General features: G+C 45.9%; 1 protein-coding gene across 1 annotated transcript; it reads left to right on the top strand.

Moving 5' to 3' along the window:
* Nucleotides 1-15,709: 15,709 nt before the first annotated feature.
* On the top strand, nt 15,710-87,041 carry LOC146210055 (uncharacterized). The gene is made up of 3 exons (XM_084581671.1): nt 15,710-15,930; nt 83,806-83,973; nt 86,072-87,041. The coding sequence occupies exons 1-3, from the start codon at nt 15,710-15,712 to the stop codon at nt 87,039-87,041; spliced, it is 1,359 nt and encodes a 452-aa protein (XP_084437797.1).
* Nucleotides 87,042-144,179: the final 57,138 nt, after the last annotated feature.

Here is a 144,179-nt window from a genome sequence, read left to right on the forward strand (position 1 = left end):
CGGCCCTGGCCCTTCATAGCTCTCTCTCCCTCTCCACGAAAAACCAGTTGGCCAAGATGAATGCCGCGTTGGCGATGGATGGCTAGATGGATGGAATATAGGAGCATCCCCTTTGAAACGGGGTGGTAGCAGTAGCTATCATGCTCATTTTTCTCCCTATATCTTAATTATTGTTTTAGAATGGTTAACTAAACCATCATTCTATTTATTAAATTTTTGTTCCTATAATACTAACATTATGTCACTTCTCTGCTTTTAAGCCACCAATCTTCCAGTCGTTTTTTGCTAGTTTCCACCGCCGGTTTATTCACCCGGCCACTGTTATCTCTAAACCCCAGAGCTTCAGTAACAGTGATTGCGCCTGCATCAACTTCCGGATGGATATCCTTACATTCCAGTATAATATGGTGTTACGTTTCTCCACCGAGAAGTGGGACAGCGGACGCGGCCACCCCATAGCAACAGGCAGAACCGCGAGCGGATCGGCCATTTCGACGCCGTTCATCGGCCGCGCAACGCTTCCTCTCGCCGACAAGTCTCAACGTGATCCTGCCACGCGCCAAATGTGTGTGCGTGCGTGTGTGTGCAAATGCCGGCCAAGCCTGGAGCTCGAGGGAGAGAGCGTCGCCCTCGCCCGTCTACAGAAGGTGGAGGAGATGCGTTCGGACCACTTGCGATTGAGTCATCCCATCTTGCCCAGACACGTTGGGCGCTCCATTTCCTGTGAGGGTTTACCCTTTCCCTGTGAACGGGAAAACCTATAAAAAGCAGCAGTCCACGGGCATTCCACTGAAAGATGAATGCATGCTCGACCTTTTTGTGAAAAGGTAATCCCGAGAAAGCCATGGTGCTGTCTACTGTAAAGCTGCAAGAACCGGTTGCAATGCGTCCAGTACTTGCAAGGCGCTGTTCGCTGCTGGCGTGTGCATGTTCGAAAGCAGGATTCGCATAGCGCTCATCAGATACTTAAGCATGACAATCACTTGCTTATCTTGGCCGCAGTCTGAAACTTGCCCTTGGGATGGCTCAGTTGGACGGTCGGAGTGTAACAAGGTCTCTGGACGAGTTGGCTTACTTGTATTCGGCAGCGGTGGCCAAGACGTTTCTGGGGCTCCAAGTATCACGTTACCAGGGTGAGGGATGTTTTGGGTGGCTGTGGTTGTTGGTGGGCAAGCCACAGTAGCGCTGGAGACCTGCTCTTCAGAGGTGGTTACCTTCTTTGACAATCTTTTTCGATGTGAACGACGTCGTCGCACCTTAGCAGTGGCTTCCTTGTGTGTAGAATTGTCTCGAACCATCTGTCGGAGTACTGCCCGCTCAGCCTTTAGCCGAGGGCAGTCCTTCGAAGAAGCGTCGTGGGGGCCATGGCAGTTGGCGCACTTAAAGGAAATCTCTTGGCAAGCGTCACCGCTGTGTGCCTCGGAGCATCTTGGGCACACAATGGAGTATTTGCACACGCTGCTGACGTGACCGATCCTCATGCATTTCCTGCATTGTAGCGGTTTTGGTACGAAGGGTCGGAGTGGGTGTCGGAAGTGCCCGACCTTGACCTGTGATGGAATGCAGTCACCCTGGAATGTGAGTTTGATGCAGGGAGACTTTCCAAGGCGCTGAATTCGAATGATTGCAGTGCTGTTAGTCGTGGGCCTGATTAGCATGGGTAAATCAGCGTCACTGATTTCGACGTGCACGTTGTAGATTACGCCAGCCCTGGTCCCGCTCTCTTGCACATCAAGAAGACGGACGTTAATGCTACCGAGTTTGTTGATTTTACCCAAACTGTCGAGTGCGCTTCGGTCCGTAACATCAATTGCAATGATGTTTTTGTTGGGGTTTATCCTCACGTCCTTAACTCGTCCTGGTACGAGGCTGTCAAGATATATTGATGTGACTTGTCTGTTCAGGAGGTTCAGGTTGTCCGTAGGTTGTTGGGGCACAAACAAGGCAGTATGCACCACTGCACGACGCTCCGTGATGACTGTTGCCGAGCATGACGATGACGACTCGGAGGACTGTCTTCGCAATTTGCGCTTGGCCTTCTTGCTGACAACTTGCTCGAATCCGTCGTCGTCGGCCGAGGATTCATCGCTTGTTGCCGAGAACTCATCACTTGCTGCCGAGGAGACATGTTTATCCAGGCTGCTCGAGTCGCTCATCTGGTACACCCGCTTTCTCTGGGCGTTCGCTGCCGACGCACTGGGATTCAAAAGAGGCCCAGTGGTCTCCACATCCATCGCTGTGGCACAAAAGTGCGAAATATGAATTGTTATGGCACAAATATCCGAAAAAAATGCAGAGCTGTGAAGCTAGCGTTCTGGTGCAGAACAACTTCCGATTGTGATTGCTTCCTCACTACAATGAAAACGTGCAAGAGTACTGACCGACGCAACGACTTCGAGTCGCGAGTCTGCTTCTTCGCAGCGCGCTGTAGGGATTGTAATTGCTTCCTCACTACAATGAAAACGTGCAAGAGTACTGACCTTATGCGGGGCCTCAAATATATTGAGTACCTGCGCATGAGTTATTTGCACACACGGGAGCCCACACACATGCAGTTTCTTAGTGGCAAAAAGCAAATAAATTTATTTATTTATTTATTTATTTACACAATACTGCAGGCCATAAAAAGGCCCTGGCAGAAATGGGGCAAAATCGAGCATCGTTATACACACCTATGTACAGTACATTTTTCCGTGGAAAGAACAGAGCAGAAGGAAAGAACAAGAACACTTTTTGACATATTACAAAAATTAGACGTTATTGCTTAAAACTGATTGAATTGCGGAGAGGACATTTGTACCTTCAAACACATGCGAAGGCAAACCATTCCACTCGGTTAAAGTCCTTGGGAAAAATGAATATTTGAATTGGTTTGTGCGGGCAAATACAGGAGTTAGTTTATGAGGATGATTACGCCTCGTAACTCTGGACGATTAGGGTTGAAAATACAACGAAGGATTCATACGGAGCGTGGAATAATAGATGTTGAAGAGGAATTTTATTCTTGCTAGCCTTCTCCGAGAAGCTAAAGATTCGATTTCATTTATTCTTATCAACTGTGATGGTGAATCATGTCTGCGGAAGCGGTTATATATGAAGCGTACTGCTGATCTTTTTACTTGCTCTACAGCATCTTGCGGCGCGTAAACGTTGATGCTTGGAATTAAGCTGTGAAATTATACAAGATGTTGCTTAGCTTACGGATACGTCACTACATATATATATATATATATATATATATATATATATATATGTATGTATGTATGTATGTATGTATGTATGTATGTATGTATGTATGTATGTATGCATGTATGTATGTATGTATGTATGTATGTATGTATGTATGTATGGTTGTTTTATGTACATAATTGAGGCGTAACTTTTAAGGTGCAAAAGCGGCTGATTGAGCCAAGTAAACGACAGCAAATCTTCAGCACTGCCTCCGCTGCCTCTCAAGCCAAACCCCCGAAGGGGGCACCTGTTAAAGCAGGTGCTTGCGTGTACTGTGCGACACCACGGACGCCAGCACCCACGCTTTGCCGTGCGTGGCATCGCCGTGTCTGAGGAAAAGTGGATGCTGGTGGTTGAGCCGATGCCGAGTGTTTGGACCTTTATGGCCCCTCGGCGGAGGCAACACACCACTTTGGCCCACGCTTCCTATAGACGGTACCCCCGGGCTGACCCACCCGGGGAAAATCGGCAGTCGCCTTTTCCTGTCCTCCACTTCATCTTTCACTTTCCTATCTCTTTTCTCAGCACTGTCCTGTGTCCTCCTCATTTCTTGTTTTTCCTTTTTTCTTGGCGGCGAGGGTTAACCTTGTGTGGAGTAGCTACCCTGAGTTGCCCATATTTGGTTATAGTAGCGGTGTACTACTGGCGTGGGCAGGACTTCTTGCAAGTTCCTGTCCCGTCCCCTCGTTGGGCTCCATGGTGGGTGGCAGGCACAACTACCGAAAACACAAACCCTTTCATGGATTCATTCTCCCAAACAAATGATCGCCCTCCAAACAAATGAGGGCGGACCGATACTACAAGCCATTTCTTTGTGAAAACCAAAGAGACTTTCCCAAAGTTCCATGTCATACATAGCGAGGAGCTAGAAAAACCCGCTCGAAAAATCTCCCCTTTCATAGTGTCACAGTGTCTCACTAAAGACCTGGGCCCTAGATACAAAGTATCAAAACTTGGAAATGGTGACCTCTTGCTAGAAGTACAAACCAAGTGCCAGTCCTCCAACCTGAAAAACATTGTGTCGCTTGGGGACATCCCCGTCGTCATCACTCCCCACCGATCCTTGAACATTGTAAAAGGAGTGATATCTGAGATAGACTTCATTGCTATCTGAAGATGAAATGGCAGAAGGACTAGCAGACCAAAACGTCATAGCAGTTCACAGAATAAAAACCCGAAAGGATGACAAGGAGATCCCTACAAAACATCTGGTTCTGACTTTCAATAGCTGCCAGAGTCAATTGAAATCGGATACATCAAAATAAACGTCCGACCGTACATCCCAAATCCGAGGAGATGCTTCAACTGCCAGAAATACGGCCATGGTTCGCAAAGTTGCCGTGGCCGCAGAACTTGTGCGGAATGTGCTGCGAACGACCACAACTCTGATAACTGCTCCGCAGACCCACGCTGTGCAAACTGTGAGGGGGATCACCCCGCATACTCTCGATCCTGCCAAAAATGGAAAGAAGAAAAGCAGATCATAACACTAAAAAAAAAGAACATCACATACAAAGAGGCACGTATACAACAAAACCAAGAACACATTTCAGTTCACAGCGAAACCAAATCTCGCCGATGTGTTGCGACAGGGCGGGGCACCACAACGGCCTTCGGCACCTACCCAGACCTCAAACGAGGCTGAGGAAGTGCCATCACCTGCCCCGGTGGAAGCAGCTCCCGCTCCTCCACCACCCCCAAAACAGGCTACGCGTCCCTCAGAGTCGGCGGGCCACAAGACCTCCGCCCACGAGGCAAGGTCTAAAAAGAAAGAACACGTGCCTCTGGCACGTTCGTCCAGCACCTCAGACGAGGTAATGGACACAGGCCAGGACAGCTCTTTGCCGTCTTCGTCACAGAGACAGCGGAGCTCCTTGGAACGAACAAAAACAGACAGGGCCCGAATCACGGGCCCTGAAATAAACCTAACTTAATTTCCAAGCTTTCAACAAAATAAGATGGCATTCCTGGTACAGTGGAACTGTAGAGGACTTCTAAAGAGTATTAATGACATAAAATACATTCTAGGTACAGTCTCGTCAGTTGCACTGTGCGTACAGGAAACAAATTTAGGTTGCATGCACACGAATATACTGAAAAAATATCAAGTCTTCCGCCGAGATCGAGAGCAAGCAAGCAGGCTTTCGGGCGGTGCGGCTATCATATTGCAAAGTGGAGTTCCAGCTCAAGACCTGAAATTAAACACTCCCTTAGAAGCTGTAGCAGCCACAATAATTGCCTTTAAAACTCTTACTGAGTGTTCTGTCTATCTTAACCAAATCTTAAAATAACACTCCATGATCTAGAAAACCTTTTTTGCCAACTACCAGAGCCCTACCTAGTAGTAGAAGATTTTAATGCACACTCTTCTTTGTGGGGAAGCGAAAAAGTGATACACGTGGACAGCTTATCGAGGATTTTATTCTTAGTTCAGACATTTGCTTGTTGAATTCCTGTAAGCCCACGTACCGTTCACCAAGGTCAGGAAAAATGAGTTTTTAGATGTGGCTTTTAGTTCACCTTCTTTTTTAATGATTTTAAATGGGATGATCTGAACAACCCGTATAGTAGCAACCACCTGCCAGCAATAATCAGCATATCATCCTCACCATCAGTCATGCCGACCAAACCGAAACGTTGGAAACTTCACTTAGCAGATTGGGAGCTTTTTAAAGTAGAGGCGAATCTAGGAGCAGTTTTCTCACATGCCCTTAGTGTCGACAGACTAAATGAGTTGTTCACGACTTGCATAATCACTGCCGCTCACCTCGCCATTCCACAGTCCTTAGGTGTGGTGCGACAAAAACACAAGACGTGGTGGTCTCGGGAATGTAAGGAGGCCAAAAAGCGACAAATAAAGCATGGGGTGTTTTCCGAAGGTGCACTACACACGAAAATCTTACAGCTTTTAAAAAGGCCAAAGCTAAAGCTCGATACATCCATCGCAACTCTGAAAAAGAATCCTGGCAGAAGTATGTCACGTCAATAAATAGCTCAATGACGTCTAAGAAAATGTGGGAACAAGTTCATAAACTCAGTGGAAACTTTTCCCCGTTTAGAATTCCCATCCTCACAGCCCCTGGTGTTCAGACTAGCATAGAAGAACAGGCCAATATACTAGGCGAACATTTCACACACGTTTCCAGTTCGTCACACTACACAGAAACATTCTTAAAATACAAAAACATAGCTGAGAAACAAAAACTTCCAACAATTGGTGGCAGAAATGAATCATATAATAGTTTTATTAGACTCCAAGAAGTAAAGAACGTCCTTGCTGCTGGAAAACAGACTGCGCCTGGCCCTGACGAAATTCATTATGAAATGCTAGCTCATTTATCCGAATCCTCTGTAGAGGCACTTGTGAAATTCTTTAACAAAATTTGGACTCTGGGTAAACTCCCAGAGACTTGGAAACAAGCTGTTATTGTTCCGCCTCTGAACCAGGAAAGCCGCCGACCTCAGCGGGCAGTTACAGACCCATAGCTTTGACCAGCTGTTTAGCAAAATGTTTTGAAAGTGTTTTAAACATCCGACTAACTTTCATTTTAGAATCTCATAAACTTCTTAATGTTCATCAGTGTGGTTTTAAAAAAGGGTGCGCAACGACCGACCACTTAGTGCGTCTTGAAAATACTGTCACGGAAGCGTTCATACATAAACAAAATTGCCTGGCCGTTTTCTTTGACATGGAAAAGGCATACGACACGACTTGGAGGTTCGGGATCCAACACCATATAGCAGATTTGGGCATCCGAGGCCGGATGCTAAATGTTCTGAAGGACTTTCTATCTGGTCGTTCATTTCAAGTACGTCTCGGTACCACCTTCTCGAGGAACTTTATTCAAGAGAATGGGGTACCTCAGGGGTGCATTTTAAGCACAACTTTGTTTATTGTAAAAATGAATTCTATTAGCAAGGTAATCCCAAAATCCATTATGTTCTCGCTGTATGTCGACGACCTTCAAATAGCCTGCACATCGTCAAACATATCAATTTGTGAAAGACAAGTACAATTAACACTAAATAAACTAGACTCATGGGCTTTTAAAAATGGGTTCAAATTTTCCCCACAGAAAACAGTGGCAATAATGTTCTCGTTGAAACGAGGTATACAGATCAACCCCAAGCTACACCTAAATGGGATTGAGTTGCCAGTAAAGAGAGAACATAAATTTTTGGGTGTAACGTTCGACAGAAAACTAACATTCCTGCCTCACATAAACATCCTAAAGAGGAAAGCCATAAAATCTCTAAACATACTGAAGGTTATCTCTCGGAAACACTGGGGGTTTGATAGGGCGTGTCTTCTACATATATATCGATCTGTTGTGCGATCTAGCTTGGACTACGTGTCCATAGTAAATTGGACCCGTTTTACGCCTTTCTTGTGGCGCTTACAGAATATCCCCTGCTGATAGTCTGTATGCAGAGACGAATGAGCATCCGCTGAAAGATAGAAGGGCTTCACTCACATGTGCTTATGTCCTTAGAATAAGGTCACAGAAAAAACACCTCTGCTATCCAATAGTCTCAACATGCCGCTCACGAGTAATCTTCACAAATAAACTACAAGCAACGAGGCTTCTGATAATGCGTTTCGAAGACATTTGCAGTGAGCTAGAAATTCTGGACACCTTGCCCGACACTGCACCAAAAAATAGCCTCCTACCCCCATGGTACAAACATCCAAAAGTCTGTGATCTCACTTCAACAAAAGCCAAACTCCTAAAGAGTATATAATACAAGAATTTCGCACAATAAAAGAAAAGTACAGTAATTATACAGAGTTTTATACAGATGGATCAAAAACTTCTACTTATGTTGGCTGTGCCGTAGTTGAAGAGAACTGGCAACAAATAATTAGGCTTCCTCAGTGCGCATCAATCTTTACAGCTGAATCCTATGCTATCCTGACAGCTGTAGAAAAAATAGTGAATGAAGGCATTGGGAAGAGTGTCATCTGCACCGATTCGTTGAGTGTACTGATGGCTTTAAATCACAGAAATGCTGCCATGCCTCTAATTGGCCTACTATAGCTCATGTAAAAATGTGCGGATGCAATGTTATTGACCGTAACCTCAATAATGATTGTGTTGCAGCCATAGTTTGGTGAACGTCATTTTATTTTCGTATGTCGCGTCATGATTAAGTTGTTTCGAAAAAGGCAGAGGGCGCACTATATGACTGGCTGACCCCTTTTGAGTGCTTCGCACTGTCGGTCGCAAGATATGTGACAGCACGTGGCGCCACTTTAACGACGCAAAGCTACCATGATGCGGCATATATGTAAACGGCGATGCATTAGGTCATGAGATATTGCTCTTGGAAAGGAGATGCCCCTATGTGGCACTGACTTCAGTGCGGCTATGTAAAGGTTTTATCAGCCGAGGTGGACACCCACTGCAGATTATAAAAAAGAAAAGATGAAAGCGTTCTTTCCAAACAAAATCAATTCAATTTGCTGTTAGATGTTAAGAAACCGGCTATTAACTTGATCTGCTTACTAGATTAATTAGACAATTATAATTAATTAACCTTATTAATAAATCGTTCAATTGCTCAGGTCTGAATAAGAGCTGCTGAACCTGACCCAGATGCTTCCTCTCAGGTAGCCTTAGCATGGCCCTTTTTATTCCGCACAAATGAAAGCTGGCGAAATTTAAAAATACTACGTGACAGCTTGTTGCAGGTACCCGAATTCTCCGTGATTACAGCGCTGTCATCCACAGCTTGATAAAGCGCGGCCAGATCCGCGCCTTCAGCGATACCCACAATAGTACATATGTTTCTGCTGGCTCGGAGATAACCTCCAGCAGCTACAGCTGAGGCAACGTAAAGGCGCTATGTCAGCAGATGTTCACACTTACCTCTAACCAGCAGAAAAGCGAAGCTCTGTCCTCAGCAGCGCAGAAAGCTCAACTCTGGCAGCGCTTTGCCAACTGGCGGATAAAAGCGTTACGATCACGTCGCAGTTGATCAGCTTAACAACCTTTCATTATCTTGGCTTTATAATATATATTCTGCTGATGCCCATTCTTTATTCAACTACATTTCCTGCATTTGCATTTTTGCTATGACCGACTCCTCTCTTTCTGCCAACAAGGGTGTACCTAATGTTTTTCTTTTCCATATAGTTTACTACATTGTCCTCAATTTATGATCACACTATAAAATCATATAGGTTGGCCTTACTGATTAAAGTATAGTCTAAATGACTTGCACTTGGATGCTTCAAACTTTATTCAGTCAGGTGCTTTTGTCTCTTCAACAACTATAACAAAATGTGTGCTTCTTTTGAATGGTGCATAGTCTTATTTATCTAAAGAATCAGCCGCATTATTTACATTCACCTTTGTGTTTTTACAGATCCACCTTGGCCATGGAAATTGTATGAACCAATTCGGTCTCCGATCGGATTCCGACTTCTGCAAGCTGATGTCCGTTTACCTCGGGGGGACTGAAGTACAAGGAGCGTGACAGGAGTGTTCCCTCCACCTTCTCTTTTAGAGTGGCATCAATGTCAGGCAAACAAAATCATCTTTCTATGAACTACAGAAGAGATTTCATTTGGTTTTGTGGTGGCTGTAGACAATATAATTTGAATTGTATTCTTTTTGATATTTTGGAAACAAGCTGCAAACCATGCTGCTTAAGGAGCGTGGCTGCTGTTTGAAATATAGTGCAGGGGAATGCTGATGATAGATGAATTTATTGAAAGGAAACGTAGAGAGGATGAGATATCATAAAACGGTTTTATCATTATCAATAGATGACTGGTTCAATGTGCGAGTTTGTTGTTAGAAACCAACAGTTATGCTAGCAGTTCTGAGTCACTTTCATAGCTGAACTGGGCTAGCACGAAAAAAAAGTCATCTTTGCTGCAAATTTTAACAACACTAAAGAACATGTGTTGCTCGTTTGGAAATGTATACAGCAGTTGCTTGACCATGGTCAGAGCAGTAGTTATATTTCAGCATGCTAACCCTTGAAATATTCTATTTTATGCTAAACAGTGTTTCAGTAGTAAATCAATGCTTGCAGTTGAGCAATAATTTTTCTGGAAAATATGTAAAGTTTTCATCCAAATCGTGATTTGATCGTTTTTGCAAAATCGGATGAATAATTGATTAGGAAATAATTAATGATTTTATTTGTGCAGACACCTGGCTTTTGCTGAAGGAGGTGAGTTGCAGAGAAGAAGATGTGGTCAAGCGCTACAAGATGATGCCGCAGTACCTGGCACAGAAATGTCTGCACCTTTACCTCTAGGGTAAGATTTACAGTGTATTCCTTCGGGTGGGTGACAGAGTAATGTATGCACAGAATATTTTTTTTTTTGCAGCGGAGTTATGCTTGCTTTCAAGGTGTAGCTAATCAGTGGGTGCCACAGGTTGCTCAGTTCTCTAACATAAAAGCTTATAGGCTTATAGTAGGAAATAAAAGCTATTGCTAATCAGCGGGTGTCACAGGTTGCCCAGTTCTCTAACACAAAAGCTTATAGGCTTATAGTAGGAAATAAAAGCTATTGCTAATCAGCGGGTGTCACAGGTTGCCCAGTTCTCTAACACAAAAGCTTATAGGCTTATAGTAGGAAATAAAAGCTATTGCTAATCAGCGGGTGTCACAGGTTGCCCAGTTCTCTAACATAAAAGCTTATAGGCTTATAGTAGGAAATAAAAGCTATTGCTAATCAGCGGGTGTCACAGGTTGCCCAGTTCTCTAACACAAAAGCTTATAGGCTTATAGTAGGAAATAAAAGCTATTGCTAATCAGCGGGTGTCACAGGTTGCCCAGTTCTCTAACACAAAAGCTTATAGGCTTATAGTAGGAAATAAAAGCTATTGCTAATCAGCGGGTGTCACAGGTTGCCCAGTTCTCTAACACAAAAGCTTATAGGCTTATAGTAGGAAATAAAAGCTATTGCTAATCAGCGGGTGTCACAGGTTGCCCAGTTCTCTAACACAAAAGCTTATCGGCTTATAGTAGGAAATGAAAGCTATTGCTAATCAGCGGGTGTCACAGGTTTCCCAGTTCTCTAACACAAAAGCTTATAGGCTTATAGTAGGAAATAAAAGCTATTGCAATTTCAGGAGATTTTCCTAGCAGCGAAAGATTTGCATGGACCGCAGTTATAAGAGCATTACATACTGGCTGGCCCTCAGCATACCTGTGTGCAATATTGGTTAGGCTAAACACGTAAAATCTTTTAGCCATTTTCAATGAGCTTTATTAAACTCTGTAAACATTTATTTATTGCTCGATATGAAGGCTTACCACTTTGGCATTCTACCACTGACGTTAAAGTTGTGGGCTTTATGTAAGAGAGACGGGCTGTGATTTGATAAAACGGTAATACACAATGGCCTAGTGCTGTCCATTTTCAATTCACATAATGAGCACAATGAGGTTTAAAATATTGTGCCTGCCACTACAACATTCTCCATAGCCAATGTCAATGGAAAACCACAAAATAATTCTTTCATTTTTCAGTTACCTTCAAAATAACGAACATCAATTTTCCTTCATCAAAACCACTTTTTATATAAAAATGCATTTTAAATAGGTGTTTAATTGAACTCTGCATCTTTTTGTCATTCAGGTGTTCCCGTTCAAGCGCCTTTTGGAAATACAGCTTCATGGATTCTAAATAAAGGCGGTTTCTCACAGGTGTTGTTTCGCATGTCTTCGGCATGCTTGCACATTTTTTTGTGCAGAGCTACCAGGTCTACATGCCTGCAAAATAGCCCAATTAATGACTATGATCCCATGAGACTATTTTTTTCCACATGGCTGTGGTTACATTTTGCACGTGTGAATATTCTCACAATAGGAGAGAAGAAAGTCACAACCGTATATGAAATGAACATGCGCCCTCGGACTACAGAACATCAAAGTACGGAATGCCAGATTGCGGGACATCAGAATGCATGCCGTCACAATATAGAACAATAAAACTACAAAACGTCAAAATACACAACTACAGACAATGAACGTCACAGTACGGAACTACAGACAATTAACGTCACAATATAGAACTACATACAGACAGTAAACATCACAATGCAGAACTACAGACAATGAACGTCACAATATAAAACTAAAAACAATGAACGTCAGACTACAGGTCAAAATACAAGACTACAGACGATAAGAAATTTTCTGTAGTTTTTTTCGACTGGGAGCGGCCATTCATAACAAAACAGGACTTTGTACAGCGTTTTCTAGAATAGTTTTTGCCGCCTGACTACGTCATCCGCATCATGGATGAGCTTTGTGCCAGGATGCAAGGCGAGAACGAGGGTTTCCTCGAGTTTCTGCGCAGTTTTCAAGAGCTGCATGAACAGGCAGATCCTGGAGCTCCGGAACCAGAGAAGGTGGCCCGTGCCATACATCGGTGCCATCCAAGGTACCAGTCATACCTCCAGCACTGCCAGTTCCTGGACTTCAACGACATGGCCAGGGAAGCGTCCCGCATCGAGGCATCTTTCCTGGCGGAGCTCGACTAAAGCCACCTCCCCAGCAGAGACCTGCCTCGAACCGTCCTGTGCGTGGTTCGGATCATCGGTAGCACACAGCAGGGCGACCCCCAGCTGCCGTACGGGGGTAGGAGACTTCCACACGGTCGCAGTCCCTGGTGCAGCGCCTCCAGTGGCGAGCCGACTGCGTGGCATCGTAATCCAGACCACGCCCCCTCCTGCTGACGGATTTGTGGGGGCAAGTCGTCGTCCGCCACCTCCCTTTGACTGAGTTGCGGGTGCAAGACGTCGTCCGCCCCCTCCCTTTGATGGAGTTACGGGTGCAAGTCGTCGTCCGCCCCCTCCCTTTGATAGAGTTACGGGTGCAAGTCGTCGTCCGCCCACTCACCTTGATGGAGTTGCGGCTGCAAGTCGTCGTCCGCCCCCTCCCTCTGACGGAGTTGCGGGTGCAAGTCGTCGTTCGCCCCCTTTTGACGGAGTTGCGAGTGCAAGTCGTCGTCCGCCCCGTCCCAATGTTTTCTTGAAATATTAATATCGGTGCATATTTTCCCATTCCAACAAATTAACCATCTGACGACATGGCAAGCTAAGCTTGATTGTTTTCTTTTTAACGTCCCAAAGAGACCAGGCTATAAAGACGCGCATAATAGAACCATTCTTATATTGACCCTACTGAGTAATCTGGCTATGAATTTAACGAGTGCTAGTTACATTGTCATTGTAAAGTGAATACAAGGCACTTTGTATCATGAGTCAATGTTTTCCAGCTTATTTCGGGCTTACAGAATATTCGTGATTAGGAACCCTTCAATCTTTCTGCAAAAGGTAATGCTGAGGATGAAAGACGTGACCGTCTGCTTGAATTTTCCTGTCAAGGTCTTATCGAAAAACACATGATTGTATGGCTCATTTAAGCTGAAAGCAGTGGGTCTATGGCATAATACCTAAGACTACTTGAAGTATATTTTTTTGAAATCTGTGCTTAAAATAAAGTACAGGGTATTGTGAGGGAGCCGCGAATGCATTTTGAGCATAGTGTATGTGTATCATTTTCCAAGCTTTGTATATCTGCATGCAATGCTACATTTGTCTACCTATGCATTGTTTCTTGCCTTGTGTAATTTCTTTTTGCTTTTTTGTAATGTACCCGTGGGTTGATGTATCCTACGTTTTGTCTCTCTTCCTGCTTGTTTTCGTGCACCAAACTGACCGAATTGTATCTATTTTGTTATTGTATGAAGCAAAATAAATGTGTATTTGACAGAGCTCCTGGCATCTTTCCTGCAATACTGCTGTTCGGCAAAGGCTTTGACGCAGCTGCGTTGATGGCCAATCAGCAGTAATTCGGACCTAATTATATACTTTATTGCTCAAAATCAATATAAAAATAATACCACACCATACAGAATAGTAATAATGTGCCAAGAGGGCGCGGCAGTAGGGCAAGCGCTTGATAGCATTCAAACTGCGCGCTGTGGCGCAGCGCGTTTCAGCATTCAAACGGCGCGCCTTTAACGAAAGCGGATATGCGTCAAACATCAGCCGCTTGGTGCGCTACAGTCATTAGACAGTCAATTGGTAGGGCTTTTCAGCGAGATGGCATTCATTTTAACAGAATGGTGGGAGCAGAGATCGGCTGGCGCCTGGCAGGCAGGGCTGTAACTTTTTTAGAGGGTCCGCGAGACTCCGTGCACAGAGGTACTTAGAAGTGAAGCAGAAGAAAGTGTAATAATGGAGGCTGAGCCCCCCAAAATGGCAAAGAGTAAGGTCGAGAAAGAAAAGTACAAAGACAAAATTTAACACTAGGATCAGCTTCATAAACATGCAAGGAGGTAGAAAAAGAGCGAAATGGCTATACTCGAATGTAATGGTATCCATCCGGAAGTTGGTGCAGGCGCAATCACTGTTCCTGAAGCTCTGGGGTTTAGAGATAACAGTGGCCGGGTGAATAAACCGGCGGTGGAAACTAGCAAAAAACGACTGGAAGATTGGTGGCTTAAAAGCAGAGAAGTGACATAATGTTAGTAATGTAGGAACAAAATTTAATAAATAGAATGATGGTTTAGTTCACCATTCTAAATCAATAATTAAGATAAAGGGAGAAAAATTAGCATGATAGCTACTGCTACCACCCCGTTTCAAAGGGGGCGCTCCTATATTCCATCCATCCATCCATCGATCCCACCAACCGATCTGCGCATGCGCCGGTTTTCCGGAAGTTGCACCACCGCCATAATAACCACATCATCAAAGGTTATTATGATATTTCAGTGGAGCTTAGAGCAGTTTTCCTGCATCCGTAAATCCATCTCCCATTAGTTTTGTTGGGTTTTCGATAGATACCTCTTATCGTCGGTTAATAAAAAATGCCTTGCATGTAAAAAGCCTCACAGCTCAAGTATTGACAACTGCGTAATTCGCAAGGAAGAGGGCGAAGAAGGAGCTCAGCAAGTCGCAGCGTGAGCTAGTTATCACTGCAGCGAAGAAGAGCCTCTCTGAGCAAGTTTGTCACCAATTTAATTTACTTAAGCAACACTAGTTATCTAGCACAAAGATGAAATCGACATCATGAATTCTATTCTTACACCTGTAATGAGCTCTGGCCAATCCCCCACTCTGAGTATGGGCTATGTGTACCGATGGAGAAGAAGGAGAGGAAGTGCATTTGCGTGTTTAACACTTGCTTTCTATCTGTTAATGCATACTTTGTGTATTTGATACGTTAGTCCTCTTTGGATCAAAGACGCAAATCTGAGCATATAGGAGGCCTTTAACCTTATCGATCACAGTTCATTGCTAAATTCTCGCTGCAAGGAGTCCTTGTAGTGCTCGAAGAGAACGCCTGAACATTCTATGTAAGCTTGATTGCTCATCTTTATAAGCAACAATCAGCAGTATATTGCTGCCTGAGTACTCCGCCATTCTTCTTGCGTATTGTGCGAACATTCATATTTATTCTCATGGCCATCTGAGTACAGGACATACAGGCTGAGAGAGTGATGGTGAAGTGCGAGTTGGACGCAACGTGGGCGCGGGACCTGGCCTATCATTGGATTACACTCCTAATTTTCTTCTTCATGGTGGCCCTTTCGCCGCCCATCGCACTTCGGCTACGGCAAAGTCTTTACAACTACTGCGACGAGCCAGGGTGCCAAGTAGCAGTGATGGAACTCCGCCGCTCGCTGGACCGGCGTGCCGACCCTTGCGACAACTTCTACAGGTGAGTGCCGTGATTCATCTGGGCAGTTTATTTTACTAGATCTACAGCGGCTATTCCTGTTTGTGTTTTGTATCCTCAAAGTTCTGTAAAGCGTAATGACTGCTCCACACGACAAACACTATTTGGAAGTACGAACTGCGGTGGCCAAAATTCAAGCTGTCGCAGAGGAACAAATACTGTCATTTTCAGATCTTTTGTATGGCTCTGTCAAATTCTTCTCAAACGCTGCTCATTGCTGTATTCGGGTGTCTTACGGGTACGCATATTACACCCCGGGATTCTTTCGCTGTGATACTGCGATCAGCCAAGAGAATTTAGAACATCGATTCCTCACATAGTACTATGCGAGCATGACGCAGCATGAGTTTGTGAACTGAGTGTACTTTCTCCGAAGAACACGGATGTTTAGGGATTGCAGCTCTCAAGAAACAATTTGCTGTGGTTTTGCTTCTGGTTAAAACTGGAGTTACGCGAGAGCTATCTGCATGGTTACGCTAGGGTTCGGCTTGAAAGTAAAGACGTGGCTTTTGCACATAGTAGTTGACTCTATGGTTCCACTTTTATTTATGCCACAGGGGGCACTTTTGACCACTATATTGAGTGACAGCCGAGTGATGCGGACGCGTGTTCCATCGCTAATCCGATTGCACATGGCTACCGGAAACGGACGAACTGGCGACAGAGGGAGCTTCCGAAGCATCAAATAGATGAGTTCTTTATTAACTTTATTTCGTTTTCAGCTAGGTAGGTTAGGTGCAGCCTAAGTATAGATTTTAGCTCTTTGTCCTAGCGGCCTGGTTTTTCGTGCCGGCAGCTAGGTTTTCTCGGCGTTCATTCTTTAACTATTTTGATTAGATAAGTACTTCCTTTCTAGGCTATTGACATTCGCAGAATTGATTTTAACATGTGTTTGCTAGTCGTTTCTTGTGTCTTCTTTTTGCAGTTCGTACATTCTGAGAGTTCGTAATTGAAATAGTTCAGTCGATACATGCTTAAGATGCTTAAGGCGCAGGTTATTCTCAAGGAAACGCGTTTTGAGTCTGTAGATGAAGCGGAAAGCAGTGACTTTTTGTGGCGGTGTTGCGTGCTGAGTGCGCGCCTAGATAGATTTCATCGAGAAAAGGGCTGTTTAGTATCTCGTGTGGATGATTTAGAAAATGAAGTACGTTTGTTAAGAGCGGAAAATCAGAAACTGCTTGGACAGCTTACTCAAATTGAAAAAAAAAAAAAATGGCCGACTTTATCCTTGGAACCAACGAGGACGAACATTCCAATGCGGGCCACGTGGCTGGGGCCAGCACTGGCATGGAAGGCATAAGCAAAGTAGGTCAGGCGGATCCGAACCGTCAGAGTTATTTAGAAGCAGCTAAGAAGCCGGAAAAAAAGGGAGAAGTAAGGATGAATGAAAATCCCAGAGATAAGGACACAGATAACCGAAAGCAGGAGCCAACAGTTGGGAGAGGGAGAGAGAGGACCCGGGTGCTTATCGCCGGAGATTCTAACATGAACAGGTGCAAGCGAGATATCTTGGAACGTGTAAGGGGTGATAAGAGAGTGTTGGTTGAAGCCTTCCCAGGGAGAACAATGAGGGCAGTGCTAAAAGAGAGTAAAAATAGGCTGTTGAAGAATTCCGCAGAGCTCAGCATGGTAATAGTAGCCGCGGGGCTAAACGATGTCCTAAATGGTGATGCTGCAGGAGTGGTGGAAAGTTTAGCTAAGGGAGTTGACGAGATCAGGGAGATAGCACTGCAGACGCAGATAGTTGTATGCACAGTACCAGAGGTGCTAACGGAAAGATGGAAAAGGACGTGGTGACAGTTAATCAGGACATAAGAAAGTTAAGCCTGGAGAAGCGTTTCGAAGTGGTTGAGGTAAACAGGGAGGTACATAAAGCAGATTTTGGTAGGGCTTTTCAGCGAGATGGTATTCATTTTAGCAGAAGGGTGGGAGCAGAGATCGGCTGGCGCCTGGCAGGCAGGGCTGTAGCTTTTTTAGGGGGTCCGCGAGGACTCCGTGCACAGAGGTAGTTAGAAGTGAAGCAGAGGAAAGTGTAGTAATGAAGGCTGAGCCCCCCAAAATGGCAAAGAGTAGGTCGAGAAAGAAAAGTACAAAAAAGAAATTTAACACTAGGATCAGCTACATAAACATGCAAGGAGGTAGAAAAAGAGCGAAATGGCTAGAGATAGAACAGCAGTTGAAGGATGACAAAATAGGTGTGTACGCTCTTTGCGAGACTCATCCCAGGGATCTAGAAGATCCGCCGTTTATAGAAGGCTACGTCTGGGAAGGGTGCAACAGAACGAGAACGGGAAAAAAAGGGTGGAGGGGTAGGTATGTTGATACACCAGGGAAGAAATTGGCAAAGAATTAAATCATCTTGTAAAGAACATATCTGGGTTTCAGGAACAATTGCCGGCATAAGGACATGGCTACGGGTATTTTATTTAGGAACAGGATATCAATGCAGGCACGAAAACAGGGATCTTGTTGAATGTCTCAGTGACGATATAAGCCAGTTTGGAAACGGGGCCAATATTATTCTACTGGGGGACATGAACGGCCACATCGACGATCTGGATGGATACACGGATTGTAACGGCAAGCTAATGCTAGATTTCTGTGAGCGACACGATCTAGTTATAGTAAATAGAGAAACAAAATGTGAAGGCCCAATCACGTGGGAATTCCGCAACAGGCAGACGACCATTGACTATTCTCTAATGTCGCAGGAAATTTATAGCAAGGTCACGAAAATGGAAATAGACGAAGAAGGGTAATGTAGTCTGGGAAATGATCATAAACGTATTAGTCTGCAGATGGGGCCCTTGATGAAAAGAGAAATGGAACTTAGACAAAACGTAAACGCAAAATTAAACGACGATCAAATAGCGCAGATAGCAGCAGACATAGAGGAAGCAATAGAGAAAAGCCCCATGGAAGACTGGTTATGAACAGGTAGAACTACTCATAAGGAGGAAAATTCAGGAGGTTAAAGTAGCAAACCGCTGGAATGGAAAGAGGAAGCCACGGAACTGGTGGAACAATGAAATCAGGGAAGCTATTTATTTATTTACAACATATTGCAGGCCTACAGTAGGCCCAAGCAGGAGGGGCTAATACATAATATATGCAAAAAGAACAGGATTAGCAAAATTGAAAAATGTCAAAATACAAGTTGTAAGACAAAATACAACAATAAATACAAGACACGGATGCAAAATACAAAAAGTAAACGCAGAAATAAATGGCTCTCAAATTAAACGCTGTGAAGAAAACATTGAGTCAAAAGAAACAGCTCTGGTTAAAAGATCTGGCGGACACCTGTTCCACTCCTCAATGGTGCGTGGAAAAAATGAGTATTTAAAGGCGTTAATCCTAGCACTGTAAGGGGTTAATGATTGTGCATGATGATTTCGTGTTTGGCGCGTAGTGTTATGTTTAAGGAAGGGGTCTGCATTCATAGACAGTTTATGGTTTTTTAGTAAGAAAAGTAGTTTCAGTCTTTGAATTTTCCGGCGCAGCTGTAATGTTTCAATACTGTGAGTTCTCATGAGGGTCGTTGGTGAGTCAGTTACACGATACTTTGAAAAAATAAAACGGACGGCTTTGCGTTGAATCATTTCAAGGGCCTCGATGTTACGTTACGTAATGGACATGGGCAGGACATGTAGTGCGAAGAGAGGATAACCGATGGTCGCTGAGGGTAACAAACTGAATTCCAAGGGAAGGAAAGCGTAGCAGGGGGCGGCAGAAAGTTAGGTGGGCGGATGAGATTAAGAAGTTCGCAGGGGTCAAGTGGATGCAGCTAGCACAGAACCGGGTTAAGTGGAGAGATATGGGAGAAGCCTTCGCCCTGCAGTGGGTATAATCAGGCTGATGATGATGATGATGTTACGTTTAGTGTAGGGATCCCAGATGGTGCACGCATATTCTAGTGATGGCCTTATTATTGAAAAGCAGGTTAATTTTTTAAGTTCAGGTGGGGCAAGTTTTAGTTTATGTCTAAGAAAGTAGAGTTTACAAAAGGCTGAGGAGCATACGTTTGATACACATTTATTCCAGCTAAGGTTTTTCGTTATTGTAACTCCTAGATACTTGTACTCGCTGACTTCGGTCAGAAGGTGAGATGGAATATTGTAAGGAAATGAGAAGGAAGCATTTTTGTTAGTTATCTTCATGTATACAGTTTTCTCTAAATTTAGCTTCATGTCCCATTTATTACACCACGTATGTATGTTCTGAAGATTGGAGTTTAGTAAAACTTGATCATCTTGGCGAGTAATTTGGTGAAATAAAACGCAGTCATCTGCAGAATAATCTAATTTGAACAGAGGTAGTTATAACGTTAGTAATGTCATTGATATATATCAAAAAGAGGAGAGGTCCGAGGACGCTTCCCTGTGGGACGCCTGAAGTGGCCGGCAGGTGGTTTGAATAGCAATCATCAACACAAACAAATTGTGTGCGGTGAGAAAGGTATGAGGAAATCCAACGAATTATGAAATTAGGAAGACCAATAAGTTCAAGTTTGTAAATTAGTTTGGCATGAGAAATAACATCAAAGGCTTTGCTGAAGTCTAAAAAAATAACATCCATTTGACCAGCGCTATTTAGTACACTTGCAAAAGAATGAACGACAGAAGTTAGCTGAGTGACAGTGGAAAAGCCTTTTCGAAACCCGTGCTGATGGGGGGTAAGCTCCTTGTTATCGTTTAGAAATGTAGTTATGTCGTTAGCTATGATATGCTCAGCAAGTTTGCAACATGTGGAAGTTATTGATATGGGACGATAATTAGCAATCAAGGCAGGATCACCCTTTTTCAGCACGGGCACAATCCGCGCTTTCCTCCAGTCGGAAGGAATGTTTCCTGTTTCAAATGATTTACGGAAAATAACAACCAGGAACTATGTGATGGCTTCTGCATAACGGCGCAAAAAAATATTTGGTATCCCGTCAGGTCCAGCGGACACTTTAGTTTTGAGGTTGAGTAGCATGGAGAATACGCCAGATGAAGAAACAATGTCGGGGGTCGAGTTGGGAGACATGGTACTGGGTTTAACAAATAAACCATCATGGGAAAACACACTCTGAAAATACTTATTGAATGCCTCAGAGATTTGTGATTTATCAGCAAGCTGCACACCTTGACATGAAATGGGCGTAATTGTTTTTTTTTTCTTTTTCGATAAAAAATTCCAGAACTTATGTGGTGAGTCACGAAGGAAATTTGGCAGGCTATACTGAAAGTAATTTTGTTTAGCCTGCCGCAAAGCGCTTGTGAAGTTAGCCTGATGTATTTTAACTATGTTTCGACAGGCACCCCCACGCTTCAGTCGTTTGATTTTTCTTTTCAAATGTATTATTTCTCGCGTGATCCAAGGAGTTTTTTTACACGCTTTCTTTGTTCTATTAGGAATGTAGTTATCAATGCAGTACGCACAGATTTCTTTAAATTTATTCCAGAGTTCATCAACATTAGTTCCTCGAAACATGTCAAGGCGTAAGCTGAAGTAATCTAACACACTTTCATCATTAGCTCTGGAGACGGTTTTCACGGAAATAATTTTTGCTGGTTCACTATCGACGTTCTGTTGAATGGGACAAGTAAAAACCACCATGCAGTGATCAGATAACCCAGTTTCAACTGAAATAGTAAAACGTTCTCTTTCTTGGCTGAGAAAGACTAGGTCGAGAATAGATGCAGCTCCACCGTGTATGCGCGTTGGGTGCTTAACTCCCTGTTGCAGATTATGCATCAGCATATTATCACACATGTATGAAGCATTTATGTCATTGTTTGTACTAGGGAAGGGACTATTCCAGTCAATATTTGGGAGACTAAAATCACCGACAAGGTATATTTTATCACATCGAAATTTAGACATGTGATCGGCCAGATCACATAAATATTGAGGTGTTGCTCCCTCCACGTGTTGCTCTATCACGGCGAAAAACTTGATAAGAGCGGGGGAAAACAGTTTCATCATCAATATCATCTCGCAGCCAAGTCTCGGTTATAACTACGGCGTGTGGATTGTGAATCAACAAGATAGCCTCCAAAGCCTCCGATTTATTTACAACACTACGTGCATTAATATTAAGTAAGGAAAATTCTTTAACACGAGGTTGTGAAAGTCAATCTTTGCTTTGATAACTGTTTTTATCAACGAGTTGAACTCTGCTGTTATTGCTGTCATCCCAGGCGTAAAGAATTTTTTCGATTCGCATCTTGTCATTTATCAAGGTAACTTTTTTCCCTTCATCTATTTCAATTTTTGCGCTGTCCCACAGTAATTTACGCTTCCTAAGTGTGTTTCGTGAATAATCGTTCTGTATTGAAATATTACTGCCTTTTAGTTTATTGCAGTTTTTAAAGAGTTCTTGCTTTTCGTTATAGTCCTGGAAGAACACAATTACAGGGCGGTTTGATGCCTTTTTGCCCAGCCTCTGTATTCTGCCCACAGAACGGCAAGATACTTTAAGCTTTTCTGCAAAAACTTCAGTTAGAACCTTCTTTTTCAAGTCAGCCTCAGATTCCCCGGGTTCCTCTTTTACTCCAAAAACATAAGGTTTGAGTGGCGGCTCCTGTCTTCTAAATCAGTTATTTTCGCCTGGAGTTCATATATTGTTTGTTCTAGAGTGTCAATCCTGTTTGTCTGCTTCTCCAAGGCTGTAAACCTTAGCCTCATATCGTTCATGATTTTTTCCATATTGCTCTGTTGCTCTCTCAAAGCAGTCACTTCCGTGGCTATGCCTTTTTGCCCTTCAAGTAATTCTTTCAGCATTTCATTAGTATCCGGACCGGGATTAGTTTCAACGTCTCCACATAGGAGCAGTTTGCACATACAAAAAGCATTGTAGGCAATTTCAACGAACTGCTGTGGGCACGGCAGGACCAGAAGACAGCGGCAATCACTTTTAACAGAACAGTAATCGGTATTAACCTGCACAAGGCAGAAGAGAAGCTTGTGAGACCACATGCCTACGCTGGTTCCGCCGCGTCCACTGAAGACAAATTCCTGTTGACGTTCTTTTAAAGGCGATTCGGACAAGGTCACATGGTGGCTAGATGGCGTTCCAGGCTTGATGTCACGCGGGAATGGACAATCAAAAAGAAGAGGCTCCAAAGGTGACGGTGCAGCCAGAAAACACGTGTCGATTGCTGATCCATTTACTGCAGTCGTTGATGCGGCAGAACTGGACAAAAAAACCTGCACAAGGCAGAAGAGAAGCTTGTGAGACCACATGCCTACGCTGGTTCCGCCGCGCAACGACGACGGGCTGCTTCAAGGGAACACCGAATGGCTAAGAAAGCACAGGTATCTGAGAAGGAAATCGACCAAAAGTGGGAATGATATCGAAAAAAGAAACTTCAAGTGCAGGCCCTCGTCCAAAGCAAAATAAGGCAGTCCACCGATCGCTGGATGGCTGATATACACGATGCCTCTAGAGGCGGAGCAAGAAAATTCTGGAACCATATAAGCTGGCTAGGGAAGAAGAATCAAAGAAAGCAAGATCGGATTCAAGATAACGAGGGAAATTGTTTAAAGGGGGACAACGCAGTGAACTACATTACATCAGTTATAGCCGAGTCATTTAAGAGCAACGATAGGGTAATCTCCGCAAATCAGGAAGCAACACAAGGTAGCAGAATACAAAGCAGCTTAGAACTAACCAATCTAAACTGGAAAAAGGCAGAAAAAAATATTCCTAAAAACACATCTACAGGAATAGATGGAATTCCGATCAAGCTGATCATGAACTCGGTCCAAATAGTAAGGAAACGTTGTTAAAAGCTCTGGAAACAGTCATAACGAATAGGCAAGTTCCGGACAGCTGGCGGCAGAGTAAAATCAATTCGATTTATAAAGGGAAATGAGACAGGATGCACATAAACTCCTACAGGCCGATTACCATAACATCTGTTATGTACAGGTTAGCCATGCAGGCGGTGAAATTAAAGGTGCAAGCATGGGTTGAAAGTAACAAGATACTCGGAGAACTTCAGAATGGCTATAGAAATGGTCTTTATTCTTATAGCGCTGACGAAACACCACAGGAAGAACGACACAAAAGGACAGAAGCGCAACTTCCAACTTTAATGAGCAGAAAAGGAACCCAGGCACTCTTTTATAATCTCTGGTCTGCATGAATGTGCGATAACCCCCACACTAAATCAGAAAAAAAAAACTGTGACACTAGGCAGGATTGAACCAGTTCAATCATGACAAAACACATGGGTGAAAGGCAGGTCGCATGGATAAAGACAAGAAACGAGAAAATGATACAGGCGTGGAACCACAAGAGATTAAAAATCGAAGATGACATGAGAGAGAGAAGTCAAAGATAAAAGCATAAAACTCAAACGGTGGATGGCAGCGTGTAAAAGGCGCCTAAAATCATTAAGAAAAAAAGAAGAAAGACGGTGAAAAACTACACATATCCTTCCAAAAAGGAGAGTTCGTCTTTAGAAAGGAGTATAGAGGGCGTGCTAACGCACTTGTCTTTTCTTTGATGAATGTAAAAAGCCTCAATAACTTCTCTTTTTGTCTTATCCTGTGCCTTGGCTAGAAAGTTGGTTTCCTGAAACTTGGGACGGCAATTTTCACAGTGGCTACAATGTATAGCAAGGTTACCTCCTGTCTTGTTCTTTATAGTCACATTGTGCCTTCGAGCCCGCTCATTGAAACATTTCCCCGTCTGTCCCACATAAACCTTGCCACAGGTCAAAGGAATCTCGTACACCATTTTGCCGGTGCACTGGGTGAACATGTTTTGATGCTTTACAGTACAGGCCTCGTTGAAACGCTTTCCTGACACCATCGGGCAAATGCTTGACAGCTTGCAGGGAGCTGAAAAGATTAGCTGCACACCATGCCTGGCTGCCACTTTTTTCAAATTGTGTGAGAGACCATGCAGATAGGGAATAACCTGCACAGGTTTCTTTTCGGCCTCTCGTTTGTTGCCTGGCTTCTTGATCCTTTGAAGAAGGCTTTCGGACACGCTGGTTACCATATGCACAGGGTAGCCTGCAGAAAGGATTCTTCCAGTCTGATACTGGAAGCTTTCATCCATCTTGTGCGGGCAAGATTTATCTAGGGCAGATCTTAGGCAAAGTGAAACTATGCAACGCTTTACTATCTTTGAGTGGGAGCTATCATAAGCTAAAAGAGTCTTCTTTGAGCGAGGCTGATACATCCAACACACGTGTGTGTTGGAGAAGGAAAGTTTCAGGTCCAGAAATTGAAGGCAACCATTATCTACTAATTCATGCGTAAATTTCAATCCAGTCGAGATAGAATTAAAAGAACTCAGGGTCTGGGCGATAAAAGTATCAGCGTCCCTATGGGCAGGTACATTAAGAAGCACAAGGTAGTCATCTACATATCTAAATATTCGAGAGACTGCCGAGTTGCACAAACAAGCTTCTAATCACCGATCAAAAGAAGGCAGAACAATTTCGCTATAAGAATCAAGATCATGTACCAACTAACCCGTCAAAAAGTCCTAACTTAGAAATGGTAGGCGCTTAGATGACAGCCTGTTCGTGCTTACCCAATGCATCGAAATATCTAGAGTGGAAAATAGACCTTTGTATTTGGCCTTCCTGGACATAAACGGGGCGTACGACAACGTAATCAGGGAACTCCTGTGGAACATATTAAAAGAAGAAGGTATCGGTTTTGAGATAATAGAGTTCCTACAGGAAATATACCGGGATGACAAAGTAGAAATTACGTGGGAAGGGATAAGAAGTACGGAGGATGACAGAGTATGCAAAGGATTAAGACAAGGCTGTCCTCTCTCGCCGGTGCTGTTCATGCTTTATATGATAAACCTGGAACGGAGGATACAAGACAGTAACGTTGGTTTTAACCTGTCATATAGATTAGGTGGAAAGGCGGTAGAGCAGCGCCTCCCCGGCTTGATGTATGCAGACGATATTGTGCTGATAGCTGAGAGTCTGGAAGAATTGAAAACTCTAGTTAAGTATGGCGGAGACGAAGGGGATGCTCTAGGCTTCAGTTTCAGCGCAGTTAAGTCGGGTCTGATGATTTCAACGGCTCAACTGATCAGGGTCTTAAAACACAAGGCCTTGAAATACCTAGAGTAACAGAATATAAATATCTGGGGGTATGGGTAAACGAAGGATTGGCATACATCGGAAAGCATGAGCAATAACTTAAGGCCAAAGGGCGAAGGAATGCCGGGATAATGATGCATAAGGCATTGTGGGCATGCAATAGGTATGAGGTTTCGAGGGGTATTTGGAAAGAAATTATGGTGCCCGGACTTACTTTCGGAAATGCGGTTTTGTGCCTGAAATCAGAGGTACAGTCGACATTAGAAACAAATCAGAGATCCGTTGGACGATCAGCACTAGGTGCCCACGGCAAAACTACAAATGAGGTGGTACAGGGAGATATGGGCTGGGCATCTTTCGAAGTACGGGAAGCTCAGATTAAAATATTATATCAGGAACGCCTGAGGAAATTGGACAGTAACAGATGGGCAGCTAAAGTATTTAAATACCTGTACCTAAAAAGCGTTGACTCACAATGGAGGAAAAGAACTAGGAAACTAACTAGAAAGTATGCTAGTAACAAGGACGGAGAAATAAAGAGCATTAAGCAACAGGTGAAAAACACAGAAGGTAAAAATTGGATAAATTCGATGGAAAAGAAACAGAGTGTGGAATTATACCGAAAGTGGAAAATGCAGATCAGGAAGGAAGATTTCTTTGATAACTCAAGAGGTAGTGCCCTAATTTTTGAAGCTAGATCAGGGTGCCTTAGAACACGCAGCTACAAAAAGAAATTTAACATTGGAGATGACGCATGTGCTTTATGTGGAAACTCCAGTGAAACAATTGACCATATTATACTCGAATATAATGGTATCCATCCGGAAGTTGGTGCAGGCGCAATCACTGTTCCTGAAGCTCTGGGGTTTGGAGATAACAGTGACCGGGTGAATAAACCGGCGGTGGAAACTAGCAAAAAACGACTGGAAGATTGTTGGCTTAAAAGCAGAGAAGTGACGTAATGTTAGTAATGTAGGAACAAAATTTAATAAATAGAATGATGGTTATGTTAACCATTCTAAATCAATAATTAAGATATAGGGAGAAAAATGAGCATGACAGCTACTGTAACCACCCCGTTTCAAAGGGGACGCTCCTATATTCCATCCATTCCATCCATCCATCCGAGCGTAGAAAGTAGATATTACGTGGGAAGGGATAAGAAGTACGGAAGGTGTCAAAGTATACAAAGGATTAAGACAAGGCTGTCCTCTATCACCGCTTCTGCTCATGCTTTATACAATAAACCTGGAACGGAGGATACAAGACAGTAACCTAGGTTTTAACCTGTCATATAGATTAGGTGGAAAGGCGGGAGAGCAGCGCCTCCCCGGTTTGATGTATGCAGACGATATTGTGCTTCTAGCTGAGTGTCTGGAAGAATTGCAAACTCTAGTTAAGTATTGCGGAGACGAAGGGGACGCTCTATGCTTCAGTTTTAGCGGAGTTAAGTCGGGTCTGATGATTTTAAACGGCTCAACTAATCAGGGTCTTAAGATACAAGGCCATCAAATACCCAGAGTAGCAGAATTTAAATATCTGGGGGTATGGGTAAACGAAGGATTGGCATACATTGGAAAGCATGAGAAATCACATAAGGCCTAAGGGCGAAGGAATGCCGGGATAATGAAGCATAGGGCATTGTGGGGATACAAGAGGTATGATGTTTTGAGGGGTATTTGAAAAGGAATTATGGTGCGCGGTCTTACTTTCGGAAATGCGGTTTAGTGCCTAAAATCAGAGGTACAGTCGACATCTGAATAAATCAGAGAGCCGTTGGACGATTAGCGCTAGGTGCCCACGGCAAAATCACAAATGAGGCGGTACTGGGAGATATGGGCTGGGCATCGTTCGAAGTACGGGAAGCTCAGAGTAAAATATTATATGAGGAACGCCTAAGGAAATTGGAGAGTAACAGATGGGCAGCTAAAGTATTTAAATACCTGTACTTAAAAAGCGTTTACTCACAATGGAGGAAAAGAACTAGGAAACTAACTAGTAAGTATGCTAGTCACAAAGACGGAGAAATAAAGAGCATTAAGCAACAAGTGAAAAACACAGAAGGTAAAATTGAATAAATTCGATGGAAAAGAAACAGAGTGTGGAATTATACCGAAAGTGGAAAATGCAGATCAGGAGGGAAGATTTCTTTGATACCTCAAGAGGCAGTGCCCTACGTTTTGAAGCTAGATCGGGTGCCTTAAAACACGCAGCTACCAAAAGAAATTTAACAATGGAGATGACGCATGTGCTGTATGTGGTACCTCCAGTAAAATAATTGACCATATTATACTCCCCATGGAACCATGGAAACCATGGAAGAATGCAAACATTATGCTCATTCACAAGAAAGGGGACTCTAAGGACCTTAAAAATTACAGACCAATCAGCTTACTGTCTGTTACGTATAAGGTATTTACTAAGGTAATCGCTAATAGAATCAGGACAACCTTAGACTGCTATCAAGCAAATGATCAAGCAGGGTTTCAGAAACGGTACTCTACTATCCATCATATCCATACCATCAATCAGGTGATAGAAAAATGCTCGAAATATAACCAGCCCTTATACATAGCATTTATTGATTACGAAAAAGCATTTGACTCAGTTGAAACCTCGGCGGTGATACAGGCATTGCGAAATCAGGCGGTAGACGAGCCGTACGTGAAAGTGCTGGAAGATATATATAGTGGCTGCACAGCAACCATAGTTCTGCATAAAGAAAGTAACAAAATTCCCATAAAGAAAGGTGTTAGGCAAGGAGACACAATCTCCCTAGTATTATTCACAGCTTGCTTAGAGGAGGTATTCAGAGACTTGGAATGGGAGAGAATACCTCAGTAATCTGCGATTTGCTGATGACATTGCCTTGATAAGCAACTCGGGGAATGAACTGCAAATAATGATTGATGACCTAGACAGAAAAAGTAGAAAGGTAGGCTTGAAAATCAATATGCAGAAGACAAAGGTAATGTTCAACAGCCTCGGGAAGGAACTGCAGTTTACATTAGGTAGCGAAATACTGGAAGTAGTAGGCGAATATGTCTACTTAGGACAGGTAGTAACCGCAGATCCGGATCATGAAAAGGAAGTAACAAGAAGAATAAGATTGGGATGGAGCGCATTTGGCAAGCACTCGCAGATTATGACTAGCAGCTTACCGGTATCGCTCAAGAGGAACGTATATAACAGTTGCATCTTGCCTGTACTCACTTATGGGGCTGAAACGTGGAGGCTAACCAAGAGAGTTCTACTTAAGTTGAGGACAACCCAGAGGGCTATGGAACGAAAAATGCTAGGGGTAACATTAAGAGATAGAAAGCGTGCAGAGTGGGTCAGAGAAATAACTCAAGTTACCGACATTCTAGTGGAAATTAAGAAGAAGAAATGGACATGGGCAGGACATGTAGTGCGAAGAGAGGATAACCGATCGTCGCTGAGGGTAACAAACTGGATTCCAAGGGAAGGAAAGCGTAGCAGGGGGCGGCAGGAAGTTAGGTGGGCGGATGAGATTAAGAAGTTCGCAGGGGTCAAGTGGATGCAGCTAGCACAGAACCGGGTTAAGTGGAGAAATATGGGAGAGGCCTTCGCCCTGTAGTGGGTGTAATCAGGCTGATGATGATGATGATGATGATTATACTCGAATGTAATGGTATCCATCCGGAAGTTGATGCAGGCGCAGTCACTGTTCCTGATTCTCTAGAGTTTAGAGGTACCAGTGGCCGGATGATTAAACCGGCGGTGGAAACAAGCAAGAAACGACTGGAAGATTGGTGGCTTAAAAGCACACAAGTGACATAATGTTAGTAATGTGGAAACAAAAATGTATTAAATAGAATGATGGTTTAGTTAACCAAGTTACATAAATAATGAAGATATAGGGAGAAAAATTAGCATGATAGTTACTGCTACCACCCCGTTTCAAAGGGGACACTCCTATATTCGATCGATCCATCCATCCATCCGCCCGCCCATCCACTCACCCACCCACCCATCCACCCACCCACCCACCCACCCACACACACACACACACACACACGCACACACACACGCACGCACACACACACACACACACACACACACACACACACACACACACACACACACACACACACACACACACACACACACACACACACACACACACACACACACACACACACACACACACACACACACACACACACACACACACACACACACACACACACACACACACACACACACACACACACACACACACACATACATACATACATACATACACACACACACATACATACACACACACACACATACATACATACATACATACATACATACATACATACATACATACATACATACATACATCCAGCCGTCCGTCCGTCCGAGCACCATTCAGAGACCGACCGTAGCCAGGCTGCAGCAAGCACGGAAGTTTTCTTTATTTTTGCCACATGTATGCGTAGTACTCCCAATGCAAAAGTTCTTATTTGCTTATGAGCGAATTAATAGAAGTAATATTGTAACCTGCGCTAACCGTGGCAGTTCTGGAGGGGAAGAAGACTAAGACTGTGCGGAGTGCGCGTGGTTCTTAGCCGCCGCTGCTTCTGCCTGGTCAAAAGCCTGCTCTCTCCTTCCTGTGCCTCAGTGCCCCAACCCCATCCTTTGACCCTGTCCTTCTAGACTGCCGTCCGGGTAGCGATAAAACCCGTGCAATTCTGGTGGAACTGCGGGGTAAATGCAGCACAGCCCCTTAACACCTGCTACTCTGAGTCCGCTCCCAAGTCTCAGCCGCCGCCCCTCCGACGAGGAGGCCGAGATACGTGCCAGCCGGGGTCTTCAAAAGTCTGCTCCTGAATTTGGTCTGTTGCCTAACTTCGGCTCTCCACGACTTACAATGGCCCGGAGTTCCACGACCCAATGTCAACAGAGGACTCGTTTCTCGCATCGTGCGTGGCGTATCTACCAATGGCTCCTCTTACGGCTGCCACGTTCCATGGCGATACCTCCGGAGATGTAGAGGATTGGCTACAACAGTACGATCGTTTGGCCCGCCACAATGGCTCGAATGCCGAAAACTGTCTTCAGAATTTGTATTTCTGCCTGGACAGTACTGCTCGGCACTGGTTCTAAAATCACGAGGCCTCCCTTATATCCTGGGTCACCTGTAAGGAAGAGCTGCGACGGACGTTCGCCAATCAGTATCGGCGACAGTGAGCAGAAGACCTTCTGCAAACAAGAGTGCGACGATCCGACGAAACAGTGACAAGTTTTGTTGAAGACGTCTTACGACTTAGCTCCCGGGCCGACCCCCGTGCCACCGAGAAAAAGAAGGTGCGTGCACTCATGCGGGGCGTCAAGAGTGACATTTTCGGAGGGCTTATTTGAGATCCGCCGACTACAGTGGAACAATCTGTAAATGAGGCGACGAACATCGAGCGAGCCTTGGTTACGCGAACGGACCATTATCGTCGCCTTGCTGGAGGGCCCAGCGTTTCGAACCTTTCAGCTGCTCTTTTTCCGGTTGGTTCCCTCGACACTGCAAACCTGCGCGAGATCATCCGCGAAGTTGTACGAGAGGAGATATGGCAGCTGCTTCCACCTGCTGATGGTACGGCATCCTGCGCCCTCACGGATGCTGTCCGCGAAGAAGTACAACGTGCCCTTTATCCACAGTGCTCCATTGCTTGTTCACCTACTCAGCCCGTTGAGACGTACGCGCCCGTTGCTAGTCGCCCGCCGCCGCAGAAGCCACCACCGCCAGCTGTTCGCCGTCAGTACTTACCTACACAGCCCCGTATCCCTGCGTACGATGTTCGCCCGCAGCAGCAATGGATGAGCAAGGCCGACGCGTGGAGGACAACCGACCAACGCCCGCTATGCTTCCACTGCGGCGAAGCAGGCGACGTCTACCGTCGCTGCCCTTATCGCGAGCATGGTCTTCACGGTTTCCAGCTGTAGGCTCCTCGCCCGGAGTTCGGCGAGCAACCCCGCGACATCGCGGATTATCTGCGCCGTTCACCACCACCCGACCCGTCTTCACGTCGCGACCTTCGCTCGCCACCGTCCTGCCGTTATGATTCTCCCCTTAGCAACAATCGTCGGGAAAGCCTGTCCCCTCGTCGGGAAAACCAAGCCCGGCGACGTCTGGAGGTGACGTTGCCGAACCAGTTCCTGTTAAAGAGCCTCCACGTTTCTCGCCTCGCTCCCCCACGCGAGAGGAAGCGAAAGGCGCGCGTAGCAAGCGCATGCATGGAACATCGGCTCCGGCGATTTTCGACCGTAGCGGCGGAACAACGCGTCGAATCCCAAAACTATCGGACCTTGAAGGGCCATCAATTCATCCGGAATGCAGGGAGACCACTCGCAACCCGGTGGACCGAGGTTTCGACTTTTTGGAGCACATTTGCTCCCATCCGTTGTGGAGCCGTTGCTCAGCCTATCGGCTGAACGCCGGCGTCCCACGGCGGGAAGGCCGCTCCTGGCGAACATGGCAAACGCCAACTAGCAACGCGGCTATGACCCGGAAGGCATGACATGGACAACTTTGCTGCAGACCAGCCGAAAGCAAGCGTGCAGTGAGAATGTGATCCGGGCTTTTGAAAAGCGAGCCCAGAAATTTTAAGCCAGCGCGCAAAGGAAGGCCACGTCAGCACACGGAGGCCGCCAAGCGCAACCCGACTCAGAACCCGGTGAGCGCGCAACTGGAGGCCCAACGCAAGTCAGAGCTGCATGGAAGCCCAAGTTTCTGTGCAGATTCAGACCAGACGATGTGGTGCTAATCATCAAACCACTAACAGCCACAAACGTGAAGAACTTGCAACATGGCGAGTTGAGCCTAGCTCTACGACAGTGAGTCGGGGAGGCCGAAGCAGACAAATTTTACTTCACAGTGTCCCCAGACCAAACCCTGATCATTGTGGCCACGGCGAGCATCCATGCGGCAGACAGACTGGTCGGCGACTTTGCAATCCGAACGCAAGGGCAAGACCCCTATCTGCGTGGACACGTAAAGCAAAGTGAGGACAACGTGGTACACGGAGTCATCACTGTGGCCAATCCGGAGACCACCGAATCCCTGCGAGGGAAGGTGAGAAGCTTTCGCGGAGAGAGAAAATCCTGAAGATCCGAAAGTTCGGCACTTCGAACAAAGCAAGGGTCACCTTCGAAGGGAAGTACAAGCCCAGAGCTGAGCTGTACAGCGCGAAGTTATACCGGTAGCCACTTACCGTCGCACCATACCAGCGTGCAACCTGTATGGCACGGTGGGACATAGGGCAGACGCCTGGCCGACACCGAGACAAGAAAACTGCGGACTCTGCGGAACGCAAGCTCCGTTTGGGGAGGGGGTGCGTGCCCCTCATGAGTGCAATCCAAAATGTGCGGTATGTGGCGGCGAACACGCCACGAACTCTAAAGACTGCACTGCGGAATTCCGAAGGAACTAGCAGCAACAATCCAGTAACAAGAACAATAAAAAGAAGAAAAACAAGAAAAAGAAAAGAGGGAGCAAGAATCTTCCGCCCCCTTCGATTAACATGGAGCCACATTCTAAACAAAACAATCAAGAGAGGAACTGGGTCAGCATGGTCAAGAACGGAAAGCAGCAGGTGCGTGGGGTCGCCCCTCCTCCTCCCTATACTCCCTCTCCACCTACACCAAATTTGGTACAGATTGAATTAAGAAAACAGATAGCAGCCCTAAAAGCTCAAATGGAGCTGCTAACCAGCAAACTAGAAACTGCACTAGCTAAATCTCAGCCGCCTCAGCAAGAGGAGGCGATAGAAAGCGACGCAGAGCCTAGCATGGAAAACAAAGTTGAAGCTATGATGAGGAAGATACAGGAATCCATTCCCTCCATAGTATCACGACAGATAGTGAAAGCGATGACGATTCGCAAGTATGCTAACACAAGGAGACCCACGAATCCCATAACCCACAAAATGCGTAGGGTGATCAGTGAGGGTGAAAAGCTGCAGCTCCCCCTCCAGAATAACAATCTCCAGGCACAACATGGCGGAAAGAAATAAGGAGAGTCCTATAATTTTAACACAGTGGAATAGTCGAGGCTTTAAATCAGACTAAGAGAGCGGACCTTAGGACGCACCTTTCCACGTACGAGCATACTCCGGCAGTGGTGGCCGTACAGGAGCCAGGCGGGAACGCGAGCCTCCCAACTACAAAACGTTCCAACTCAGCCCCCTAACATGCATCTTCGTGCACAAAAATTTCACAGCAAATTTGATAGATCTGGAATTACAAGCCAGGTTTTCGTACGTGATGGTGACTCTCCTGCCCATAAAAAAGGATGATCCGCAGCTCCACATCCTGAACGTGTACTGCCCACCTAAAGAAAAAAAATGTAAGCTTCTCCGCACTCCTGAGTACGGCTGTCAAAGAAGCGGGATGAGATCCGTTACTAGTGTTAGAAGATTTCAATGCGCAGAGCCTCTCATGGGGCTAGAACCGAGAGGACATACGAAGACGGAAGCTAGCGGAGGCAGCGTCCACATTAGGCCTAACCCTACACACAGCATCCAAAAAAACAGCGCAAACAAACGGGGACGACAGGAAGAAACAACAGGAACAGGCGCTGACTCTCAACTAAGATTTAATCGCAGAAAACACATTTATATAAGGTACAGAAAACAAAAAACACCAAAACCAGACCGCACGTGTTACTATGTGATGTCCAGATATGCAACTTCGCAGTCACGCAGGAGCAGGGAAGGTTTGCTGACACACAATCTTTCTTTCTTGGCCATATTATACGCCTCGATGATTTCCCTGGTCAACTGGTCGGGGTGTTTGTACAAAATGTCAGTATAATGTAAAGACGGAAAACAGGATTGACACTCACGGCAATGATCAACTAGATTAGTAGAGCGATTAGATTCTAATGAGTTGAGATGTTCTCTGAGACGTGTGTTAATACATCGTCCCGTTTGCCCAATGTATATCTGACCACAGGACAAGGGAATTTTATAAACTACCCCTTTGGAGCACGCCACAAATCTTTTATCGTGTTTAACAGCACAAGACGCTCCAGATTTATTAGGATTACGGGACTTATTTTCTACCACTGAACAAATTTTATTGAGCTTATTAGGGGCCGAAAAAACAACATCAACTTCATACCTATGGGCAACATTTTTAAGACCATGAGAAAGGCGATGAACATAGGGAAGAACTGCGAACTTTCTCCGTTTCTGTTCTTTCTGTGAAGGTGGCAGCAATGCCGGCGATTTAAGCTTTTTGATTATTTTATTGCAGCCCAAAGTTAGAAGCTCAGCTGGATAACCCGCTTCCCTAAGTCTCTTAGCCTGGTTATCGAAACTTTCTTTCATAACATGGTGACAGGATTTTGACAACGCAGAAGACAATGATGAAACAACAATTCCACATTTCACTACCTTAGAATGATGCGATTTATAGTTTAGCAGCGGTTTATTGGCCCGTGGGGCGTAATTCGAACACATGTGCCCCTTCCCTTCAGTCAAACACAAATCTAAGAATTGCATCTTGTTATCAACCGGTACCTCAGTGGTGAACTGCAAACCCCACGAATTAGCTTTGAATGCTTCTAACACTGTAGACATGCGCCTAGCAAAGTTCGTTTTTTCAATGAAAATCAAAAAATTATCAACGTATCTGAAAATTTGGAACTGTATCCCAACCAAATCTTTCTGGATACCTCGATCCACGAATGACAAGAAAATTTCGCTAAGAGCAGGCGCTACTCTAGACCCAATACAAACGCCCGCTTTCTGGGAATAGAGTGTGCCTTCCCATTCAACAAAGGTAGAGTTCACATAAAACGACAACAGCTCAAGGAACCCAGACACTGAAATACCGCAACCACTTATGAATTGTTCCTCATCATTGTCCGAAGTGATGCAATCAAAAACAGCAGTCATCATTTCCTTGTGCGGCAGAGAGTAGAACAAATCTACCACGTCTATGCTAAAAGCTGAGCATGAGCCTGGGTTTTGCTCCTGTAAGAACCTGATGACACACTCAGAGTTTGGTACCTTAAATGATCTATTAATGATCCTTTTAAGGTACCAAACTCTGAGTGTGTCGTCAGGTTCTTACAGGAGCAAAACCCAGGCTCATGCTCATCTTTTAGCGTAGACGTGGTAGATTTGTTCTACTCTCTGCCGCACAAGGAAATGATGACTGCTGTTTTTGATTGCATCACTTCGGACAATGATGAGGAACAATTCATAAGTGGTTGCGGTATTTCAGTGTCTGGGTTCCTTGAGCTGTTGTCGTTTTATGTGAACTCTACCTTTGTTGAATGGGAAGGCACACTCTATTCCCAGAAAGCGGGCGTTTGTATTGGGTCTAGAGTAGCGCCTGCTCTTAGTGAAATTTTCTTGTCATTCGTGGATCGAGGTATCCAGAAAGATTTGGTTGGGATACAGTTCCAAATTTTCAGATACGTTGATGATTTTTTGATTTTCATTGAAAAAACGAACTTTGCTAGGCACATGTCTACAGTGTTAGAAGCATTCAAAGATAATTCGTGGGGTTTGCAGTTCACCACTGAGGTACCGGTTGATAACAAGATGCAATTCTTAGATTTGTGTTTGACTGAAGGGAAGGGGCACATGTGTTGGAATTACGCACCACGGGCCAATAAACCGCTGCTAAACTATAAATCGCATCATTCTAAGGTAGTGAAATGTGGAATTGTTGTTTCATCATTGTCTTCTGCGTTGTCAAAATCCTGTCACCATATTATGAAAGAAAGTTTCGATAACCAGGCTAAGAGACTTAGGGAAGCGGGTTATCCAGCTGAGCTTCTAACTTTGGGCTGCAATAAAATAATCAAAAAGCTTAAATCGCCGGCATTGCTGCCACCTTCACAGAAAGAACAGAAACGGAGAAAGTTCGCAGTTCTTCCCTATGTTCATCGCCTTTCTCATGGTCTTAAAAATGTTGCCCATAGGTATGAAGTTGATGTTGTTTTTTCGGCCCCTAATAAGCTCAATAAAATTTGTTCAGTGGTAGAAAATAAGTCCCGTAATCCTAATAAATCTGTAGCGTCTTGTGCTGTTAAACACGATAAAAGATTTGTGCCGTGCTCCAAAGGGGTAGTTTATAAAATTCCCTTGTCCTTTGGTCAGATATACATTGGGCAAACGGGACGATGTATTAACACTCGTCTCAGAGAACATCTCAACTCATTAGAATCTAATCGCTCTACTAATCTAGTTGATCATTGCCGTGAGTATCAATCCTGTTTTCCGTCTTTACATTATACTGACATTTTGTACAAACACCCCGACCAGTTGACCAGGGAAATCATCGAGGCGTATAATATGGCCAAGAAAGAAAGATTGTGTGTCAGCAAACCTTCCCTGCTCCTGCGTGACTGCGAAGTTGCATATCTGGACATCACATAGTAACACGTGCGGTCTGGCTTTGGTGTTTTATTGTTTTCTGTACCTTATATAAATGTGTTTTCTGCGATTAAATTGTAGTTGAGAGTCAGCGCCTGTTCCTGTTGTTTCTTCCTGTCGTCCCCGTTTGTTTGCGCTGTTTTTTGGATGATGTATCACCAACTCGCCCGCTTAACTATCCTGTTGAACCTACACACAGACCCGGCGTACCCCACGCGAATTGGGAACTCGGCGCAGAGGGACACTTGTCCGGACTTACTTTTTCAAAAAACGCGAGGCGAGTGGAGTGAACGAATACGGAGGAAACATTCGGTAGCGACCACTGTCTGATCAACATAACGATCCGCACAAAACCCCTTACCAGACCGACGGGGCAGACTAGGATGCCGGAATGGGGAAAATTCAGAAAAGAATATAATGTTAGTTCTACCCAGGAGCAGGGATACCAAGCCTGGACCAAACAGCTGCTGACCAGTCTCCGTTCGACGGAAATGCGGGTAAAGCTCTCTGAGGCGGGGACGGACGTGGACACCCACCTCCTCCACCTCTGGGAAACCAGACGCAGCATGGTTAAAAGATGGCGCAGGCAGAAACATAACCGCAAGCTAAAAACTTGGATCGCGGCGATAACAAAAGAGGCGGCAGAATACGCGGCGCAACTCGCGGACGCTAACTGAGTAGAGAGGTGCAACGCGGCAGCTAGGCAGATGTCTGGCAAAAACACATGGCGTCTCTTCCGAGCTCTCAGAGATCCAAACCAGACGCGCAGCGATTCGCAGAAACACCTGCAGAGAGCAATACACGCATTTCAAGGAAATACGGCCCAGCTAGCGCTGAAGCTCCAATACCAGTACTTGAGCATGACCCAAGACCCAAGTGTAGAAGCTTACAGCTACAGTGGAGACGAAAATGTTGAGCTAGATGAACCTCTCAAACTATACGAGCTCAAGGCAGCCCTAGCGAGAATGAAACGCGGGACCGCGCCAGGAAGGGGTGGGATCACGGTAAAACTCCTGGCAAACCTACCAGAGCACGCATACCATTCTCTTCTAGAACGCTTCAATTCAATCTGGACGGGCGAAGTTCCTCTTCCCACCGAGTGGAAGAAGGCACTCATAACTTTCATCCCAAAGGCAGGCAAAGCCATAGATACGGACAACCTCAGGCCCATTTTTCTCACGTCGTGCATGGGCAAATTGATGGAAACAATGGTCAGAGACAGACTTTCCGAGTATCTTAATAAGCGAGTCTTCGCCGACTCCGTGTATGGCTTCAGGCCAAATAAATCGTCTCAGGACGTCCTGCTACAGCTTAGCAGAGAAATAATAAATCTAATAGAACATCCGAACAGGGATAAGATAGTGCTGGCCCTAAATCTGAATCGTCGCACTATCGAAGGCTCCTTTCGATAGTGCGACGCAAGAGGCCCTCCTGACACACCTTTCGTAGACGGCGTGTGGAAAGTACGCGTTCGATTATATAAAACGCTTCCTCTCAGACAGACAGGCCTACGTGACAATCCAGAACGCAGACCACGCTCTTTTTCTATTAGGCACGAGAGGTACACCACAGGGAGCAGTGCTATCCCCGCTTCTTGTCTACATGGCAATGAAAAATCTCCCGGTCCACCTGGAGAAAGTCTCGGGTGTGCAGCACGCGCTGTACGCGGACGAAATCTCCATATGGGCCACGCGGGGCTCTCTCGGAGAAATGGAGGCCAGCTTGCAGGAGAAAGCCACCGCTGTAAATGAGTACGCGAAAAAATGCGGTCTTCAGTGCTCACCGAAAAAATCCGAATTTGTCGATATTCGTCATTCCAAAAAATGCACAGACAAGATAGAATTGCGACTTGGATCAGAACAAATACCCGAGAGAGAGGAAATCAAGTACTGGGCCTTTTCATTGACCAGCGTAAGCTAGCGACGACCACGCTCGACAAGCTAAAAAAGGTGGGAGACCAGGTGGGCCGAATGGTCCGCAGTCTCAAACAAGAAAGGGGGACTGGGAAGCAAAGATGCTCTACGACTGGCCAATGCCTTTGTATTCAAGCAGAATCCAGTACTCGACCCCCTATCTCCACCTCAAGAAACCCGACGAGAGAACATCCTCGAGGTGATCATGCGCAAAATAGCGAAGAATGCCCTCGACCTCCCTATAACCACGTCGAACCTGAGACTTCAAGGTCTGGGTATGACGAACTCGTTCGAGGAGCTGAGAGAAGGCCACCTCACGAACCAATACACGCGACTATCGCAGACACCGTCGGGGCGTTACCTATTAACCCGTCTACACATACAACACACGACTGTAACCGAGGAAAGAGTAAGTCTTCCCCAGGTGTGGCGGTACGCCATGCACGTAAAACCACGCCCCACTAATATGTCCAAGGACGACCACGAGGGTAGGCGCATGGCCAGGGCAGAGGCCTTAGCTCATCACTACGAAGGGAAACCCGGAGTGTACTATGTGGATGGGTCCGGCCCGCACCAAGGCGGGTGGTACACGGCGGCAGTGATCCACGATTCCAAAACGGTAAACGGGCTCACGTTTAAAGCCCGAAGCGTAACACAGGCAGAGGAGGTCGCCTTCGCGTTAGCAGCAACACACTCTGATTCCAAAACAATGATAACGGACTTGCGAGGGGCGTGTAGGAACTTTCAATAGGGCTGTATCCCATACCTGGCCTACCGGCTGCTAAAAAACAGCTTGGACCTGGCCTACCGACTACCGCAAAACAGCTCGTACGTGGAAAGTCTATCCCGCCGCTTCATAGTTTGGGCTCCTGCCCATTCTGGGCTAGGAGGAAACGGGGCAGCAGATGCCGCCGCCCGCGCGCTTTCTAACCGGGCAACCTCGTCTCCTTCCTCCTCAGAAGAATTCACACCAGCCTACACTTTCAGAGAAATTAAGCAGCTGTACCAAAACAGACACAATATTTACCCCGACCCGTGTAAAGAGCTGACGAGAGCGGAGGAACGCGTGTTTCTTCGCCTCCTTACGAATACCATGCTGTGCCCGGCGTAACTTTGACAGTGCCTTTTCCGGGGAGTGCCCGGACTGCGGGGAAATGTCCTCGGACCTTTTCCACATGGTGTGGGCGTGACCCTCCAACCCTGCCTTTGCACCTAACCAAAACACCATCCGGGAGGACTGGGAGGCGACCCTACTCGCCTGCTCCGACCTGAAGCCCAAGAGGCCTTGGTCAAACGAGCAATAGCGGCAGCGGAAGCCACCGGGGCCCCGTACTAGGGCACTAAGCCTGACCCCAGAGCAACCTTCATGTAACTATATTTTATTAAACGTTTTCACCACCACCACCCTAGTTTAGCATATATACTCTGCGACACGGGCTACAGAAATGGCAGTAAGTGTTGTCTTCACGGAGGATGGATGATAAAAAAAGAATGCAAGAAAAACCACTTGTGGGTTGTTACGGAGCAGGAAACGACACACACACACACACACACACACACACACACACACACACACACACACACACACACACACACACACACACACACACACACACACACACACACACACACACACACACACACACACACACACACACACACACACACACACACACACACACACACACACACACACCCCAAGCGCGCCTTACGTTCTGCGCATGCGCATTTCGACGCCCCAAGCCCCATATTCTAAAACTCTCTAGTAACCTATACGTGCTATTACGGTGCCGATCTCCTAGGTTTCTAGACGCCAGCGCCACGCGCGGCGGTTACCAGAAAGGGCAACAGCTGTCCCTTAGGCCGCGCCGCACGCTCATTCTACTACCCAAAGCATTCTAGTACACTCTAATCTTGCCTAACGTGCATGGACGACGCCCTTTGCAAACACTGTTGCCAGATCAGCAATACTAACGCCGCTAAAGAAGTGCGGTTATGACGTTTCAAATGAAAATAAAAAATGTTGGAAACGTAACAATCAATGACAAGAAAGCATGCAAAAAATAATTGGCATTGAAAATACAGCTGTGAGCTCTATTTTTTGCCAGTATCGACCGACCGCTCTCACAAAGCGTGCCTAGCGTTACAGTGGCTACTAGCGTGCATGGAGGAAAGAAAAACTAGGAGGGAGCATGACGTCACGCTGCCAACCTTCGCAAACCAAGTGCCGATGACGCCGCTCCCTCCCCCGCTTTTCGCTTTCCTAGTTAGACCCTATGTTTTGATGTCGGTGCCTTTTAGTGGGCGCGTTTGCCATGGCTCAGCCATGGCGCGGGCGCGCGGCTGCCTGCTGTGTGGGCAGCTGGGGCCTGCGCGCACGGCGGACCCCGCGCTACCCGCGCGGAAGCAGATATAACCGCACGTTATCACGTGATCTAATACGTAGGGGCCGACTCGCTCCCCTTTATTTTTGATGACTAGGCTTCACGGATATTGCCTCGCGCTCCCTCCTAGTTTTTCCTTCCTCCATGCTAGCATGATGCACGATCGACGCCATTTCCAAACACTGTTGACAGATTAGCAATACTAACTCCGCTAAAACCATCGAAGGTGCTGTTATGACGTTTAAAAAAAATGTTGAAAATATAGGAATCAACGACAAGAAAACATGCAAAAAATGATTCGTGTTGAAAATACTGTTGTGTGCGCTATTTTATGCCTATTTCTGTTATTTTTCAAATGCTCCCAATATTTCTGGTAAAAAAAAACTTTTTTTCATTGTTTTTTTTTGGTATTCAAAATTTCTGGAAATTTTACATCCCTAGGCATAAGATGAATGCAAGGTTTTTTGCCAGCTCATTCTGATATCACGCCCCCCCCCCCCCCTCACATCAATGGAGAAGCTCGAGTTGGCAGCTCTTGCCAAACTTACTGTCAGGAAGCCCTACGTCCAGTTTTGCTCGGGCATGTCAGCTACCAGCTACCACCTCCTACGACTCCTTTCTTCGCTCTTGGGAGAGGCATCGGACAGGCACGAACAGGCATGGGGAAATCGCGAGACTGTGGCAAATGTAGCTCTCGCAACAATACAGGTTGTCCAACCTGCCCAGTGACGAAATGCCAGTTTCGGAAGCCGTTCACACGAGCACAGATTTTAAAAAGGTGGGGAACTAAGCGTGATTAAGTTTTTAGGGCGAATCGGATCTTCATTAGCTCGATTTACGGCCTCTTCTGCCAGCACAAATAACTTATCAGTTGTTTATTTCTGAGAATTTCTGTCTGCTTTACACTGATTCATCGTTAAACTACCTATACAAGATGCTCAGATTTCTTTCTGTGTTCTAACAGTCGCCACACCCATCCCTAAGTGCATATCTCGATATTACGAAATAAGCATCAGCATGAGCAAGAGCTGACCATTGAGGACCTCTAGAAGTCACAAAATATCTGTGATCATCTCCATAATCATCATGCTAACTACCACTGACAAGAGTGCAAGCGTGTCTCCCATACCTCCTCACAAAACCCTGCCCTATGGCAGCTGGTTACACGTTATTTCCACTTCTTAATTCTCTCTGCCTAACCCGTGAACTATATACATCTACTACAATGCTTGCTGCATCTTCACCCCACGTATCCGAAAAGAAACGCATGCCATCTGATATATATAGCTCTGATTTACCCGGAGTCATTTGCTGTAGTAAGGTTAAAAGATGCCTGAGTTGAATCATATTCATACTGAAGGCAACACAAAAAGCGAGGACCAAGGATGAGAAGGACGCAATCATCATCATCATCATCATCAGCCTGATTATACCCACTGCAGGGCGAAGGCCTCTCCCATATTTCTCCACTTAACCCGGTTCTGTGCTAGCTGCATCCACTTGACCCCTGCGAACTTCTTAATCTCATCCGCCCACCTAACTTTCTGCCGCCCCCTGCTACGCTTTCCTTCCCTTGGAATCCAGTTTGTTACCCTCAGCGACCATCGGTTATCCTCTCTTCGCACTACATGTCCCGCCCATGTCCATTTCTTCTTCTTAATTTCTACTAGAATGTCGGTAACTTGAGTTATTTCTCTGACATACTCTGCACGCTTTCTATCTCTTAATGTTACCCCTACCATTTTTCGTTCCATAGCCCTCTGGGTTGTCCTCAACTTAAGTAGAACTCTCTTGGTTAGCCTCCACGTTTCAGCCCCATAGGCGAGTACAGGCAAGATGCAACTGTTGTATACTTTCCTCTTGAGCGATACCGGTAAGCTACTAGTCATAATCTGCGAGTGCTTGCCAAATGCGCTCCATCCCAATCTTACTCTTTTTGTTATTTCCTTTTCATGGTCCGGATCTGCGGTTACTACCTTTCCTAAGTACACATATTCGCCTACTACTTCCAGTATTTCGCTACCTAATGTAAACTGCTGTTCCTTCCCGAGGCTGTTGAACATTACCTTAGTCTTCTGCATATTCATTTTCAAGCCTACCTTTCTACTTTTTCTGTCTAGGTCATCAATCATTATTTGCAGTTCATCCCCCGAGTTGCTTAGCAAGGCAATGTCATCAGCAAATCGCAGATTACTGAGGTATTCTCCATCTACCCTTATCCCTAACTGCTCCCATTCCAAGTCTCTGAAGCAAAGTAGGTCAGGCGGATTTTGCACTTGTTTCCAAGGGCAAAATCCGCCTGACCTACTTTGCTTACGCCTTCCATGCCAGTTCCGGTCCCAGCCACGTTGCCCGCGCTGGAATGTTCGTCCTAGTTGGTTCCAAGGATAACGTCGGCCATTTTTTTCCATTTCAGTAACTGTCCTAGCAGTTTCTGATTTTCTGCCCTTAACAAACGTACTTCATTTTCTAAATCATCCACACTAGACAGTAAACTGCCGCCCCGCCTGGGCGGCGCAGTGGTTACGGCGCTCGACGAGCCGGCCACAGCGGCTGCGTTTCGTTGGAGGCGAAACAGAGTGGCGTCCGTGTGCTGTGCGATGTCAGTGCATGTTAAAGAACCCCAGGTGGTAGAAATTTCGGGAGGCCTCCATTACGGCGTCTCTCATAGCCTGAGTCGCTTTGGGACGTTAAACCCCACAAACCAACCACAAACCAACTAAACTGCCCTTTTCTCGATCAAATCTATCTAGGCGGACAATCAGCACGCAAAACCGACACAAAACGTCACTGCCTTCCACATCATTTCATAGTCAAAGCGCGTTTCCTTGAGAATAACCTGCGCATCACACTGAGTACACTTTACCTTCTTTTGGTTGCCCATCTTAAGCATGTATCGACTGAACTATTTCTATTACGAATTCTCAGAATATACAAACTGCAAAAGGGAGACACAAGAAACGGCTAACAAACATGCGTTACAATCAATTCTGCGAATGTCAATAGCCTAGGAAGAAGGTATTTATCTGAATAAAATAGTTACAGATTGAACGCCGAGAAAACTAGCTGCCGGCACGAAAAACCAGGCCGCTAGGACAAAGAGCTAAAAACTATTCTTTAGACTGCACCTAACAAAAGGGTCGACAGCAGCGCCGCTGTGGTGGGAACAGCGGCATGCCGCCTCTTCCTTTTGAGTGCGCCGAGGAGATGCGGATATAGTGCCTAGAAATGAAAAGGATCTATAAACGCTCGTAGTGAGCATCATTTAATGCTCTAAACGTTGGTGATGAGCACGCCACCCTTTTGATGCGCGATAACACATTCGGCTCTTATGCACCCAGTGCGCCATAAGAACAGTCGTTGATTGAAGACTATTCAGAAGAAAGCCTCTAGTGCCTCATCGTTCATGCCCGAAAACAGCTGAACTTTGTTCTTAGCAAGGCTGGCTAAGGCCCATTCAACTTCACTCTTCAGGATGCCCGGCTCAAGATCAGTAATCACAACCGTCTTATGTTGGGTTTGCACATCCGGGACCTTCTTGTACAGTTCTTCTGTGTATTCCTGCCACCTCTTCTTTATCTCTGAGGCTTCAGTAAGGTCCCTGCCTCGGTTGTCCTTTATCACGCCCAGCTGAGCACAGAAGCTTCCTTTGATATATTTGATTGTCATATTCAGAGCTCTTGTGTTCCTCAATTGGCTGTTGTCCTCAACTGCTTGGCAATGTATGTTCAGGAAGGCATTTTTATCACTTCTTGCTATTTTCTGAAAATTCGCATTGAGAACCTTGTATCTTTCTCTTTCTCCCATAACTTTTGCCATGCTCCTTTCCTCAGCTATTTGCAAAGCCTCTTCAGATAACCAGTTTGCTTTCTTGCATTTCTTTTGCTTTGGAAATACATTAGTACCAGCTTCTTCTATTATATCACGAACGTGAGTCCACATCTCTTCAGGCTCTCTGTCTTCTAGATCTAATTCTTGAAATCGATTCCTCACTTCCACAGCATATTCTGATGGAATTAGATACAGACATACCTGAAAAGACGGTCTAGTTTTCTGCGTTTGCCTCAATCGAAGCCTAAATTTGGCAACAAGAAGCTGACGATCGATGCCACAATCCGTCCCAAACCTTGCGTTTACTGCTTGCATAGCGCTTCTCCATCTCTGTCGGCAAAAAATATAATTAATCTGATTCCTGTACAGACCGTCCGGTGAAGTCCATGTGTACAGGCGCCTCTTGTGCTGCTGAAAATGAGTATTTGCTATGGTCATGTTGTTTTCTTGACAAAACTCTACAAGCCTCTGCCCAGCTTCATTTGGGTCACCAAGACCGAACTTCCCTACTGAAAAGTCCTGTATAAAATTCGTACAGGAAATCGTATACAGGTTTACTGTACAGGATCTGGGATACAGGATTAGGTGCGATTTCAGCAAATTCCTGTACTGCCCTGGAAAGTCCGGAATGAAACCGCGCGGAGCTCTGATACCGGAATGGCCTGCATGGTTGATGGCCCTCGTTTCCGGAAAGAAACGCGTCGCCAGGGTGGAAAAAGCATGCAGCAATATAAAATAAAACGACTACATATAAAATAATAAATAAAATAAAAAAAATCGAAAGAATTTTACTACCGAATGTGGAATCGAACCTCGGTCCTCATGGTCTTCGGACGGGCACCTTAACCACTACTTTTTTTTTTTATTGCCTGCTTAGACATACATCGCTACACAACAAAAGTGAAAGAACACATGTACATTGCGTCGGTATGGGCTAAAACTTGCAGTCAAACCTTGACTGTAGTAAAGGGGCTAAAAACTCTTCATGTGTCAGTACTTGGGAGGGAGACCTTAACCACTACTCTACGTCTTTTTTTTTCTTTATTTCCGAGGTATAGATGAACAACAAATTGACACACTTAATAAAACACTTCAGCTGCCCTTGAGCTGACGCGTGTGAGGTTAAAATTTCTTCAATTTTACCAGGTCATCCAGACCTTCTGCCCACTGTGGTGGGTCGGGGAGCGCGTAGATACATTCCCGTAGATAAACAGCACTTTCAACAAAATTTTCACGTACACTGCGAATGTTAATATCTTCATGCCTTACTTGCATCCGTGTTTTCCACAAGCTGTGGAGGCCCAGAAGCATTATTAAATCATAGGGTACGTCTTCGTTCTCCACCGGTAAAAACCGGATGCCATAAGGGTTTAGTGGTAGCTCTTTTTTAATTGTTCTTTGTAGCACGTCCCAATGAAATACTGCATCCCAGCAGTCTAAGAATATGTGTTCAATTGTCTCTGGCTTCTTACAAAGCAGGCAGTTTGTCGTCCAAGGGACATAGATTCCTTTTTCGTGAAGCCAGGTTTTGACGGGTAGAGTGTTCGAGTGCAAGTTAAAAAAGAACGTTTTGGCAGCCGGTCGAACTGGCATCCTCTTCACTCGTTTTAAAATATCCTGCCCTGGGCCTCCACGGTAGGGCTCTCAATACAAAGGTGCCGGCAGCATTATTTCCACTAGGTCCTTATACAGCTTTTTCTTGCCAACACTGTACAAATATTCACGGGAAAAACGCACTTCTAACAAATTGTAAGAGAGAACTACCTCGCGCAAATATCCTGTGACAGCACCACGCATGTTTTCACTGTTCTTAAAAAGGTGTCATTTTGGTCGCGAAGAAAAAAAAAGCGCGATGCCACTTGGCTCAGAAACAAATGAATCAAACCGACTCCCCCGCTTTTTAAAGAAAAAAATAAATTCGTTCGCCTCGTCTTTTCCCAGGTCGAAGTCCAAAGAAAAACCGCAAACACGCGATGAATTTTTTGAATGGCAGTTCGTGACGCACATAGAACATTCATTACATACCATATCTCTGAAATCAAAAAAACATTGCAGATGAACGCGCGTGAAAAGATTGGCAGTTGCCTTCCCTGCCATGCTTCCGCTTTCTCTCGCACTCTATTTGTTTCTTCCTTCCAATGTAAGCTAGGATCGCGATAACATTGTAGGGGCACACCCAAATACTGCATTGGCACGGAAGACCATTGCAATCGGGAGAAAGAAGCCGGTTCATCATCCCATAAGCCGTGCCAAAATCCGGAGCTTTTTTCCCAGTTAACCCGACATCCAGTCTGGTCACAAAACTTTTCAACAACGTTAAGCAATTCACAAATGCTCTCTCTGTTTTCACAAAATACTGCAATGTCGTCCGCGTATGCAAGTAGCTTCACATGCGCCGATTGAAGCTTGAAACCCGAGATGCATTCATTATTGAGAATGGCCAAGCATAATGGCTCGAGATAGGCTTCAAAAAGCAGAGGAGAGAGTGGGCATCCTTGCCTCACCGAAGAACGCACTGCGAGACTGTCAGTGAGATCGCCATTCACTATAATACGCGTCGAGCAGTTTGCGTACGCCATTCTCACTCCCTCCACGATTACCGAGCCCAGGTTACAATGCTCTAGAATGGAGAAAAGGATGTCGTGTGATACGCGATCGAACGCTTTTTCCAAATCCAGCTGAATCATGGCAACCTGACTTCCAAGCGTGTCTACACATTCCAGTACGGTTCGTGCCACATGTATATTTGTGGCGATGCTGCGACCTCTTATGCCGCACGTTTGGTGCAGTCCGACTAATTTGGCTATTACACTCTGCAATCTCTTCGCTAAAACCTTCATGAAGATTTTGTAATCAACAATTGTCAGGCTTATTGGCCTATAGGACTTCACCAACAGGCGTTTCTCCGGATCATCAGTTTTTGGAATAAGTACGATGTGTGACGTAGTAAATGATAATGGCACTTGTTTGCGTTCGTAGGCTTCTCTTATCACTTCCAACATAAGGCTGGAAACATGGTTTTTAAATGCTTTGTAAAAGGAGGCGCTCAGCCCATCTGGTCCAGGGGCTTTCCCACATGGGAGGTCATCTATGGCCTTTTCTATCTCTTGCAATGTAATAGGCATTTCAAGGCTCTCTTTCACATGATCTTCGAGCGTTGGCATTAGCTGTAAATATTCTTTTGGAAACCCTTCACTATCATAAGTGGGAGGCTTAGCGCGGAACAGACAAGGACAGGAGAGGCACACAGGACGAGCGCTAACTTACAGTTGTAAGCTAGCGCTCGTCCTGTGTGCCTCTCCTGTCCTTGTCTGTTCCGCGCTAAGCCTCCCACTTATGATGTATTACCAACTAGCCCAGAACTCTACTTTGCTCAAGTTCATCCCTTCACTATGTACGCGCGTATTACTCAGAAGCTCAGCAAAATGTTACAGAATCGCACACTTTATATCTTTAGCATCGTTTGTAATCTGCCCTCCATGTCTTATTTGCCTGATTTCCTTCTGGCAAGCATACCTTTTTTCATCTGATAGCGCTCGCTTTGTCGGCGCCTCGCCAGCCCACAGTTTATCGCTTCTTGCACGTATAACCGCGGCTCTGTACTTCTCCGCGTCGATTCTTTCTAAATGAGATTTCACATCTCTTGTTTGCTTCGTGAACTTTCCTGGCGCACAGCTTTCCATGCACAACAGGCACTCAAGTTGTTCATGAAGTTCCTTTTCTGTTTCTTTCTGTTTGTACCGAATAACACTGCTCTTTTCTGTTGCTTTTATCTTCACCTGCTCTTTAAATCTTTCCCATTTATCTGCATGGCTTTCTTCATGCACCTTAAGCAAACATTCCAAATCGTTCGTGATTGCCTTAACAAACTCTTCGTCCTCCAAAATTTTCTCGTTCAGTTTCCATAGATGCCAGTTGAAAACAGATTTCTTAACCTTCATTCCAAAAGTCGCACTAACAAGGCAATGATCACTAAACGAAATAGGTTTTACATTATAGTCGCTACAGATTGGAACGAGATCAATAGATACATACAGCCTGTCTAGTCTCGCATGACTATCGCGTTGAAAGTGCGTGTATTCCGGACGGGTTCCAGCAGAAAACACATTTCCAATGTCTTCCAAGCAATAGTCATGCACCAATACATTCAACAGTTCAGCGCTCTTGTCTTTCACTGGTCTAATCTTCACTCGATCAGTAGCAGCACACACGCAGTTAAAATCGCCCAATACAAGCAACATTTTGTCACATTTCAAGTACGGCTCGACTGAATAAAAGAAGTTTTGACGATCACTTTCAACATTGGGGGCGTACATACAGACAGCACGCCAAAATAAATTTGAGAACAAAAAGTCAACAACCAAGAGTCGGCCACTTTCACATGCAAATACGCAGTGTACGCTTATACCCAAAGTATTGCGAATGAAAAGAAGGCAGATTATAGTTACAGTGGTTATTATTCAGTATATGTAGCTACTTTTGCTCTTTCGTACTTGTATATTTTCCTTGGCAGTAGAATTTGTGGCCGTAATTCACCGATCGCCCTTTAAATACGCTGAATATCTTTGCAGGCTATCACGAGGGTTCACAAATGGGCCGTATCTTTATAATGCGTCGCTTTATTGAAGACAAACCTCAAGATATCATAACTAATTAGTGCTGATGTGTTTTTCATCGTCTACGAACGCTTCTAAGTTTTCCTGCATACAGAAATATCCGGTGCACTAATACTTGTAATACTGGGCGTTTTAGCTTCACGTGCCTCCAGCGGAGCATCGATGTCAATGAATACACTTCCGACTGAGCGGTTTCAATATGTAAACATTCGAGAACGCGTCGCCCGGTGTGCGGCTATCTGCGCATCTTTCGATGGTCAGCGATGTTTGTTTATTTTTTCTCGAACAGTTTTTTGTCATCGCTAGCGAAACGATACGTTCGTGCTTCTACTTTCGTGTTGTAGGCGGCAGATCTTCAGTCGCAGATATGAAGACGCACCGCAAGATCGTACGAGCTGCAGCGACTGTTGTACGAGCAAAAGCGACGCGACGCGCGTATATGCTTGCTAGCGCACACTTCGACGGCTTCGCATTTTCGAGGTATTTGGGAAACGAAGCGTGCCCTTTATATACAGAACAGTTGTATAATATGTTTGGTATCATGCTTATTTAGTGCGCTGGCGTGTCCGGCATGGTCATTCTGGTTGAGCTTCGTCGATCGGCCCGGCTTCTGTTCAGAAGCGGAATACTCTGCCCGGTATCAGTTCCAGAAATAACGCGTTCGTCCGGTTTCTGGTTAATTGATACAGGCTGAACACTACATAACACCACTACATTTGAAAAAGAAAAGAAAAAAAGAAAAAGAAACAAAAAGAAAATAGAAAGGAAAAAAATTTACATGTGATTTGAACTTTGGTCTTTTCAGCCAGCAAGCACGCACTTTAACCACTACGTGGTTATATATCTGCTTATGTAGTCGAGATTGCTCTTTTGTAGTTTGTGTATTTTTGTAGGGTGTAGAATTTGTGGTCGTAATTGAACGATCGCCCTTTAAACACGCTGCATCTTTTTCCTGGCTATCACGAAGGGTTATCCGTGTCCTGCATTTTTACAATGTATCGCTTTCTTGCAAACAAACCTCCGAATGTCATAATTTACTAGTGCTGTGTTTCGTGATCGTCTTCGAACGCATGCAATTTTTGCTACATATAGATATATGCGGTGCACCAACACTTGTAATACTGCTTGTTTTAGCTTCACCTGCTGCCAGCGAAGCCGTGACGTCAATGAATTTACTTCTGACCAAGTGTTTTGCATGCGTAAACACTCGGGGAAGCGACTCCCGATGTCCGGCTGACCTGTGCATATTTCGATGGTCAGCGATGTGTTTCATTTATTCTCGAGCGTATTTTATCCTCGCTAACGAAACGCTACGTTCTTGCTTGCACTTTCGCGTTGAAGGTGGCTGATCTTCAGTCGCAGATTATGAAGATGCACCGCAATATCGTACAAGCTGCAGCGACTGTTGCACACGCAAAAACAAAACGCGATGCATGTATGTACTTGCTAGCGCACACATCCACGGCTTTATATCTTCTAGGTATGTACGAAACAACGCGTACTCCACATATACAGAAAAGTTTTAGCGTATATTATGTATGGTTTCATGCTTATTTAGCGTGAAGGCATGTTCCGACGTGGTCATTCTGGCTGAGCTTCACGATCCGCCCGAGTTGTACTGAGAAGCGGAAATACTCTGTCCCGTATCAGTTTCATTCATATCGGATTTGTCCGGTTTCTGTTAAACCGGACATGACCTGTCCTGTATATGAGCTCAATATATGCTGGTCCGCCCTGTTTCATGTCCATACCGGACTGGGATGTCATGTATAAGATACATACTGGAAATGGTCTGCCCTGTATTAACTCTATACTGGACTGGACCGTCCGGATTGAGATTCATACCGGACATGACCTGTCAGATATAAACCCGCTTAAGCTTCATACAGGACTGGTCACACCGGTATCAAATTTATACGGGATAATACAGGACCGGTTCAAACCCGTTTGTCGCGATACGGGATTTTTCACTAGGGTTGCCTGTAATTCCGGATATTTCTTCACTCCCCACCTTAGCATTCCAGTCTGCAATGAAAAAAAGGACGTCTGATGATGGAGTGCGGTCTAAAAGGCATTGCAGGTCAGCATAAAATCTCTCAACGTCCGCTTCTTCAGCAGTAGTGGTCGGTGCATTGACTTTGATAACTGTTATGTTGAAAGGGTGAGCTTTGATCCGAAGTGAAATCATTCAGTCGTTCTTGGGGTCGTACCCTAGCACTGCTTTGCCCATTCTTCTGTTTATTATGAGATCGACCCAATTCCTTCTCCTGGATTTGTGCCCACAATAAAAGACATAAAGGTCGCCGGAATTAACTTCTCCCATTACGGTCCACTTGAGCTCGCTGATACCCAAGATATCAATGTTCCATCTGTCCATTTCTCCCTTGACGACATGCAGTTTACCTTATGTCATAGATCTTATATTACATGTTGCTACATGATATATCTCCTTGCAACATCGGACTTTCCGGTCGCTTCCCGACACGTCCACAACTGAGCGTCCTTTTGGCTTTAGCCCAGCCGCTTCATTCGTCCTGGAGCTACCAGGAATCGCCCTTTGTTCATCCCCAGTAACATGTGGGACGCCTTCCAACCTGGGGGGCTCACCTTCCGGGTCCATATCATTAATGCTATTGTGTCGGGTCATAGGTGTTTTTTTGGCAGTAAATATCGGAGTGGGTTGCCTTTACCTTCTCCAGTGAATCACATTTTGTCAGAACTCTCTGCCTTGACCTATCTTGGGTGGACCTACACAGCAGAGCTCACGACTTCATCGAGTTTCGCAGGCATAGGGGTACGCAGAAGGGTGGTGGGCGGCCACCCCCTAATCCTCTCAGGGGGTGCCAAGTCTACCCCATGTCTTTGCTCTTCATGACCTGTGCCGACAGTTACAAATTTTAACTTTATGGCCGTGCGGGTGTTTCTACGGCAGCTGAGGACCCGTGATGTTGCATTACAAGAACCACTCACTTGTCATCTTTATCTGCAGAAAGCCGGTCGAGGAGTCAAGGAAACGCTGTGAGAGCACGTCGTCGCGTAAGTTTTATTCCTGTGGTCATGATGAACTTGGTTCGATTTTAAACGCACACTGTGCTTTCTGTAGCATGAGGGTTATTCAAACGTACGGGCACTGGGAAAATTAGAATCGACCACAGCCCGCCGGCAGTCAGGGCGAACAACCGCAGCGATAGCAATGGCACTGACTGAAATGTTGCCCACGTACTTCTTCCTCTTCACAATTACCCGCGGGACAAAGAGGAGCCATCCTGGCGACTTAAGGCGTAGGCAAGATGGCAGGGTCGTAATAGGGCTTGAGGCACTGTACGTGAACAATCTCGCGTTCGCGCTGGCATAGATCATGAGACAGAGTAAGAGGTTCCACCAAGTATTTAACCGGAAAGGTGCGCTCCAACACACGGTATGGGCTATATTTGACAAGGAATTTTGAGGACAGGCCAGGAGTATTGAAAGGTATCCACAGCCACACAAGAGCGCCAGACCAGATGTCCGGTGACGAGTGTTCGTTGTCATGGTGAGATATGTATGGTGGTACCATGGATGTTAGCCGTGAGTGCGCGGGCGATTTCTCTAGCCTTCCGCATACTGGGCGCCTTGAGAAGCAGGAGTATACTTGGATATGTCAGGTTGATATGGGAGTATGATATGTCGGTTGTTGCACAAGGTTGATGGTCGTAGAGGAGAAAACAAAAAATAGAAGTCAGTAGTAGACTATTTTTGGGGTATTGTAAGCCTACGTAAGGTACGGAAGTGGAAGAACGAGGTCACAATTTAAGTGGTTGGAGGCGACGTATATAGACACCATATCAACAAGGGTACGGTTGAAGCGCTCAGTGAGGTTATTAGTCTGGCGATGATAGGCGGATGTTGTTCTAAAAAAAATGTTGCACATGATGAGCAACGCTTTTGCAACGTCACTTAAGAAAACGCGTCTACTGTCACTGAGCAGCTCTGGAAGTGCGCCGTGGCGACGAACAACTCGCTGCAAAATAAAGAAAGCTACTTCTGACTGACAGATGGAAGGGGGCGGTCTCTGCATACCTCGTCAGATAGTCAGCCGCTACGATAGCCAAGCGGTTGCTGGCTGCAGTGTATGGAAGCGGTCCGCACAAATCGATGCCGACACGGTTGAAAGGGCGTGGTGAGCATGGTAACGGCAGAAACTCTTCAGCAGAACGTTGATGCGGTGGCTTGCGAGGTTGACAGGTGACGCATGAGCGAACGTACTTAGAGATATGTTACCTGACGTTAGGATGTTGGTGATATGCGCATTCCAGGTTAGATCTTCGCACAGAGTTACGCCTAGGCATTCATAAGATTTGGTTAGTTCTACTCGGACGCCTGAGATTAAGTAGGGGAAATGAATGGGGTTGCGTTTGAGATGAAACGACCCGTGCTTGCATTTAGTTGGATTGAGTTCCATGAGCCATTGGCTGTACCAGTCTTGCACACAGGTTAAATCGTTTTGAAGAGCTAGTTGATCAGATGTGTTAGCAACCGTGCGGTAGACGACGCAATCATCGGCAAACATGCGGTCGTTTATGTATATCAAAAATAATAGGGGGCCAAGAGCAGATCCGTGTGGGACGCCTGATGTTACTAGAAGAGAATCGGAAGACTGGTTATTGACATAGACAAACTGCATGCGATGTGCTAAAAATTCCTTTATCCATTCCAGTACATCTGATTGTAAATTTAACTGCGCAAGTTTTAGTATCAAGCGTTTGTGAGGCACTTTGTCGAAAGCTTTTGAGAAGTCCAGAAATATTGCTTCAGTTTGAATTTTGGAATCGAGATTCATATGCAGATCAAGAACGAAAATGGCTGACAGGAGAATCCCTTGCGAAAGCCGTGTTGTGAAGGATGAAAAAAAATTGTTCGAGTCAAGAAATTTCACTATGTGCGAATAAATGACATGTTCCATGATTTTGCATGGTACACTATTTAAAGAAATAGGACAGTAGTTAAGATGCGATTGTTTGTTACCGGATTTGTAGACTGGAATGACCTCTCCCATTTTCCAATCACTAGGTATGTTACCTGTGTCATGATTGCTCGAAAAGTAGTGAAAGCTAAAATGCGCAGACATATGCCGCGTATTTTTTAAGAGTTTGGAAGTCATTTCATCAGTGCCCGCTGAGGATGACAACTTGATGTTTTCGATAATATAAGCGATCCCATTTGCAGAAATTGTGGTTGACGTCATTGGGGATATCGGATGAGCAGCTGCGGGAGATGGTGACGCTCATTTTCTTTAGTGAAAAACGGATGAGAACGCAGTGGTAAACATGTTCGCCCTAGTGTATTCGTAAGGGTGATAGCGCGTGTCTGTTGAGGGTTTAATATTTGCCAGAATTTTCGCGGGCTTTGGATTAATATTCTTGGCAGGTCTGTTAAAAAAATGGGCGTTTAGCGCTGCGGACAGATTTCAGGTACACGTCGTCGGCTGCATAATACTTGTTCCATGCGCATACGTTAGGGTTGTGTTTAGCTGCACGGAATAAGCGCTCTTTCTTATTTTCAAGCGTTTATAAAGATTTAGTGAACCATGACTTATTTTGGTTAGCACGAAATGTTATGCTGGCAATAAATTCGGTCGCTAGTTCTGTAATTTTAGTTCTGAAAGTCAGCCAGTTTTCTTCAACGGATCGGTCCTGGAAGCTTGTTTCAAAGATAGGAAAAAATGTCTGAGGTTAGTTATTGATAGCTTCGTAATTACCTCTGTCGTACAAACGAATCATCTTATGTTAATGTTGGCGTGACTCTGGGACAAAGGTGAAAGTGGCATGCGAGACTTTGTGGTCGCTAATTTCGCGGAGATAGGGGGGGGGGGGGGGGGTGACAAATCTTCAGTGTGATTTGTTAGTGTTAATTTGAGAGTGTTAGAAGATTCGCTCGTAACGCGTGTCGGTTTTACTATTAATTGGGTGAGGTTAAAATTTAAACACACGTCAATGAAATCCTTTGTTTTGCGCTGCCTGATATCATGTTTGGCCAGTTAACCGCGGGGTAGTTGAAATCTCCAAAGAGAAGGGTGCGCACTTTAGGGTATACTTAGCGTTGTGTTGATCTAAGCAATTGCTAAGGCTGCACGCGAATTTTGGGTTCTTGTTGGGGGGTCGATAGCAAACACCTAGTATGATTATTTGAGGAATGGAACTGCAGATAACAAACAATATTTAAGCTGAGAATTGATTGTAATGATAGAACACGGTGACTTTTCTTTAGTAGCCATAATAATGCCTCCGCATCTGGAATTTTTGCGATCTCTCCGAAAAACGTTAAAATTAGGTAAGTCGGCCAAAACATCTAAATTATGTATATGTTTTGTTATCCGTGTTTCAGTTACTTGAGTATGCTGCTTGCGGATGAGGAAACAAGATTAGAAATCTGTTCACGCTTGGGAAGATAACTGCGAATGTTAGTTTAGATTATGGAAAAAAGAAAGAATAGGAAATCTACCTCGACGAATACTCAAAAACCATTAGCTGCATGTTGACGGGTCGATTGTTTTTACTGCCTGTGTAGCTTCATCGAAGGTGTAAAGCTGAGAAGCAATATGCAATTTTGTATCACAGTGAAAAAGCTTTCGTCCGAGCGAACGCAAAGAGCTGCTTGCGTGCTGCACGAACAGGGCGTGAAAAGTCTTCCCCAATGATCAGTCCCCTTTAGAAATTATTAATTATTTCGTTTTAAAGAAGGTAAATTTAACTATTATTGGGCGAGAATGGCCGGTTGAGTGACGTCCAAGACGGTGAACACGCTCGATGTCTTTCGAGTCGATTGTTAATTTAAGTGTATCACTGCAGTGGCGGAGAAGTATTTCTTCGGATTGCGCATATGTTTCAGATGGATTGTCATGAAAGATTAAATTGTTACGGCGTGAACGATTTCCGGCATCGTCAATGCGGGCACCCAAATCGGAGATTTGACTGGTGTTCGTGCTTTCGTGTCTACGTCGGTGCGTAGGACTAGGAAGTCTTGATGGTGTTTTTCACGATCAGCTAGTACCTTGCTTCGGTCGGAGAGTGTTAGTTGTGTAGATGTTAGCTGGTTTTGAAGACCCTACACCTCCATAATTAGCTGAGATTGACCGGCTGACAACTTTTTCAGCTCTTCGAGCACTTTGTCGGAGCCTGGGTTCAACTCGACGTCCCCGGCCTACAATAACAGCGAACGAACAGCATTAACACAATATACGGCAATAAAAAGGCAACACCGTGAGCTCGGCAGCTGCAGCAGACAAACGTTGCTTGTTTTTCGGCTAAACCGGCAGTACGATTGACTGGCCTGCATGGCGGAGAGCAGCGGGTTGGATGACCGCATCGTGGCACAGCCACCAACAGGGAAAATTTGCTTCAGTTATCGGTCGGGAAGAGCCGCGATGAAAAGAAATATTTTTTTTTGTTCCCGAAAATAGCCGGGCAGCCAGCTCAGACGAATCGGAACCACACAAGACAATTAAGCCACAAATGCGCCAAGCCAGGTCATCCAAGCTGGAGATGCTGGGAAAATGAGGCACCAAAACAGAGAGGAAAATCGGGAGTCCGCTGCAATATGCATTAAGAACGGATACCTAGGACTTAACGACGGCGGGAAGATCCCCGTCATCAAAGCTGGTTTCACCAGTGAAGAATGCGCTGTGAGGGAATGCTCACCTTTTGTAGCCGGCATGCTTGAGGGCCGCACATTTCGAGTCCTGAGAGACACACGCTCCAACACGGTGGTGGTAACGAAGGACTTGGTACGGAAGGAAGATATCACCGATACGAAGTCTCCAGTCTACTTACTTGACCGCCCAGTCCTAATGCTCCCAGAAACTTGGGTCGATGTTGACACCCCGTACTTTAAGGGATGACTTCGCGCTAAGTGCACAGAAAATCCCCTATATGATTTGGTGCTGGGTAATGTGGAAGGTGCTAGACCAGCAGACGACCCCGATCCAAACTGGCACAAAATTAAAGAAAGCGAGACTACGAAGTTAGAGTTAGCGTCTGACACCGAGAGCATCGCACCCATTTCGGATGCCACTGGAGCTTGCCCGGCAGTGACTAGAGCGCAGGCCTGCAAGGATAAAAAGCTTAAAAAGCTTAGTCTTGCAAGGCCTCCCGAGTGCATGATGCGAAGAGCTGGTTCAAGAACAAGGGAATGACGCGTGCTTCTTCATTGCTGACGGCGTCCTTCAAAGGAAATACGTGGCCGAGTCGGGCGGGGAGTACACTCAAGTTGTTGTGCCCAAAAGTACAGATCGGCTATTCTCAACCTGGCACATGATGGCTTGATGGGAGGCCACCAAGGCGCGGAGAAAACCCTACTGAAGCTTCAGACAGAATTCATCTGGACCGCAATGCATGCTGACGCTAAGCGGTTCGTTGCCTCTTTCGATCTATGCCAACGCACAACTTCGAAGAGTCACACCACACGAGCGCCTTTGGTCCGAGTTCCTTCATTGAGACCCCGTTTCAGAGGGTGGCGATCGACATCACTGGCCCACTCAATCCGAAGTCCGCTCAAGGCAATCGGTACATCGTGACTATGGTGGACTATGCCACTCGGTACCCTGATGCAGTCGCGCCGCTTCCTAGCATCGAGACCAAATGGGCAGCTGAAGCTGTGGTCGAAATGTTTTCCCGTGTATGAGTATCCAGAGATGACCTCAGTGACAGGGGCACTATTTTTACGTCCGAAGTAACGAAAGAGGTTAGCCGTCTGCTGTCAGTAAAACAGCTGCATACCTCTCCTTGCCACAAGATAGCTAACGGCCTAGGCGAACGGTTTAACGGCATGCTTAAACAAATGCTTACGCGCATGTGTCAGCAGAGACCGACCGACTGGGATCGCTACCTGGCTCCACTCCTGTTAGCATACAGGGAAGTACCCCAAGAAAGCCTCGGGTTTTTTTCATTCCAACTCTTATATGGGCGAAATGTGAGTGGGTCTCTGGCTCTACTTAGAGAGCTTTGGAGTAATGCAACCATCCCTGACTAGTTGCGAACTACGTACGAGTACGTCTTTGCTCTACGGAATAGACTGGAAAATACTTGTAAACTTACCCACGAAGCGCTGGAGCGCGCAGGAGAGCGTTATAGCCTCTACTACGACATCAAGAGCCGCAAACGCTCATTCAAACCGGGAAAGAAGTTTCATTTTGCTCTTCCCACAGAGCCCAATCAGCTGCTCATGCAATGATCAGCCGAAGGAGGGATGTCGACTATGAAGTGCATTTGGGTCATGTCCCAAAAATATTCCATATCAACCCGCTAAAGAAAAAGAAAGGAAAGACGACACCATTGTGGCATGCGTCGGTGCAGACATTTCGGCAGAAGACACAGACGCTTGCGAGATTAAGCTTCCTAAGCCCTCACTAAGACCCTACAGACGATACACGAAGCTTCACGTCCGACAAGAAACAAACTTTAGCACTCGTTTTGGGTATCGAGAAATTTCAAGTCTTCCTTTGCGGACGAAAGATTCTCGTTAAGACGGACCACCAGCCTTTGAAATTCATAAAAGAAACAAAATCTGCGAACAGCCGCGTTCTTCGCTGGAGTGTTAAGCTTCAAGAATACAACTTCCGTGTCGAGTATATTAAAGCCAGCGAGAACTTGGGAACAGATTACATGAGCCGGCTGGAGTAGTTGTTTAGCTTGCACTACTACCTAGCTGCATTGTGTGGAATGGAGTAATGCAATCGTACATCATCATCATCATCATCATCATCAGTCTGACTATACCCACTGCAGGGCGAAGGCCTCTCCCATATTTCTCCACTTAATCCGGTTCTGTGCTAGCTGCATCCACTTGAGCCCTGCGAACTTCTTAACCTCATCCGCCCACCTAACTTTCTGTCGCCCCCTGCTACGCTTTCCTTCCCTTGGAATCCAGTTTGTTACCCTCTGCGACCATCGGTTATCCTCTCTTCGCACTACATGTCCTGCCCATGTCCATTTCTTCTTCTTAATTTCTACTAGAATGTCGGTAACTTGAGTTATTTCTCTGACCCACTCTGCACGCATCCTATCTCTTAATGTTACCCCTACCATTTTTCTTTCCATAGCCCTCTGCGTTGTCCTCAACTTAAGTAGAACTCTCTTGGTTAGCCTCCGCGTTTCAGCGCCATAGGTGAGTACAGGTAAGATGCAACTGTTGTATACTTTCCTCTTGAGCGATACTCGTAAGCTGCTAGTCATAATTTGCGAGTGCTTGCCAAATGCGCTCCATCCCAATCTTATTCTTCTTGTTATTTCCTTTTCATGGTCCGGATCAGCGGTTACTATCTGTCCCAAGTAGACATATTCACCTACTACTTCCAGTACTTCGCTACCTAATGTAAACTGCTGCTCCTTCTCGAGGCTGTTGAACATTACCTTAGGCTTCTGCATATTGATTTTCAAGCCTAATGGGCGACTACAATGCCAAGGTAGGGAAAAAGCAGGCAGGAGACAAGGCAGTAGGTGACTATGGCATTGGTTTTAAGAATAGCAGGGGGGCGTTACTAGTTGAGTTTGCAGAGCGCAATAACTTAAGAATCATGAATACCTTCTTCAGCACGGAAGAACCGGAAATGGACATGTAAAAGTCCTAACGGAGAGACTAAAAATGAAATTGACTTCATAATGTGTTCAACCCCCGCCATTATGGAAGATGTAGAGGTAATCGGGAAAGTGCGATGCAGTGACCACAGGATGGTGAGGTCCCGGATTAGCCTAAATCTGGAGAAGGAACGCAACAGATTAGTAAGAAATAAACCCATCAACGAATTAGCGGTGAGGGGGAGGGCAGAAGAGTTCAGGATCTCGCTACAGAATAGGTATTCAGCTCTAACTGAGGATGGCGACATTACCCTAGAGGCAAGGAACAATAATTTCAAAGATATCATTACTGAGTGCGCGGTAGAAGTAGGCGGTAGGATAGTGAGAAAGGATACCGGTAAGCTGTCTAAGGAGACGAAGATTTGATTAAGAAACGCGAGAGTATGAAAGCGCCCAATCCAACAAACCAGATCGAATTGGCCGAGATATCAAAGCTAATCAATGAGCGCAAGGTGGCCGATATAAGGAAGTATAACATAGGGAAAATTGAGCATGCTGTAAAGAACGGGGGAAGTCTTAAAGTGGTAAAGAAGAAATTGGGCATAGGCAAAGACCAGATGTATGCGATAAGGGACAAGGCGGGCAACGTCATCACTAATATGGACAAGATAGTCAAAGTAGCCGAGGATTTCTATAAAGATCTCTACAGTAGCCAAAGTAGTCAGGACCGTAATGAGATTGGCGGTAGGGAAAAACAGTCAGACGTTCCACCAGTGACGAAGGAAGAGGTCAGGAAAGCACTGGAAACTATGAAAAGGGGGAAATCAGCTGGAGAGGATCAGATAACTACAGATTTGGTGTAGGACGAGGAGGATATCGTGCTAGAAAAACTGGCCACCCTGTATACGCAGTGCCTGGTGCATCGACGGTACCGGAACCATGGAATAATTTAAACATTATCCTCAATCACAAGAAAGGGGACTCTAAGGATCTTTAAAATTACAGACCAATCAGCTAAACTATCTGTTACGTATAAGGTATTTACTAAGGTAATTGCTAATAGAAACAGGACAACCTTAGACTGCAATCAAGCAAAGGATCAAGCAGGATTTCGGAAACTGTACTCTACTATCAATTATAGGAGAGATGGATGAGTGCAAATGCAAATGGGTTCCACGAGCTCAAAACGAAAATTATGCTCAGTCCATTGAGCACTTGGAAATTCTTTACTCAAACACGCGTCATCTTATTCTGCTTATTTTGCATCACTCTCAGTCATTTTCACTTTGTGCTTTTAAATTCGATAATTCATACATGCCATAGTTATCCTGCTTGATCAGTGTGTATTATACGTGGATATTTTTTTGTTCGTCGAGTGCTGAACGACCAATGAAAGAAAATTCAGATAACGCTGACTTTGTCGAGAACCTAGCACTCGCTTTCTAGGACCGATGATGAGTCGCTTGTTGAAACTCGCGAAAGTGAAAAGAGAAAAACGTGCGTCTCACATGTGCGGTGCTGTTTCGGGCACATCGCAAATGTAATGGCTCCCCTAAAGGAATCTGAGAGCAGTTTTTGTTTTCAGATGCTTGGCCAAAAGTGCAGGTCAATGGAATCTGACATTAGGGCATTTGACGGAATATAGCGTCTGAACTTCATCATCATCATCATCATCAGCCTGATTATACCCACTGCAGGGCGAAGGCCTCTCCCATATTTCTCCACTTAACCCGGTTCTGTGCTAGCTGCATCCACTTGACCCCTGCGAACTTCTTAATCTCATCCGCCCACCTAACTTTCTGCCGCCCCCTGCTACGCTTTCCTTCCCTTGGAATCCAGTTTGTTACCCTCAGCGACCATCGGTTATCGTCTCTTCGCCCTACATGACCTGCCCATGTCCATTTCTTCTTCTTAATTTCCACTAGAATGTCGGTAACTTGAGTTATTTCTCTGACCCACTCTGCACGCTTTCTATCTCTTAATGTTACTCCTACCATTTTTCGTTCCATAGCCCTCTGGGTTGTCCTCAACTTAAGTAGAACTCTCTTGGTTAGCCTCCACGTTTCAGCCCCATAGGTAAGTACAGGCAAGATGCAACTGTTGTATACTTTCCTCTTGAGCGATACCGGTAAGCTGCTAGTCATAATCTGCGAGTGCTTGCCAAATGCGCACCATCCCAATCTTATTCTTCTTGTTATTTCCTTTTCATGGTCCGGATCTGCGGTTACTACCTGTCCTAAGTAGACATATTCGCCTACTACTTCCAGTATTTCGCTACCTAATGTAAACTGCTGTTCCTTCCCGAGGCTGTTGAACATTACCTTAGTCTTCTGCATATTGATTTTCAAGCCTACCTTTCTACTTTTTCTGTCTAGGTCATCAATCATTATTTGCAGTTCATCCCCCGAGTTGCTTAGCAAGGCAATGTCATCAGCAAATCGCAGATTACTGAGGTATTCTCCATCTACCCTTATCCCGAACTGCTCCCATTCCAAGTCTCTGAATACTTCCTCTAAACAAGCTGTGAATAGTACTGGGGAGATTGTGTCTCCTTGCCTAACACCTTTCTTTATGGGAATTTTGTTACTTTCTTTATGCAGAACTATGGTTGCTGTGCTGTAACGTCTTTTTGCTGTAACGTCTGAACTTGTTACAGCATAACGTGCGTTTATGCTGTAACGTCTGAACTTGTTACAGCATAAACGTACACAGGCCACAAACGCTTGCTCTATTCGTGGTGCGGCCGAAGATCAATCGCGAGGATTAACGCTGCAGACGGGCTGATGATATTTCAGTGTAGAAGTGCAACGCACGCTAACCGCGAGAAGGCAATCCATCGCCAAACGGTCGACTTGTCGCGTAACACGCCGCTGCGCTGGCTGTTATCCGACAGCAAGAAACTTCTGAAAATAGGTGCCGTTTTCTTTCGTCTGACCCGCGACGCAGCCAGACGGAATACCGCGAAATAACAGTAAGCACTGCTCATATCCAGTGCAGACGGCCCGAGCTTTTGCCTATATACACCACGAATGTCTCTGCTTTGCCAGCGCCATCGCATATCCACTGACGTCGCAGGCTGACGCTTCTCTATAAACCGGTGTCATCAGACAAGACGATTTCGGCCAATTCTCAATCCAAGCTAAGCCGGGAAATCTCATTTGAACCTTTTTGCGCTTTCCGACATCTGGTCCCCATGGCAACCAAACGAGGCAAATTCGCTAGGCCTAGCAGCTCGGTAAATCCGGAAGCAATCAAAAAATATGGTGCGTTTTATCGCTAAAATTTGATGGTGCGGGCATGATGAGTTATAGCACAAGCTTCGTTGGCCTTTCTTTTGCCGCTTGACACCATGGAGCGATAACGTGTGCCGAGGCGAGCGGCCTCTGCCGGACGCCGCCATGTTGCCGTAATTCAAGCGACCAACCGCGGCTTGGGGCGAACGCTATTTAAAAAAGATAAATGTAAAGAGCTAACCTTGCTTGACGCTTTACCAAACATTGCACTAAGAAATGACCCGCTACCACCATGGCATAAGCTTCCTACAGTACGTGACTTCTCACTGACACCTCTACAAAAAAGTAAAACACCACAGGAGCACATATTACAAGTATTCCTTGCAGTCCAAGAAAAATATGATGCTTACATCGAATATTATACAGCAGAAGTGCACGTAGGAAGTGCAGTAGTTCAAGGCACCAGTAAAACAGTAATACGACAGCCGAAATGCGCCTTGGTTTTCACTGCCGAGTACTACGCCGTATGTATCGCTGTAGAGGAAATACCCAAGAAGAAAAAAAAAAAGACAGCGTAATCTACACAGATTTCTTGAGCCTACTTAGCGCAATACAACACAAAAAGCATTTCCTTGCTTTTCTTGTTTTTCTCGGCATGAGCGTCCTTTACAGGGTTAGAAGAGCCAAGCGCACACCCCTGAGAGAGCCGGGGGACGCTTGCACCCATTTTTACCGGTGGGTGTCCGGCGGCGGGTTTTGAACTGACCACCTCCCGCAGCCGAGACGAACGTCAAAACCATAATAGGAAACGTAATACAGGATATTGGTAAAATCGCATCTCGAAAACATAACAAAGTTCTGCTGGCTCTCTAGCCATGTTGGAATTGAGGGCAATGAGAAAGCGGATATATGTGCTGCACAAGCCCGATTTGGCCAAATTAGACAAATTAGACACATAGGGATTGTTATAAGCTCTTATGCAGTAAATTTAGAAATAAATGGCAAGCTACACGGAACGAACAAGCAAGCAATAAATTACATTCTGTAAAGCCCTTTTTATCTGAATGGAAATCCTGCTGACATCACGAACGTTTTAAAGAAGTAATTTTATGTCGCTTACGCATTGGATACACCCACCTCACCCACAATTTCTTACGGACAAAACAAGACAAACCGCTCTGCGAAAGGTGCGGTGATGAACTCACACTTAAAAACATCTTAATTACCAGTTCAGAACTAGAAGATATAAGGAAAAAATATTCTACATCATTTCATAAAGAACACATCTCATTACACCCCATTCTTCTTTTAAGTGAACAAGCACTTCTTGATTTTGCGCAGATTTTTAAGTTCCTTAAAGACTCCAACATTTTAAACAAACTATAACAATCTTTTAACGTTGTGTTTGGCGCAGCGTAGACGTGTTCGCTTTTGCGCATAAAACCCAATACAACTAGGCTTTGATGTTTTCGGTTTTTATTTTCTGAGAATTTGGCTGACTTTTTTCGGCGTCTATTTGCGAACACAACTTCCGATTTTTTTTCGGGTAATATTGTTTTCTGATGAAGAAATATCGTTTTTTTTTTCAGTGAGATAAGAGTGTACAGTTTTAACTGTACCCGTGTACAGTTAAAACTGACGTAGTGTTCATTTTGGCTCTTTTTTCTTGGAGGTTGTTTTATGCATTTTTATTTAATGTACAGTTGGTCATATATATAGCCAAGCTCCTAGAAGAAAAGGATAGGGCCATGATAAAAGCAAGCGTCATGACAAAACGCATATGTAAAACATAAATTCACACATTAGACAAAGGAGTAATTGAAATATTATTTATTACGATCAAATTTTTGCATAAACCAAATCACTTAAAGACAAATGCGCTTCTCTTGGCTTCTGTCTGAGAAGTGTCACGTGGCAAGAAACTGGTGGGCTTTGGTCTTCACGATTTCCGGGAAGCACTCGCGCTGCAAATGCTCCGGTCTCTCCTTCGCCCCTCGAACATTTGATATATTTATGAGAGTCTACAAGCACGGCTGCCATTCCTTCCCCATTCGTTAGGCCATGAACAATGCCTCAAAACCCTCAACTGCTGTACTTAAACCAACGATCCCAATGTCTCACATCATGCCTCTGGATTTAACACTGTTGTAATTTTCTCCCGTCACCGAGAGTTCGCGGTGTGCATGAAAATCCACTAACCTTTTTCGATTTAAACCGAATTTTTTAAAATGCTTTCGGCGTACCTTTATCGGTGTTTTTTGGTTTGATCCGAAAAGTCCAAATCCTAAATATAACTAACTAACTAACTAAATAACCAAGTGTGAACCTAAGACCCCAAGCGTGCCTTACGTTCTGCGCATGCGCATTTCAACGCCCCAAGCTTCTTAGGGGCCCCAAAGCTTGGGGTCCCCTATTCTGAAACTCTAAACGTTACAGTCCATTACTGAAATAGCGGCACCGGTATCGATAAGAGCCATGACAGAAATGCCCTTGACCGAAACGTTTACAAAAGTTGGCAGGTGAATTAAGGTCATTGAAAGTTGGATGGGGACACACCTCTTGCCTAAGGAATTGCGGCACCAAAGTTACTAAATCCTGCTTCAGTTTAAGAACAAACAAACGTAGCAGTAGTTTAGCTTCAGTTAAACATGGTAAGTTGCGCAAGCAATAAATACTGCAATGGTAGCGCTGTCCAAGGCATTCTGAAGACTCCATGCAGGATCGTCACCAAACACACAAGTATCTAGAGGTGCACGACGCGCTCGTCTAGCAGCGTCTTGCGCTCGCCGTTTTGCTAGCCGTTGTTGACGTTCTTCAGCAGTCTCTTGAGCCCTTTGCCGTTTTCTGGCTTCGGCGCATCGCCGATGCTTCTGTTTGTAAGGCCGCATAGCAACTGATTTACTCCTATTTATCTCTTTCCACTTTCACTCCTGTTAGCGACCGTCTTTTTATTACTGCGCAATTCCTTACCCTGGGCGACGGCCATCCGCCCCTTAGACCCTGAGTGGTGCGTCCCGATCACCGCTTTGGCGCACGTGCCTGGATTTCGACGCGCGCATGCAGCATCGGACCTTGCTCGCATCGCATGTGCTGAGAGAGTGTGATCCGGGGAACGCCAGGACGGAGAGCGGATTTTTCTTTCACATCTCTTTTTTTTCGTTCTAATGCTCCCTCTATCCTCCCTTTTGCGCGGTTCAGATGTCGACGCAGCTCGTCAAGCGTGGCGTCCTCCGGGGATACGCGACGGTTCGAAACCTGGCGCAGTATTGCTTACGCAATAAAACTCCGGAGCGCGGCACCGTCACTGCGCCACGAGTGACGCTGCAGTCGAACTAGGCTTCATCGCTCCGGCGCGCGTCTGATTTCATGGCCATGGAACCCTAGAGGCTACACAAATTATGAATTTAGTGTTTATATTTCCTTCATTCTTTTATCGTAGTTCGCTGATATGAGTAACAAATTCCATTCACATGGGCGGCGTGGTGTGCAAAGTTGCCACTGCACCTAATAATGGTAGCGAGAAGGATAGCAAAGGAAGCATTTTATTACCCCTTCCTAGGAGTTCATTTTTAAAGCGTGCGTGTGTGAGAAGAGTCCTTTCTAGAGTTTGAAGGTCCCATCTATTGTGAAAACCAGCGTCGTCCAGCGTCTTCCAGTGCGAAACCAGTAAGATTTTCACGCCTGGTTTGGCACTGGGTCTGTCGAGCACGCTGGAGGTGTACTTTATTCACTGGAGCATTAACGGAAAGACACTGGTTGCACTGGTACGATGGGAGAAAAACGCTGGGTGTGACGCTGGCATTCGCGACGCACTGGGAGAAGCGCTATATGTGCGCTGGGGCCGCTCTGGTCCCAGTGTAGCCAGTGCGGCCCGCGGCGTCGACCGGTTAGCATCCCTAAGGGGCTAGCATGGCAACAGCGTACTCGTAATAGACCATCGGGCCGCGTATGAAAGATAGGGTTCAAGTAGGCGCCTTGTGCTGCGAATTAGTTGCGCACCTGTAAGAAAACAAAGGCATCTTTTTTCTAGAGTTTCCATGTTCCGATAGGTCGTTTCTAGCGTTTCGAGAGAGACCACGATTGACGCGCCTCTTATATCTCATGTAGACCATTTCGTACAACTAAAACTGGGATTGAATATAGTGGGCTACCATGCATATCAAACTTCACAGCTGATCTTGAGGGCACTCTAACAGAATGATTACTGCCAAATTGTTCAATGCGGGCTCAACGCAGGCTCCAAACAGGGCCTACGCATTAGCGAGCGTAGCCTGCACCACGGTCCAGTATAAACAGCACAAAGAAAAAATAAAACAAGGAAGAGAGTAGTTTACCAAGTGATTGGCCCATGAGAGAGAAAATACAATATTTTGCGTGTTTCTCAACCGTTTGCGCTCCTTCTTGCTCTGTGTATAAAACAGCCGAGCCCTCGGTCATTGCAATGCTTCCCAACATGTTTACATACAAATAAGGTTTAGTTACTCGCAAAATAGTGTCGTCGCTGCTGCGCTTGGTCGCGCTTTTTTCTTTGAAGGTTTGTACTAAAGCTCAGTGTTCAGCGAAACTTACGCCCACCGTAGCAGAGCACTACTGAAGAGCCGGCGTTGGTAAATTTGCCAGTGCTGTCAAACTCCAGATGTTAAAATGATTTCAGTGTACAAAATAGTGCGCATAGGCATCCAGAACATTAGCTGCAAGTCGTGAGAGCAGGCAGCAAGCTCCAATGATCAAGAAGTTGTAATTGTTACAGCTACAGCAATGGCCTGTAGACTGCGAAAAATGAAGTCCCAGTCTTACAAATGCGGTGACGACATAAAATGCAAAAATGCTTCGAAGGTTTCCAGTTCTCGGCGTGGCCGAGTGGTAGCCACCTCGGTGCTGTAAGCGGCATGATAGAAAGTTCACCACGTGTAACACAGAAGTTATCTACGAAATGTCACTGTCTTGCGGAGCGTCTTACGTGGTTCAAACTGGACGCTGTGTCAACGACCGTCTAAGAGAGCACGCCAGTGCTATCAACACGGTATATGGAAGCACGCTGGCGAAGCACGTATCTGCTTGAAAATGCATTCCACACCTTGGACAATGCCAAATTCTGAGGCGATACAATAACCCACCGAGGCGTGAACTTTATGAAGCTTACATCATAGAAAAGAAAGGAGCGACATGCGTTAGCACACAATCGATGGCACTAACAAGAAAAGAGATTGGTTATCTTGCAAAGCCATGACGGTAAGAAGTGAAAAGAGGAACTCCTCCTCGCCTTTTCCTTCTTAGTTTTCATGCTTCTGGTATTTATTGCGAGCAATGCAATAAACCTTTCGTTGTTAGTAAGCGCTGTTTCTGTGTTGTATTCTCGCTTTGTCCTGTTTTAGCGCGCTGTTTCTGTTGAAACTGATGTACCAACTTGTCCCGCAACTTTCTGTAAAGCGTAGAGAGCTACAGATTAAGAGGTAGCGAGTTCGAAGCGCGCTAAGTGCCCCTCTTATTTTTTACTTTTTTAGCTTTTTTATCTACTTGGGGTGCTTCGTTACTTTTTAGCTTTTTATTTTTATCCTAGGCCGTTTTTTATCCGGGCGACCAGTGTCGCCAGCGCAGAGTGTGCCAGTATGCCGCGTCCCAGTGCGCCCAGTGTCCAGCGTCATACTGGGCCCATAATCAGGTATGGCGCGGGGACCCAGTGGCACTGGTTTTTGCAATAGGGATGTATCCCGTTTCTTTATACTATACACAGTCAGTCAATGGTATACTAAAGCGCGGTCAAAGACCCTTTCTGCGCGGACCGGGTCTGTTACATTCCCAAAATTTTAAAATAAGGCAGTGGGCGGTGGAAAGAAATTGAAGGGAAAAAAGACGACGTACACAGCGCGCTCGTCTACATGTGACCACCCTTCCATCCCTCTCCATGTATCCGCGCTTTCTGTTTAAAGCGAAATGCAACATCAACTTGCCTGGCAGTATGTGTAGTGAAATTAGTGCAGTGAAAATTATTGCAGGGCAATCGTACTCGCTGCAAGTTATCCAAACATATATTGCAATGGTTGTTACACTAAAGAATTGCTCTAACCGCTGAACGAGGGCACCGGGAGAGCTGAGTCAGGAATGCGGGCAACAGGAACAGGCGGGCACTTCAACGTCTTCTACTTCGTCCCATTTCACTCCTTCTTCTTCTAGCTGTAATGCTCGTGTCACTGCCCCATCCTCTGGAGCATCGCCCCGATACGGTGTTACTGTCAGAGAGAAGAGCGGGAAGAGAAAACGTTCAAGAGTTACACCAATAGTGTGGCATCACGGGGTAGACTACATGCAGCCTGAACGTCAGTCGGAGGTTCGCTCGTAGTAGGGCTTCATTCCCACCACATGCACAACGTCACTGCGCATGCCGTTGTGCGATGAATGAGCCGGCGAGGCTGGTACAACTTTATACGTTACGTCGCTGAGGCGGCGGACAACAAGGGAAGGCCGAAGTAACGGCGCAGTAATTTTTCGGACAGTCCGCGGTGACGAACGGGCAACCAGATCCGCACATAGTCGCCCGGGTTGTATGTAACGTAGTGGCGTCCAAGGTTGCAGTGGTCAGCATCGATCTGCTGCTGGCGGTGAATACGCTGTCTTGCTAGTTGCCGCGCTTCTGCGCGCTGAACATAAGTGGCGACATGGACGTCAATTTCAGTCTCACTGTCAGGGAGGTCCACGGGTAGCATAGCATCCAGGGGGGGTGGTTATGTGGCGACCGAAGACTAATTCAAACGGAGTGAACCGCTTTGTTTCTTTTTGCGCGGTAATATACGCGAATGTTGCGTATGGAAGAGTTTGGTTCCATGTTTTGTGCTCGACATCAACCTACATGGAAAGCATGTCGGTCAAGGTCCTGTTGAGGCGTTCTACCAAGCCATTTGTCTGTGGGTGGTAGGCCGTTGTACGTCTATGGCTGGTGTGCGGGAGCTTCAGTACAGCCTGAGTGAAGCGAGCCGTAAATGCAGCTTCACCGTCGGTAACGATAGCTGCAGGAGCCCCATGACGCAGGACTATGTCGTGGACAAAGAATTCGGCAACTTCAGCAGCAGTACCGCTTGCAAGTGACGCAGTTTCAGCGTACCGCGTCAAGTAATCCGTCGCGACCACAAGCCACCGTTTTCCAGTGGACGACTTCGGAAAAGGGCCGAGGAGGTCTATGCCAATTTGCTCAAAAGGCGTCTTTGGGGGGGCTATAGGCTGCAGAATGCCAGCTGGTCTCAGAGGAGGAGATTTGCGCCGTTGGCAATCACGACATGTTGCTACGTATTTACGCACTGATGGTAGTAAATTGGGCCAGTAGTACTTCAGCCGAATCTTTGCCAGTGTGCGACTGATCCCTTGTGGCCGGCGGATGGTTCCTCATGACAAGCGCTCAAGATTTCGGGCCGTAACTGGGATGGTACCACAAGCAGAAACGTCTCCCTGGTGCTGTCAAAGTTGCGCTTGTAGCGCACTCCACGCCGTAGAGTGAAGGACCGCAGCCCACGACGAAACAAACGGGGTACATTAGCATTAATTCCCTCCAGGTACTCAATGAGTGGCGACAACTCAGAGTCGGTCCGCTGAAGTTGTGCCATACGAGAGATGCTGACGGCACAGAGGATGGGACAATCATCGGTGATGTCTTGCGTAGCCGGTTCCACGGGTGCTCGTGATAAACAGTCTGCGTCTTGGTGCTGCCGGCCCGATTTATAGACGACTGTCATGTCGTACTCCTGTAACCGGAGGCTCCACCTGGCCAACCACCCAGAAGGATCTTTAATGCTGGCTAGCCAGCATAGCGAGTGATGATCACTGACAAAACGAAAAGGTCGCCCGTAGATGTACGGTCGGAACTTACTCAGATCCCAGATGACGGCAAGACACTCTTTTTCTGTCGTCGAATAGTTCCTTTCCGGACGAGAAAGTGTACGGCTCGCGTAGGCGACGACTCGTTCTGCAACATCCTGCCACTGTGTGAGGATCGCTCCGAGGCCGACATTGCTAGCTTCAGTGTTGATAACTGTGTCTGCATTCTCGCCAAAATTAGCTAGTATCGGTGAACTTTGCAGGCGGCGACGGAGTTCCTTGAAGGCTTCATGTTGAACACTCTCCCATAAAAAGGGTGTGTCACCTCGAGTCAAGGCTGTCAATGGCTCAGTTAGGTGAGAAAAATCTTTAAGAAAGTGGCGGTAATGGGAGCAGATGGCCAGAAAACGTCGGAGGGCCTTCTTGTCGGTTGGGCGTGGGAAACTGGAGACGGCGGAAGTCTTGTCGGGATCTGGGAAAACACCGTGGGAAAACTCGCCAAAACGCTGCCATTATTGAACACCGTGTGCGCTGACCACATGTCCCAAGAAACGGAGCTTAAGGCGAAATGACATTTCTCTGGCTTGATAGTAAATTGCGCAGACTGGAGCGCTTGAAGGACAATGTACAATCGCTGCAAGTGTTGTTCGAAACTAGTCGAAAAGATGACCACGTCGTCCAGGTACACAAGGCATGACACCCACTTCAGACCAGCTAAAACAGTGTCTATCATGCGTTGAAACGTGGCCGACGCAGAGCAGAGCGGAAACGGGAGCATCTTAAATTCGTACAGACCGTCGGGCGTCAAAAAAGCTCTTTTGTTGCGGTCTCGCTCGTCCACTTCGATCTGCCAATATCCGCTTTTCAGATCTATGGAAGAGAAGAACCTGGCGTCTTGGAGTCGGTCAAGCGCATCATCGATCCTTGGTAGTGGGTACACGTCCTTTTTTTGTAACCAGATTCAGTTTCCTGTAATCAACGCCGAATCGTAACGTATTGTCTTTCTTTTTCCCCAGGATGACCGGCGACGCCAACGGACTTGTTGACGGCTGTATAACATCGTCTGCAAGCATTTCATCGACTTGCCCTCTAATAGCTTCCGGCTCTTTAGGCGAAACGCGGTATGGACGCTTACAAACTGGTGGCGTGGTTGAATCGATGACGATGCGATGCTTGGCTACTGGTGTACGTCCGACCTTAGAGCTCGTCGCGAAGCAATCTTTAAAATCGAGTAGCAGGGACGACAGAAGGTTCTTTTGATGAGGTAACAATCCCAGGTTTTTTTTTTAACCTTCTGAAGGGCGTTGTGTGCTGCGGCATCGTCATGAAGATTCATCTCCACGGGGCACAGATGCGGCAACCCATCTACATCGTTGATGAAGGCGACAGCCGTTCTCTTCGTGAGGTGCTGAATTTCATTGGTGAAATTCGTCAGGAAAACTGTCGCACAGCCGTCATTCAGGTCGACACGACCGCGCGCAATTGGCCTCGAGATCGAGCAGAGTCGCCACCTTGCGGCTCAGCGGTGAAACCTACTCAGTGTGGATGCGTTTTCGCGTCGCATGAAAGCCCACAGTGATTTACGCGCGCGCATGCGCCGTGTACAAGAGTGTTTTTGTTTGTTTCGCAGTTCCTGTGAGCTTTTGCTTACCTATATGCCTCTTGCAAAATAAATATGAACAGTCTATAACCCCACGCTTCATGTAAAAAATATATATACTTGTCCGTCTCGAGCATGTCACACTTGGATAAGGACATCATCCATCACCGTTTTGCGGCGCTTGAGATCCTTTGACATGCAATGTCTCAAACGAAATGGTACTGTCGTTACCGCCGTGTCAAAGCAAAACAGGTTGCTGCCGCCAATAAAAGTTAATGCAAACGCTCAGAAATCGCATATTCTCGTTTCTGTTTGGAATACCGCAGCTGCTAAAACATATGCCACCGCAGACTGCTTCATATAGCAGAATGCAGTTTGAACAGACCACTCTGTGCCTACTATGCCGTCTGTATGCACGATAGAGTTGTGTGAGCACTTTTTTTTATTTTTGCTTTTAAACCTCTGTTGCGGTGTCTCAATGGTAAGGGCGCTCGACTGCTGATTTCGAGAACGGGGGATTCAATAACAACCGTTTCGAAAGGCGTTCCTCTGCTGTGGGATTTGACTGCACAATAAACAATCCCACGTGGTAAATGTGGTGTTAATAATGAAAAAAAAAAGAGCGACACCAAAACCAGTCTCTGCAATCATCCGCCATAGCCGATGCCGCTTTCATGCGTTAAACCCCGGCCAATATGCATTTCTTTTCGTTTTTGTTTTTGGTTGTTGAAGGCTTCTGTGCATCCGTAAAAGTTTTAGTGAGCACATTTTGCTTTAGAGAAATGCTCGAATGTTTAGGAAACATATTACCTGCACCTAACTGTTACCCAAAATATTACATAATAACCCTAGATCAATGTACTTTACTGGTAGCCTATTATAATCATTATAATCCCTTTTTGTTCAAGTGCTGTCTTCCGAGCAAACTCGTCATTTCTGACAAGGGGAGTAAAAAAGCTTCATGTGGGCTTAAATATCAGTGTTTAGTTCGGGAATAAATACATTTTATAGTTGCATAATAATATGACCTCCATTTCCTTCGGAATAGTTTCATATCCGGCATCTCTTTTGGAAGCAACCCTAATACTTTATTTCGCATAAGATTTGATCATCATCATCATCAGCCTGATTATACCCACTGCAGGGCGAAGGCCTCTCCCATATTTCTGCACTTAACCCAGTTCTGTGCTAGCTGCATCCACTTGACCCCTGCGAACTTCTTAATCTCATCCGCCCACCTAACTTTCTGCCGCCCCCTGCTACGCTTTCCTTCCCTTGGAATCCAGTTTGTTACCCTCAGCGACCATCGGTTATCCTCTCTTCGCACTACATGTCCTGCCCATGTCAATTTCTTCTTCTTAATTTCTCTTAGAATGTCGGTAACTTGAGTTATTTCTCTGACCCACTCTGCACGCTTTCTATCTCTTAATGTTACCCCTACCATTTTTCGTTCCATAGCCCTCTGGGTTGTCCTCAACTTAAGTAGAACTCTCTTGGTTAGCCTCCACGTTTCAGCCCCATAGGTGAGTACAGGCAAGATGCAACTGTTGTATACTTTCCTCTAGAGCGATACCGGTAAGCTGCTAGTCATAATCTGCGAGTGCTTGCCAAATGCGCTCCATCCCAATCGTATTCCTCTTGTTATTTTCTTTTCGTGGTCCGGATCTGCGGTTACTACCTGTCCTAAGTAGACATATTCGCCTACAACTTCCAGTATTTCGCTACCTAATGTAAACTGCTGTTCCTTCCCGAGGCTGTTGAACATTACCTTAGTATTCTGCATATTGATTTTCAAGCCTACCTTTCTACTTTTCCTGTCTAGGTCATCAATCATTATTTGCAGTTCATCCCCCGAGTTGCTTAACAAGGCAATGTCATAAGCAAATCGCAGATTACTGAGGTATTCTCCATCTACCCTTATCCCTAACTGCTCCCATTCCAAGTCTCTGAATACTTCCTCTAAACAAGCTGTGAATAGTACTGGGGAGATTGTGTCTCCTTGCCTAACACCTTTCTTTATGGGAATTTTGTTACTTTCTTTATGCAGAACTATGGTTGCTGTGCAGCCACTATATATATCTTCCAGCACTTTCACGTACGGCTCGTCTACCCCCTGATTTCGCAATGCCTGCATCACCACCGAGGTTTCAACTGAGTCAAATGCTTTTTCGTAATCAATGAATGCTATGTATAAGGGCTGGTTATATTCCGAGCATTTTTCTATCACCTGATTGATGGTATGGATATGATCGATAGTAGAGTACCAAGATACTTTGTTGGGCGAGTTGGTACTTATTCATTATTGATATAAACAGCGCGAAAACGAAAACAAGGGACAAGAAACAAGAAAGCCACAGTACATGCGCTGTACTGTGGCTTTCTTGTTTCTTGTCCCTTGTTTTCGTTTTCGCGCTGTTTATATCAATAATGAGTAGAGTACCGTTTCCGAAACCCTGCTTGATCCTTTGCTTGATTGCAGTCTAAGGTTGTCCTGATTCTATTACCGATTACCTTAGTAAATACCTTATACGTAACAGACAGTAAGCTGATTGGTCTGTAATTTATAAGGTCCTTAGAGTCCCCTTTCTTGTGAATGAGGATAATGTTTGCATTCTTCCATGGTTCCGGTACCGTCGATGACCCCAGGCACTGCGTATACAGGGTGGCCAGTTTTTCTAGCACGACATCCCCCCCGTTCTTCAGCAAATCTGTAGTTATCTGATCCTCTCCAGCTGATTTCTCCCTTTTCATAGTTTCTAGTGCTTTCTTGACCTCGTCCTTCGTCACTGGTGGAACGTCTGACTGTTTTTCCCTACCGCCAATCTCATTACGGTCCTGACAACTTTGGCTACTGTACAGATCTCTATAGAACTCCTCGGCTACTTTGACTATCTTTTCCATATTAGTGATGACGTTGCCCACCTTGTCCCTTATCGCATACATCTGGTTTTTGCCTAAGCCCAATTTCTTCTTTACCGCTTTAAGGCTTCCCCGTTCTTTACAGCATGCTCAATTTTCTCCATGTTATACTTCCTTATATCGGCCACCTTGCGCTTATTGATTAGCTTTGATATCTCGGCCAATTCGATCTGGTCTTTTGGATTGGAAGCTTTCATACTCTGGCGTTTCTTAATCAAATCTTTCGTCTCCTTAGACAGCTTGCCGGTATCCTCTCTAACTATCCTACCGCCTACTTCTACTGCGCACTCAGTAATGATATCTCTGAAATTATTGTTCCTTCCCTCTAGGGTAATGTCGTCATCCTCAGTTAGAGCTGAAAACCTATTCTGTAGCGAGATCCTGAACTCTTCTGCCCTCCCCCTCACCGCTAATTCGTTGATGGGTTTCTTTCTTACTAATCTGTTGCGTTCCTTCTTCAGATTTTGGCTAATTCGGGACCTCACCATCCTGTGGTCACTGCATCGCACTTTCCCGATTACCTCTACATCCTGCACAATGGCGGGTGCTGAACACATTATGAAGTCGATTTCATTTTTAGTCTCTGCGTTAGGACTTTTCCATGTCCATTTCCGGTTCTTCCGTTTGCTGAAGAAGGTATTCATGATTCGTAAGTTATTGCGCTCTGCAAACTCAACTAGTAACTCCCCCCTGCTATTCCTAGAACCAATGCCATAGTCACCTACTGCCTTGTCTCCTGCCTGTTTTTTCCCTACCTTGGCATTGAAATCGCCCATTAGTACAGTATGCTGCGTCTTTACTTTTTGACAGTTTTCGAGGTGCCGTGGAAACAACGTCTACTGTCTACTGTCTAGTCTAGTCTGTGTCTAGTCTGTCTAGTCTGTGCGCTCTGACAAACCTAAGCCACCAGAAACCGGCATGTAGTGTAAAGCATGTAACTAAGTTCGTTGTCTGTAAGGTGGGTATTGTGTACGAAGTCCCTCTAAGCTGTGGCCGCGCCTATATAGGCCAGACTGGCCGATGTCTAAATGAGCGCTTAAGAGAACATGCTGCATCGTTTAAATCGTCCCAATCTAATAACCTGCCTAGGCATTGTTTAAGTTGCAAATGCCATCCACATTTCGGGCAAACAAAAGTTCTTGGTCGGTCTAAGGTGCAATTAGCAAGAGAGCTTCTTGAGGCGTCATTCATCCATAGATTAGGAACCGATAAGTGCGTAAGTGAAACGTCGGTTGTTCTGTTGAAAAAGGAAGCATCATTTTTAAATGCTGTGTAAGTTCTTTTGTGCGCTTCCAGTATTTCTTCGCTATTTGTTCTGTTTTACCTGCCTTTGGGTGGCCCTAGATTATCTTGAATTATCTTTCCAGTCATGCAAATTTAGCGCTTTATAGAGCATGCGTACATATTTTTCCTCGAGTTCGTACATTTTCCCTTCCAATTTTCAGTTGTAAGTTAGCGCTCGTCCTGTGTGCCTCTCCTGTCCTTGTCTGTACCGCTCTAAGCCTCCCAGTAATCATGTCCCAGAACCAACTAGCCCAGAACTCTACTTTGCTCAGGAGTAGGTTTCCTTGTCGATAAGTATATAGCGGGTAATATAGATGAATATTATAGTATTATCTAGAAGGTTGCTGGCATCGTAATTAGGCTTAATAAGCGGTATAAACTGAAGGTTGTACAGGCCTATGCACCTACATGTAGTTATGATGACCAGGCAGTTGAAAGCTTCTATGAAGATGTAGAATCGGCAATGCGAAAAGTAAAGACGCAGTATACTGTACAAATGGGCGACTTCAATGCCAAGGTAGGGAAAAAGCAGGCAGGGGACAAGGCAGTAGGTTACTATGGCATTGGTTCTAGGAATAGCAGGGGAGAGTTACTAGTTGAGTTTTCAGAGCGCAATAACCTACGAATCACGAATACCTTCTTCAGCAAACGGAAGAACCGGAAATGGACATGGAAAAGTCCTAACGGAGAGACTAAAAATGAAATCGACTTCATAATATGTTCAACCCCCGCCATTGTGCAGGATGTAGAGGTAATCAGGAAAGTGCGATGCAGTGACTACAGGATGGTGAGGTCCCGAATTAGCCAAAATCTGAAGAAGGAACGCAACAGATTAGTAAGAAGGAAACCCATCAACGCATTAGCGGAGAGGGGGAGGGCAGAAGAGTTCAGGATCTCGCTACAGAATAGGTATTCAGCTCTAACTGAGGATGGCGACATTACCCTAGAGGCAAGGAACAATAATTTCAAAGATATCATTACTGAGTGCGCGGTAGAAGTAGGCGGTAGGATAGTGAGAAAGGATACCGGTAAGCTGTCTAAGGAGACGAAGATTTGATTAAGAAACGCGAGAGTATGAAAGCGCCCAATCCAACAAACCAGATCGAATTGGCCGAGATATCAAAGCTAATCAATAAGCGCAAGGTGGCCGATATAAGGAAGTATAACATGGAGAAAATTGAGCATGCTGTAAAGAACGGGGGAAGCCTTAAAGCGGTAAAGAAGAAATTGGGCATAGGCAAAAACCAGATGAATGCGATAAGGGACAAGGCGGGCAACGTCATCACTAATATGGACAAGATAGTCAAAGTAGCCGAGGAGTTCTATACAGATCTCTACAGTAGCCAAAGTAGTCAGGACCGTAATGAGATTGGCGGTAGGGAAAAACACTCAGACGTTTCACCAGTGACGAAGGACGAGGTCAAGAAAGCACTAGAAACTATGAAAGGGGGAAATCAGCTGGAGAGGATCAGATAACTACAGATTTTCTGATGGACGGGGGGATATCGTGCTAGAAAAACTGGCCACCCTGTATACGCAGTGCCTGGTGTCATCGACGGTACAGGAACCATTTAAGAATGCAAACATTATCCTCATTCACAAGAAAGGGGACTCTAAGGACCTTAAAAATTACAGACCAATCAGCTTACTGTCTGTTACGTATAAGGTATTTACTAAGGTAATCGCTAATAGAATCAGGACAACCTTAGACTGCAATCAAGCAAAGGATCAAGCAGGGTTTCGGAAACGGTACTCTACTATCGATCATATCTATACCATCAATCAGGTGATAGAAAAATGCTCGGAATATAACCAGCCCTTATACATAGCATTCATTGATTACGAAAAAGCATTTGACTGAGTTAAAACCTCGGCGGTGATGCAGGCGTTGCGAAATCAGGGGGAAGACGAGCCGCACTTGAAAGTGCTGGAAGATATATATAGTGGCTGCACAGCAACCATAGTTCTGCATAAAGAAAGTGACAAAATTCCCATAAAGAAGGGTGTTAGGCAAGGAGACACAATCTCCCCAGTACTATTCACAGCTTGTTTTTGGAGGAAGTATTCAGAGACTTGGAATGGGAGCAGTTAGGGATAAGGGTAGATGGAGAATACCTCAGTAATCTGTGATTTGCTGATGACATTGCCTTGCTAAGCAACTCGGGGGATGAACTGCAAATAATGATTGATGACCTAGACAGAAAATGTGGAAAGGTAGGCTGGAAAATCAATATGCAGAAGACTAAGGCAATGTTCAACAGCCTCGGGAAGGAACAGCAGTTTATATTAGGTAGCGAAATACTGGAAGTAGTAGGCGAATACGTCTACTTAGGACAGGTAGTGACCGCAGATCCGCACCATGGAAAGGAAATAACAAGAAGAATAAGATTGGATCCCAGTCGGAAAAAACTAGAGAAAATTTTCTGATGTTACGACAAAATTTCTGTGCGGTTTTTCACGGGAAACCTGTTGTGACAACAGAACTTTCTGTAGTAACATCAGAAATTTCTGTAGTTACAACAGAAAAGTGATACAGAACTACAGACAACAGAAATATACTACAGAAAAGTGCTATAGAACTACAGAACAATCTGATGGTTACGACAGAACTACAGGATATTTTGTCGTATTTTTGACACAGTTCTGTAGTTTTTTTCGACCGGGATGGAGCGCATTTGGCAAGCACTCGCAGATTATAATTAGCAGCTTACCGGTATCTCTCAAGAGGAAAGTATACAACAGTTGCATATTACCTGTACTCACCTATGGGGCTGAAACGTGGAGGCTCACCAAGAAGGTTCTAGTTAAGTTGAGGACAACGCAGAGGGCTATGGAACGAAAATTTGTAGGGGTATACCATTAAGAGATAGGAAGCGTGCAGATTGGGTCAGAGAAATAACTCAAGTTACTGACATTCTAGTGGAAATCAAGAAGAAGAAATGCGCATGGGCAGGACATGTAGTGCGAAGAAAGGATAATCGATGGTCGCTGCGGGTAGCAAACTGGATTCCAAGGGAATAAAGCGCAGCAGTGGGCGGCAGAAAGTTAGGTGGGCGGATGAGGTTAAGAAGTTCGCAGGGGTCAAGTGGATGCTGCTAGCACAGAACGTGGTTAATTGGATAAGTATGCGAGAGGCCTTCGCCCTGCAGTGGGTATAGTCAGGCTGATGATGATGATGAAATAAGTCCGCCGGTTAGTCCTGCGAAAGTATAGTTTATATAAGCAATCCAACAAATATTACTAAATGATGTAGCGTAAAGTATAATCACAATTCTACTAATTAACGGGTTACAACTGAGAACTACAATTATTCTAGCGCAATCATATCGCCATAAGCTCTACAAAGCCACTGCGGACACATAGTGTACACACATTCAGTACACGGCGCGTAATTAACAAATAACGTTGCTTATTTATATTCCCTATTATTCAATATGCATGCACGCTCATTTTATTTATGTACTTAACCAACAACTGGGAATAGTCGCTATTGATTCTTCCAAATGGGACGACAAGCAGTTTTCATGCCGCTATTTTCATACTTCACTACTGCAATTGCCAAGTGTGGCGGGGAAAACTCGGTTGAACTGCTAAGCCTCCTGCAGGCGCTTTTCAACATATAGACAGTTTGTCTTAACTAAAATGTGAAAAAACATGCAGTTTCTCAAAAGCAGTACCTTCTGGCAGCTGATTGTTACACCAAATCACGCAAAATATGTGCAAAATGTATCACCTTCCCTGTCGGCGAAAATAGGCCAAACATCTCACGCTCGCGTTGCTACAGCTTAAAGACATGAGCTACATGCGAGCGAAAAAGAGAGCGACGCGACAAGGCGGCGCGGCGAAAACGATCATCGTTCGCTCTGTCGATACATGCACGCGACAGCGCTAACCGTCGGCAACGCGAAATGACGGCGACACTCTGTGTTGCTGGCATATTACGCATTCTTCTATGATGTAGTACATCGCAAAACTATTTGCAAATGCAACAGCAGTAAGAAATATTGCAAAAATTTTATTATCTTGCGACAGCAGGCGAAACAAAATGCATTTACAGCACACCGTGTTGAGTTTGATGCGCCTAACATGTGTTAAGTTGCGCTATACAAGTGGTCACGTGACCTTATTTTTTGGTTGAGATTAGACTTTCCTTGAATCCTTGGCCATTCACAGTTGTTGTTAAAAAGATAGAAATTTACGCGGCAATGATCAATCATATGGCGACACTGCAAACAAAAAGCATGCGAAATGATCGGCAGTGACGTCACTGCGTACGTCACAGCCGTGCATGCACTTCATTATCGCGCATGCACCCACGGGTGGAACTAGCGAAATTTTCTTTTTCGGCAGATCCGAGTGACGCTCGTCGCGCAGATCCGTCGCGCTCGCGTATGCATGAGTTTTCGCGTACGTGCGTGTACCTCAGCCTTAAGAATGGTTGCTTGCAAAATTTCACATTATTTCCTGACTTTTTGGCAACTACCAGGGCCGCAGCTGATGAAAAATAAAAATCCACGCTCGCATTATTGGTTACTATAAATTAATACTTCAGAAATGGTGCTCTTCGCCTACCGCGCGCCAGGTTTCGCTGCCACTCTACGGCGACAGTCAGGAGCTGGTTTCGATCGCCGCGCCACCTACACCGGGAAGCCGCTGGGCGCCGCCCGCGATGTACAGCGCAAGCGGGAATTTTCTAATAACGTTGCTTGGCACCTAGTTTTCCATTTTGAGTATTGTGGCGACGTCGCGGCAGAGGGGAACGGCGGCTCGAGAGGGCGCGCTGTTTCGAGATAGGGTGGCTTGACGTTTCCTCATCCCTGCGAAGTATTCAAGCGATGGAGGTCAGTACCTGGAAGCTTAGCCAGATGATGCTGGCACTGAATAAAAGCGACGGCAATAGCGGACAATATGGCCAGGTAACCTTCAAAGGTAGCAAATAGTACGGTTATCATTTGTTTCCCATGGGTTGCTTGCTCGTGGAGTCGGGTGATATGATGATGTCGGTGCTTGTACGTGCACTGACATTGCAAGGAAGATAGCCAATTGAGGTCTTGCGACTATTTCGGCGTAAGTTGATGGAACAGCGCTAGGTCTTGGGGCGACGTTGGCGTAAGGCAGCGGAGCGGCGACAGATGGAGGCGCATGGGAGGAAGGGATTACCTCAGCAACCTGCTGTTGAATTATTTGACGGAGAGCAGGGGCCAAATACGGTGGTTGTTCTTGGAGGCTAGGGAGAAGTTGAAGCTGATGCGCCACCTCTTCCCGTACGAAATCTTTTATCTGCTGCAACAAGGAGGCGGAAGACGTCAGTCTGGCAAGCGATTCCACTTGCCTTGGGTGTTGACGAGTCCGCGCCCTTTGTTTGCTCAGCTCTGAATTTCTAGCAGAGCGTGAAGACTTCGGAGACGCTGCGCAATCGTCACTGGCTAACAACATATGATAAGCTATGCCTTTCGAGATGGGCTTGATCCTGTCAGCTTCCGAAGTGTTGGGGTTCATCCGCTTGTAATAAGTCGATCTCTTCTATGTAGCCTGCAAAGTTTTCGCCAATCAGCTGAATTTGTTCACGCGAGCGCTGTTCAGCGCGAAGTTTTCTGAGTTCTGGACGGCCAAACACTTCTTACAAAAACGTTTTGAAGGTGGCCCAGCTTCGGATGTCCTCCTTGTCGTCCCGGTACCACATGTTAGCCTCGCGGGTAAGATAAAATATGACCTTGTTTAGCTATGTGGCGTCGTCCCACTTGTAAAAGATCACCCGTTCGTAGGAACTGAGCCAATCTTCTACGTCATGGTCATCGGTCCCGCTGAAGATAGCTGGGTCACTCTGGTGGAGGAAGCCGGCACAGATGACAGCCGGACCCCGCCTGCACGGCTTGATGTATAACGTCCTCAGGCATCGTAAGTGTCAGGAGAGTGCGGATGCGGAGTTCGAGGATGGATGTTCCCAGCCAGCGACTCAAATGTAGGATGGAGTTTATTGAAAGGTACTGCGACTGGGAACATCAGCGGCGAACACAGCCCGTAGACAGTCAGGTCGAACACACGCAGCGTAGCAGTGCAACTGCGATAAATGTTCCCCACGTATTTCTTCTTCACATTTCTATGTTTCAATTACAGCACGTCAAAATAAATGTTTGATAGCAATTCCTCATCTTTGCTCGGCGGTTTGGCCGCTGACTTTATTGGGAGGAACGGGTGGGGGTGCTGCGGCGAACTGTCGTTCCCCCTAATGCAGAAACGTGCGCACGCCTATGCCTACAGGTTCGTGTGTGGTCGCTGGGCACTCACCAACACACCGTTTGCCGATCAGGCGACGCAACACCGGCTCCGGTTCAGGCGGCGGCTGGGGGAGGTAATGTTGGGCTTGGACACGGGGCGACATGGACAGGGCGCCATCGAGAAGGCGGCCAGGCTCTACTCAACATGCAGGTAAGAGGTATTGTTGCGCTTTATGAGTAGAAAACCACGACCAATCCCCCTCTCCGCCCTCCCAAATTAAATCGCAATCACCACGCAGGACGTTTCTTTTCTGATCGTCACGGTCACCTATATACAATAAAACTTTGGTTGGGCCTAGTTGGTTCATTATTTTCTACGGAACTAAAGAGCGCGAACAGAAGACAATCCAGCCGGATAGCGCCTGTCCTTGTGTTTTCTTCTTCTCTGTGGATTGTCTTCTGTTTGCGCTCTTTAACACCTATATACAGTTTGGTGCACCACCGTTTAGGAAGTAATCCACACTTACTTCTTGCTTACATGCTCTCGGGCTGCTAAAACACTTCGGTTCCCATTGTGTGAAAGCCCACCCGGCATAGCCAATTTTAAGCAAGTCATAAAAACGTGCCCGCGCAGCCTAGGGGTACGGTGCCCGAATCAAGATCTAAGGGCGGATTCGCATCTTACTTGGAAAGCGCGAGTTGGCAACCTCTTCGAACTCTTCCATGGCATGTGCTAACGCAACCCGCAGAGCAAGCAGTGTTCCGCCATGCCGTCTGCTAAATCCCATGTGCCATAGGTGGAATGTTCGATCACAATGCTGACGACGACGACCACGTGAAATGTTCTGCAGCACGGTATCTTTAGCATCATCGCGTTGAAAGACTAGATTTAGGAGAGGGGAATGAACTTAAGGGGCCTCTATCCACGCGGAGTAAGAACGCGGCCCTCCTCCTGTGCACCACCAAGTGCGTTAGGGTAGAGGGCTAGGGTGTGCGGGAGGTTGTCGGCCGCGTCTTCTTTATGCTTGCTGCTAGCAACAATTAACCTCAAAACTGTATTACAAAACATTATTTCGCAAACGTAATTTACTTTGCACTTTTATATATCCCAGAATAAGCTGAAAGTAATAATCAGTACTGTTAAAAAGTATCATACGAGATTATATACTAGTCACCTTCTTCATTCAACACAAAATTGTTTGGCGTCCCTTCTTTACGATGGGAAAGGTCATCGCCGATTCTAAGCAAGGCGTTTAGAATCGGGACGATGCATCTTTTCAAAGGCAGGCAGTGTAGCCGAAGAAGAGTTTTCGAAGAAAGAAGACGCTGGTGCGAGTGGTCTCGCCTATTGCGAATATAACGGGCGGCGCACACTCAGCCGAAACTCGGCTCTGACCCGCGTAGTGTAGCTTTACGCTACAAAAACGTTTGTTTTTCTTTGTTCATGTTTCCAGATACACTGAGCGAAGGAGAAAACCGATGGCAGTCGTGGATAACGTGAAGGATTCAGCAGACTTGAGTGGAGTTGGAAACGAAATAAGGTCAAACTGGCTCAGGAATGGGCACCTTCAAAGAACGAATAGGAAGGGGCCTTCCTGCTTTTAAATAGTGAAAGTTGGGCATCGCTTGGTTATGGGGGCGGATCTGGAGCGCTTCCTCTTAAAAAAACGGTTTGCATTTCAGCAGGCGGTCTGCTTGCGGCAGATCTCAAGCCGTGGATGTTAACTGCGCCATAATGTCAATTTATTTCGTTAAACATTTCCTTAATTCTCCAGCATCGCGTTGTATTCTCTAAATAAAGCTTGCAGTCATTTTTTCATCAACTGTATATCTTGCCCATAATCGCAGTACTTATACGTAATAACGGAACATTGAAAACAATATGTAGAAGCAAAAGAGAATTTATACCGAGTAGGAGGTGTAGGTACGACGTACAATACAGAGCGCAAGAGCGTGTTGCAGTGTGTATGCGGGAGATTAGTTGCGGCGATAGCTACGACATTCCGCACTCGGTTCCCATGAGAAATTTCTGGGTTAATATCCGGTGCGGTGTGATGCCTCTTTTCCTTGCCATTACACAAAACTCCTGACTGGTCTTGGACGTGATAATTATTGCTTTCGTACTAAAATTACCAAATTAACGAAGTTTTGGCTACATTTTGACTACTACGCCCCTCAACTGTATAAATGGGCACTGAAAGAGCAGCCTCCCATGCGTGTGTCTTCTAACTCATTAGGTTGATTGATTTCGGCACCGTTCTATAACTGCAGCAACCTAATCTCACACTTTCGGTTCGCTTCTGCGTCAGGTACCAAATATTCGTCGACAGCTGCCATCTCAAGGACGTGGTATCTCTTCTTGCCGAATTGAACATCACATGGCCATTCTCCAAGGAGCAATCACAGTCTCTGGGCAATGTGTCGGCCATCACAGCTCTCACAAAGTTGCGGACACGGCACGGCATTGACCTCGTCTACTCTGGCGGCGTCACTGCTGCCGGAGTCAAGCTTGGACGCCAACTCGTGCTACGCATAGGCTCCTTGCTAGTACATCCCGTGCTGAGCAGTACGCAGCTGAGCAGCGCCATTGTCAACCTGGCATTGCTGGTGGGCTCGGCGTCTGTGGACTACACGTTTCTGGCGGAAATGGTGCAGTCGCAAGAGGAAAGGCTGGCCTTATTCATCAACAGCACAAAGTCTGAACGCGACGAAGGCACCATAGTGGCCTTTGAGAAAGCAGAGTACACATTTCCTGGCTACAATTGGACGCTTTTCAAGGAGGTGGTCACTGCTGAGCTTGACTATACTCTCACAGCCAAAGACCACATCTCCGTCAGTAACCGCACTTTCAAGGCAGCCACTGCCGTCATTCAAGAGGGTGCGGCTATGCACGCATTTCTGGGATGGCGGTTGGTTCGTCAGCTGGCGCCCATGGCCTGCAGCAGAGCTGGGCTCACGCTGGCACAAGCTGCTGGTGGCGATGTGGATCTCGTGTCTGACTGGCTAAGCACCAGCACGCTCGACCGGCTACAAGAACACATGCCCATGGCGGTGGCTGCGCCATACATCCACCAATACAATCCAGGAGCCTTAAGAGAAGATCTCCACCGGTACATAACGTACCTAGTCCAAAGTTTGACGGAAGGCCTCATCAGCAGCTCCTACCTCACAACTAGCTTTCGCAAGACTACATCCCTGCTAATGAAGAGGCTCAAGTCGCACGTTCTGTACCCTGACTTTGCGCACACGGACGTACAAGTCGACCGGTTGTACAGGTAAAAACGGCTCGTTTGGTTTACACATAGTGCAATGTAATCTTAGTAAAACATAGCAATAGATTATTGGTAGATATTTTACATTTAATATTTCACTACCAGTGATAGCACCGCTAAAGAATTGACGATTCTTAAATGTGGTGCTGGCAGATGCTCTTTAGAATTTTTCGGACTGAAAAAAGATCAAATCAGGCGATATTGGGAGCCACAAACACTGATTGCTTATTGGAAAGTCAAATTCTAAAGTTAAAGCTCAGCCACTTTGGTCATCTTATTAGAAGAGAGGAGTCATTGGAGTAAAGCTTCACGCTTTGATGCTGCGAAAGATTTAAAGATACCGGCGAACGCGTAGGTAGCGAACGCAATTGTTTGATCGCATCCTCGATTCATTGCAGATAAACCTATGTGATAAATTGAAATATAGCGGTAGACTGGAAAGTGTGGCGTGATATGGTTTATAGTGCCACGGAGAGTCAGAAACGATTGAACGGATGGAATTTCGCTGATATTGTCACAGCGGCTACAATTGCCATAAAGACAAATACCAGAAATCTGATGCTTACCGCACTGAGTGTATTTCGGTTTTATTTCTTGCGGTGTGATGCTATGTATATTCTCACTGCAAAAAAAAAAAACGAACACAAAAAAAAAAAACAAATTATAGGTATGAATCCTCAAAAGTAAACCAAAAAGTGAAAGAATACGCGAAAACTAAAGACGCAGTCTACTGTACTAATGGGCGACTTCAATGCCAAGGTAGATAAAAAGCAGGCAGCAGACTAGGCAGTAGGTGACTAAGGCATTGGTTCTAGGAATAGCAAGGCGGAGTAACTAGTTGAATTTCCAGAGCGCAATAACTTAAGAATCATGAATGCCTTCTTCAGCAAACGGAAGAACCGGAAACGGACATGACAATGTTCTAACGGGGAGACTAAAAATGAAATTGACTTCATACTGTGTTCAATCCCGTCATTATGCAAGATGTAGAGGCAATCAAGAAAGTGCGATGCAGTGACCGCAGAATAGTGAGGTCCCGAATTAGCCCAAATATGAAGAAAGAACGCAACAGATTAGTAAGAAAAAAACCCATCAACGAATTAGCGGTGAGGGGGAGGGCAGAAGAGTTCAGGATCTCGCTACAGAATAGATATTCAGCTCTAACCGAGGACGAGGACATTACCCTAGAACCAATGAACAATACTTTCAGAGATATCATTAGTGAGTGCGCTGTAGAAGTAGGCGGTAGGATAGTAAGAGAGGATACCGGTAAGCTGTCTAAGGTGAAGAAACATTTGATTAAGCAACGCCAGAGTATGAAAGCTTCCAATCCAGCATACCAGATAGAACTGGCCGAGATATCAAAGCTAATCAATGAGTGCAAGGTGGCCGAACATTGAGCATGCTGTAAAGAACGGGCGAAGCCTTAAAGCGGTTAAGAAGAAATTGGGCATATGAAAAAAACCAGATGAATGCGATAAGGGACAAGGAGGGCAACGTCATCACGAATATGGGCAAGATAGTAAAGGTAGCCGAGGAGTTCTATACAGATCTCTACAGTAGCCAAAGTAGTCACAACCGCAATGAGATTGGCGGTAGGGAAAAAAAGTCAGGCGTTCCACAAGTGACGAAGAACGAGGTCAAGAAAGCATTAGAAACAATGAAAAGGGGGAAACAGGCTGGAGAGAATCATACTACAGATTTGTTGAAGGACGGGGGGGGATATCATGCTAGTAAACTTGCCACCCTGTATACGCAGTACCTGGTGTCATCGACAATACCGGCACCATGGAAGAATGCAAACATTATCCTCATTCATAAGAAAGGGGACTCTAATGACCCTAAAAATTACAGACCAATCAACTTACTGTCTGTTACGTATAAGGTATTTACTAAGGTAATCGCTCATAGATCAGGACAACCTTAGACTGCAATCAAGCAAAAAATCAAGCAGGTTTTCGGAAACGGTACTCTACTATCGATCATATCGATACCATGAACCTGGTTATGGAAAAATGCTCGGAATATAACTAGCCGTTAGACATAGCATTCATTGATTACGAAAAAGCATTTGACTCAGATGAAACCTCGGCGGGGATGCAGGCATTGCGAAATCGGGGGGTAGACAAGCCGTACGTTAAAGCGCTGGAAGATATATATAGTGGCTGCACTGCAACCATAGCTCTGCATAAAGAAAGTAACAAAATTCCCATAAAGAAAGGAGTGAGGCAAGGAGACAATCTACGCAGTGCTATTCACAGCTTGCTTAGAGGAAGTATTCAGAGACCTGGAATGGAAGCATTTAGGGATAAGGGTAGATGGAGAAAAGCTCAGTAATCTGCCATTCGCTGATGACATTGCCTTGCTAAGCAACTCGGGGGATGAACTGCAAATAATGATTGATGACCTAGCCAGGAAAAGTAGAAAGGTAGGCTTGAAAATCAATATGCAGAAGACTAAGGTAATGTTCGACAGCCTCGGGAAGGAACAGCAGTTTACATTAGGTAGCGAAGTACTGGAAGTACTAGACGAATATGTCTGCTTAAGACAGGTAGTAACCGCATATCCGGACCATGAAAAGGGAATAACAAGAAAAATAAGATTGGGATGGCGGGCATTTGCAAGCACTCGCAGATTATGACTAGCAGCTTACCGGTATCGCTCAAGAGGAAAGTATACAGCAGTTGCATCTTACCTGTACTCACCTATGGGGCTGAAACGTGGAGGCTAACCAAGAGGGTTCTACTTAAGTTGAGGACAACCCAGAGGGCTACGAAAAGAAAAATGGTAGGGGTAACAGTAAGAGATAGGAAGCGTGCAGAGTGGGTCAGAGAAATAACTCAAGTTACCGACATTCTAGCGGAAATGAAGAAGAAATGGACATGGGCAGGCATGTAGTTCGAAGAGAAGATAACCTATGGTCGCTTACCCAAGTAGCACACATTACGTGGCCCACCTGGGGCCCGTATGGGCAAGTTGGGCTTGGGCAACCACAATAACACCCATGAGGATCCTCTTTAGGGATCAAGCGGGCAAGCCCGAATTGGGCTTGCCCCTGCTTTTTCCATCTGGGCATCATATAGGCGGGGAAAGGGCTAACTGAGTACATATTCCCACATCTGACCCTCAAGGGTCCCGCTTGCGGAATTTTAGGGCCAATGCAAAGAAAATTTGGGGTTTGTGTAGGAAAAGCCTGGGCTAATCTAATTGGGGCTGCCCACTCAAAAGCCTAATAGGTCCCGCATGGGCCGCGGCATGGCTAAATACGGGTGTGCCCACACATTGCCTACATGGGACCCTTGAGGGGTACTTGTTGGAAGGTCAGACGGAAATGTGGAATTCATGCAGAAAATTCCTGGGCTGCCCCAAATAGGGCTGTCCACCAAAAACCTAGATGATTTCCACATGGCCGTTAGCAGGGCAGGCAAGTGCTCCTTCCCGCTTCTGCGCGAGCACCGCTCTCTTGCGGGGCAATTTAGGGCAATTCGATGCAAATGTGGGCCTGAAGCAAATAGAAGACCGGCTAGTCCGATTTAGGCTGCTCACGCAAATCCGAATAGGACCCGCATGGTTTGCGGCCGGGCTGAAAAGAGCACACCCCCACGCTGCCCACACGGGTATTTCGTGGGTACTTGCGGGAAAATGACATATATTCGTAGTCCATGTGGTAAAAATAAAATCAGCCCAATTGAGGCGGCCCATGAAAGGCGCCCCAAATTGGCCGTAGGCGGGCTTACCGCTCCGAAACGTCTCCACCCTACCTTTAAGGCACCATTTTATTTCTGTAAATCATGTTATACCGGCGGCTAATTGCCTCTTGTGGAGGTTTCACATAACAGTCCTAAGCACATCCATGCCATGAAGAAAAGACTATCTATTTTTACTCTAAAAACTACGTTAATTATGCAGTATCGACAGAAAATATGCAACAATACCTGTTCCGCTTTACGAGTACGTACTGAACGACCTCCTAATGTTTCCTGCGGCATTACTATTCTACACACACCACCGAAAAAAGTATTCAGACGAAAATGTTGGGGGTGATGTGGGCCACCCCACATTATTGTAGTGTTGGGAATAGATTTCTCTGATGTTAGTGAGTGTCGCATACCAGCAAATAATAGTGCCTAATGTTTTGCAATTGATGATTATTGAAACTTGGGCAGCCCCGAAGATGCCAGATTCAACCCATGAGGGCAGCACGTGGGTTAGCCCGAAACGGGCTGGCCTCCGCAAATCCTGCGCCTGTACAATTCAGGTAGCCCGAAACGGGCTGGCCTCCGCAAATCCTGCGCCTGTACAATTCAGGTATCGGAGGGAATAATTGACTTAAAAATTAAAACCTTGATCAATGGGACGGCAATGCCTGCACAAACATGGGACTCATTAATGATTCTGATGTGCTGCCCACATTCGTCTACCTGGGCTGAATGCGGGAAGCCATATTGGGCTGCCCACACGGATATAGATTGGGACCAATCGCGGCAAAATTAGACAGCCCACGCGGGGCCCCTCTTGGTACGTGTTGCAAATCCCGCATGGGGCCGTTTGGGCTGCCCCACGGGCCCAACGCACCCAGTCGAAAAAAAACTACAGAACTGTGTCAAAAATACGACAAAATATCCAGTAGTTCTGTCGTAACCATCAGATTTTTCTGTAGTTCTGTAGTACTTTTCTGTAGTTCTGTTGTTTTTCTGTAGTACATTTCTGTTGTATGTAGTTCTGTAGCACTTTTTTGTTGTAACTACAGAAACTTCTGATGTTACAGCAGCATGTTCTGTTGTCACAACAGGTTTCCCGTCAAAAATCGCGAAGAAATTCTGTCGTAACATCAGAACATTTTCTGTAGTTTTTCTCGACTGGGCAGGCCCCTACGTAATAGCCCACTTTGTGCTACTTGGGTAGGGCAACCAACTGGATCCCAAGGGAAGGAAAGAGTAGCACGGGGCGGCAAAACGTGAGGTGGGCGGTTGAGGTTAAGAAGTTCGCAGTGGTCAAGTTGATGAAGCTAGCACAGAACCGAATTAATTGGAGAAATTTGGGAGAGGCCTTCGCAATGCAGAGGGTATAGTCAGGCTGATGGTGATGATGATAAATCCTCAATAAAAGAGCATACAGGTGTTCTGTTCTACTTAAAACGGAGAGAACGGCAATCATGCATCCGTGAAAATTACTTCGAAACAGAGGCTGTAAACCAAGGGCTGGGTTAGGTTGTACCGTTGTTTGCATTCACGAAATAATCTAGATTGGCTTTTCATAAGGCCCCAAATTCACAAATGCGATGAGTACTGGGCATGGCTGCGCTGCCTACCTTCCTTAAGCGCTGATACGTCGCCGTAGCAGTCTTTATTTGTCCTCCCTTTTCAAAGTCATCGAGTGTTTCTGTTCTGAGTTTTGAAAATTAGGGCTGTGCAACTGTGGTCACTGTGGTGTTTCGATGATTGAGATGCTGATTTAACTAATCAGAGCAACGCACAATGAGAAAAAGAAAGGAAGACATCGTTTATACCTGCAGGTGAGCAAGATTTAATTTTTTGTTTTGTTCATTGGTGATGCTGAATGTGCGCGCTCATTTTTTCTTCCGTTGACCATGCAGTGTCATTTTTCAAATCACTCTCTCAAGCGTCTCCTGCCGAAAAAAGGAATTCGAATCAACGCTGCCACACCTAATTCGTTCAATGAATTAAGCTAGTAACGATTTTTGCGCAGCCTGCCTTGCCCATGCGAGTGCGAAATTAGAATCCGGTGTATATGTCCACGCTTCATTGAGTTTATGAGGTTTCCGCACGTAACTCAAAGCCAACAGCGGGCAGCAGCGAACATTTCTTTCGACTATGCGCGGAACGTCATCGCTGCTTTGCAAAAACTGTCTTATCGGCGCCTGCTTGATAAAGCATAAAACTGATAGAAACCCATGAGCGCGACACTTAAGATTGAGTACAGGGCCATTCAGGCCGACATTAGCGGCTTGGCGCAAACCAAACTCCATGTCAAAAAACAAAAGCTGTCATTTCATTTGCTGCCGGCGAGATTATCGGATTCCTGCAGCTTGACATCCTTTTTAAGGCCTTTAAGAGCTCATACTCGCGGGGACCGTCAGTCCGTTCCATCCAAGGGCTGGAATAAGACGAAAAACCGAAGGAAGAAATCTTTTTGCTGGAAACTTCCTGCGCAGAAGCACCAAAATCAAAGAACAGTAAAAACAATAAGAGATTCCACTAAGGCAGACGATGTTGCGATTATAGATTATTTAGACACACATCTTGATATAATCGAAAATAATGTTGAACTTTCATGGCAACGTTTTGAGGAGACTGTAAAGTAGTGGTCCTTTAAAAGCAGTTCAAAAACAACTCCTGAATCCTTGGATAAATCGAGCTTTTAAATAAAAAGACTGAAAAAGAGGAGCAAACTACCACCCCGCAGATTACGAAGCTGAAATAAGACTTACTAATAAAGGTAAATTTGGCCAGAGATAGGTTCTACACCTCCAATCTGGAAGCATTTATTTCTAGCGATCCTAAAAGGTTTTGGCTTCACCTAAGCCAAATAAAACAACAGATACTAGGCATTAAAATCAACGGAATTGAAATAGAGGATGCGCCCTGCATTTCTGGATATTTCATTGTATATTTTCAAAGTGTATTTGCAGAACGGGATCAGTGTGAACTTTTCAGTACTAGTAGTTCGTCGGTAGATCATATTTTAATCAGTCGCGAAGGTGTCCTGGCATTGCTTTTAAATACAAATATTAGGAAGTCTGCTGGGCCTGATAACATTTCAAATGCTTTTTTGAGGCGATATTCTGAACAAATATCTGAATTCATTTCTAACTTTTCAGTTATCCTTAAAATTAGGCGCAGTACCATCAGTCTGGAGAAAACCACGTGTTGTGCCGGTACACAAGAAAGGGGACCGCCAAACTGTTTAAAATTACCGTCCTATATCTATTACTAGCTCGTGTTGTAAGCTATTGAAACATTGGTTTCAAGCTATTGGTTTCAAAGCTATTGGTTTCATACAAGGGGTTTTGAAAAATCATAGCATACTGTCACCATAGGCGCGGCCAAACCTTAAAAGGACTTCGTATTGTCACGTGATCGTGACAAGATCGATGAGACAAATGAAGAGTCGGCGATAGCACTGACAACATTTCAAATGCTTTCCTCCGTCGTTACGCTGAGCAGTTAAGCCCTTTTCTTCATACAATTTTCACAGCATCACTCCAAACAGCCACGCTCCCAACAGACTGGCTCCGTGCGAAAGTTCTTCCGATCCACAAAGGAGGCAACAAACTACATGTTAACAATATCAGGCCAATTTCACTTACTAGTTGTATCTGTAAAATGATGGAGCATATAATATGCAAGGCAGTTACCACCTACTTAGAGGACAACAATTTACTTTACTCCAAACAGCATGGTTTTCGCAAAGGTCTTTCTACGGTAACCCAACTTCTCGAAATAACGAACGACTTTGCTACAGTAATTAACTCCAGACTTCAAGCTGACGCAATATTCATACACTTCTCCAAGGCCTTTGACAGGGTGCCCCATTGTAACCTAATTAACAGGCTAAAGGCTACAGGTATTGACACGTAATAGACTGGATAGCTGCGTATCTTTCAAACCGCACACAGTATGTTAAAACAGGTGAATGTGAATCTGAAGAATTAGATGTCTACTCCGGGGTTCCACAGGGGTCAGTGCTGGGTCCCATTCTCTTCTTAATATTTGTTAATGAAACTCATTCTCATGTCGAACCTAATATAATGGTAAGGATGTTTGCAGATGACTGCGTCATCTACACTACAGTGCGCACTATTAACTACCAGATACGCCTTAATTCTTCCTTAACTAACATTTCCAGGTGGTGCCAAGAATGGGGAATGGAAATAAACATGAAAAAAAACCGCTTCCATGAATATAACCCGAAAACGGGTGCCCTTAAAGTTTACTTATGATCTAATGGGAGTTCAAGTAGCAGAAGTCGACAGAGTTAAATATTTAGGGATTACCGCCACAAACACAATGAAATGGGATGCACACATCAACGAAACGTGCATTAAGGCATACAGACAGCTTGCATTCCTTCGGAGGAAACTTGCACGAGCGCCAGCTAAAGTAAAGCTAGCAAGTTATAAGTCCCTCATACGACCAATCCTTGAGTACGGCAGTATAATTTGGAATCCACATCAAGCATACCTTAACAATCAATTAGAAGCGATGCGAAACAAAGCCCTTCGGTTTATTTTTTCGCAGTACTCGCGGCATGTCTCGGCAACCGCGCTGCGCAACAGAGCAGACGTCCAAACTTTGAACAGCCGGCGACGCATTGCTTCTTTAAAACTTTTTTATCTTCTCTATCATGACTGTATTAATATCAACAAACAAGAATACTTAAAACCACCATACAAACATTCAGCTAGAACAAACCATGACAGGACGATTAGGCCATTTATCACCCGCTGTAACACGTTTAAACATTCCTTCTTTCCGTCCATCATAGAAGTCTGGAATAATCTGCCACTCGACATTGTCTCCTCCACATCTGCAAATGAATTCATCACCAAGGTGGAAATATTTTTTGCCCAGCAAACTGCAACAATGTGAGCAGAGGCATTTATGCGGATTGCCCTAGCAAATCACGGAGTGCTTTGAGTGTATTTCATGTGCATAGATTGTCGGTACGAAAATGTTCCTTGTTGTCCAATGTTCCTTGTTATTCCTTTATTGTTTTTTTTTTGTCTTGTAGGATATATTGTACACTGTCTGTGAAATTGTGACTTTTTTTTGCCCACTCTTGTATGAGCCTGTCAAAAGGCTTACAGTATAAATAAATAAATAAATAAAGTTTTTATTGGGCTCTCTTGCGTCCGCAAAAGAACTAAGCAACTCGGCGGCGGCGATAGCAACAAACGTGCTCGTCGATTGTCGAACTAAGAATGCCCGTCGCACTGGTCAACACTCAATTTAAAGGCTGCTCAGAACAATATAGATAACATTGCAAACTGCTACTAGCACAACATTGAACATTGTAGAAACGAACGCGAGTGATCGGAATCTTCGAGACAGATCTCGGCGCATCTTGCGCGACAAAGAAGCTGATGAAGTTGCGCCTCGCGACATCGAGCATTATCAAACAAATAATACAGAACTGATACGCGAGTCAGAATCAGATTAATAAGGCCGCATGCCGGCGGCTGCCAAAAAAAACAAACAACAAATACAGTTTTGTAGGTTTCGTGGCATTACTCCCCCCTTAAAAAACATCGCCTGGATGGTCCATAATAAACAAAGCAACTTAAATAGAAACATTACAAAGTTTAAATACCACTGATTATTTAACGCGCGTAATAAGGCTTCAGATGAACAACATGTAAGATTTCTGGGCGCGCGCGTAGCCGTTGTGATGCTGTCAAAACATCGTTGTCTTCTTCATTTTCCTCTTATTGCTATTTCAGTGGTCAAATATCTATCTCACAATACCTTTTCTAGACAGGCTTAGGCGCAACGCTGCAGAGTCTGTCACGGCTGTCGAGTCCGCTGTAACAGGCTAATTAAAGATGGAGCGTCCATCACCCCTCTCACCAGACCCGACCCGACCACACGTTCCAGGTCTTAAATGTCGCCATCATCAGGCCGCTCAATGTTCCTTCAGGCAGAGGACACAGGTGTGGTCTCTGTCTAGTAGACTTGCGCACGCGGGGCCCGAGGTGGTCTGTTCGCGATCCCTGACTAGTCTACCTGACGTAGTCTGTTAAGACCAGGGAACCAACTTCACGGCGCAACTAACGCGGATACTCGGCGTGAATTTTGACCCCTGAGCACCCGGAGAGCGGCGGGACAGTAGAAAGGGGGAACCGCGTTTTGAAGAGCATATTTTATGTTATTCAGAATGATCCCATAAACTGGGATAGACCCGTTCCATTCGTTCTCTGGGCGTAAGGGAAGTCTCCCATGACACTACAGGCATGGCGACATTCCGGCACTAATTGGATAGGAAACCTATCTTACTGCTATAAATTTTGCAGCGAACATGGACCGGCCAGCAACACCTTCCGAAAACACTAAGGGAAGTACCTGCGAAGTATCTGCGACAGCTACGCGGGCAGCTAGAACTAACAGCAGAGTAGCGGGTTTAACGGCGAGCGCACGTCAGGGAAGTAGCTTCCCTGACGTGCCGGCGCATAAGAGGCACGTACGGAGCAAGGCGCTTGTCGTCGGAGACCAGGTCTTGCTGTTTGACATCGACTGTGACAGCAAAATTGCCCCGAAACTGCTCGGTGCATTCGTCGTAACCACGCGAGAGAAGCCACAAGGGGGCGAAGGCTACGGCGGTAGTGCACGCGAACAGACTTCGACCCTGCTACTCGCGTGCCAGCCATGACGCAGTAGTCTTCTAAGAAGACTAAAAGATTGCAGAAATCGAGTGCACCCATCAGTCTGTACTGTGCCTGAGAGATGTGCTCGTCCAATAGAGGCTGATAAACTCGCACACTTACCTGCTCTTGACCGCATCGAGATCTCAGAGGTGTTTGGCACTTTACTCTGATTCGCTCAGCGAGACACCGGGAGTCGCAGGCCTTGGTGCACATAATATAGGGCTGCACGAAGGGCACCATTTCTAACGTACTTTCATCTACCGTGTACCGGAGTTATTAAGGAAGGTGAGCCGCCAGCTAAACGAGCTGCTAGATGCCGGGCCAGTGTATCCGGTGAAACGAGTGCGTCCATCTCGTTGTATGCATGGGTAAGAAGGACGGATAGGTGCGCAAGTGTGTTAACTATCGTGTTTTAAACGCAATGACACGCATCGACGCCCTTCCAATGATACTCCCTAAACAAATAATAATGAGGGTGGGCCGCACTAGGTACATCACGCTTCTCGAATTGTGACGCGGATAATGGCAGGACCCGGTGGCTGCGGAAAACCAACATGTGACCGCTTTTAAAACGCACAAGATTCAGTAGGCTTCCTGCATCAAAGCAGTCGTGCTAAAAAACACCGCGGCCACATTTCAGCGAATAATGAATACCCTATTCTACAAGCATAGGCTTATGCAGCCGCATACCTCGATCACATGGTCATTTTTCATCCTCTTGGGCTAAACACTTGCGACACTAATTATTATATACATTGATTTGTTGCGCGCCGCCAAGATTAAAGTGAGCCCAGAAAAATGTCAGGTCACACAGGCGCACATTAAGTACCTAGGACACGTAGCGCGAGGCCGAACCCATGGGCACAGTGATATTAGGACGTCTCCGACACATTGAGGATGTATGAAGGCGCGGTGGCGTAGCGGTAGAACATCCGCCTCGCATGCAAGAGGACCGGAGTTCAAATCCCGGTGCCGTGCAGTTCTCCACCGCAAAAAAAAAAGAAAAAAAAACTCCGCGTGTCGATGGAATTGCATAAACAGGTTTGGGGTGCGACCTGATGCCGGTGAACACCTCCGGCAACGCACTCCCTCACTAGAACAGGAGTTGGCCACCCTGGTGCAGTAATTGGCCGCAACCTCTCATGATAAGCTCCACAAAACCCCGGCTCTCAGTCACCAGCGGCTGCGGAACAACTGACCACGGCGGCTGTCGTGACGCAGCAGAGGGTGCTAAGAAAGCCTGTCTCCGCTGGACAGGCCGCCATTGGAAACTGACCCTTGCAATGTTTAATGCTAGAACCCTAGCTTGTGAAACTAGTTTAGTAGTGCTCTTACAGGAACTAGAAGGTATGAAATGGGATGTCATAGGGCTTAGTGAGGCTAAGAGGCCGAATGAGGCATATACTGTACTGAAGGATGGGCATGCACTGTGTTATCGAGGTTTACCGGAGAGGCGAGAACTAGGAGTAGGTTTCCTCGGCTAAATGCGCTCCATCCCAATAAGATTGGGATGGAGCGCATTTGGCAAGCACTCGCAGATTATGTCTAGCAGCTTACCGTCATCGCTAAAGAGGAAATTATATAACAGTTGCATCTTACCTGTACTCACCTATGGTGCTGAAGCGTGGAGGCTAACCAAGAGAGTTCTACTTAAGTTGAGGACAACCCAGAGGGCTATGGAACGAAAAATGGTAGGGGTAACATTAAGAGATAAGAAGCGTGTAGAGTGGGTCAGAGAAATTACTCAAGTTACCGACATTCTAGTTGAAATTAAGAAGAAGAAATGGACATGGGCAGGACATGTAGTGCGAAGAGAGGATAACCGATGGTCGCTTAGGGTAACAAACTGGATTCCAAGGGAAGGAAAGCGTAGCAGGGGGCGGCAGAAAGTTAGGTGGGCGGATGAGATTAAGAAGTTCGCAGGGGTCAAGTGGATGCATCTAGCACAGAACCGGGTTAAGTGGAGAAATATGGGAGAGGCCTTCGCGCTGCAGTGGGTATAGTCAGGCAGATGATGATGATGATGAAGGCGGGCGCCTTGATGAGGAGGTGATGAGATTATATTTACACTGAGTAGAAACACTGCACAACTGAATTTACACTGGCGGCCTCTCAAAGAGCTGCCACCGCCCTAGCAGAGGGCACATCACATGCACAAAGCATCTCAAAGAGAGAACCGCTTATCTCACACAGGGAAAAGCCTACATGCCGAGCACGGAGTCGCCACTTGCGCTCGGCTGAACAAAACTACTCAACCGAGTCTGATGGCTGCTTTTTCATGGCAATGACAAATCAAGACAGGAGGGCGGTCGCTCCACATCACCCGCCTCAAAATTACGCAGCCTATCAAATCCGTTGATTCAGAAAACCCAGCAACTGTGGGTTGCCAGTAATCTCGGACCCAGGTCCTGAAAATAAAAACGCAGCATACACGCTCCACGCTCTCTGCACCCGAGGCTCTCGACACTCGGGTTTTGTCCCTATCCCACGGTCTTCGCGGGGACCCAGCAGTGCCGCTGCCGCCTCTCCTGAAGAAGCGCCGCGGAGGGTTTGAGACGAGAATGTTTTTTCGTTAGCCATAGGGGGTCGGGCTGGTCGCTGCTGCCCGCACCGGGTGAGCCACCACGGAGGGCAAGCCCAGATCGCTCTTACGCTTGAGAGAAAGCTCGAAGCGGCTCCATTAACAGCATCCTCCCTGCGTTAGCCGCGCAGCGGGAGGCCATCGATGAAGGTCTACTGCAAAGTGTTCAGGGGCGCGCTCCCAATGTTGGAGCTGAATAGAGCGCAGCTGGGGAGTCTTCGCGACACCGTGTGTTGAACAGCTTCATTGGCAATAGCGTTCCTTCGTTAGCGGTGCCGTATGAGGGACCGCCGAGAAAGTTGTGCAGCAGAGCATCTCCGGGAGACGAACCCTCCCGGGCAGCGGGGAGCGCAACTATTGTGGCGTCTTCAGTTTTCCAAACGCCTGGGAGATGAATAAAACGAAAAGTTCACGCATTGCAAGTGCGCTGGGGGTGCGGTCGGCACCGGAGGAAAGGAGCGAAAAAAATTAGAAACCTAAACGCTTCAATCGTACGCTCTGCTGAGCAGGGTCCGGCTGCCGTTTCGACGCGGCGCGGGCTACACCTGTAAGCACAATAAACAAAATAGCTGCCGTTCATCGCGGCCTTAAACGTCCCCCATAAGCGGGTTATGAGCTTGGAGACTCCTTATTCCAGCCTAACATAACAAAGATGACAACAACCCTCAACGAGAACGCGACAGGAATGGCACTTCACACATGAATACAAAACAAAATGCTCTCGCGACATAAGATAGGACTAACACAGAGTCAACGTTGCGCAGAATGGACGAGCATGGGCATTTCTACACTGCAGAAAAAAAAAGAAAGTAAAATGCGGGCAACTTCGGGATTTATGCTATCTGAACAAAAATTTAAGCGCAACAGAGACAACACACAGACAACATAGGATAGGATCTGCTCTGTTGCGCTTAAATTTGTGACAGCTATGCACCAACTTGCCCCGCTAACTGTCTTACTAAAATGCTATCTAAAACCGCATGGCCTAAATGTACTCTCCGCTATCACCCGTACGAAAGACATTAGTCTCTTTCGCATGACGTTACACTATTTCATCACTTCAGCGCAAGCAAAAAAAAAAGTGTTTGCCGCTTGTTTTTTCTTTTTTTTATGATAGTAATCGGTTCCAACTTGATGGGGCTCTATTTCTTCTTCCCGTCCGATGTCCTTTCAAGAGCTACCACAAAAGGACCCTCCGGTTTTCTCCGGAGGAGGTGGCGGACCGTAGAAAGTTGGGAGCATTTTATCTTCTTACAAAAAGCGATGCCTTCTCCCCCTTCACCCCCCCCCCCACACACACACACAAGCACAGACGCTCTTTGGCATAGCCTCCTTTCCCTTGGTCGTCCCATTTTTCGACTCCTACGCCAGCTTGAGTGTGGATGGAGCGAATGCCGAACTCGTAGCTTCCTCGATCGCCCGCACCGGGTGCCCTGGCGCACACCATCTATCCTCGATCAATCGCACCGGTGCGGCCCCGCTGTCCTCGATCACCGGAAGCGCCCCTTGCCAGGGCAGTTTTTCGTTGCTCCGTCAAGCGCCCAGAAAATCGCTGGTTCGCGGTGAAATCCCGGCAAGCAATGCGGGACGCGCGCTGCAAAGAAGCCGCTTTGCCCTGCTCGATGTGCTCGCGTCGGCAGGCAGACTGACACGACGGAGAAAAATAGTACGGGTGGTTGGCGCAATTGATAAACTGCTGTCAAGATCATTTGGCTACGAAGACGGTATGACAATCGACTTAACACAGCGTAAACACGGTGAAAGTCGACCAGTGTTTTGCTCGGGCTGATCATCTGGCGCATCAACGATAGCGAGCGGCTGTTTACGAATCCCTGCTTAGCATAGCAGAACCTTTGACACGTCAAGCTTGTAACGTACGACATGCGGTTTGAGACGTGCATTGTGTGCAGTTCCGAAAGCATTTCTGTGTGAGCAGGAACGTCTGCTACAATGTGATCGGCACTGCTATGAGAAGTAGTGCTTTTAAGTTCTGCGGGGCACTTGGCTGAAGAACACGTACTTTCATTTCTTGTTTTTGAGTAATCACGACTGGGTGAGTAATAACTGGATTTAACTCACTTGTGGTATGCGGGAAACAAAAAGTAGCGCACAAGCCGTCCCCGTAATATTTAGCATATCAGAAAGTACACTCTATGTCATAATCGACCGTGTAGCCGCTGGCATCATTCAGTTCTCTTACAGACATTGCCGAATGAACTCGTACCGTTGATAATGTTGGTTTCTACAACGGTGTGTGTGGGTCACGGAGTATTTGGCGAGATTGCAGCAGACAATCAGATTCGCGCTCCAAAAGAAAAGTGTGGCTGCATGCATGCACCCGCTTAGCAAAAAGCGGGGTGCATTTTGACCTCGATGTTGATCCTTCTCAGGGCACCGGTTTTGGGGCGCTCCCAGTGCGCGGTGATCGCTGCAAAACAGGGAGAAAGGGAAGTTTATGGGAGAGCGGTGGTGAGGCGATAAGCAAAGCTTTTGAGTTTTGTTGCTTTTATTCTCAACACGTGTTAGTAGTTCATTGAGCCTGCCTGCGTTCCCTGCGAATCCGTGAGACGACGACGGCGGCGATTGCCGCACGGGTCAGCGTTGGTGCTCTTTGTCGTTGGTACTCATCTGCGTTTTCAGAAAAGTTCGATTGCGCTCAGCGATTATTTCATCTAGTGGTATGCCTCAGTGGTATGCCTCACTCTGAAACGACTTGGTGAAAGTGTGAACTTCGGAATGAAACGGCGGATGGCTGGTCGTCGCGGTGCACCAACGGATCCGTGGCGCCAAATTTCAGCAGCGCATGTAAGTGACGTTTTACATTCGCCTTAGGTGTTTTTCTCTGCTATTTAACTTGGCCTGAACATGCTTTGTTATTTTTTACGTCCGCGACGCTGCTTCTTACTGTTGTTTGTCTCTGAAACGGTCTCTGAGCACGTCTTGAGTCCCAACCTGAGCATACCACTCCCTTAGTTCAGACGGGAGGAGCGGCACATCACAAAATTGTCAAAATGTCACGGCCTTTTTGCAGGATGTTAACGGTGCATTTCTAGTCGTCCACAACACGCGCAAGCATATCCAGCAGTTGAAAGTATGCGTCGACGAGCGCAACTCTAGTCTCGATGATGCGTATTGACGTTCTGTGTTTGCAGGCTGCATTATTTTGCTCGCTGCCTACAATCGATTTTATTCGTCTGTTGTTGCTCCATTACGGGAACGTTAATATAAATGCAGGAGAGCATTTATCGAATTAGTCTAAATCTGAAAAGGAAACGAAACAGATTAGTAAGAAAGAAGTTCAACAAATATGCAGTGAAGGGGAGGGCAGAAGAGTTCAGGATCTCGCAATATCTATTAGATATTGAGCTCTAACCGAGGATGACAACATTAGCCTAGAAGCAATGAACAGTATTTTCAGAGATATTATTACTGAGGGTGCTTTAAACGCAGGAGGTGGGTAGTTAGAGAGGATACCGGTAAGCTGTTTAAGGAGAAAAAAGATTTGATTAAGAAACGCCAAAGTATGAAAGTTTTCAATCCAACAGACAGGATAGGATTGCAAGAGATATCAAAGGCAATCAATAAGCGCTGAGTGGCAGATATAAGCAAGTAAAACATCAAGAAAATTGAGCATGCTGTAAAGAACGAGGGAAGCCTTAAAGTGATGAACAAGAAATTGGGCATAGGCAAAAATCGGATGTATGCGCTAAGGGCCAAGGCGGGCAATGTCATCACGAATATGGACAATATAGTCAAAGTAACCGAAAAGTTCTATACTGATCTCTAAGCAGCCAACGAAGTCACGACAATAATGAGATTAGAGGTAGGGAATGCAGTCAAACGTTTAGCCAGTGACGAAGGACGAAGTTAAGAAAGCATTAGAAACTATGAAAAGGGGAAGCGCAGCTGGTGGGGATCAGGTAACTATAAACTGGTTGAAGGACGTGGGGGATATCGTGCTTGAAAACCTGGCCACCCTGTATACTCAATGTCTGGTGTCATCGGCGATACCGGAAACATGGAAGAACGCTAATATTATCTTAATTTATAACAAAGGGGACGCTAAGGACTTGAAAAATTACAGACCAATTAGCTTACTGAATGTTACGTATAAGGTATTTATCAAAGTAATCATCAATAGAATCAGGGAAACTTTAGACTTCAATCAAGCAAAGGATCAAGCAGGTTTTCGGAAACGGTACTCTACTATCGATCATATCCATACCATCAATCAGGTCATAGAAAAATACTCGGAGTACAACCAGCCCTTGTACATAGCATTCATTGATTACGAAAAAGCATTTTACTGAGTTGAAACATCGGCGGTGATGCAGGCATTGCGAAATCAGGGGCTAGACGAGCCGCACGTGAAAGTGCTGGAAGAGATATATATATATATATATATATATATATATATATATATATATATATATAGTGGCTGCACAGCAACAATAGTTCTGCATAAAGAAAGTAACAAAATTCCCATAAAGAAAGGTGTTAAGCAAGGAGACACGATCTCCGCAGTCGCATTTCACAGCTTGCTTACAAGAAGTGGCTTGGAATGGGATTAGTTAGGGATAAGGGTAGATGGAGAATACTTCAGTTTTTTGCGATTTCCTGATGACATTACCTTGCTAAGTAACTCAGGAGATCAACAGCAAAGAATGACTGGTGACCTAGACAGGAAACGTAGAAAGGTAGGCTTGAAAATCAATGTGCAGAAGACTAACGTACTATTGGAACAGCAGTTTACATTAGGTAGTGAAGTACTGGAAGTAGTAGGCGAATATGTCTACTTAGCACAGGTAGTAACCGCTGATCCGGACCATGAAAGGGAAATAACAAGGAGAATAAGACTGGGATGGAGCGCATTTGGCAAGCACTCCCAGGTCATGACTAGCAGCTTGCCGGTATCGTTCAAGAGGACAGTATACATCAGTTGTATCTTACCTCTACTTACCTATGGGGCAGAAACGTGGAAGCTAACAAAGAGTGTGCTACTTAAGTTAAGGACAACGCAGAGAGCTATGGAAAGAAAAATGGTAGGGATAACGTTAAGAGATATGAAACGTACACAGTGGGTCCGAGAAATAACTAACGTCACTGACATTCTAATGGAATTCAAGAAGAAATGGGCATGGGCAGGACATGTGGTGCGAAGAGAGGATAACCGATGGTCCTTAGGGCAACAAACCGGATTCTAAGGGAAGCGCAGCAGGGGCTGCAGAAAATTAGGTGGGCGGATTAGGTTGAGTTCGCAGGGGCCACGTGGATGGAGCTCGCACAGGTCCGTGTTAATTGGAAGAGTATGGGAGAGGCCTGCGCCCTGCAGTGGGTATAGTCAGGCTGAGGTAGATGATGATGATGCAGGATGATGGGATGAGTTTTATTTATGATGAGTTCACTGTTCTTTTGACAGCAACTTGTATGTTCGGAGGCAGCGCGCTTGATATCCTTAAGCCGCGCGTTCAGGTTAATGATTTAGCCCCGCAGATTTGACTGATGGCGTCGAGACCGGAAGTGGGCCCGAGCCGATATGTGCACATACTGTCGCAGTGACGCAACGTGCAGAAAATGACGTTTCTCGCGGTTTTATTATTTTTGTTTTTACTGCAGGCTCAAGTCCTTCGTCTCGTGTGCGCAAGAACGCATACAGGCTCGTTTCTTCAAAGCATTTGCACCTGGTCACTTCTATCCATTCGGGTAATTCCAAAGCAATGTTGCCGTTCAGAAAAGGGCGTTTAAATTGTCACGCGCACTTCTGTGGCACATATTGTTGATTACTGACATCTTGCCTCAATCTATACTGCATCGGGTTCTCGTCGGAAAATATTTATGTCGCGTGCCATGTGTGCCTCCTTGCGTGTTGCCATTTTCGCTCATGCCGTGCGATATGACGCACGTCCAGACTGTGACTTATCAACTGAGTTTCGCTGTTTTGAAGGACGTGTGCGAGTAAATAGTATTATTTAACTTGCTGATCAATTATGTTAAGAACTGATAATAAATTTAACAATTGAAAAATCTGGGTTAGCCGGTGATCAAATGTCGTCGGCACTGAAGCAAATCATGTGTCACCCCTTCTGTGCTTTAAGACGGACTTTTTTTTTGTAATTAGCACATAAAAAGACCAACGTAAAAAAATGCAACGGGGACAAAGGAAATCAAAATGACAGGACGGGCGCCGAAATACGTTTTGTGTTCTTTTGTCCCCGTTTTCTTTTTTTTTTCGCTGGTCTTTTAACGTGCTAAGTAAGAACCAACTGGCCCAAACAGCTACTTTGATCAAACGTGTTACTTTTTGTTAGCGAGCTAAGGCTAATCTTTATATCACTAATATTTTTCATTTGGGAATTTGCTATAGTTTCTACTCAGCTATTTCCATTCTGAAATTTTCAGCCTCCTGACCAATAACAACAGCTTTTAAAGGTAAGCTCATTGTCAAAATATTTGAGTCGTTGTTTTAGCATGTGGGGTGCCAACATACTTTTTACTATAGTTATGAATTTACTAGTTATGAGTGTCATGCTTATGCTATGAATTAAACCTTTACTGCAGCGTATCTGCTAGTAGGAGGAATGCGGTGTTGAAGATTGTTACTCCTGCTGCTAAAGATAACCTGCCTTCTTCTTCAGAGCTGGACAACTACTTATGGCAAGATTTGTGTGGTATGTATTTTTTTACATAGCTGTGGCATTTTGGTCTGTTAATTGTTGCTTGAAGTCTATCAAAGGTTATACTTTTTTATGCTGAGGAGCAATAGCCCTGACATTCCACTGATTTTGGATCCATTCAGTGTTTTTGAACAACTTAGCAAGGGAGGAATTTTTGTAATATTTAATGGATCTAAACATGGTGACTTGTCTTTATTGAGTGTGCTACCAATGTATGCTTTTTTTCTTTTTTTTCTTCAAAACCTAATATTTAAATCGTTTGCGCTTGGTTCTCAGCAGGAGGGTTATGTTCTCTGATGGGTATAATTTCCAACATTTCACATACTCTTGTGGTGCTAGGTATGTCCAGAACAGAATGATACTAAAAATGAAATACTGCAGATGATATATATAATGGATGATATTTTAGCACTTTAATCTTTATTGTTTCTTTTGTGATGTTTATATTGTATTGTTCCATTTGTACCCAGTGTACTTTCTTTGTGTTCCACCACTCCATTTAACCATGAAACCATGAAAAGGAAATAACAAGAAGAATAAGATTGCGATGGAGCGCATTTGGCAAGCACTCGCAGATTATGACTAGCAGCTTACCGGTATCGCTCAAGAGGAAAGTATACAACAGTTGCATCTTGCCTGTACTCACCTATGGGGCTGAAACGTGGAGGCTAACCAAGAGAGTTCTACTTAAGTTGAGGACAACCCAGAGGGCTATGGAACGAAAAATGGTAGGGGTAACATTAAGAGATAGAAAGCGTGCAGAGTGGGTCAGAGAAATAACTCAAGTTAACGACATTCTAGTGGAAATTAAGAAGAAGAAATGGACATGGGCAGGACATGTAGTGCGAAGAGAGGATAACCGATGGTCGCTGAGGGTAACAAACTGGATTCCAAGGGAAGGAAAGCGTAGCAGGGGGCGGCAGAAAGTTAGGTGGGCGGATGAGATTAAGAAGTTCGCAGGGATCAAGTGGATGCAGCTAGCACAGAACCGGGTTAAATGGAGAGATATGGGAGAGGCCTTCGCCCTGCAGTGGGCATAATCAGGCTGATGATGATGATGATGATGATGATGACTCCATTTAACTATATATATATATATATATATATATATATATATATATATATATATATATAAAGAAACAAAGAACGAAAAACGCTGCGGCATCGCCATCACCATCGCTTGTCTCCGGCGCCCATCTCTCGTGCTGAAGCTGTGCCCTTCGGCTGGCAATTCGACCCTTCTGTGCCCGAATTACTGGCAGTGCTAGACGTTCAAACCATCTATTAAATCCACATTTCACTTGGTGGAGGTCAATCTGAGGTTCCCTGTACCAATCTCGCCCTGGAACTTCGCAGCAGAACGTTGACTACCTCAATGACGGAGCCGACTTCATTGCACCTACCTCCGCCCGTCACCTGCACAGGTGCGCTTCGTCAACGGGACCCCGCTACCTTCAGTGGAAGCAGCGATGACGACGTCGACGATTGGCTGACCATTTACGAACGTTTCAGCCGTCACAATAACTAGGACGACAATCGTAAGCTCAATAATGTCATCTTTTACTTGAGCGACATCGCTAATCTGTGGTTTCGAAACCACGAGTGGGACTTTACCACCTGGGCGAATTTCAAGACAAAGTTTTCTGATGTCTTTGGTCGCCCCGCCGTCCGAAAACTCCGCGCGGAACAGCGTCTTCGGTCACGACTGCAGCTGCCCGGTGAAACATTCACCAGTTACATTGAGGACATTGTTGATATGTGTCGTCGCGTTGACCCGACCATGACCGAGGCCGTTAAGATACGTCATATGCTCACAGGAATTGATGACGGCGCTTTCAACATGCTCATAGCGAAAGGTTCACAATGGTAAAGCAATTCTACGACCTCTGTCAAAGCTACGACGAGCTCAGGAAGGAGCGTGTTTTGATTCGCCAGCCTCATGCATCACTCGCTGGATTAGCCACGGAGAGGGAGTCATCTAGCCTCTCTGAAGACATCAAGGCTTTTGTACGCCAGGAGGTCATGCGACAACTGTCCCTGCAGCCATATGTTAAGAGTCGTCCCCAGCTGGCCTTACTCCGGAGCTTCGCCGTGCAATCTAGCAGCATGCGTCTGAAGTCGTCAATAATCCTGTTCCACAATCAGCTCCGGTCGCACATTCAATGCCGTTCCCCGCGCCCACAATTTCATCGTCCGGCGTTGCGCCACTGAGCTACGCTCCAGCATTCGCGCCGGCTCCTCCTCAAGTATTGCGTCGCACGTATGCTGAAGTCACTTCAAGTCCACCTCCTGAGCCAACATATGCCTATGCTTCGCCCACCATGCGGTCGGCACCAACAGCTTTTGCTCCCCCCTTGCTTCAGACACGATCTCTATGGCGCACTTCAGACAACAGGCCTATTTGCTACCACTGCGGCATCCCTGGGCACACTACATGCTACTGCCGGCGCCGAATAAATATGGCCTTTGCTGCACAGCCTGCGCCACCTTATTTGGCCCCCCAGTTCCCAGTCCCATCGGGTCCTCCAACAGCACCCCCTGATCATCCGGACTTCCTCCCTCGTCGTTCGCCATCACCATGTCGCCGCTCAATTTCGCCAATGCGCCGACGACCCGCTACCCAGCTGGACAACTAACCGCCGCAGTTCGCGAGGCACGAACTGCGTATTCGACTAAATTTCAAAGTCCTCGTCTTAATCCCGCAAATATTATTCCTGTCATCGTTGAAGGTGTTCATACTCTTGCGCTCGTCGACACCGGTGCCGCTGTATCAGTTATCAGCCAAAAACTCTGCCGCTTCATCCGAAAGGTGACTACGCCTCTCGAGGGACTATCGCTTCGTACCGCATCCGCTCAAAGTATACAGCCGACAGCTACCTGCACTGCTGGCGTCGTCATTGCTGCAGCCTTGTACATCATCGAATTCGTCGTTCTCCCCACATGTTCTCATGACGTCATTCTCGGCTGGGATTTCCTGTCCCAGCATCATGCTGTCATTGACTGCGCCAGTCCTCAAGTAGAGCTCATTGAATCGAGTGATGCACCGTCTGATGCCCTGCTCCACGAGCCGCGTCCTCGTTTTACGGCCAAACTCCTCGTAGCTCATGACACAACCATCCCACCCGTTAGCGCTGTTCTGGTTCCCCTCACTGCCTCTTTTACTACCGCCGCGACAGTCTTCTTTCTGCCCTCTAACGCTGTCTGCCGCCGCCGCCACTTACCGCTGCCGTTTGCCGTCCTTGACATGAACAACGGCGCTAGCACACTTCTGGTAGCCAATCCTCTTGCGTCTCCCAGTATGTTGATCGAATGGGAGTGCCTCGGCCGCATCGAGCCCATGGACCTTCTGTTCGCCTTTGATGAGTCATTCCCTGTTTGCCAAGTTGACGCCTTGACCCAAACTCGTGTGCCTTCCGATCCGCTACAGCGGGACCTTTTTGATCATTCTGTGGACAGCGCTCTAGAGCCGCGCCACCGCGAGCAACTTCTTGACCTTCTACACCAATTCCGCTCCTCCTTCGACATCCCGCAATCTTCCTTGGGCCACACGACGACCGTTTCCCACCTCATCGACACTGGCGCTCATCCACCTCTCCATCAGCGGCCATATCGTGTGTCCCCGACTGAGCGCCGTGTTATTGCCCAACAAGTCGATGACATGCTGCCACGTGGAGTAATTAGAGAATCATGTAGCCCATGGTCTCCTCCTGTGGTCCTAGTTAAAAAGAAGGATGGCTCCATACGATTTTGTGTTGATTATCGCCGCCGCAACAAAATTACTGGTCGTGATGTGTACCCCCCCCCCCCCCTCCAAGAATCGACGATGCCCTAGACTGCTTGCAAGGCGCAGAATTCTTTTCCTCACTCGATTTACGCTCCGGGTATTGGCAGGTGCCCATGGCAGAGGCGGATCGTGCTAAGACCGGCTTTATTACTACAGACGGACTATACGAATTTATTGTTATGCCATTCGGACTCTGTAACGCCCCAGCCACACTTGAAAGAATGATGGACACTGTACTGCGCGGCCTGAAATATCTGTTTATGCTACTTCGATGATATCGTCGTCTTTTCAACCGACTTCCCGACCCACCTGACTCGACTTCGCCTGGTCTTCACCTGCCTAACCCGCGCCGGTCTTCAACTGAACCTCAAAAAGTGCCGCTTCGGTGGCCGCCAGCTCACAATTCTCGGACATGTTGTGTGTAAAGATGGAGTTCTGCCTGATCCTGAGAAGCTGCGCGCCGTCGCTGACTTTCCGAAACCGACCACTTTGAAACAACTGCGAAGTTTCGTGGGCCTCTGCTCGTACTTTCGTCGTTTTGTTCGGAATTTCGCAACCATCATAGCCCCCCTTACACAGCTCTTGAAAGGCACCCCTAACCTCTCCTCTTGGTCGCCAGCCTGCGATGATGCATTCGCGACACTGCGCAATGTTCTGACGTCACCGCCAATCCTTCGCCATTACGACCCTACTGCACCTACATAACTTCACACCGACGCCAGTGGTGTCGGCCTCGGCGCCGTCCTCGCCCAGCTCAAGCCTGGTTTCTCCGAATACGTTGTCGCCTACGCAAACCGTGCTCTTACCAAAGCCGAGTCCAACTACTCCGTTACCGAAAAGGAGTGCTTAGCAATCGTGTGGGCTGTAACGAAGTTCCGCCCTTACTTATACTGCCACTCCTTCGAGGTAGTTACAGATCATCACGCACTCTGCTGGCTCGCGTTTCTCAAGGATCCGTCTGGCCGTCTCGGGCGTTGGGCTCTCAGCCTTTAGGAATACGACATCCGTGTAGTGTACCGCTCTGGCCGCAAGCAGCATCCAGATGCCTCTGAGTACAGTGCTTTGTCAGATATTGTGCAGAAAGCCGAGGAATTCCGTCAGCTAGCTCGCACGTTTACCTCCCCCACTCAAGGCTATCGCAAAGATCAGCATGATAGCGATACCCCTGCTCTCACGTTCCTGGCCGACAGCTTCGTTTGGCTATGTGTTCCTGCCACCAACAAACTAGAAACCAAATACCACGGACCTTATCGCGTCTTGGAACGCACATCCCCGGTGAACTATGCCATCGAGCCAGTCACCCCTTCTTCCGACCACCGCCGTCGCGGCCGCAAGGTTGTCCATGTTAGCCGCCTCAAGCCATATTACAACCCTCTGGTCGTCTCTTCTCCCTGAGTCGCCAGGATGGCGACTACCTCACGTGGGGGAAATGTAAAGAAGACAAAGAATGGAAAACGCTGCGGCATCGCCATCACCATCGCTTGTCTCTGGCGCCCATCTCTCGCGCTGAAGCTGTGTCCTGCGGCTGGCGATTCGACCTTGCTGTGCCCGAATTACTGGCAGCGCTAGACGTTCAAACCATCTATTAAATCCACATTTCAATATATATATATATATATATATATATATATATATATATATATATATATATATATATATATATATATATATATATATATATATATATATATTGTAGTGTTACTTCTACGCTCGGTGACTGTCGACGGTGACAAAGACAACGAGCGTATGTCGAAAGGCGCGTGCTACAAAGACGATGGCAGACCAAGAAGAAGACGCATGAGACTGACGCGCTAGTTAAACGGTTAACCGGAACACCGATTTGAGCTTGAACGTACCCTCACATTTGGGGGAGGCTGCTCTTCGTTCCCTCCTCTCACGCTGGAGCTTCGCAGCCGCACACTCGCTCCGTCATCCGCTTTGCCTGAGGCGACAAGCGAGACCGCCACTCCATGCTCGACTGCTCCCACCGCTTCCCCTAACGTCCTGTGCTCTGGTAGGTTTCGCCAGCGTGACCCCAGTTTCTTCAGTGGCGCCGACGACCAGGATGTAGATGATTGGCTATCCACCTAGAACGCGTAAGCGCCTACAACAAGTGGGACGATAACACCAAGTTAGCCAACGTCCTCTTTTACCTGATCAATGTAGCAAATTTATGGTTTCGCAATCATGAACCCGACCTGCCCACCTGGTCGGCCTTCAAAACTGAGGTGTTAGGCCGCCCCGTTGTGCGCAAACTGCGCGCCGAACAACGCCTCGAAGCCCGCGCTCAGCATCCTGAGGAAACATTCACCAGCTACATAGAGGAAATAGTGGATCTTTGTAAACGTGTTTATCCTTCTATGTCCGAAGCTGACAAGATCACCAAAATCCTGAAGGGAATCTCCGACGATGCCATTAAAATGTTGACTGCCAGAAACCAGCAGATCGTCGTCGAAGTGGTTCAGTTCCGCCAAAGTTACGACGTCCTCAAGAGGCAACGAGCTTCTACTCGGCGTTCTCTCGTGAACGATCGGTTATTCGTGCCTGCGGCAGCATGCGGTCTCACTTCTGAACCACCTTCCCTCCTTCCCGAGATCAAGGCCTTTATACTGGAGGAAGTGGCTCGCCCATAGTCGCTCCTCCCTGCTTCTGCCGCAACCACCCCATAGCTAGATTCTGCACTTCGACGCATCATCCAGGAACAAGTTGCAGAAGTTTTACCGCCAAGCTCTCAAATTACGCCTGTGACAACCCCGCTAACGTACACCGCTGTCACCGCCAGACCACCACCCTGCCCTGTCGCGTATGCTGCGCCGTTGCCACCGCCCCCACCTCCGCCCCGCCCTTTTCTGCCTCCTCGACGTCCGGTCAACAATCCATGGCGAACCTACTACAACCACCCAATCTGTTATTCATGTGGCGTTCCTGGCCACGTCGCCCGGCTTTGTCGCCAGCGCGCCCAGTCGTACCGCAATGGCCCCCGTCTGTACAGTTCCAACTACAGTTCAAACTGCCCCGCCGGGGTGGCGCAGTGGTTACGGCGCTCGACTACTGTTCCCAAGGACGCGGGATCGAATCCCGGCCTCGGCGGCCGCTTTTCGATGGAGGCGAAAAGCAAGGTGCCCGTGTGCTGTGCGATGTCAGTGCACGTTAAAGAACCCCAGGTGGTCGAAATTTCCGGAGTCCTCCACTACGGCGTCTCTCATAGCCTGAGTCGCTTTGGGACGTTAAACCCCACAAACCAACCAACCAACAGTTCAAACTATGAACCTTCCCCTCCCACTGTCGCTTCTGCTACTTCTACGGACTCATTTTATCCTGACCGCTCCTCCCCCTCCTACCGCCGATCGCCGTCTCACCGCCGTCGTTCCCTCTCGCCGCTGCGCCGTCGCTCTCCTGCTGGCCCGGAGGAAAACTAACAGCCGCAGTTCCGGAGGCAAGAACTGTGTCTTCTACTACTTGTGCAAGTCCTCTGTCTTCCCCGGCCAACGTTATCGAAGTGTTTCTTGATGGCGTCGCAGTTCTCGCGCTTGTAGACACTGGCGCCACTGTGTCTGTTATAAGTGCCAACCTCTGCCGCCGACTTCGTAAAGTTACGACGCCTGTTTCGAAATTTTTTCTCTGAACTGCCAGCTCATATCCCATTGAACCGCTTGCGGCATGCACAGCTCGAATTGTCATTCAAGGTGTTTTGTACGTCGCCTGATTTCTTGTGCTGTCTCACTGCTCTCACGAACTGATTCTGGGTTACGACGTTTTCACCAGTCATCATGCGATCATTGATTGTGCCCGAGCCAGCATCAAATTGTCTCCGCATTCACCTGCCGCCTCGTCCGACACACCGCTCCAAGTCGATAAGATAACCGTGGCCGAAGATACTGACATCCCCGCCTGCTCTACCGTCCTCGTGCCCGTTTCCTGCGCCTGCTTTTCTGATTCAGTTCTTTTCACTCCGACTCATGCCGCTTATCGTCGGCATTGCTTAGTCCTGCCTTTCGCCCTTCTGACCTTCTGTGGCGGCTACAGCGCCATGTACGTCTCTAACCCGTTGCCTTGTCCGTCAACGCTTCTTCGTGGAGAACGTCTTGGTCATGTCGAGTCCTTTGATGACGCTATGACATATGCCGTCTCAGAAGACCCAGCCCCATTTCAGCTCGATACTATTGACTTGCCTGCTTCTGTACAGAACGATAACTCCACTGCAGCTTTTTCTGGCTGTCTTGATGCTACCCTTTCAGCAGATCAACGCGACCAGCTCGTCAGCTTGCTTCGGCGCTTCCGCTCCTCAGACATATTTGGGGCGCACATCCGTTGTCAATCACTGCATCTACACCGGAACGCAGGCACCGGTGCGTCAGCGCCCTTATCGCGTATGGGATGCAGAACATCAAGTTATCACCCAGCACGTTAATGACATGCTTTTTCAGCGTGACGTTATCCGGTCTTCGCACAGCCCTTGGGCTTCTCCAGTTGTTTTCGTGAGGAAAAAAGATGGGTTTATACGGTTCTGCGTTGATTACAGGCGATTGAACAATATAACGCGAAGAGACTTCTACCCCCTTCCACATATTGATGACGCTCTCGATTGCCTTCAAGGTGCCGAATTCTCATCTCTGGACCTTCGCTCGGGCTACTGGCAGGTACCCATGGCAGCTGACAACCGACCAAAAACCGCTTTTGTAACACCTGATGGTCTCTATGAATTTAACGTCTTGCCGTTTGGATTGTGCAACGCGCCGGTCACCTTCGAGCGCATGATGGACACAATTCTATGCGGACTCAAGTGGCATGACTGTTTTTGTTACCTGGACGATGTTGTCGTGTTTTCAAAAGATTTTACGTTACATTTGGACCGTCTCGAGCGTGTGCTAAAGTGTTTGACTAATGCCGGCCTGCAACTAAATTTGAAAATGTGCTGCTTCGGGGCTCGCCAGCTTCCTATATTGGGACACGTTGTTTCGAAAGCCGGTGTTCGTCCAGATCCTGCGATACTCCGTGCAGTAACTGAGTTTCCACGCCCAACTTCTCTAAAGGATCTGCGTGGTTTTATCGGGCTTTGCTCGTATTTTCGTCGCATCGTCAGCAATTTCGCTTCGATCATCTCGCCGCTGACTGAGCTCCTTGCCGGTGACGACATTCTTTCGTATTGGACATCCGACTGCGATGAGGCCTTTTTGACGCTTCGGCGCCTTCTGGTGTCGCCTCCGATTCTCCTCCATTTTTACCCTGCGGCGCCTACCGAAGTTCACACTGATGCCAGCGGTGTAGGTCTCGGCTCTTTCCTTGCACAACGAAAGCCCGGCTGCCCAGAGTACGTTTTTGCTTATGCCATCTGTACCTTAAAAAAGGCCAAAAAAAATTATTCTGTAACCGAAAAGGAGTGCTTGGCCATCATTTGGGCCATTGAGAATTTCCGCCCATGTCTCTACGCTCGTCCCTTTTCTGTTGTTATGGACCATCACGCATTCTGCTGGTTGTCCACCACTTAAAGACCCATCCGGCCGTCTTGCTCGTTGGGCCCTCCGCTTACAAGAGTACGACATTCAGGTCACCTACTGGTCTGGCCGTAAGCATTCTGATGCCGACGCCCTATCTAGGTCACCTCTTCAATGCTGCTCTGACTCGACAGCTACACCATAGTTGACTCATCTTCACTAGAAATTATCGACATGCCCAATGAATAAAGACAAGACCCTTGGATCGCTTCTCTTCTCATGCTTCTATCTACATCTTCTCTGTACCCAGCTTCACGATCGCTTCGCCGCCAAGCTCGTCATTTTTCCATCCGCGACGGCATGCTTTACCGCCGAAATTACCTTTCCGACGGACGCAAGTGGCTCACATTGTCATTCCTCGGTACCTCCGTTCGAAAATATGCGCCGTTTTTCACGCCGGTCTTCAGTGTGCCCACGCCGGAGGGCTGAAAACATACACTCGTCTTCGCCTCCGCTATTACTGGCAGGGTATGTACCGCTTCGTGCGTCATTACGTTCGCGCAGGCCAGGAATACCAACGCCGCAAAGACCCTCCACACCACTCCACCGTTCCGATGCAGCCCGTACCTTGCCCCAGCCGGCCATTCGATCGTGTGGGTATTAATCCTTACGGGCCACTACCAGTCACTCCAGCTGGTAACCGTTGGGTCATCGTGGTTGTTGACCACCTTCCCGCTACGCAGAAACCTCTTCATTACTTTCTGCGTCGGCGCCAGACGTTGCGTCTTTCGTCCTGCACCATCTCGTTCTGCGCCACGGTTAAACTAAAGAATTGCTCAGTGACCGTGGCCGCGTTTTTCTTTCCGAGACCATTGAAGCCCTTCTTCAGCAGTGCCGCATTGTCCACCGTTCTACCTCGGCCTACCATCCGCAGACAAATGGCATGACGGAACGTTTTAACCGCACCTTAAGTGACATGCTGGCCATGTATGTCGCGTCCGACCACTCAAACTGGGACCGGCTCCTCCCATTCGTCACGTACGCTTATAATACTGCCATACAAAGCACGACCGGCTTCTCCCCCTTTTTCCTTCTATACAGCCGTGAACCCACCTCAACTATGGACACGATACTTCCTTATCGCCCTGACGCCTCCGAAGCGACCACCGTCTCTCAAGCGGAAGCATAGGCAGAAGAATGTCGCCAGTTGGCCCGATCATTTCCAATCCAGAACCAAGGTCACCAGCAGTTCCTTCGCGCACCTTCTTGTCCAGCTCCTTCATACAGCACAGACTCCCTCGTGTGGGTTTGGGTTTCTGCCACCCCCTTCAGCCTCTCTACCAAACTGGCTTCCAAATACCATGGTCCATCTAGGTTTATTTGCCAGACCTCTCCGGTGATCTACGTAATTGAACCGCTTGCACCGACGTCGAATATGCGTCGCCGCGGGCGTGAAGCAGTGCACGTTTCAGTGCACGTAACAGTCCAGACCTCAAGCCCTGTTGCGACCCGCCTCTTGTGTAGACGCCATGAGTCGGCAGGATACCTCCTTTTTCTCCCGGGGATAATTGTAGTGTCACATAACGCTCGGTGACTGTCGACAGTGACAAATACGACGAGCGTATGTCGAAAGGCGCGTGCTGCAATGAAGACGGCAGACAAAGAAGAAGACGCAAGTTAAACGGTCAACCGGAACACCGATCTGAGCTTGAACGTACCTTTACAATATATATATTATGGGGGCATATATATACATATGCCCCCACCCCTTTTGTAGTGTCTGTGGGCCTTTTAAGAGAGAATAAATGAAATGAAATTTGCAGTAAAATTAGAACTGGATGTGCAGCACAGTGGACATGTCTGTGGTAGACGATAGTGGTTGAATGGCTAATCAACCAAAATTACCTTACGTTTCGATTTTTATTTTAGGGGACAGTATTATATACCAGAAATGAGGGTCCCCAATATTAGAGGTGAGCCCAGTTCTTAAATGTTCTTAAAGAGCAATGTAGTTGAGAATATTGAACAAGGAAAGGCATATTTGAAAACTTGCAGTCTTGCTTTTCCTGATTGCACATAAAAAAATGTTGCTGCACTTGGTATTGTTGTCAAGATCATGTAAGCTTCTTCTGCATCATCAAAAACACAAAATATGTTGGTATTCTTTGAATAAGAAATATCCTCCAAACCATTTTTTAGTTATGTAATGTCGGAATGTCATAAAAGAAAACGGTGATAAATGTGTAAGCGACACTTCTGTCAAACTGTATAACAAGGAAAACCATTTTCTGCGCACCTGTTGTTGACCAGGAGTTGATTGGCTGTACCCCCCTCTCTCATTCCCCTTGTTCTTTTGCTGTGATTCTGACTATATAAGGCACTTTCACACAAATAAACTCAGTTGATAGTTTGCGCTCTGTCTGTCTCCTTGGCTTTTTCCTGTGGCTATCTTTTTATAGCGCATCTTGGTTCCTTTAAATAAATACCCTATGTAATATGGCATTACTTCAAACTGCTTGGAGGGCAACATTATCCTGCTGCTGGTAATATACGCTTGCGCCACAAAGGTACAAAACTTTGCTCTTTTTGTCGCAATATAAATGGTAACATCGCACCTGTACATATAGGATAAGTTTACGTTCTCAAGCCGCAAACTTGCACCTTTGATCGAAGGGTATGTTTATGCCATCGACAGACTAAAACATAGGCCTCTATGAAAGGTGCAATGTTATGCCTAGGTAGATTACAGTCACACTGCTTGTGAAGATGCAAGTTTAGGCTACTAGAAGCATAATGTTGCACTACATGCAATGGTATAAATACTTAGTCTTCAAGAAACAACGTAACCTTACCCTAAAAAAGTGTCAGCTCAGAGGCAAGCGGTTTACCCCCCAAAAGACCAAGATCACAAGTTTTTGTTTTAGAGTGTATCGGACGGGCGGATGTGATCGTACATCCTATCACAGAGTTCACGCGCACTGTACATTTCACGCCCTGTCATGCAACTGTCTTTCCAGCAGTGTTTGCTTCCGCCAAACAGTTCCGTGCACGCCACCCGTTGGGTGAGCAGGAACCTCCGCGCGTGGTGAGGAGCCTGGCTATGCCGAACTATCCGCCCCAAACTCGAACCGTTAGGCTTTCTTTGCCCCGAAACTTTACGCGAGGTTTGTACGGTGGCTGGCCTGACAAGGCTAGCCCGTGCCGTTTCCTGTGCTGACAAAGTTAGTTGGGCAGGCGCCTGCTGCTGTGAACTGAATTCGGTACCCTACAGATCTCCTGGTCATGCAGTGGTGGCCTTTAGCGCCTGCGGCAAGCCGTCTCCGCCTCTCGTGGCCGTAGCTCTAGAGAGACTGTGAACAGGAGACTGTTTTCCAAAACTGGCACGTCGTTGCACCTTACCTCTGCCGGACTTTCTGAGGCTGCCTATTGATGTGATGCCTACTAATGTCGAAATTTGGGTTAGTTGGTACCGATCCACCTAAAACAGCGCACATAAAACACGAAACATAGAAAAGAGCAGCACTAGCAACTGATGCGTGGTCGAAGAAAAAGCTCTAACTCGGTGAGCATGCGCCAGGAAATTCAGCACGTATCTAAAACAAAAAGCCAAATCCAAAACATGACGTAGCTGTGCTAAGAACATGTGGAAAATCCCCCGCCAGTAGAACAAAAACAAAAACCTAAAACCATAGTATGACCAAAGCATACAATCGGTACATGAGAGAAGCGAAAACTGGATGAGTGTGTTACAAATTCAGCTATCAGCTACCCAGGAATCTGCATTCTTTCTCTAGCAATAATATCGATGCAGAACTAACGCACAAGCTGTCACCTGCGGGGATTATGTTCCGGGCATCCAATATCTCTCTGTCAATTCTTTGCCTTCCGCGGCCGATGATGCGTGTCGCTCCCAAGTTGGGCACACACCCGCCTTCGCAGTCCTTGCATTTTTTTTGCAGCGCAGAGAAGGGTTCAAAACATGACCTGTCCTTAATGTAGCCTGGTCGCGCAGCCTCTCGTTCACGCATTTTCCCGTCTGTCTCACGTAAATACGGACTCAGCTAATACACGACACCTTCCGCACAAGGAATAAGCCTATTCTGGTGGTTTACCCCCCAGGAAGCTTGCTTTGTGTGCCCTTCATCAACGAGCCTGCAAAGCTTGGAAAGCTTATGCGGAGCGAAAAACACAAGACGAACACCCGCATTCTCGGCTACCTTCTTAAGATTATGTACCACCCTGTGCATGTAGGGTATCGCCTCAAAGGCCTGTTGGGATGGATTCTGTTCCTGAGTGGACGGTTCACTCACCGTTTTTTTTTTTAATGCCATGTCTGAGTAATTACGGAAGCGCTATCGAAAGAGGAAAAAAACACACCAGGTTCAACCTGCCCATTCATCAGACGCTCTTCCTCCGTGAGGAGATATGAAAAGGCCTTGCTCGAATGCATGTCTAGCGTCCATAATGCCTACTCCCTCATTGTCCCTAGCACAAGGGAACCAACCTCTACCAGACGGGAGAAATCCCACTCACCCGTCACCAGCGTCGCTGCGGGATGTAGCACCGAGCCTGAAGTCACGCAGTGGCTGGTCATCCTTGGCAGATGACTTGCACAGTTGTCCTGCTGCTCGTGGTAGAGTGACGAATCCTGTCGTAGTGCTCCAGTGATTTTACGGACGTCTTCGCCACGTTGAGGAAGTACTGAAGACAGACAACTTCATGAGGAGAAGGAGGTGATGAGATTATTTTTACACTGAGTATATGCACTGGACAACTCAATATACACTGGTGGCCTCACATAGAGCTGCCGCCGCCTTAGCAAAAGGGTACATCACATGCATTAAACATCTCACACAGAGAGCCGCTTAGCTCACACAGATGAAAGATTACGTGCCGAGCACGGAGTCGCCAGTTGTGCTCGGCTTGACAGAACTACTCAACCGGGTCTGATGGCTGCTTTTTCATAGTAACGACAAACCAAGACATTAGGGTGGTCGCTTCACACGATCCGCTTCAAAACTGCGCAACCAATAAAACCTTTTGATTACGAAGATCCTACCTCGGGGGTTGGCAATAATCTCGGATCCAAGTCCTTAATTTTTTGAAAAAAAAAAAAGGAGCATACACTCCACTCGAGGCTCTCAACCTCTCCTCAACGGCACTCGTCCTCTTTGCTCTATGTCACGGTCCATATGGGGAACCAGCCGTGCCACTGCCGTATTTCCCGAAGTTTGAGACGAGCATGCTATTTTGTTAGCCAGAGGGGGCCAGGGTGACAATTCTATCAATGACCATTAGCGGGAAGGGCTCGTCGCCGTCGCCGCTGAACGCACCAGGAGAGGCACCGCGCCAGGAGATGCCATGGGCTGTGTTCGAGACGCCGTGTGTTGAATAGCTCCATTAGCAGTCGCGTTCCTTCGGTACTGGCACCGCGTGAGGAACCGCCAAGAAATCTGTGCCGCATAGCGTCTCCAGGAACCGATCTCTCCCTGGCAGCGGGAAGGGCGGCTACTGTCTCGTCTTCAAAGTTTTCCAAACACCTGTGAGGTGACGAAACGTTCCCGCAATCCAAGCGGGCTAGGGGCCCGGTCTGTACCGGTTGAGAGGAGCGAGAAAATAAACAAAACGCTTCAATCCTGGCTCTGAGGAGCACGGTCCGGCGGCCCTTTCGATGTGGCGTGGGCTACCCGTGTAACCGCCAATAAACAAAAAACAAAGATGTCAACAGTTCTTTATCCGAGGCGCATACTGCTACTGTTGAGAATAAGACCTAATGGTGTACGACATCGTATGCAGGCTTGAACGTCATCAAGGAGACTCAGGCTGACACTGTTCCCTATATTGCAGATGGGCATCCTTTTCGTCTTGCCTCCTCTGAATGCGGACGCCCCATTAGAGGAAATGAGTGGCTGAACGCAGACCTAAATTTAGATTTGCGTTCCCTCCTCAATAACAATGCATTGAGCATGCGCATATGGATCAAGCCCATGAAATTCACGACTGGCTACTACTGAATTTACAGGTGATAGTCTTCTCATCTACTTTTTCGCTTTGAACAAGTGAACAATGGCTTTGACATCAATGGTGCTTAGGTCAAGCTAGGCACTAGGAAACTCAAGAAACCCGCTCCTATGTATGGGTGTGCTCAGATAAGAATGGAAATTGAGGTCCCATGACCATTCTTTTGTTTTCAATAGAATTTTTATATGTGGTAGGAAAATCTCTCGAGGCGAATAATGATCCTTAGTTATGAAGAGCCGGCGTGGTTTTCTCGGGAAAAAAGCGTCCTATATCGTTAGGGGTGGGAAACGCCATTTTTGTCATTACAAAAAATTGCAAGATTGGAGACCTGCTGGTGGAACAACCTTTTGTCATCCATTATTTTTTTGACTAAATATACGTAACTTCTACTTTTATAAGACCTATTAAAAACATGTTTGGTTGTTGCAGCTAATTTAGTAAAAATAGCGAACTTTTTTCCGGAGCAACATGCTGCAAAATATCCATTTTGAGTATTACTGGCATATGACGGGTTTACGTTGTTTCCACTAAAAGCTTTTCTCTTTCTTACGCGTCTAATGTTCGTAATTAAAGGCAACATTTGGAGCTCGAGACCACTAGGTGCGTTCTCCACAACGCATCAAGATCGGCCGAAATTCGAAAACAGAAAAAAGGGGGCAAATTTGATTCCATTAAAAAATATAATCTTAGATTTTCATTCATCTCTCCTCAAGAATCCTACGTACCTCGAAGTATCACGGACTAAAAAACGTGTTGCAGTATCAGCTTTAAAATGTAACAATAAATATAAAACTAAGTGCTTCTCCTGAAAATGGCCAAATTCAGCACGATTCAATAAAATGTAACAATTGAAACCATTTCTCTATATTATCTATGCTATGTTATTTAATCTTGGAAAAGTTTGAAAGTCAAGAATTCTTTGTTCTTTCTGCAGATTATTTTGAAGTCGGCCAAAATTCCAAAATAGCAAAAATAAGAGTTGATTCGAATTTATAAAACTACTCTAATTTCAATCTTTATCGAAATTTCTGGAAACAATGCTAAGTGCATTAGTATTATCAGTCACTAAAAGTATTGCAAAGTAACAATATCAGTATAAAACTGCATGTTCTTATTCTATAGATGTGCTATATTATATGGCCCCCCTTTTATCAAAACTTCGGTTTACTATTTGCTGCATTAAGTTGCTTTTTATTTTATTTATTTGCAAAAGTCTTCCCAGTGCTTATAAAGTCTTTTTTTTTTCTTTTTTGCTGGTTGTCAAAGGTAGAATATAGCTTAAAGAGACACTGCAGCCCTTTTTGCTGAAATCGAGATTTTAATGGCTTATAACAGTTGCTCACGCCGCGAACTCGACTATCTGATTAAATTTAGGCAGTTGTTTCTGCCTAAATGTGTGTGTGTGTTTTTTTAAGGTAACTGCGGGCACCTCGAGACACGCCGCCTGCGATTGGTCGAGCTCTCATGACGCCGTCGTGAGGACCCCAGATCGCAGCTCTCTGCGACGTTATAAACGCACGCTAAATGACTGCCTGGGTCGCACCAGATACGGCCGCAAACGACGCAGCATCGACGAAACGAAAGCCAGCCATCAGCGTCTACTGACATCCAAATGTGGCATGTAGAGCGGCATTTTGCAAAGCTGAATATGTTTTTATTGGCCGAAATTAGATGTATGTGTGGGAGCGTTCAACAACAAAACGCTTCTAACATTACTTTCCGATTAAGAGGCAGATTCAGGCGCCCCTAACGCTCTGCCTAGTAGAGAAGTGACGAAACCCGTTGAGGTGTTTGTTTGTTGCCTGGCTAGCTGCGTGCGAATCGAGCACTCGGTGTATTCTTGGTGTAGAGCATTTTCGATTCTGTCGAGACATGGTGAGACCGATGATTCGGAACTGCATGCTCCAGCCATATATTTTGAACATCGCATCGCTTCCAGAAATGTTTACATACAAATAAGATTCAGTTACCAGCAAAGTAGTGTCGTCGCTGCTGCGCTTGCCGGTATAATTGGTCGCACGTTTTCCTTGAAAGTTTGTGCTACTGCTCCGTGTTCATCGAAAATTACGCCCAAGGTAGCAGAGCACCACCGAAGAGCCGGCGCTGGTAAATTTGCCAGCGATGCCAAACTCGACATGTTAAAATAATTCCAGAGCACAAAATAGTGCGCATAGATATCCAGAAGATTAGTTTCAAGTCGTGAGAGTAGGCAGCAAGGTCCAATGGTGAAGAATGTGTAATTGTTAGAAACGACAGCAATGGCCTGTTCACTACAAAACATAAAGTTCCACTCTTATGATTGCGATCATAACATAACAATAAAAAGTGTTTGAAAGCTTCTTTGTTTCTGCGTAGCCGAGTATCAAAGGGAAACTCCTCTGTATTAGGAAAAGGTGAAAATCGTATGCCATATGCATCTAGAGGTAGCTCTTTTTTTTAAGTTCTCTGAAGCACATCCCAGAAAAAAATGGCATCCCAACAGTCCAAAAACACGTGTTCTATCGTCTCTGGTCTGTTACACAAGAAAGAGTTTGTTGACCAAGGGACGAACAGGCCTTTAGCGTGCATCCATATTTTGACTGATAATGTGCTAGTGTGGAGTTTAAAGAAAAATGATTTGACTGGTGGTGATATAGGCATCTTCTTAACTCTCTTGAGTACATCATCTCGTGGGCCTGGACAGTGCGACAAACGGTATATCGGTACAGGAAGCATTGTGTCCACTAAGTCCGCATACAATTTTTTCCGCTTAACATTGCACAAATACTCCATGGAAAAGCGCACATGCAGCAATCTGTACGCGAGCACCACTTCTCGCAAGTACCCTCTTACTGTACCACCTACATTGAGACACGAACTGACAAGAAAATTAGGAAGGAGTCGACCAAGCCGAACTTGGATTACTGGTCTGAGGAAGACATCATTTTGGTCACGAAAGTACATGAAACGCGAGACAACTTGTCGCAAAAATAAATGCGCCAGACTAAGTCCTCACAATAATGCTCCTGGGCCTCCACAGCTTGTGGAAAACCAGAATGCAGTTTAACAATGCAGATATACAAGTCAATCCTGTACGAGAACATTTCATACACAGTGTTGTGCGGTTCAGGGAAGTGCATATGACACTCTCCGAGCAGCCACAATGGATTCATGTGCTTGACAGTTTGGTAAAACTGAAAAAGTTTTAACCCGCCGTGTCACGCGAAAGTGTGCTGACACGTTTTATTGTTCATCCTCTTGTTTTGAATGTCCAAGTCGGCAATAAAGAAAAAAAAATTCTGCTTAGCCGAGTTGTTAGCGTAGAGAGCTTTAGAACAAGATGTACCGAGTTCAAAGCGCACCAGTGCTGTAATTTTTTTTTCGCAATTTTTTTTTCTTTTTTTAACTTTTTTTTTAATGTAGTTGAGGTGCTTCGTTATTTTTCAGTTTTACTTTGTATCCGAGACGTTTTTTTTCTCCGGGCGACCAGTGCGGCGCGTGCCATTATACCGCACCCCTGTACGCACAGTCTCCAGCGTCATACAGGGCCCATAATGAGGTATGGCACTGGGGCGCTGGGACCCTGGGACACAGCGGCACTGGTTTTTGCAATAGTGATGCTGCAGTGGAATATGCTATTTTAGCTTTCATATGTGCGTTGATCCACAGCAGTATATTCGCAATATTGCTTTGTATGGTTATGCTCGAATGGTAACTATACGGGAAGCTTGGCGCAACAGATAGTCGAGGCTCGCAGCCGCTGGTGGAAACCCTCCTTCCGAAAGGGAACTGCCCAAATTCGCTCGTGGTCAAAAAAAAAAAAAGAAATATCGGGTACATGCCCGCTGCTCGTCTGCGATTATTTCGCGCCAATAATCAATTTTCGCGTAGGACATTATATTATTTCACAATATATATATATATATATATATATATATATATATATATATATATATATATATATATATATATATATATATTGCTGAAAGTAGCTCTGCCAGATGCATTGCAGCTGCTCTCAGAATACAACATAATGAATTCAGTCATTATTGCAGTTTCCATTGCCCAGTAATATGGCCGTCGTAAACTTGTCGCATTTCACAGAAGTGATCCACCGCACTCGGAGCTTTTTGTCTTGCGGGAACTTGTGGAAACTGACATAGTCGCGGCCGAAGGAGCTCGTACACCAGAAGGCACAGCATGTTGGGACGGGTGTTCAACTCAAGCGACACGTTGAACTTCCGCAACCCCGAAACACAAGCAGCAACACAGGCTAAAAACGCAGTCGGGCTGCTGGGAGCACCTGGCCTATCCTCACGGTGACGTCACGCACGCCGGCGCGGGTGAGGTTTCCCTCTTCACTCTCCTCCTCTCTTGCGCCGTCGCGGGCCGCGGGAAATTAGAACGATGCGCTTTCAATCGGTGAGTGCTCTGGTGTTATCGCAATGATAGTAAAAATAGCTTCACAGACCTGACCAACAATGAGTCTACTTCAGTACAGTGGAAGGTAAGCAAGTTTGAAAACCACTGCAGTCCCCCTTTAAAATGGTATAAATTTGCTATTTCTGGAAATTCCATGGCAGAACGCAAGTGAAGGCTGATTGTGTTCTCTATCCGGCCTTCTTTTTTATGGCGAGGTGCAGTAGTATTCAATCCAGTTTCGTAATAGTTTTATTCCATTTCTCGATTTCGACAGTAATTAACCATATCATATTTTGAAGACGATTTTTTAATGTGCACTTTAAATAGCTAACATAAGCAAATCGCTTTGGCGCACGAGGTTTTGTGGAATTTTGGTGGCATTGTGGGGAACACACCTAGCAGTCTAGAGCTCCAAATTCTGCATTAAATTAATAATATAACCTGCGCAATAAACAAAATAGTTTAGTGCAAGCAACACAAAGCATCATTCCAGTATGTAATGTTGAGTATGAACGCATTTGTAGCGCGCTGCTCCCGAAGCAATGTTTTGCAATTTTTTTGTTCGTCAACTACATAAACAAGACAAGCTTTCAAAAGTTCTTATAAAAAAGAAGCTACTTAGACGTGGTGAGTAAGAAACAATGTATGGAAAATTTTTGTGCTCAAGCAGCAGGTCTCCAAACTTGCACCTTTTTGAAAAGACAAAAACGACGTTTTCCAACTCCAGTGATATAAGATTTTTTTTCTGAGGAAGCTACACCGCATCTTGCAAAACTGAGCGTCATTCCTTTGTGTCGAGACATTCTCCCACCATGTAAAAAATTTAATTGAAAACTAAAAATGGTCGTGGGACGTCGCTTATCGTTATTATCCGAACACATCCATATTTATTTTCATTTCGTCTCTTCAAAAAGGCTGGTTTAGGCAATGCGGTTAATACAAATATAATCGAATATATTAGTTTTTCACGCCTTATGCTATACCTAAAGGCCCCTAAATGTCACAACCATCATCCGTTATTTGCAGCTGAAGCGTCACAAAAGGACTTCGATTGCAAATTGTTCACCGGTTGAATAGAAGTATGAGATAACCTGCGCTATAGCCTCCTTTATACTCTCTGTGCCTGGCAACTCCGCGCTGCGCGGCCGTCGCCGTCGCTCCTCCTCCGTTGAGAAGTTACGCCGCTGGCTCCCGAGAGGTGGCGACAGCAACGTAGGGTCACCCTCGCCATGCGAGTGCCGAATGCGCCATGCTGCAAAGCGGTCCGGTAGCCAAGCTCTGTCGCTCTCTCGCTGTTTCGTGGATGCTTTGCAGTGTGCAAGGCCATGCTTCTGCTTTAATCGGCCTACGGCTGTTGCAGGAATACAGCATTGCATCAATTGGTAAGTGCCAGCTTTGCTTTATCCTTCAGGCTAACGCTACGTAGTGTTCACCTGCTTTGAGGCTTGTGAAAAATAGTGACAGCGCCAAACACTGTGTTTATTAGGCGTCAATACTGCAATTATGATGTCAGATGTGCACGTGTGCTCTCTGGACTCCTGCGCAGTTCTTTTTTTCTTTGCAGATACGCTAATTACAAAATTTTGTGATAAAATAGAAACAAGTTTTACCTATTATGAACATGACTATTTAAAGTGAGTTAAACCGAACTGTGCAAAGCATATATTAGTTTCCCTGTTCAACTATATATCGTTGTGTCCCTCTCTAGCATCGGAAACCGCAAAACTCGTACTCAACGCTTTGAGGTCTGTGAAAAATAATGACAACACGAGAAAACGTGTTTATTATGCGTCAGTAAGGTAATAAAAACACTAAACATGCACATGTATTTTCTGGTCTACGGTGACAAAATTCTGTGATAAAATAAAAACACAAGCTTTACCTAATGTGACGATTACTTTGGAGTGAGCGAAACAGAAAGATGCAAAGCGTATATTTGTCTTCCTTGTTTTTCAATAACAAAATGTTTGTAAGACGCGCTGAATCATTGAAAGTAACAGCTGATATCGAAATTGTTCTTACAGATCTCAATGGCAAACTGCGACGCAGTTGTTCCATACATCTGCAAATCAAGCTGGCTTCTGAAGTGCCCTATCAGTGACAGTAGTCACCGTGAACAGTTTTCCTTACTTGTGGTAACAATTATTACGCCACTTCTGGATCTCTTGTAGCACAATTGCTGTTGTGAAATGTGTAAATAAAACTGCTGCCTTTCTTCTAAAATTTTGTTTTACCGCACCGTCGACTAGCATTGTAATTTTTCTATTACCATTGACGCTAGCGCAGCAGTCGTGCAGCTTTTCGAGCCATGCGCAATTTCTTGAAACTGCCTCACATAAAATGTCATAGCATTGGTGTCATTGCCTAAAAAGTAGCATGGTCACTTGTGATTGGACGATGTTGACCTTACAAATAAATATGCTGAATATGCACAGTTCATGCTTAGGGACAGTTATCCCGCTAGCGAATAACAGCGCTCCTGCCCTCGCGCCGACGTTCGTACCCGTGCGCCTCGACACCTACGTCAGTGGCGCCCTCAGCGCCACTGAGTACTCGATGGCGCCGCTTTATTGTTCGCGCGGCGCGTTGACAGGCACAGAGAGTATAAAGGAGGTTATGCCTGCGCATACTATAGTAGAGTACAATTTAAAAAAGAGCAGTTGCTAATTATAGGCAAATTAAGGCTATGATATGCAGCGTATTCCTCCCCTTTATAGTAAATATATTCGATTTTTAAGATTTGAATACATTTCACAAATTATTCCATATTCACATAAGAACACTACCAATGAGGTCATCCACACATCAAATGCCTCGCGTGGACGACCTCATTTTATTCCAATCCGCACGTCATTAAAAAAAATGCACAAAGAAAAATTTGATGTTTATACAATTTTCAGCGAGTATGCCACAAAATTACACTAAGCTGCTCCATCTATATAGTCACATCACCTAGCAAGTGATGTGAGATAACTGAGAAGAAATCAAACACTCACCCTGATCTGCATTTCGCTTTTATGCCATCTTTAAGTTTTTTAGGTAGGCTTTCCGAGTGATTGTCCGCTTCTTTTGTTCCCCTTACAACCACAGAACACATGTCATCTGGACACAGGCCACAACAATGGTGCCATTCTTGCACAGTACCAGCATGGTTCCTCCCGCGTCATTGCTTATGCCAGCCGCCTTCTTTCGTCCTCTGAGCGCAATTATTCAATTATAGAGCTTGTTTGGGCGCTGACAAAAGTCTGCCCTTATTTGTTAGGGCGGTCCTTCTGCGTAGTGACAGACCAGCATGCTTTGTATTGGCTGTCTTCACTTAAGGACCCCACTGGCCGCTTAGGTCGCTGGGCCTTGTGTATACAAGAGTATGCATACTGTGGTATACAAGTCCGGCCACTTACACCAAGACGCTGACTATGATGAGCTATGTCATCATAGGTCATGTGACCTATGAGATCGCCCCTCTACAGCCCAAGTACCCTTCCACAACCCCTTATCCAGAACTCGTGCACGTCACCTGTCTGAAACTATATCATTCAAGTTCTCCTGTATAGGATGCACCGGAACGGTGCTTCTCCGGCGCTGGGAATACGGAGCTCAGTATCGAGACGGCGACGACGTGCTGGTGTGGTGTAGTGAGTAAGACGGCGCTCAGGCTAAGCTGCGTTCGTTCTGGTGATGTGTGCGTCTAACAGTGAGCTAGCGTTTACCGCTGTGTACTTTTGATTAACAATATATTGAGATTAGCACAAATATGATGCTCATCTTCCTGTAGATGTTGATATCTCTCCCCTCTGTACTTCCCCTCGCTATGCTCTCCCTATCCCCTCTTCTTTTCCGTCGGCCTCAGCTCGGGTTGTTCAGATTTTAGATAGCAGATGCCGCAGCCGAGAACACTTTTTTTCTTCCTCTTTGATTATTTAATAAACCACTACCACCACCATCATCCACCCATCATTGACTCAGAGCGGTGAAAGCCTCCAGGAGAGCATCTGCATATTTGACGTAGTTATCTATTTATTGCACATAAGGACGATTCCAAAACGAAAATGTGTTTGTCAACCGCAGCAGCTAAGCATCCGTAAGCACCTGAGCTGCGGCTGACGAAAAAACGAACAAACAAAGGACTGAAAGAGATTGCAAAGAAAGACAGAGATAAAGGGCGAAGGAAAACAATAGCTATTAATTACATTATTCACAACTATGTGCAACTAAAAAAATGCAAGGATTGCCACCGCTGTGTTAACATTAGTGTTCCACGAGAATGGGCGATAGCGATGAGTCACTGGGTCTGTCACGCGTGAGAAGAAAGGGCACGGGAAGGTGGGGAGCTTTCTTCATTAGGGTGCATGACTGCTAGTCGCAAAATTAGGCTCGCATTCAAAACAACGCTTTACTGGAACGTCTTCTCTGAAAATATCATCTGTGCTTTCCTCTCTCGGGACTCTCCCTTTACTCCTCAGGAGTGTTGCGAAAGCTACTGCAGGACCGAACAGATTCTTGCCGCCCTCTCCAAACCATCGTGCCCTTTTCTGTCACTTCTGCTTGACTAGGGCTTCATTCAAACAACCACTCGTTGGTTTTGTGGGATCGCAGCCGCTCGCTGTATGTGATTAGAAGACGGGTGGGGGAGGGTTGTAAGAAAAAAAGAGAATAGGGAGAATTTTCTCTGCATGAATTTTGTTTGTGCGCTCATTTGTCTTTGCGAGGCCTTACTTACGCCACTCTCCCCTTCCCTCTTATTGCCTGTGAAATTGTTCGCACTACGCACGCTCGCATCTGCCCTTGATCATCGTTTTCTTTTCTGAAACAGGGTGCTGGCGACTGCGGAGCAGAAAGTGAAGGCGGAAAATAGGAAGATTGCAATAATACAGTCCATAAACGTAAGAAATAAGACGTAGCTGAAAACATTGATGTCCCTTTCAAATGACCTGCAATCGTCCTTGAAACATGTCATGTGGTGCCTTCCACAGCATCAGACACCTCGGAGGCCGCACTATGCTAATAAAGCGGCCAAAATAGGGCTTCCTGTTTGCCTTATTGTTCTTTCTCTTTTTCTGTCTAATTGTTCTTTTTCTTTCGCTTATTGTTCTTGTTCTTTTTCTGTCTCATTCTTTCGCCCGCTATGTTACATCTCGATGGCATTTTAAAAAAAAGGATAAACGAATATTCATCATCATCATCACCATCATCAGCCTGACTATACCCACTGCAGGGCGAAGGCCTCTCCCATATTTCTCCACTTAACCCGGTTCTGTGCTAGCTGCATCCACTTGACCCCTGCGAACTTCTTAACCTCATTCGCCCACCTAACTTTCTGCCGCCTCCTGCTACGCTTTCCTTCCCTTGGAATCCAGTTTGTTACCCTCAGCGACCATCGGTTATCCTCTCTTCACCCTACATGTCCCATGCCCATATCTTCTTAATTTCCACTAGAATGTCGGTAACTTGAGCTATTTCTCTCACCCAGTACGCACGCTTCCTATCTCTTAATGTTGCCCCTAATATTATTTTGGTACTACTATTATTTATAATGATATTAATTTTGGGGATACGCCAAAGCCTGAAATGGAATTCGAGCAGAGTCGCCACCTTGCGGCTCAGCGGTGAAACCTACTCAGTGTGGATGCGTTTTCGCGTCGCATGAAAGCCCACAGTGATTTACGCGCGCGCATGCGCCGTGTACAAGAGTGTTTTTGTTTGTTTCGCAGTTCCTGTGAGCTTTTGCTTACCTATATGCCTCTTGCAAAATAAATATGAACAGTCTATAACCCCACGCGTCATGTAAAAAATATATATACTTGTCCGTCTCGAGCATGTCACACTTGGATAAGGACATCATCCATCACCGTTTTGCGGCGCTTGAGATCCTTTGACATGCAATGTCTCAAACGAAATGGTACTGTCGTTACCGCTGTGTCAAAGCAAAACAGGTTGCTGCCGCCAATAAAAGTTAATGCAAACGCTCAGAAATCGCATATTCTCGTTTCTGTTTGGAATACCGCAGCTGCTAAAACATATGCCACTGCAGACTGCTTCATATAGCAGAATGCAGTTTGAACAGACCACTCTGTGCCTACTATGCCGTCTGTATGCACGATAGAGTTGTGTGAGCACTTTTTTTTATTTTTGCTTTTAAACCTCTGTCACGGTGTCTCAATGGTAAGGGCGCTCGACTGCTGATTTCGAGAACGAGAGATTCAATTACAATCGTTTCGAAAGGCGTCCCTCTGCTGTGGGATTTGACTGCACAATAAACAATCCCACGTGGTAAATGTGGTGTTAATAACGAAAAAAAAAGACACTAACAGCCTCTGCAATTATCCGTCATAGCCGATGCCGCTTTCATGCTTTAAACCCGGGCCAATATGCATTTCTTTTATTTTCTTTTCTTTTGTTGTTGAAGGCTTCTGTGCATCCGTAAAAGTTTTAGTGAGCACATTTTGCTTCAGAGAAATGCTCGAATGTTTGGAAAACATATTCCCTGCGCCTAACTGTTACCCTATATATTACATAATACACCTAGATCAATGTACTTTACTGGTAGCCTATTGTAATCGTTATAATCCCTTTTCGTCCAAGTGCTGTCTTCCAACAAAACTTGTCATTTCTGACAAGGGCAGTAAAACAACTTCATGCGGGATTAAATATCAGTGTTTAGTTCGGGAATAAATACATTTTTTAGTCTCATGATAAGATCACCTCCATTTCTTTCGGAATAGTTTTATATCCGGCATCTGTTTTGGGAAGCAGCCCCAATATTTTACTTCACATAAGATTTAGTCACTGCTAAATAATTAGTGACAAATAATTTTCAGCCTGTAAAATTGCTTCCCAGAACATGACAGTGCCCATGCGCAGTTTATAACGATGTCTTCGCAGCGAGTAATTCGTGGCTTGCTCTTTAACGTTACTGAAAATTAATCGCTGATTATTGTAAATTCGGTCGAGTGTGTAAAAGTTCTATCACAGGGTGAAATTTATTCGCATTGCAAAACAAAATAATTACACTACTAATTTACCGTATATATTAAGATCACACACAACAGAAATCGCTTATACTTTTCTCGGTTTCAAGAAATTATTTACAGTTAGTGGCGCATGCATTAATACACTATCACATTCTATGACAGTGGCCGCAAAAAACATCTCGGCAAATTCAATCCACTCAGCGCTGTACACGTGAACAATCAGGTTTCCTGTGCGGCAAGGTTTCCTGTATAGTGTCGGCGTGATCTCTTTTTTGGGGAATACTTGTGCGTGGTTGTCTGGGACAGAGTTTATGTGCACTCAGTCTAAAGCAACTCGCCATGCAGTGCCCTGCCAATGCTACATTTAACCTGCTTAATCCTCGAGCCAAGTACCATATAGTGAACCAGGCTGCCTCGATTCAATCTTAATTACTGCAGGTCAGAGCACGAACCTTATATCTGTGTGGGCTTGACACCAATGTCGCCGCTCTCACCCGCATAAGACACGTACAAACTGTTTAAAACTCGATAATAAAAACAAAGCTGTCATTAGGCAGGCCTAAGCATCAGGCGCGTGAACGCGGTACAGCGCAAGAAAAGTGCAAAGTAAATCTGGAAGAGTGGTGGTTGCGTGCTTTGTTTTCCTAAAATCCGCTCTTCTTCTGCTGCATTGGCGAAATCCTTGGATATTTTTCTGCAATATTACAGAAATACTGCAGAAGAGATGTTTTCATCGCCAACAAACTCGCCGTAAACTCAGAAGCAGACCTACGTAGCGTGCGTTTCTGCGAGCGCCGCCGGCTGCCGATCCACACTACCGGAGTGACGGTGGCGCCACCTATAGGTCGATCTCGCTTCGAATAGCCTATTACTGCTAAACTTTGATTTTGTTCTTCTCGATCGTGTGCAACATGAATCCACAATTTTTCAAGCTTACCAGTGGCACCATATATATGACTTGGAATGCTTATGTTAAATTCATCGCCGGGCGGCTCATTAAATCTATATGACATGTATAGCAGGACTTTTTGAGTTTACTAAAATAGGTTCGCATTCCCGAAACAGTGTATCGAGAATTTTTTTATAATTAACTCATTTTTTTTCCAACTTATAATCACATTTTTGGAGGTGACGTAGCACATTAATTGTTTGAACATGATGTCGTATAAAGAAGGCAAACATGACGAAAGGAACACTGTCTTGCTCGCTGTTTTTTCCCGAATACTTGCAAAACCAACAGTTGGCAGTTTGTGTTTGTGCCTTGTGTACCGGCGAGTGACAACGAACAAAATACATCCTCAGAGCAACAGAAGCGGAGCGATGGAGTGGGCCAGAAGACCACCGCAAGGAAAGTGGCATGGAGAGGCGCTGGCTCGAGAGAGCACGTTCCAGGAACCCGCCGCGACTCTTGCCTTTGGAAATTAGGACAAAGAAAGCGACAAAGGAAGAGTGATCAGCCAAATTCCTTGAGAGGAGGACTTTGGAGGAGAGGACGTCTTCGAATGGAGCTCATCGACGCTAGTAGAGACCGAACTTTGATACAGAGATGAGAAGCCACACATGAGTGAGAAGAGGAGTTCGAAATCACGGAAATAAATTCTTGTAAGCTGGAATTGTCAACTGTATCTGGTCGGTTTTCGTCGGATAATGCTACAGGGGCGGAGAAAGAGATATGCCTAACATACTTTGCGGAATATTGGGTGTGGAATTAATAAAACATTTAGACATTTTCTTTAAAATATGGTTTATACTGCTTTTCCACACAGCAAGACAATCCAGCTCTGAAGCCATGTTAAAATTTGACCAAAAAACTGGTGATCCTGCAAATGACGAAATATAGAAGAGTAAAGAATGTGTTCTAAAGACTTGCAACACACACTGGTTAGTGATATTGGTCTGTAGTTTTCAACATGGCATCGAGGACTATTCTTGTGTACTGGCACAATGTTCGCTATCTTCCATTCATCAGGTTGAGCACTTGAAGATAATGACACACTAAACAGGACAAGTAATTTGACTAAACAGGGGCACACATTTTGAGCCCATGACATGGAATGTTGTCGGGACCAGTGGCTGAGTTAGCTTTTAATTCTTGCAGGAGTTTCAGGACACCTTCGTAAGAAATAATTGCGTCTGGCATATTATCTAGGCAATAGGGAATCGAATCGGCTGTGATATGATCGGTAGGTGCAGAAAACATGGATCTAAAATATTTATTCAAGTGATTAGCTTTTTCTGCATCGTCAGAAATTAGACCTTCACGAGTCAATATCGGTGGAATGGAGCTTTCTTCTTTGCCAGTCGATTTTACATATTTCTTTTGGATTACGTTTCAGCTTGATACTTAGAGAGGCATTGAAGGCATCCTTGGCGTGTTTTACCTTTGATTTGATCGTTTTTCCTAACGCGTCTAATTGGCTATAAGTTTCGTCATCCTTTGTGCTAGTGTACCTTCGGGAACTGAGGCGGCCTCTTTGATTCAGCAGGCGCTTTATTTCAGGAGTGAACCACGGTTTGTTATGCCTTTGTCTACACGTTAAGAATTTGGATGGAACATGTTTGTCTGTTAGGGAAAGTAGTGTGTTCCTAAACAGCGCCCATAGGCCGTTAATATCAGAAGTATTAGCGTAGTTTAGAAATTCTTCGTAGAAAACCTCAAGGCAGTGCGTTATTAAACCATAATTACCGTTCTCGAAAAAGAACACTTTACGTGGTAAGGCTTTAATCGGTGACCAGCGCCTGCAGGAAATTTGTGCCAATACAGCATCATGGTCACTAATACCGGGCACGGGTAAGACGGATTCCACCAGCCTATCAGAGTTTGAGAATATCAGGTCAAGTGTGGAAACGCTATCACCGCATAGTCTTGTGGGAAAGTTCACAAATTGATAAAGGCCGTTGGCAGTAATCATATCACTAAATTCATTTGAGAGGCCGCAGCGCGAAGACAAAACAGGGGATCTGTGCTTCCAACGCACTGAAGACATATTAAAATCACCACCAAGTATACAATCTGTCGTCTGACTTTGGAGGGCAATAAAACTATCTGGACTGCTACAACTAGGGCTACGATAGAATGCACCAAATGCAACATGTGTAGCATCATGCAGACTCACTCGGCACCACACAGTTTCACAGTCAATATTTGAGCTATCTATTGAAACACTTGGGAGGCATTTATCAACTTAAAAAAAAAAACGCCACCCCTATGCCTATCTTGATCTCGCCTGTAAGCCGTAAAAGCCAAGGGGAAACATTCCCTGTTTTTTACTGTTTCATCAAGCCACGATTCGGTGCCGATTACAATGTGAGGCTTGGAAGAAAGGATGAGGCTAGCAAGTGCATCACTTTTGTTTGCAATGCTGCGACAGTTAATCATTCGAACGTTCAGGATAGTGTGCCGAGGGGCGGATCGATAAGCGGCACGACATGCGGTTTCATCTTTTCGGACTATCTTGCCACCATATAGTTATCTTTTAAAATTTTTTAACTTTTTAAGTAACGATGTCCTTGTGAGCGTCGTAGACATAACATCGGCCATCTATTATGAGCTTGTCAAAGCATATTTTGAAGCACAAATTTTGTTGTCTGGCGAATTCCACAAGTTTTCTGCGTGCATAACGAACCGCGGCCGAAAAGTCTTCCCGGACCGCATATTCATCCGCATTCAGCTTAGATCGCGATGCAAGAACAGCCTCATTTCCTTAAATCGCAGGAACTTAACCATGATAAGGCGTTTTTTATTTGCTTTGAAGCGACCAATTCTGTGCACACGTTGTATGTTGGCCCCATCTATTTCTACGCCCATAGTTTCAGCACACAATGGCCTCTTCTGACTGTGTCCAGGTTTCACTTTGAGAATCAGGTAGTCCAAAGAACAAAAGATTATTTCTTCGCGTCATCAGCGGCAGCTCTGAGCGCGGCGATGTCTTTAGAAATAACAGTCATGCTAATGTTCTGATTTCGCGCTTGCACTGTAGGAGGTAAATCAGGCAAAGGCGGCAATTTTTTCTTCCGAGGCAGGCAATTTGTTCTTCCAGGCTTTTTAGCCGAGAACCAACGTGTACTTGCCACTTCTGTAGCTGTTCAAATTTAGTCAGTATCTGCATCTGGTCTTCTATACGCTTTATCGTATCAACTAGAGAAGAGCACTCGGAAGGCTTTTTGCTAGGACCTGGATTCAATTCTATGTCACCAGACAAGAGTATCAGGGAGCGCATGAAAGAAGCACGGCAAACAGCAAGCAGGAATTTTACAAAGAATTTGCGCGTAAACTCGCCTGTGTCAGAGGGGCACGACACCGAGAACTAGCATCGGTTTGAACTTTTACAGCTATAGTAATTGTTCAAATAACCCATCAGGGTTAAAAATAACTATGAGTGCATTGTCGGTGCGGTGTCGAGCCCCAATCTGACGGTCGTCGATGAGCGTTTAAATAGGTCTTTCGCCAGCGTTCCTTGTTGCCAGGCGTATCTCGGTGTCATGTCGGGATGCAGCACAGAACCGCATAAAAGGCATGCATTTTGCACTGTCCTGCTCTCGTTGACTATAGTCTGATCGGTTCCGTGGTCAAAGGGACTGTGATGGCATCGTTGCTTCTCGTTCCGCCAGGAGATGGGCAGAGCGTCCATGCAGCAAAGAGCACCTGGGTTAAAAATAACGATGAGTGCATTGTCGGTGCGATGTCGAGCCCCCTGCGTCTTTTTCGTTCTGTTAATTTGCGAGTCAGCTTAGCGCTTGTGCTGTAGAAAGACTCCGATGCGATACATAGATGGCGAAAGCGGCGGTCTGGGCCAGCTGGTTTGGATGCATGGCAACGGAAATATGAAGGCAAAAGAGATGCAGTCAGACTACACAGCGCCTTCGTTGCGGCCGCTGTGCACAGGAAACTTATTGCGAAAAAAAAAAACACGCTTGCTGATAAGCCACAGAGAAGGTAGGGCCGCGTCGGAGCAGACTCCTCCCCCCATCTCCTGCATGAGCTACCGTTCTCAGGTGGGAAAAGGACATGACACCCGAACACGCCGTGCTGGCCATGCCCCGGTTGCCCCACGGGCCTGCCTTGCACTTCAGAAGGGTAGGCAACGCAAGCGCCAACTAGATGCAAGCGCCAAGCTGAGCCGCAAAAGAAAACTCCCCCATTCTAACCCGCACCCCTCGCCGCGCTGTATAGTCTCGGCCATGTGGGAAGATTAAGCTCCGCCCCTAGAGGTTAGAAGTAAGAGAGCGAGGAGGGCTTCAAAGTGGACTGCCACGTGGTGTTGGTTACGAGAACTAAGGAGCCATGATTGGAAATCCTGGCCTCGGTGCAGATAGTATTAATTGTCACGGCTAGGTGGCATAAGTCGAAACCTCCCGATTCAAAGGGTTGTGCATTATCCATGCCCCATATGCCCATGCGAACACTTGTGCGCCCTGCCGTGCCCCATAAAAGGGGCGCGAGAGTAAGATGATGCCTATTTGCTCACATTCTTCGTAACAGTAAGGCGTGGTAGTGCTCCTTTACCTTGGTCTTAGTCTTAACGCATGCCTTTTTTTCTTTTGCACATGGCAGTAGCTTGTGTATTTGGCTGAGACGCATGCAAAAAGCCGAAACCGATAGTAAGATGGCGACCTCCGAGATTTGGTATTTTGGTGCGCCCTTCTCTGAGGCAAGCAAACTTCACCGACTCCGCTGCGCGCTGAAACCCAAAGTGGGCCGAGTGCCCTTACAAAAATGCATGTAGGGTTTCTATAGAAATTCGAAAGCGTTGTGTCAATACACGCTGTTGAAAGTCTGTCGATAATCGGCAACATCTTGGATGATGCAGTGTTGACCTCTTGTGGAGCGCTTATGAAATAGTGGCCCATGTGTTTCTTAAGAGCGCTTTTGAAATTCGCGCAACTGAAATTCTGTTGATTTCAGGCTCAAATGCTTCAGAAACACTGCAAGTGACGCTTTTTGATTTTCTGGTACCTTTCCACTCCTGAACAACAGAAAATATTACACGATCATCGGTTTGCCAGGAGCAGACACGGGGTGATTTTCATTAATGCAAAAGTAGTACAGTACATCTCCTAGCTGCGATAAGTCACCACATTCTATGTTCTGCCCGACCAATCAACAATCCTGTCTGATCAGTGCTGGTTAATGATAAGCATAGTGAGGCATAACAGAACAAAACAGATCTTGATCTTTTAAGCCGCATTATACTTACTCACTCATTAACCTACACTAAACTGACTAAATTGTTGATTGGTCGAGCAGAACATAGAATGTGTTGACTGACCGCAGCAAGGATATGTGCTGTGCTGCTTTTGCATTAATGTAAACCACCTCGTGCCTGCTCCTGGCTAACCGTTGATCACGCAGCATTTTCTGTTAATCCGCAGCGGAAAGGGAACACAGAATAAAAAATGCGCGTTAATGAGAAAGAAAAAAATATGCATCTTTGGTGAACCCATAACATGAGCTGGGTTGTTATTTGCTTTATTTCAATTCATGTGCAAGGTATGACGCCAGGCTGTTCTTTGCGTAAAACGCTGATACGTCCGGGAACTCCTCACATGTGATGCTGAAATAAAAAATATAAATCATAATTAAGCTGCGGTATATACTAACCTAAAAATAGAGCAAAGGCATTTGTGCGCTGCTCCACGTCATAGCTCAAGAAATTTCTTGTCTAAAATGAGTTGTCACTGTCTTTCACTGCTTAGACGGCATCGACCGCCGCCTCCACAGCTCGGCAGCACTACCACATCGTTCATTTCTCCCTGATAAACAATATATGCTGCCGTCAAAGATCCCATTGTGAATATAAATAGCAAAGCGCAGGTCACAAGCATTACTACCCAGAAAACTTGAAGCAAAATTACCAACTATAGGCACTAAAATGAGTGGAAACAAAAACAAACACTGCAAAAATGGCGGAGCTGCACAGATTCAATAATCCACAATGTGTGACAGAGGCATATTATGATCTCGATAATGTGTCCGTCTCAGCGCGAGTAGCGTATCGAAAGAGTACAGCACTGTGCCGAACAATCCGTCAAAAACGGTCACCGGTTAAAAAAAGGAAAGAAAATGTCGCCACCCCAACTGGCGTTCCGTCGGCCCCAGCGTCCGCGTAGAGACAAGCCTCGTTCTCTCTCTCTCTCCCCATCCTTTTTTTTTTCGACGAGGCTGGTTTGCCTGCTAGAAATATTTACATGCGTGCTTCACCTTGTAGCACACACTGTACAAGACTGGCACAAACACGAATAGGAAAAAGTAAAACACTCACCAAAGTGCAGACGCTCCATCCGCCCGCGCCGGCTTTTCGCCTAGAATCCAAAACGCCTGCGAGTGTTGAACTTCTTAAACATGTCCTCCTTGCGCAGAAGCTGCCGCCCAAGAGCGGATTCCTCCGAAGACTTAAATGCGTACGTTCGCGCTCCAATTTGAACAAAACGATCTTCGTGATAATCACCAGCGAAAAACCTACATACGGTGCTTCGTTCACAGTGCAAGATGCGACCACGGTGGCGGGAAAACGCCAACTGAACTGGCACATCGCCGCACTCAGCGTACCCGCGTCTGCGTGCAAAGAAAACGGGGCGCAGAAGAACAGCTTCGGTGAAAAGGGGGAGCCGCCGCCCCCGCTGCGCGACTCCAGCTATGCTGCAGCCAAGGTCATCTCCGTGAAGACAAACCACGGAGAAGGCAGAGAGCACAGACCCAGCGGGAGCAACCCCTCCCCCCCGCCCTTTTTTTCCCCCCAACCGACAGGAAGTAAACCTCGACCCCTCCGGACATGCTGGCGCCGTTCGCGGGCACAGGGGGAGCAAGGCAGTGGCCGAATGCTTCTTTGAAAAGAAGAGTCGCCGATAGAAGACGCGTCCAATCCTGTTTTTTTTTTCTTTTTATTTCATACGCGAATGTTTTTGCTATGCGTGTTAACTCTATAGTATGCGTGGGATCAATCCGTGATTATTAGAACCCCTCAATGTTTAAAGTGACTTCATTTTAGCATGGTGTCCACTTTAAGAAAGGAAGGAAAAGAAAAAAATAACAGTAAAATTCTCCAAAGACATACAGCGGTGGAGGATTCCAATACAGACTGCACCTCATTCTGCGGCAAAAGCTACGGGCAAAAATACCTAGGATTGGGCAGAATGTCAGACCCTGCAGCATATATATAGTGAACTTTGCAACTGGTTTCAAAAAGCTCTGTCCTGCCCTACATGGTAGGTTCAATCTAGGATCCTGTTTGTTAGTATGATGACTCACTGAACTTGTTTTATGATAAATATAAAATATGTCCTACCACTAAAGTTACCTTCTGCGACATACAGAAGCTGATCCATTACGGATTCTGATTGACATTCAACGATGTATTTGTATTATTAGTGGAGGCTTTGCCATCATTAAGTTTTTAGGGCATATTTTCACTGTGTTGCGAAGCTTGAGCTAAGTGTGCACCGTTAATATGTACTTTTATATAACATGAACGAGCACGCAACTGCGTGCTGTTCTTATTTTTCCCTTTGCAGAATGGGGCCAATAGTTGATTACAAGTGAGACCAAAAATTCATAACGAAATTGTCACATCATGTTCTTATCATTGGTGCCTAAAACTACTTAAAAACATGGGTCAGCATGAACAGTACACGCTAATTGTTCGTGAACGTTGAAAACTGACAACAAAAAGCACATAGAAAAAATAGCACAAAAAGTCTATTGGGTAGAACACGATGAAAATTCTGTTGGCCCTGTAAAGATTGCACTCAGCTAGGGTTGAATGTCTATCGAAATTCAATAAATTCAAAAGGTGGTCAATAGTCCAACAATAGAGTTTCAAAACTCATTTTTGTAAGGGTGTCCTCTCTTTATCTTACTCTATGCGTGTACTGCATCAAACCAAGCAGCTCTACATATTGTCACGTAGTGGTGACAAGCCAGAAAGACACTGGGGCCGGATTACGCACCGCTCTCAAAATCGCTCTCAAGTTTGAGAGCGTGACGTCAAAATGACGAGGCCCAGACATATGAAGTGTGACGACATCGCGGCTTTAGCCAATTACAAACAGGCTAGAGTGCTTAATGGCAGAGCTCCGCCCCGGAAACTTTTATTTGCCCGATAAGGGGGCCGTGTGCAAACATTTTGCTTGAAAACGCCGCGAATAAAGGTATAAATGTTCTATTTACCTAAGAAACATTGTTCGAAGCTGTAATACGGCAACTAAACACAGAAGCATTTTCAGTATTACAATTAAATGTGCTCCTAGGTAACAATTTTCGCCGCGGCGGTTATTAGCTGACGACAGCAAGGCGTGAACATGGCGGCCTGCAAAGAAACAGCTGATTTCCCGTCTAGTTGCTGCTTTTTACGCGTAGTTTAAAATCGAGGTCCTCTGCGGATGTCGTTAGTAGCCGGAAAGATTTGACTGCAAGCAATAAAGGCTACGAACCTGCAGTGAACAGCTTGGTGAAATTGTCACGAAAATCGCTTGCTGAAGAGAGTGTTTTCCATCAGTGCTTACGAGCGATATGACAAAAGCGACGAGCCATGTGATCTAGTGTTTTGTTTCTTTGGAAAATACAAGAGGAAAATGAAGGCTACACTATTACGCCTGCCGGCAGATGGAAGCTAACAGTATCGGTAAAGTAGGTGTCAGCCGCTATGCAAGAACTCGCGACTGCAGCGCGGGAAACGAGATCTGACGCACGACCCTCCACCACACACTTGTCGGCAAGCCACAGTGACTCGCTGCTGTGCTTCGCAACCAGTTGACTTCGGGTACATTGGGCTCGGTTCTTCATATTGCGATTGATGCTGCTGCTGCACCATTCCGTTCATGTTCAGTTGCTGATGTTGTTCTGACTGCGTAAGGTACAGAAACAGACGTTTACGCTCCGGTTTGGTTTGTTCAAGAGAAAGAATTTTTTTTTTTTTTTTTTACTGTCACCGAGGCGAGAACGAGTTTGTTCTACCAGACCTAATTTTAAAGGCGATAAAGGTAGGCCTGAACAGGGATGTCTAGTATGTTGCATTTCGCGGTGTTGGTCGCATTGTTGCAAGGCCTCTCTGACGGTGTCATAGTGCCTGTTCTTGCTAGATGGTATCCACTCTGTCGGCAGGAAAAGCAAGCGTATCATGCATGTGATGCCGCAGGCGAGCTGGAAATCGGCTCAATTTCCGCGATCGCACTATGACAAGTAGCTTTCAAGTACCTTTATATCCATCAAGGAGTTTTTAGTGTTTCAAAATGTTCATTTTATACACATTGCGCATTCTTTTTCATTGTTATGTGGATTATGTACAAGCCTTTTCTATTAAAATATCAGTTTTAACAGAAGATGAATTTTTTTGGATGAATTTGAATTGTTGAATTTGTTGAAAAGACTTAGAAAATAAATGCCAATGACAAAAGTAGCTGTGCGAAATGTGTACCTATCACACATTTATGGCGTAGTCATTTATTGGATGCTTATAGTTTAGCTTCCTCTACTGTCTTCAAGCTGTTTAGCATTCTTCTTGACAGCGTTGCACGTTTCATTAGTGTAAAATAACCTGTATTCACACATCGCCCCAGCAATGTATTTGTTACGGTTGCAGTTATTTTATTGTCACTAAGATTTTTGTCATTTAGCAGTCATTCTGGGCACTGAAGCCAAGTAAAATGCACTATTCTCCTAGCAGCTGCTACAGCAGAGAGCAAGAAGTCTAATAGTCTACCATCCAGCTGGCTTTGTTATATCTGATATATAAGCATTTTGTATACTGCACCATGCATGCAGTACCTATTTGTATAGGTAGCTTCAATATGCAAGAGAATAGCTGCTTTGGGCCTAGTAATTTATTCTCGAATGTACATGTCAATGTTGTATGGTCAATGTACATCAAGGTACATATGCTGCCTCTTTTGCAGTAAA

Source organism: Amblyomma maculatum, chromosome 1 (genome assembly GCF_055883805.1).
Source record: "Amblyomma maculatum isolate TAMU_Amacu chromosome 1, ASM5588380v1, whole genome shotgun sequence".
Classification (NCBI taxonomy): domain Eukaryota; kingdom Metazoa; phylum Arthropoda; class Arachnida; order Ixodida; family Ixodidae; genus Amblyomma; species Amblyomma maculatum.

Bases quoted from the DNA above. Each gene is read 5' to 3' on its own strand.
- LOC146210055 (XM_084581671.1), top strand. From the start codon at position 15,710: ATGGTGAAGTGCGAGTTGGACGCAACGTGGGCGCGGGACCTGGCCTAT. The intron at 15,931-83,805 runs GTGAGTGCCGTG...CTATGCCTACAG, and splicing joins CCTTGCGACAACTTCTACAG to GTTCGTGTGTGGTCGCTGGG. The intron at 83,974-86,071 runs GTAAGAGGTATT...CTTCTGCGTCAG, and splicing joins AGGCTCTACTCAACATGCAG to GTACCAAATATTCGTCGACA.